At 45.5% G+C, this 121,896-nt stretch overlaps 4 long non-coding RNA genes, 1 other non-coding gene and 1 pseudogene across 14 annotated transcripts; 5 read left to right on the top strand and 1 right to left on the bottom strand.

Annotated features, from left to right (window-relative positions):
- Positions 1-6,328: 6,328 nt before the first annotated feature.
- Gm24208 lies at positions 6,329-25,694 on the top strand. 8 transcript variants are annotated; one of them, XR_003950167.1, is made up of 5 exons: positions 6,366-6,410; positions 9,831-9,920; positions 17,443-17,548; positions 21,947-22,104; positions 23,149-25,694. It is a non-coding gene; the product is annotated as a predicted gene, 24208 (long non-coding RNA). The 8 variants fall into 8 exon arrangements; XR_003950168.1 differs by having other exon boundaries at positions 23,146-25,694; XR_003950169.1 differs by having other exon boundaries at positions 24,304-25,107.
- Positions 23,779-23,913, top strand: LOC115485860. The gene has a single exon (XR_003950312.1). It is a non-coding gene; the product is annotated as a U8 small nucleolar RNA (small nucleolar RNA).
- Positions 25,695-35,269: 9,575 nt separating the features above from the next.
- On the top strand, positions 35,270-40,732 carry Gm38686. Its single transcript, XR_872498.2, has 3 exons — positions 35,270-35,902; positions 39,904-40,071; positions 40,403-40,732. It is a non-coding gene; the product is annotated as a predicted gene, 38686 (long non-coding RNA).
- On the top strand, positions 37,343-37,908 carry Rpl21-ps2 (ribosomal protein L21, pseudogene 2; annotated as a pseudogene).
- Positions 40,733-70,806: 30,074 nt separating the features above from the next.
- On the bottom strand, positions 70,807-84,899 carry Gm35298. 2 transcript variants are annotated; one of them, XR_381278.2, is made up of 5 exons: positions 84,857-84,899; positions 84,466-84,663; positions 71,754-71,836; positions 71,414-71,537; positions 70,807-71,099 (listed from the first exon to the last, which is right to left on the bottom strand). It is a non-coding gene; the product is annotated as a predicted gene, 35298 (long non-coding RNA). The 2 variants fall into 2 exon arrangements; XR_003950163.1 differs by having other exon boundaries at positions 84,466-84,878.
- Gm35350 lies at positions 84,524-87,226 on the top strand. Of its 2 annotated transcripts, none has more exons than XR_003950164.1 (3): positions 84,524-84,586; positions 86,328-86,452; positions 86,769-87,226. It is a non-coding gene; the product is annotated as a predicted gene, 35350 (long non-coding RNA). The 2 variants fall into 2 exon arrangements; XR_381279.3 differs by lacking the exon at positions 84,524-84,586 and adding an exon at positions 85,494-85,550.
- Positions 87,227-121,896: the final 34,670 nt, after the last annotated feature.

Genomic DNA, 121,896 nt, shown 5'->3' with positions numbered 1-121,896 from the left:
CCAGAATGCTGGGATTAAAAGTGTGTGCCACCGCTTCAGAATTCTAATATCGAAATAAATTATTTCTGTGATGTACATAGAGGAGAGCCATGTCCCACAGTTCATAGAACGATTTCATTTGAAGCACACTGATTCCTTCTTCATTGGCCCCTCCAAAGGTCTCCACCAATGAGGGAGTAAAGCAAGGTTGCTGACGTGTCCCAAGCCAAAGCCTAGGTTGGATATTACTTCATTAAACATCATCACAGGAAGTTGGAAAGGTGACTCGGCATGTCAATTGTTTGCTATGCAAGCACGAGGACCAGAGTTTGGTCCTCAGCACCCACATAAAATGCCAGGTGGGCATGGCAGCCTGCCTATAGTCTTAGTACCTGGGATACAGAATCTAGGTCAAAGTGAGAGACCCTGTCACAGTGCATAGAAGGTTTAGAGAGTTGAAGAAGACACCAGATGTCAACCTATGACCGCCACACATGTACACACATGTACATTCTCAGGCACATTTCCTACCTACTTGAGCTCTCACCCATGTAAAACACACACACACACACCACAGCCTTACTGTGATGTACCTTGTAATTGAGGGCTTAGAGAGTATCTATCTCTGTGTCGCTTGAACACAGTGATGAAGAACTTGCACTTGAGTCTTAAGCTCACCTTTATTGGTATCAGAGGCTTTTTATACTACCTGGTCTATATTTTACAGTGCAGAGGAAATGACTGGTAGCTGAGATGACATATAGTAGCCAGCGGTATAGGCAGGTGTGTGTGTGATGTCTCACATACAAGAAATTGAAGGATTAAAGAAAAAACAAAAACTTAGTTAGGTTGGACTATACAGAGAGGAACGACCCCGAAAACAAACAATAAGACTTTCATGGTAGAGAATAAAGGGCAGAGTAGGAAATGAAGGGACAGCTGTTTTCCTTATAGTCAATTCTTGGGGTGCTCTGCTCATGAAAAGACACATACACGCGCACACTCACACACACACAGAGCAAGAGAGAGAGAGAGAGAGAGAGAGAGAGAGAACCATTGCAACGGGCAACTCACACTGTTTTCAAGAACTAGCAAACACTATGGTAATGTTGAAGAGAGATAAGCCCTTCTGGCTGAGAACAAATGAGTTGTCCCCCTCCACACTTACCCCAGTGTCTTGAGGGTGTGAGGTGGGAAGCCCTTTGTTTTAGGGGCCCCGGAGCTCATGTGCCATGTCAGGTTATTTAGAGAAGGCCACTTAAGACTTTCCTGAGAAAGCTTTCAGAGCTTCTGGAGGCTCTGGAAGTGCACACCACTTCCTGTATAATGTCCACCAAGTGGGGTGATGGCAAAAAGATAGACTGCGCATTTCATAGTCTGAAGGATCAGCTTTCAAATCCCAGGCTTCCATATTTGGAAAACCAAGCTTCCCTTGGTCTTTATATTTGTCTGCAAGAGGAAGAGAATATTTCCAACATTGAGACAGAACGATGAGAATTAGAGTTTTATAAGGGGAAAAAATGTATTCCTATTCCTTGATTTTCCACCAACTGCAATAGGAGATAGGTTGGGCACCATTATTTTTTAAATAGACATTGCCCTGTGACTCAGAATTTCCAATCCTAAGTAAATCCCTCCCCCCAACTGCAAACGGGTATTCAAAAACACCACGGAAGGATGTCCACAGTAGCACTGTTTGTAGTAACCAAAGAGGAGACAATCCAGATACCCAACAAGTTGAAGACTATATAACAAAATATGATCTAATCTTATAATGGAATACTACTCAGCTGTGACAAAGAGTTCGGGAAATATGGACATAACCATAACTTGAATGAAATGAAAACTGCTTAGTGAATATTGAAGGCACAAAAGATCCCACGTGTCTGGAATAATTGGACCCACAGAAGAGGAGGCGGGTGAGAGGTGGTGATGGAGGAGTGGCTGGGAGGGGAGAGGAACCGAGACTTTCGGCTTCGTGGAGGAGTGTGTTTCCACGGGGTCATGGAACTGTGCTGAAGTAGAGGTCAGTGAGCACAAACGTACAGATACACTGAACTGCACTAGGGTGAAATGGTGATTTCATATTTCACATACTTGACAACAAAAATACACAAGGAATTAGAGTCAAGAAGATTCTACGTTGCAATGCGAGCAGAACCCTTCCTCTGCTTGGGCACAGAGCAGTAAGGAGAAGTGTTTCCTCATACCAGCTCTGAGCAGCAACCTGCACTCCCAAGGCCGGGAACACACAGCCTGTGTATGCCCTTGACTACCTGTAGGGTCTCCACAGTACTAGACAAAGGCCCTTTCTTTCTCTATGGGCAGGGGCACAGTGAATGCATAAACATGGGCAGGAAGGCAGGCCGCTTGAAAGCTTCCAAAAGGCCCTTTCTGACAAGTGAAAAATGTTGGTGACTTGAAGTCACAGGGCCAGGCTTTTAACAACCCTGCGCGTATTTATTTAACCCAGTAAATACGTTTATTAGCAAGGCCGCCTTTGTAGAGCAGGTAATGCATTTCCCATATGGTTCTGCTTTTTAGACCCGGCCACGACGGCTCACACCTAGCTCCCCTTCCGCCTCTGAGGTTAGGACCTTGGTGTGTTACCACTTCACTGCCTTGGCCCCTGTGTGTGTATAATTACAGTCTTTCCCAGAGAGGAGGAAATCCCCGGGCCTTGGCCTTAACTAGCCCCGGCATTGCACTACCAAAGGGCACGTCTCGGAGGGGGGAAGAGAGAGCTAATAAAGCCTTCACGTTATTAACTTTTTCCTTCTGAAAAGAATCCTGAAAAATACCATCGCTCCACATTAAAGGCTGTGTGTGAGAGCCGCCACCGCCTAATGAGTCGCTTGGACCCTAGGCCACATGCAAGAGCTTTGGAGGCCCCTTTTAACTAACCTTGATGTTGTGCCAGCCCTGGGGGAGTGTGGGCAAGGCCTGAGGGAGGTTACAGCCACCCCCCACTCGGAGTTAAGGTTTGCACCTGACAGAGGGGAACTGGCCCAGGTTGGTAGGGCACCTCCCAGGATGATATAGAGGTAGATAGATAGTCACAGAAATCATGCAGAGACATATGCCAAGCACCAAGTGTCTTCTTGGTATATAATGAGCCAGAGTCGGGGTCTGGGATTCCCACAGCTGAAGCTTCCAAAGTGAACTGAGGTGTAGCCTCCCTCAGCCTTGAAGCAGGCTGATTCAGATTTTGCCACCACTGAAAATTAAATCACCTGGGGTGTAGCCTTCCGATTTAGATGGCTCTATTGTTATGTCAACTACCGCTGCTATTCTCCGAGACTTTCCAGAGACACATCCTATCCTGCATGTTGCCTACAGGCTGGCTCCAGGCACCAAGAATGGATTGGCAGGGGATGGGCCTCCCCCCCTTTATAAGCACAGACTCTTAGTAAACTTTGGGGCCTTGATCAGAGAAAAATTTGTCTTGGCCTCATTCTTTTCTCACGGGCTAGTCTCTTTCAGCTCCAGCCTGCCTTTCAGGAGTACCCGGTTCATGTAAGTCGCCGGGGGCTTACAGTTACACTGAGGTATAAGCAAAGATAACAGTAAATAGAGCCTCCCGTGCTCGATACAACTTCCGAATTGCCCTGCCCATAGGCCAATGGAAGCATTTCTCTAGCTATGATGTGTTGATGTTTTAGGAAAGGCTGTAATTTCTTGCGCTGGCATTCTGGAAGTCCAGTGGTTATGATAATATGTTGTGGAGCAGTAGACAGACACCTGCCAGCCCATAAGAGATGACACCTAGGTTTTGTACCGAAGAAAGGTCTTGAGGGTGTCCTTGTCTTAGGTTGGGTGGCCCTCTGTGCTCATGCGCCCTGGGAATTAGCAAGAGGATCCTCGGGGATAAGCAGGGCTCAGAAAGCAACTTCCTTTGACCCCTCTCTTCAACCCTGCTCAGAAAGAGACCAAGGGCCAAGTTCCAAGTTTAGACGAGGAAGTATTCTTTACAGAATCCAAATCTGGCTTCCTGGTACAGTGATGTGATCCTTCCTCTGTCTTCTGTTAGATGATTGTACAGGAAGCATGTGGGAACCCACAGAGATCTCATCAGTCCCGTTCTCTCTAAACTCATATCTCCCCTCATCTGTGCAGGCAAACCTTCAGGGTCTTTTTGCCCTCCCAACCTTTCATAGCAAACCCATGCCTTCTCCAGAGGTCCCTATTGTACAACTTTGTTTATAGTTGTGCATACTGGGCACCAACAATTCCTGGGTGGAGGTGAGAGTGCTGGAATAGACTGGGAAGCGAATGAATCTGCAACTCATTGGAAAGCCGAAGTATATACAGTCCAATGAGTGTAGGCACGAGAAGAGCAAGCCTCAGGGAGGATGGGATGGCTGCTATTCAGTTCGCCTTTGCTGTATCTGAAGCACATTGGCATGCTTTGTCTTATTTGCCTCTCATTGTGGGAAGGGGCAAGCACTGTGAACCACAAGTGGGTAAAATGAAACTCCTACAGAATCTGCCAATGCCAGGCATGATGGAGGCAGAGCTAAGCTGGGGTTGTCATGAACTTGTTGGTTAATGGCTTTGTCCCTAGACTCCAGACACTTGTCCTGAAGGTAAGAGATTCAAGCTCTGCTCTTCTGGCTCTGACCCATCACACGTGTCTATGCAATACTGCTTGGGGCTGCTCTTGGCATTCCTCTGCAGATAAGCTGACTGGGCTAGCTGGCTGTTTGTAGTCAAGATACTTACTACATTCATTCATTCATTCATTCATTCATTCATTCAGCAAATACTGATTGGGTGGCTGAATGCTGCAATGAGCAAGACACACAAAGAATCCCTTACAATGCTGTGTGCTCACAAAAACATGTGGCTTAGTGCAGTATTCACCAATGGATGGACTTCTGCCTGTCCATTCTCTGGGGGCTTTGGGGAGAAAGCCGTACTGTCTTCTTCCCAGAGAGCAGCAGAGGAAGCCGAATCCATCCCTGAGCAGTTTCAGCCCCTGGAGAATGCAAGATAGACATGGGAAACTTTCCTGTGTGCCCCTCAGCTTGCATTTCCTGGGTCAGGGCTGGTTGGCTGTTGTCACGCTTGGGCTGGTGACAATGGACGCCACAGCAAAGCACTTCTAGCAGCAGGAGCTTGTCTAGGTGAATGATTTTCCCGGTGACATTGTTGTTTCCCGGACCAGGCACCCACTGTATGTTGTTTATTTACAGCGTAGCTAAAGGGAGTGCCAGTTGCTTCACTCGGACACGGGGGTGGGGTGGATTGAGGAGTCACAGTAATCATTTGGTTAAAATGCCCATATCAACCTCTGAGTAGTGCTGGCCATATGGTAGGCAGAAGGAAAAAAATTGTACCTAATTTTATGTTTGTTACTTTTGGGGGTGGAGGGCTCAGATTCCAAGCCTGTAAGGTACATGTCTTTGCCTGCAAAAGACCCACAGGTCTGCCAAGGCCCGTCATAGTTTCCAGGAGGTACTTTACTGGTTAAGAGAGAGGATATAAAAGCTTGGTGGTCATGGTCTGAACTTTCTCCCACTCCCGAAAAAACCTCCAATCTTCATTAGGCTGGACCAGCCGCTGCCTCCTGCTGGAAGCCTTTTCAGACATTTTAAGGGGAGAAATAGGCCAGTGGTGAAGGCTTCCAGGCTTCAGGTCTCTGAGGCAGCAACTGTGTGTGTATTTGTCTGTCAATGACTGCGCGCTGGGGCCCTTGAAGTTGGAGAGAAGAGATGAATTTGTGGGTATAGCAGACTAGAAAGGGCACACAATATATTCTTAGAAAGAAAACAAACAAACAAACAAACAAACTGCCAAAGACAAATGTTAGGAAAGACTCTTTCCCCCCGGGAAGTTCGCTGTTGCCAAGATCTGACCACTTCAGGAGTAAGAGAAGACAACTCTTTTGAATCATTAAGGGTCTTCGGGTCAGCTTTCAGATGATCTCAGGGGAGGGTGTGTAGCCTTGTGTCATGTCTCACAAGACAACCTAGCGGCCCCACAGCATGCTAAATGCTGAGGTGGAGGTGGGTGTTTGGCTTTTGGGCACTGGAGAGGAGACCCACTCAGGATTTGGGGTGTGCTAGGCAAGGGCTCTGCCACTGAATATCTGCCCAGATAGCCGCCTGCTGGGAAACAGTGTGTCCTGGCCGGCATATGTGAGCTGCTTTGAAAGCTGGTGTGAATTCCTTGTAGGAAAAGATGGAGAAGGCCACCCTGTGCTTAAGGAATAGACTTATGCATAAACACAAACTTGGCAGTTGGGAACCTAAGAGGACTGAGGGATGATAAGAAGACATGGATGGAGAACTGGGAGGAAAGAGATAAGTAGGAGGGGCCCCACAGGAGCGGCTCTGCTGTTGGGGATCTTATCTGGTACAGGGCATATAATAACATGTGTGCTTCCGAAACCCAAGAGCCACTTCCACTTCCATTGTCAATCTGATGTGGTAAGTAGGGCAGTCTCTTCTGTTGACCACAAAGATGGGAACATTAGTGAGTGGTGGGCAGATGCAATCGTGTCCACACGTGACAGAAGCTGACACAGCTGGCGGAGTGAGGCTTGCTCTGCACTGCTTCTCCTGTGCGGTCTGCAGCCAGCCAGCCAGCCACAGAGGCTCTTCAGCAGCCCTCCTCCTCCTTAGAAACTGTCTGTCTTTATTCGAGCCGGCAAGTCTAGGGTATTCGTGTGGTGTGTGTGTGTGTGTGTGTGTGTGTGTGTGTGTGTGTGTGTGCTGGAAAGCCCTGCTTTTGTCCAGCACAGGCTGCTCACAGCTTTCAGCAGAGGATTACTTAGAATAACAAGTTAATGACTGTCCTTGGGTTAGCTTGGCTTGCTGAGAGAAGCAGGCCTGCTCAGGGTTCATTTTACTAGACTCTAATCAGGGTGGGAGCAAATTCCAATCCAGAAGGAAAGAGAGAGAGAGAGAGAGAGAGAGAGAGAGAGAGAGAGAGAGAGAGAGAGGGAGAGGGAGAGAGAGAGAGAGAGAGAGAGAGTTGGAGTTTTTATTCTGTCCAAGCAGCATTAGAAGCATCATGTGGAAGCTTAACAAGCTAGAGGCAGCAAGGAGGTCTACTAAGCAGTGCTGGGCTGCAGACCTACCCAGGTACAGGAGGATTGTGCTGTCTGCTATGTTGTGGAGGGTCAGATGATCTGCCCTGCCCTTTAGGAAACAGTTGGGAGTATAAAGGAAAACATGGAAAGGGAGATGGGGGTAGAATGGGGGAGGGGAAAGTGGGGATAAAGGGGCAAAGGAGACTGAACAGAGGTGCCCACTCTCCTCAGTCCCCACCCAGAGCATCGGCACCCTTGAGCTTGAAGGTGTCTATGCTTATTTATCCGTTCACTCAGTAAACACTGGTGTCTTAAATCCACTACAGTCCACGGGGAGGGGGGGGGCATCAAATGGAACAAAGCCTCTAGGCAAACCGTGAGCTCTCAAGGATAACAGCTGCTATGCTATATATCCAAATAGATAATAGATAACCATATATATATATATATATATATATAAAGAAATATATCCTTAGTTTAGAAAAGCCTCAAGATCTGGAGGAGACTGAGTCAGCTGGTATTCTAAGGACTCTGAAGTAACACAGCTAGACTGGGAGGGACAGAGGGGGAGAGGGGAAAAGATGTCTACAGGGAAGGTAAAGTGACTGGGCTGCCTATGCCATTATTTATGTACTCTGTGTGTGTGTGTGTATGGTCTTTGTGTATGTGTGTGTATATGGGCATGGGTGCCTGTGGAATCAGTAGAAGCCACAGGACAACCACAAACATCCTCAGATACACTGTCCATCTTTTTCATCAATTTCAAAGGAAATTGTGATTATTTATTTGTGTGTGTATATGCATACAGGTATGTGGGGAAGTCAGGGGACAACCACTTGTAAGAGTTGGCCCTCTTTCAACCATGTGGGGCCTGGGAATTGAACTCATGTCATCAGGCTTGGAGGCAAGCACCTTTGCCCACTGTACCAACGCTCCCCCACCACACCTCTTTTTGAGACAGTCTCTTATTGGCCATTGAGTAGTATAGCCTGGCTGAGCAGCAAGCTTCAGGGATTCACTTGTCTCTGCTTCCCAGGTGACTGCAGGGACAAACTACCACACCTGTCATTTAATGCGGGCACTGGGGGATCAAGCTGGAGGCTTGAACTCAGGTCCCCATGTTTTCAAGGCAAGCAGTTTATTGACTGAACTCTCTCTCCAGCCCCATTTGTATACTTTTGACAGGCCAGTTGTAGAACTAGCTTAGAGTGGGGTATCATTAACATAAATCACACTATAGATATTTAACAGAAAATAAGTTTGGATGGAGCAAGGACCCATGATACCACGGTCCAGTCACTGCAACAGAGACATTCAAAACACGCTGAACTTCACTCATGGTCCTTCAAACCTTTTGGGTTGTTCTTATGTTGTAAGGACACTTACCACAAATGCACCACAGAAACAAATTTTAGAAGTTGATACGCTAATGGACACCTGTAATCCCAAGACTCAAAAACCCAAGGCAGGAGGATTTTGAGTTTTAGGACATAGCAAATCCAGGCCAGCCTCAGCTACAGAGTGACCCTGTCTCAAAAAGCCAAGAGCAAAACTCTCCAACACTTTCGGTGTTCAATAGTGTATTGTTAAATATAAATACATGCTACACAGTGGATCTACACATGTTATTTAGGCAGCATGTTTGGAAGGTCAGATCATTAATCACTTCCTTTTTCTCTGACCCTCTGTCCAGGAAAGCCCCCATCACACCATTTGTACTTAAGCATGCTACTTTTTTTTCTTTTGCCCAAGCTAGCCTCAAACTGGATACTTGGCCAAGGACGACTTTGAACTTTTGATCTGCCTGCCTCTACTTCCCAGGTTCTGTGTATGTTCCCATGCCTAATTTATTGCAGTGTTATGGATCAAACCCAGGGCTTTGACTATGCTGGGCAAGTCCTCTATCTACATTTCCAGCTTGTACAGCTGTTTCAGGTCCCTCCCAGATGTGGAAATCCACAGTTTGCCCTTCGCTGGATGGCTTATCTCAGTTAATATAATATCTTCCTGGTTCATCCATGTCTTTGACTATTTCAGGATTTCCTTTATTTTTATGGCTGAAGAATCTCCATACACAAACACACACACACACACACACACACACACACACACACACACACACACACACTACACAGTAATGAAAATTTAGGTTGTTTCCACATTTGTGCTATTGTGAACAGTATCTCAATGAACATAGGAGTGCATATATCTCTTTGGGATTCTGATTTCAATTATTTTGGATAGAGACCAAGAAGTGGGATTAATTTGTAAGTAGCATTTACACTGTTCCCCACAGCTGCTGTGACATTTGCATTCCTAGCAAGTGTGCACAAGAATTTCAGTACCACTACATCTCCAACACCTGTTTGTTTGTTTTTTTTTAATCTATTAAAATGATAGCCAACCTAATAAGTGTGAGCTGATCTCTCATTGGGGGTTGGATATTTACTTCCCTGGCACCCACTCTTTTCATGTACCTGTTGGCTATTCCTTTGTCTTCTTTGGAAATGTTAGGCAGCTTGTATTTTGTAAGTAAGAACTCAAGTGACAGAGTGGGGACCGAAGCCCAACCCAGCTGGCCCTTGCCCTAGCTCTCATCTTCATAAGGAAGGGCCATGGAGCCAGAAGAGGAGCTGAGGAGGCCAGGACCTCTCAGGAGCAGTCGGAAGTGTGGCCTGGAAGGCCCTGCGGGGGAGTTTGCCAAGGGACAGAGTAGGAAGTGGGGATTTCCAGTCTGCACTGGAAAGGAAGAGTTTAACTCAAGGATGGACTGGGGCAGTCCCCTGAGTCCTAAACTTCCTCCCTAACCCCGCAGGAACTCCTGGCTCTGCAACCGGAAGTTCCTGAGGGAGGAAAGTCAGGAATTGTCTGCCAAGAGTTGTGGACAGGAAGTGAAAAGACACAGGTACGGCTAACAATCATGTAAACATATGATGTTATGCTGTCCTTGGTCAGCCTTGAGTCAGTCTGTCTCTCTCCCTCTCTCCCCTCTCCCCCCTACCCCCTCTCTCCCCCTCTCCTCCCCTCTCCCTCTCCCCTCTCCCCTCTCACCTCTCACCTCTCACCTCTCACCTCTCTCCTGGAACTTGGTGTGTAGACCAGGCTGCCCTGGAACACATAGAGATCCACCTGCTTCTGCTTCCTCAGTTCTGGGATGATGTGAGCCATCACCCCAGGCCTCAAACTTCAGTTCTGAAAGAGTCACTAACTGGGAGGCACTTAGCACTGATTGAATTCTGCGGTCCTACAAGGCCCTCATGCCATCTGGTCTTGATGCTTGAATTATACCATCTCTTTCTCTTGCTGCTTGTGTGAGATTTGGCTGCTTAGCAACCCCAAGCCTCAGTTGCTTCCTTCATTCCAAAGCAACCTGGCATGGATTACGACACAGTTTCCTAGATTCTTGCCTTAGTCAATATTTTTTTTGCTAAGTCAGTATTCTGTGTAAGCTCTGCTGGAGCTACAGAGTCTGAGGAGTTCATGAGATGATAGATAACAGGCCTTTAACCAGTCACATTTCCCAGAGCCTTAGACATGACTGAGCCTGCTGCAGGCTACAGACTCCTGCGATGCAGCTGCAGGTCAGAGAAGGCTCTGGAAGAAATTGTTAGCAGTACTACCAGGTGTTCTCTGATTTTGGTCTCTGGGTCAGCAGAACAAGTCAAAAAGACAAGGGTTCAAGTTCTCTGTTTCCTGGGAGAGGCCTGGGGTGACTCCCAGCCTTCTCTGAGTCTCAGGGTCATTATTACAATATGAACATAATAATGACCACCCTGTGGAAAGTGAGGGAGATCTTGTATATATAAAGTCAGTGGAACAGAGCCCCGGAGTGTAAGTACTACTTAACATCAATCCCCATACCAAAGTGACAGCTAAAGGCAGGGAAAAAAACCATACACACATCTAAGAAAATTCCTTTAGGGAAAGAGAGAGAGAGAGAGAGAGAGAGAGAGAGAGAGAGAGAGAGAGAGAGAGAGAGAGAGAAAAGAGACAGGAGCATTGGAGAGGAAGAAAGGAATTAGTGCTGTCAGCGGCAGGTCAGTTTGTCTTAAAACCTTTCAAATTGTGGAAAGGGCTGAGAAATGTGTTTCCTGGGGCAGGAGGGAGTGGGCTGAGGGGGTTGTGCACCTCTGGGATTGCCTGTGCAGGCAACTGCTCAGTGTGTGGAGCATTCCAGAGGTGTGGGCCTAATGCCAGGGAAGCCTCAAAGAGAGGTGAGCCTGTGGCCACCAAGCAGGCAGGGTGAGGCCAGAAACGGACAGATGGGAAGTACACAGGCCCAGATATAGGCTGCAGAGTAGGTGAGCCCTGGGCCATTCTGCTAAGTGAGAGAAGCCAGGTTCCCAGAACACAGAGTGAGGGATCCCCTTGATAGGAAATTTCAGAACAGGAGAATTCAGGACAAGAAGTAGATGAGTGCTTGTCCAGGGGTGGGGATAGAGAGGCCTTCTAGTAAATATTCAGGCCCTTTGGGGCTGACAAGGTGGGAAGTTTCACTACAGGGAGAGCTGTGTGTGTTTCCAGCTGAAGCAAAACTCACTGGATGCAGCAAATGATGTGTGAATCATGTCTCGACAGATACAACTTCATGCATTTGCCAGAGTGGTTTGTGTGACTTTACAGATATGCTAAAACCTACTGAACATAATTGACACATGAATCATATTCTAATAAGATATTTTACACACACACACACACACACACACACACACACACACACACACACACACAGCAAGAGACCCTTTGTGCAGGAGCAGCTTGCAAGAAGCAGCTCCAAGAAATTCCCCTGGTGCAATATACTTATTGCAAAGTGGAGACAGGCCCAGAAGGCAGTGTGACCTGCTTTCTTTCTTTTTGCTGCCACTTGGGGCCAGGGAAATGTGGTGTGAGTTGCTGAGATCTCATGCTTATAGGCACTGTGTGTAAATCCTGTACCAGACAAACTCCACTAACACTAACACCTGTACTAAGTCACCCTTGATTGATCTCAGCCCTAAGGACCCAGCTTCATTACTTTCAGTACACACACACACACACACACACACACACACACACACAAATAACAACAACAAAATATTCAGCATAGTATGCAAAACCAATGGCAAATACCTCATGTAAAACAATATGTTGGAGACGGACCTGTAGGTTTTCGTGAAGCTGGACACTAAGGCACGCTACGTTAGCTAAGTGGCAACTTTCCTGAGTTCCAATGTTAGATGCCTTCATTGATTAATATTAAATTAATGTGCAGAACTTTTTGTTTGCTCATTTGTTTTTTGAAATAGATTTTCACTTAGCACAGGCTGCTCAACTCACAACATAGCTGAGGTTGGTCTAGAACTCCTAATCCTCCTACTTCAATCTTCTAAACAATTAGGATTACAAGATGTAAGCCACTGCATCTTGTGGTGCTTAGAATTGTTGTGTAAGCATTCTTTCTCTCCCTTTCTCTTTGTCTCTTTCTCTGTGGCTCTGTCTGTGTCTGTTTGTCTGTGTCTGAGCACATGCATGCATGTTTGTGTGTCTGTATGTCTGTGTGTGTGTCTGTGTTTATGTCTTCTTTTGTATACACGTGCATGTGTGCAGCTGCAAGAGGCCAGTCTGTCAATGTTGAATGCCTTCCGCTATTGCAGTTCACCTGGCTTTTGAGCCCGAGTTTCTCACGGAATGGAATGGGAAATATAGATGGCCAGAGAGCTCTGATCATCCACCTGTCTCTGCGCCACGGCACCTGACTTTTCCCTAGGTGCTGAGGATGAAAACTCGGCTGAACTAGTTAAAGGCTTACTTAGCACGCAAGCAGAAGAACCTCTCCTCACGCCTGTGCTCATAATTGGAAGAGAACTAAATTTACCTATCATTGAGTCTTTATAATGATCAGAGCCACTGTTCTCACTCTGTGCTCTAAAGATGAGAGAAGTTAATGGCCTGGAGGTCATGGGGCCAGCAGTGGGTGGGGCCCAACTAGAGCCCCGGTCTGCACAAGTTCCAACCCTACCCTTCATCCCAAAGCTGCCCAGGCCAGGATACTATTTGCTTGTGGTCTGATTTTGTTCAGAGATGGCTGCGTCCCAGGCATCCGAGTTTACTGAAATGTTCTAAGAGTTATTGGGAGAAATGAAGCTTTGAACTTGCCTAATATAACACGGGCTGGTTCTCAGGATCATAAACATGTTTCTGAACCTAATTAAAGAGTCCTATGAAAAGAACAGGGGCCCGACTGAGACATGACGGTCGGTCTAAAAACTCCCCGTGAGCCAGGACGGGAGCTTTGCTGTTCCCAGACAAGGGAGGACTGGCCCTCTCTGGGGGCAGAGAGTTAAGAGCTTTCCAGAGAAGAAAAAGCTCTTTTACAGTCCTGGCTGGGGACCTGGGCAGAACTGGGGAGGGAATGTAGGAGGCATAATTGGGGCTTGTAAAACATTTCCAGACAAAATCACTTAATGTGTTTGGAGAATAAAAAGCAACAGTCCACATAATCCTTCCATTTGGACAGTTTGCTAGAAAGTCATGAGAGCTGGATGGAGGATGTAGAAAGATGGCCAGCTAGGGTGCACAGTGGTGGATGCCCCGGGCACTCTCTACTCTGGGCACAGGATTGTGGAGAAGCAGAATATTGGCTTTGAATCTCTGTGCTATCCCTTGCTCAGCGTGTGACCTTGGACAAGTGATTTATCCTGCTCAACCTGTTTCCTCATATGGCAAATGAGGATAAAATTGTATTCATAGTGGGCTGGGGAGATGGCTCAGACAATAAAGAGCTTGTCATGAGAGCTTGAGGGCTTAAATTCAACACCCCAAACCCATCTTTAATATAAGAATTGAGTGGTGGTGTAGAGTTGTAATCCTAGCACTGTGAGCCCACCCAAACAGAAGGATCAAGAGACTTGCTGGTCAGTCAGTCTAGCCTAGCTGGTGACTTCCAGGTCTTCGAGAGATCGTGTCTCAAAAGTAAAGAGAGGCAGTGTCTAGGGTTGTCTTCTTGTCTTCACATGCACGTGCACAAAAGTGCAGGTGCACCCACACACACGATCATACACACTCACACAGTAGTACCTAGTTCATGGCTATGTTGGGAGAGTTAAGCACTCTGTCTTGGACTGGGGAAGGGAATGCTCATGGAGACGTTTGCTCCTTTAATTCAGCTCTGTGGACATGAGCTGGTCCCAGGAAGAGCACTGTTGCATTTCCTTTGGACTAGGTCACCCTGGGAAGCATTCCAGAGCTCTCAGAAAGTCTTTATGGATTCTTTCTCTATTCCATTTCTCTATTTTACTCTATTTTTCTCTATTTTCCCTGGCTTCCTTCCTTCTAGAGTGGTTACCCCAGTCCATTCCAACAGCCCCCTTACAATGCACTTTTTGACCTTATTCCTGTCTTCTTCCCCACATCCCGATAATGTTCCACTTCTTTTAAGAGAACATTCAAACTTCTGGGTCCTCTAGACCCTCTTTATATTTCTGAGCGGCATCTAACCCTGTGCTTGTTGTTCAAGGCAAAGGCTTCCCCTTTCTTTTCCTTCTGAAAAAAAGGCGAGTATTTGCACTTCCCAACTCCCTACTGCTCAGCCAGACAAGTAGCAGCTGTGGTCAAGGGGTCAAGGACCGAGATGAACACTTTTCCCCCTATGAACAACTGGGATATGGTCTCCATCAGATCTTCACTAACTTCTACAGTGAGTATATTCAGTGCTACAGGCCATATGGTCTTGGCTATAGTTTCTAAACTCTGCATTCTGCATGTGAAAGTAATCAAAGATAATGTGCAATTCAATGCACACAGCTGTATTGCAATAAAGTTTTATTTAAAGATTACATTGAGCTCACAGGCTAAAGTTTATAGACCACTATTCTGGACCAAGCTTGCCAATGATACTTAATGCAGTGCTGGAAATATTCTCTAATATCCATGCTATCCAGCATGGTAGCCACTAGTCACTCACAGTATCTAGAGAGTAACCCCCACATAGATAGTACATATTATTTTGGATACAAAGTTCTTAATAGTGGCTGGGCCATTAGCTAGAATCCTGTGAAGAAAATATGAAAAGTCACACTGGACTTTTAGCCTAATTCTTGATGTTCTAAGCAACTGGGATGTTGAGGATGTTTGTATTGCATCTTCTCCTAGCCTTTCCTGACTCACCTTAAAACATACACATCACACTTTTCTTCATTTGCTCTCATTCAAGCATTCATGAAATCCAGGTTTCTAGCCCTTGGCCCACACTACCTACTATTCCCAGAATGCCCTCTGTTCTCCTAAATGCTGCCTTGGTGTTTAAAGTTCACCTCACATTTGACCATTTCTTTGATTTTTTTCCACCAACTCTCCATATCATCTTCACACATTAACCTACACCTTCCTCAGGGTACTAATATCGTGGTATTATCATTTATGTCTTGTCTTTTCTACTAGATCATGAGTTCTTGGGGGAGAATCTTTCTACCACCCTTTCTTTAATGTCTTTGTAGAAATTTCAGTAAATACACAATAAACTGAGAGCATGAGGCCTAGGTGCAAGTACCATGTTGGGCCTTAGCTGTTCAAGACTGAGAAAAATTTACCTTCTTGCTCTGGTCTATGTTTCTCCAGGAGAAAAGCACTCCCAGTTCAGCCTCCTGTACTCACCAAGTGCTGGGGCTGTATGGACCCCGCCCACCAGGCAGACTTTACCTCCATGTTGGGAGGTTGAGGATGACCTCTGAGATCCTTACTAATCCTGAAGTTTCCTTCAATTCTGCTCCCTTCCCCTGTTGGAGACCGCTAGTCAGATAAATTGAGAGAAGGCAGAACTTTTCCCTAACAGTTATGAAAAGAAAGGCTTGGCTTTATAAGCAGTCTGACGCATAGAAGTTTCTGACTCATTTAAGGTAAGTTTGTGAATTTCAGATAGTTCTTGAAAAGGGGGACAATGGGACCAAATTTCAGTAACCCAAAGGCTGGACTTTATAAAGTATCTTCTTATCAAAGGCATCCTTCTTAATTTCAATTTCTAGTCTAACAAAAAAGCCAAAAGTAGCACTGCTGTGGATTTTTCCTGAGCTGCTGTGTTATAGTCTTCTATGGGCACTGAGCTGCAGAGTCCAAAAGGGTCCCTGTCTTCCCACCTTGCTGCCTTTTTCATCCCTTGCCATTCCCTTCTACCCCAGTCTGAGCATCTTGTCTCCCAAGAACAGCAATGAGAAACTGCACCCATGGGGGGACTTAGATAACACCTTGCTTGGATAAGTAAAGAATCCAACAGTATAAATAGCAAATTGAAATTCTTTCATTGTGAGGGTTCAGACTGTGAAATTCCTTATTGCTCTAAGGATAGCTGACCTGAAATATCTATAACTATCATGCAAACAAATCTACTAACAATGGAAAGAATTTCTACACAAACTACAAATACGTAGTAATATTAAACATGGGCAAAGTAAGGTAAAACATATACAAGTACATTATAGGTTTGCATACTTGAAAAATATTGTGATTAAATATATTTTGTATCTTATATGAAGGTATATGCTTTTACAACAAGATAAAAATTATGTCCATCAGAAATTTGTGAAAGTGGTTTTGAAAATACAAAAGGCTAGAAATGATTGAAGTGGGGTCCAATAGGAAGACTGATTAGTGAGTTACAGTGTAGTGTAGCCATCAAAAAGCGTAATCCTGAGAACTGTTAAGATTATAGTCTGTAGACAAAAAGTGTTCATGATTGAGGCTCATGATTGATGATAGAATTCAAATTGCATAAGTTGTACTACATCCAGTGATTGAATTTATAAAAATATTGTCCCTATATGAATCAAGACCAGAAATACAAAGGTCAAAAGATAATCACATGTTAGAATAAAGCAGAAAACAGAATTCATATATGTGTGTGTGTGTGTGTGTGTGTGTGTGTATGTGTGTGTGTGTGTATCTGTAGATGTGTATGTTTGTATATGTTTTATATATGTATTATTTCCTGTGATTACTGATCGATGAACCAAAAATGTTTTAATTGTTTCCACCATATTCATTGAATTAAATTATTTTGACATAAAATATGCTTTGTATTATTAGGGCTTAATAAAGACAAATGAAAGATAAAAATATAGAGAGCCAAATAGAACAAACAAATATTTATCTGCTACCTATCAGATCTGAGTATTTTAATATAGGCTTGGTTCATATACTAAAAATTATAGCATTATAGATACAACTAAAGCCCCTAGGGTTAAAAAAAATAGGGATCCATTTGTTTAATAATTTATTTTACTATAGCATCTTTTTATATTAATAACTTTCACAAAGAGAAAGGTAATAAGTTTTAAATAAGTTTGGTGTCTCTGCTTAGATCATGGATCAGAAAGTAGATGCCGTATCTCTCAGTATAGACATTTGGTGAATATCTTAACTTATCTGACCTTTGATTTTCTTGTATATTAAATTAGGCGGAAGAGATTAAATGCATTTTAGAAGGTAACCACATAAATCAATGGTGTCTTAGAGGCCAGTGGAAGAATTTCAAAGAAAAATAGGGGTCAGCCAATTTTTGTTGTAAGTATGATAAAGAGCTTAACAGTAAACCAGAGTCACAGCCTGGGAGGGGGAGGGGGAGGGGAGGGAGAGGGTGAGGGAGAGGGAGAGGGAGAGGGAGAGGGAGAGTTCCCCATGTCAGTTGCTTTATTGCTGCTGTGACAAAACACCCAATGAAAAGAGCAGGGTTCATTTGGCTCACAGCTCTAGGGAAAGTTCATCATAGTTGGAAAGCCTTGACAGCAGGACCTGGGGCAGCTCCTCCTAGTGTATATTTGTGAGAAAGCTGAGAGATGGATGCTGGTACCCAACCCACTTTCTTTATATTTGGCCTTGGACTTTATCCCATGGAATGGTGCAAACTACATTTCGAGTGGGTCTTCTCACCTCAAACTAGTCTAGGACCTTCCTACAGGTGTGTGCCAGAGGCTTGTCTTTTAGGTGTTTCTAGATCCTGGAGTGTTGACAATCAATATTACCATCACATTCTCTCATCTCAGAGCACAAGGGATGGAGAAGTGTACTACTGGAGAGCTAGAGTCTTAACTTATCTGTGCTGGTATTTCAAAGCTTGCCTCCCTGTGTGTGTCTGACACCAGTAGTCTTTTCCCATGTTTTCTGATCTCTATACTTGCTTCACAAATTCTCATGGCTCAGCACATGAGCCATCAGAGACCCCCAAACCCTTCATTGGTTGTCTGTACTTCCTGCCTTCCCAAACCAGACAGATGGCTCTCTGATTTTTTCCTGGAGGAAGCTCCATCAATGACTGTCCAGTCACTGGGAAGGAGATGGGAGGAGGGACCCACTTCTGATAGGCATGGTCTCCAGATTGCTCACAGGAGTAGACATGCTTCTCCATCGGCAGAAAGGGGAAAAGCCCTAAGTGAGTTACCTGAAACTAACCCTCAGATGCTTCACAAGAAGAAAGGAAGAAGTTTAGAGAAGGGAAGAAGAAAAGCATGAAGTTTCTTTCAGAAAATATCAGTAGTGTCCTTAGGGTCAGGGCAATATGCCCTCTTAGTCCACTGACAAGGTCTCCCTCTACCTTCCGGAGGCTGAGGGCCTGGGTGTAACCTCCATTACTCTTCTCTGGGAATAGGTCAGGCTCCAACATTCAGAAAATCCACAAAATGAGGAAGAGACCTTCCTGTTACAGAGACTAACCAGAATGTTCCCTTGGGTAAAGTTCTGAGGGTCAATTAATGAGTTCTGAAATGGGAGAGATCACTGTGTTGTCAAGGACTGGTGGCTCTTTCCTGGAACAGTTATCAATTGCTGTATAAATGGCCACCCCAACCTCAGTGACAGAAAGGAACATAATCACTGGGTTTGCTTCAGTGTTTCTAAGCTGTCTGGTGCTCCTGGAGGAAGTTGACTTGCTAGAGCAACTTTACTAAGATAAACCCCTAGAATCCTTAGAAGGCCTTTGTCTGCCCAAGAAGTTCTAGGAAATATCATCTTAGGTATCTCTGGGGACTTATAGTACCATCCTAGTTAAGGCTGGAATCACAATTTTCTACCTGGGAGGACTTAGAAATAAAAAGCATGTTAATTTTTTAACCTAACAAAATCTGGCTTTTTGACCTTGTCTTTCCTCTCACATTTTATTGTAGTTAGAAAAAAAAATCTGATGGCTCTTTTAGTGTACTGCTTGGAACTTTCTCAGTTGGCTTGAGACCATCAAGTACCTTCTTCTGCTCTGTTATTGCAGACTACAGGGCTGCCAAACTTTCAGCCACCATAACACAAAGGGCCCTTGTACATGAAGACTCCTATAACATATTCATGATTTCCCTGAATGCCTCATTGATAGTCTTCTCAAGTCCCTTAAGATTTTCACTAATATTCTCTGGGAGGCTTTTAAGGCTGACTAGCCCCGAAGCCAATGACATATGTTTTAGAATTTTATTATGATAGCACTTGACTTCTAGGTACCAATACGTATTTCCATGTACAAACCTTAAAATTTAGTGGCCTAATGCAACAGCCAGGGCTGGGGAAATGGTTCAGTTGATGAAGTGCTTGCCACTCAAGCATAAGGATCCGAGTTTGGGTCTCAGAAGCTATGATAGAAAGCCAGGCATGATGGCTAAAATCTTACAGCAGAGCTGGCAGGCACAGGCGGGTCACTGGGGCTAGAGGGTAGGATCTTGTCTCACAAAATAAGGTGGATGAGACCTAAGGAATAACACATGAGGGTGTCCTGTGGCTTTTACATACATACATACATACATACAAACATACATACATACATACACACATATGTATCATCACATACATGTGTACTCACATAAACACACACACATACACACACACAGAGTGGGGACAGCCATTTGCTATTCTCGTCTGTCTGTGTTTTAGATAGAACTCAGATAGTTCAACTCATCATCTCTGGGGCTACCCTGAAGCTGGAGCTCCCACTTCAAGAAGGCTCATCCCCATGATGAATTTGGTTGCTTCCACTACCCTATGAACTTTTCCATGTAGTAGTATGCTGGACTTGTACCGTGCATGAAGGTTGCCAATAGAGAAAAAGCAGCCTAAGAGAAAACAGAGCTCATTAGCAAGGGTTACTGCAACAAGCAGACAAGCACATCCCCTGTTCACCGAGCCAGCGCTCAGTCTACCCTACACACTCACTGGGAGGATGTGAGGATGGCCATGCTTGCTCTATGTGAGGATGAATGCCTCAGCTCCCCCTGCCCCCCTTCGTACTCCCACCTCCCATTCATCACTTTGTCCTGTTTCCCTCCTACTCAATTCCTTGTCAGCTTGGAGCTGTGTGTCACCCACCAGTTCCAGCTTTCCTCATGACTCATTGTTCCTTCCACAAGGCAGAAAAATGCAGGTGCTTCGTAGCAGACTAATAACTTATAGCTGGGCTGCCTGGCCTTCACTCCAACATCCCCTACATACTAGGTGTGTGTGGTTCCAAATGATTTCCTTTGGTCTTTCCACTAACCTAGTCTTTTCACTTACAAAATAGTTTATTGTCGTAATAATATCTACCACAGAGTGAATTTTGATGCCCTCCAAAATGCATATGTCCAAAGCTAATCCCCAAGATGATGGTGTAAGGAGATGGGGTCTTTGTGAACTAAGCAGATATCAAGGGTTCTGACCCTTGGGATGGAATTATTGAAGGTTAAAGACTCTGCTTCTGTCAAGGGAAGACACACAGAATGTACTATCGAGATGAGTCATTTTTTTGAAAGTTCCAGGCCTGCCTGGATTATAGAATGATACCCTGTCTCAAATACAAAACAACAAAAACAAAACAGAAAAAAGAAATATAGAAATGTAGTTGGGTAAAATTCTAAGGTGGTCTGCCAAAAAAATCCATATTCCCAAGGTCTACAGAAACTTGGACAAGGAGCAGAACCAGTTTGAATCTTGTGCTTAAGTTAAAAAGCACAGATGAAGGGAGAATACCTTGGTAGGACCAAGAATCTTGTGAGCCCTTTAAATGAGGGTATAAAGATCAGAGAAGAAAAGGGCAGAGATCTGATGTGTGACAGAGGATAAGCAGAGAGCAATGAGACATTGGTGATACGGGTGACGTGGATGGTGGAGGCTGTGTGGATACAATTGATTTAAGGAGCCGAGGAGAGTTGTTAGCCAACATTAATAAAGAAATGAAGATCTTGGCCTTATGCCCACAAAGAACAGAGTTGTGAGCTGAAAGTGAATTCCTAGCTGCAGGTGACCATGCAAGGTGAATCAGGTGAAAAAGCCCAGGTTGTGCTGTGCCTGGCTTCCTATCTAAAGATACATATACCACCACCTCCTCTGCCCTCCACACACATGAGGAAAAGTAGGGGTGGGAGTGGGGCGATCGCAGTTGAGCATATCCCACCCAGAGGCAGAGTAGAGCATGCATGCTCACAAGTTAACTCTCGTGCTTACACCCAGCTCTGTCTCTCCATTTTTATACAGATTCCACACTTGATCCCACAAGTCCCATTTTCATGTCTTAATGCAAAAGGCACTTACTTTATCTCTCAGTACTCCACACACCCCCTGCCCTCCATAGTTCCTAACAGTCCCAAGACTTCAGAATCCAAAGTGTCCTCTGAGGCTCATGATACAAGTCAGCTCTGAGACCCTATGAATTGAAAACAAACACGTTGCATACTTCAGATATTGAATGGCCCCATACAAACAGTCTCATTCCGTGAGAGAGGAACCAGAGAGTACCAAGGAAAGATCAGTCCAGAGCAACACCAATTCCCAGCAGGGTAAACATCAGATCCTGTGGCTTCATGTCTAACATATAGGGCTTGTGATGGAATAATCTGAGAACCAGTGGCTTTGAACAATTCCATCCTTCAGACCCGGTCACGCACACCAGACTGTTCCCTTGAACCCTTTCCTCCTCTTTCTCTCTCTGTGTCTTTTGACATTTTCCCTTTTAAGGATAGTCACTGAATGGAGGGGCCACCTGGATGGTTAACATAGGACATTCTCTTCGAACACCCTTTTTCAAGTAAGCTTACAACCACAGGATCCAGGTATTTGGATGTGAAAATATCTTTTTTCCTGTTCTGGACACCCAGCCTTCTGCTTTGTATATGGTAAGTCCTAGCCCCCATGTTTTTGACACTGTACTACCTGGGTCTCAGGCTGACTTGGAACTTGAGACCCTCCCTCCCTAACTTCCTTAGTGATGGAAATATAACTAAAAAGAGATAGCCCCCCTTAACACTTTTTTTTCTGGTGAAGAGGAAACAGCAGGATGAATAGGCCAATGTAGGTTTTTCAAATTTATGTCCAATAGATTTCTGACTATCATATCTGCTCTGCCTGGTCACCTCACAGCACTTAGAATAACATTTGGTGGAAACTAGTGCTGAATAAACACTCGTTAATTAATTGAAATTCTAAATTAGTCAAGACTAAACTTGTGCTATGCTCAGAAAAAGATTGAACACTGAAGGAAAAATGAGCACTTCTGTGAGTTCTTTCAGTCTGTCTAAAGAGGCATGAGTTGATGAATGTTTCCGTTCTTGATTAAAATGATTAAGGGTCCTTATGAAACTGTAGCCTTGGAAGCCTTCCAAAGAGAGGCTTCCTCAAAAGGATTAGAAAGGAAGAAACAGAAGAGGCAACTTTCCCTTGCCTAGTGTAGTTACAAGCAAACTCACTGGGTTAAAGTCCATCTCTGTAACTTGCCAGTCAAATGGTCCTAGAAAGTCATGTCAGCTTTTTGGTGGGTGAATACAATCAAATGTTTATCTTGTTGTATTTTAAAAGACAAAGAGATGACAGTAACAATAGTGCCACATGCATGGAAAAAGCTCTTCCAATTGTTTTGTAGATATTAAATTATTCATACCTCAAAACTATGAGGGAGGTATTATTGTTGACCCCATTTCCTAGAGCTGAGACCAAGTATCATTGTATAGTATTAAGGTTTGAACTCAAGATCTGTGGCTCCAGACGTACCTTCTTAGCCTCTGCACTCTATTAATTATATTTCTTAGGACTTCCCTAGGGTAATAAGACACAGTAAGTGATGGAGAATAGGGACTTAAAAAGAGGAATTAGGGTTGCTGTAACTGCTGACACTAAACATTGTCCATGCACACTGTGTAAGGCGTTGGACTTGACTTTAGCAGACCCAGGAAGAAAAGACGTGGAGCAAGAACAAGATCATGCTAGAACAAGCAAGGAATACAATGGGACCAGCCTGATCCTCACAGCCTCCTTCCTTATGATGAGAGTTACCTGCAGTGTCACTTCACTCTGGAACCACATCTGTATCCAGCCTAGGTTGAAGAAAGTGAAGAAAGAAATGAAGATACCATTGTAGCATCCAGGGAAAGGACTCCTGGGAAATGCAGTCAAGCTCAGCTGGGTGGCCACAGTGTAGTCTTTCCATGACCAGAAGTAGGCAGAAGAATCATGAGACTATTAGTTATATGTTGGGTCTTGATAAAGGTTGGGTCTTCACTTTCCTTCTGTGCTTATTGGATGAGTGGTAGATGAGTGTGCCCATCTGGAAATGTGATATCAATAAGTTTTGGAAGATCAGCTCAGCAGGAAATCTAGGCTCCTCATAATTTCTCCCCATTGCCCCCTCCCCTCAACATCACCCCCTCCCAATACTTCAAGTATGTAGAGGATACTTTGAGACAAGTCTTGTAGAAACACATCCTCCTTCACTCCTTGCCCCCTTCTAGTCAGAAGTCAAAAAGATACCTCTGCTGGGTGAGGGCTGCCACAGAGCAGTAAAACTGGGGATTAGATGGTCAGGAGGTTAATCCTTGCCTGTTCCTCCTCTCGGAGGGCAGTAGAATATGATGATTGGAGCTTGCATGATCTGCTGATTAGCATTTCCATGCAATCAGGACCTGACAACATTCTGGTTGCTCTTATCTGATTCAAAAAAGAAATGCTGGAGATTAGTCTTCAAAGGGCTGAGTTACATCCTGGGGAATCAACCATAGTGCACAGGGGCAGCTGAGAGATGGAGGGACTTAATGCAGTGGAATGGGAAGAGTGGCTATGGTGGTGCGCTGGTTGTTCTTGTCCGCTTGACACAAACCTAGCTCTAATTGAGAAGAGGGAACGTCAGCTGAGAAAATGCCTCCATACTACTGGCCTGTAAATAAGTGGATGGGACTTTTTTTTGACTGACGGTTGATGTATAGCCCAGTATGAGTGATAATACCCCTGGGTAGGTGGTCCTCGGCTGTATAATACACAACCCATGTGGAGCAAGCTGGTAGGCATTGTTCTTAAATGGCTTCTGCTTCTGTTCCTGTCTCCAGGTCTCTGCTTTGAGTTCTTGGCTTGACTTACTTCAGTAATAGAGTGGGACCTCAGAGTTATAAGCTAACTCTGAGAATTGTAAACCCTTTCCTCCCCAAGTTGCTTTTGGCCATGATGCGTTATCACTGCAATAGAGACCCTAACTCAGACAGGTAAGGATGAAGGACTGCACAGTAGGGACCTTGAAACTGAGAGCCAGGTAGTTGTGAGTTTGAGACTGAGTAAAGTGGAGAGGAGCAGCAAGCATCCTGTGTGAGAGGCCCAGAACTCAGGCTGCCTTAGGAAGAGTGGGTATAGTGTGAAGGTGGATCAGGTCAGCAATGAAATACATGCACATAAGAACATCCTCACTCCTGGAGAATAAGAAAGGGCACAGAATTCCATGTAAGTGAGTATGGTTTCTTATATATTGCACCACTTACATACTTCAAGCACACTGGAAACACCCCTCAGGTGTCTTTCTCTATCATTCTGTTCCATGTAGGCTCATGCATTTGGACACTCAGAGGTGGCACTATGCAAAGTGTGGTCTTGCTGGAGCAAACACATCACTGGGGTTGGGATTTGATTTTACATCCTTGCCTCATGTCCAGTGTGCTCTCTTCCTCAGGGTTGTGGTCGAAGATGTGGGCTCTCAGCTTCCTAATCCTGTTGCCCTCCCAGCTTGCTGCCATGCTTCCCCACCATGATGGACTTTAACCCTCTGGAACTGTAAACCCAAATAAATGCTTCCATTTACAACAGTGGTTCTCAACCTGGGGGTCTCGACACCCCCCCCCCCAGTATCCTGCATATCAGATGTTTACATTAAGATTCATAATGGTAACAAAATTATAGTTAAAAAGTAGCAATGAAAATAACTTCATGGTTAGGGTTATCACAACATGAGGAACTGTTAATTAAAGGGTCACAGCATTAGGAGGGTTGAGACTACATAAATTACCTCAATCATGGTATTTTATCACAGCCAAGGAAAGTAGCTAACAGTCATCTCAGAAGTGCTGAAGTTGTTTCAGAGCAGTTGGGTGACTCCAAACCTCTGTTCTAGCAGAAGGTAAAGCTGAGATTTTTTTAACCCCGGCCTGTCCAGTCTCAAAGCTCTTACTCTCTTCCACCTAAAAGGACTGTAGAATGGCTGGAATTTTTAACTTTGGAGCCTTTGAATGTTGTTTTTAGCTTTGAACATCTATGAGATTTTGGAGAATTTGGTATTAAACAAAATGTTTTCAAATGTTTAACTGAGTTTCTTACGGTCTTTGAGAGTCTGGGACGTTTCTTTAGAAATGAAGCAATGCTTCGGGGCTGACTCATTATAGCTTTTCCTCTTGGAGGTTTTCAATCCCAGATTCAAAGCAAAATGTTAACAATAAACTGGCTTTCTAGAAATCAATCTCGCTGCCCTTTTTGTTGCTTTTAATTGAGCCACTTTGCAATGACTCTGTGTTTTTGGCACTGCCCTCTTATTTCCCTCACAGGATGATTCCAGTCCTTCTTTTGAGGGGGAGAAAAGGTTTTTTTCAACAGGTGCTTTTAGCTAAAGTCACAATGAGCCAAGAAGGAAACAGCTCATGATTAGCAGAGCTCCCTGAAGCAAATATGAGGGTGGATGGCTGGGGGGGGGGGGGGGATTTGTCCCTTTGTGGAGACCCACCTCAGGGTGCCAGGAGAAAATGCCAGAAATGCTTCCCCAGGGGTCTCAGTAGTACCTAGCTTTTCTATTTGTGATCTCTATTTCTTCTGTATTGCTTCCTCATTTATGCAATTTAACATTCAAGTATGAGTAACTTATATGTTTTCTTGTCTTTGACAAAAAGTATACCGATTGAAATGTAGTTTTTGCATTTAGACATATGGAACCTTGGTGTGTTGTGGTCTTGAGTCCTTAGGTGACATCCATTCATCCCACAAATGCTTATTTAATATAATTGGCCCCAAGTCCATTTGCTGGTGCTCAAGATCCAGCAATGATTAACTCTCATCTGCTCTCAGGTCCACTTGAGCACACATTTGGATCATAGGTCTCCTTCCCCACTCTTGCCACACAGATATCCAGAACTTAAGAGCTCATGGAGGGGTCTTGATGGAGGTCTTCTCTCAGCCAACTGATGCTCTATTTGAACTTCCAACCAGGCACACAGGAGGTATATCCCCATTGTGATGAAAAGCAAGTGGAGGTTCAAAGTAGCAGAAGTCTTTGCCCAAGGTCACAGAGCCACCAGGTGGTAACACTTTTCAACTGGGCCAGGTTTTCTTGAAGCCCTTTCTGTGTCTCATCTTCTGGAGTCTCTGCTCAGGGTGGCAGATATGGACCTGCTCAAATTTCCTAGCTCTCTTTCCTTGTCAAGTAGCCAGTTTGGGGATCAGAAATGCCCCCTCTACTCCCTACGTCTCACCTCCCGTCACCCTCCACTCCACTCCCTTCCCACCCCTACCCCGCTCACCCCCAATCCTCACCCCTAAGCTTCCCTCATTCCCCATCTCCCATCTCCTTTCACTCTCTATCTGCTACTCCTTCCCCATCTCCACCCACTTCCACCCTCACCCTCACCCCAGAAAAGAAGAGGATACCTAACAGTATGTGCTTGGGTGAAGTTAGTAGAACAAGCACTCTCCTATCTCTGCCTCCTGCCTAGCTCCTGTCCCACCCACTCCAGGGGGACCATGGTTCCCAAGCAGCTCTAATGAGAGGTGACATCGAGAGAAACAGAATCTGTTAGCAAAACACCCAGCATGTCACCAAGAGCTGGTCCTTCTTAGCAGAAAGAGCTCTGTTTGCTTGTTTTTGAGATAAGATCCCACTGTAGTCCAGGCTGGCCCGGATCTTACTGAGTGGCTCAGATTGGCCTGGAGCTCATAGCAATCATCCAGCCTCAGAATTCCAAGTGTTAGGACACAACTGCCACCCAAGCTGGCTGTAAAAGTGACCGTAAAGTCACTTCACCTGGTCCTGGCAGAAGGCTGACTTTTTGTTTTTCTTGTCCTACTCAGCATGGAAAGCATTTGATGCTCTGAGGGTATGACCACAGTCCACCACATGTATGGACACAAGTCCACCACAGACAGCATGGCTGGGAGACAGAGACAAAACAGGACTAGGAGTGTGGGAGAGGGTTCAGAAGGGGACTCATCAGTGGGGAACAGATCAGTCAAATAGGACCTGGGAGGAGGAATCAGGAAAGGTTGGAGTTTGGGGAGCACCATTAGTTGTGCTCTCTTTCTGGTATGACAACTGCCTCTTCCATCCCTAGCCTACATCCTCTGGGTGTGTGCTGCCCTGAGCTGACAGAGAAAGTACTCTGAGACAGCCTCTGACAAAGAAGCCTTGACTGTTGGCAGGCAAGATTTTCTGAAGCAGCTTCCATAGCAACCAGAGGCAATGTTGAAAAGCAGCTGAAAGGCCCTGGTTGCTTAGCAAAGGATGACTGCTTGGGAGGTGCCACCTGCCCTGAGGGGGATAAGGAGGCTGAGAATGTTACCCATTGTTTGCTTCTCATGAATGAAGAGGGGACCTTAAGGGGACATTAAGGTCCTAGGCCTGTAGCCTGCCTCTTTTCCTTTTTGCATGTCCCTGATTCTGTCCCATGCAGGGTGGGCCACTTCATTGAACATTCTTTCTAGATCCAGCTCACCCTGGTCTTGCTTGAGCAGTGATCTCCTTTCCTTGTCTTGGACCAAGGTCAGAGCAACCCATAGGCTCAATCTCCATGAGGAGAAGGGACCCTTCCAAGGAGCTCAATGCTGTTTGTGTGTCAGGGCCTGTAAGGGTCCTTGGTATTGGGTCTAAGGAAAGATGGAGGAGCACACAGTCCTCAGGGGGATCACACATCCTTTTCAGAGAGATTGGGAGTGGGAGAGCATTGCTTTAAGGGATCCATTGGCACCCAGAGTTAGGCCCAGGACAGGACTCTAGTTCCTAGGGACTAGGATGTTCTTTGTGATCTATAGACTATGTCTTTTTTGAGCTGTCTCTTCACTTGATGGCTGGAATCTGGAAAGGACATTATTGTGATGGTGTAGACAAGTGTGCCTGCCAGATGTTGATAAACCCAGGAGGTGGCAGTCAGAGAGCCCAACCAATTGACCCACCAAGAAGTATTCAGAGGCAGTGGCTCCAGTAGTTTCTCCTCCATCCCTTATCCTGCATACCTGGTTCTTAATGAGACATGTAGTGGACAACCTTGGGTGGGATGCTGAAGTCCCTTTGGTTGTGGGTTTTCTAAACTGCCTACCCTGGCTTCTCCCTCCCCATTTCATTCTTTCCTACATAACCTATTTAAATCCAGTGCTGGGAAGGTACAAGGATGGAGAGAGATGCTGGAAAAGTTACTTCACTTATGAGAGATTAGAACTATGTGTGACCCCTCCTGCATCCCTGGTAGCTCGAATAAGGAAAGACTTGGGAAATGATGATGAGTAGGAAGGTGAGGGAACAGAACACACAGGTCGAGGTGGGCAGAGGTGCAGGAGTCAGAGCTGGGTGTCAGTGGGAACAACAGCTAGTACCTAACATTCAAGTACTTCCCTGGGCCCAGAGGGAAGGGACACTGAATGCTGACTTCATAGAAAGGAGGATTCGATGCTTGCAATACTCTCTTTATTCTGCTTTAAATCAGAGGAAACTCCAAGCCATGAGTAATTGCCAGGCCACAAGCAGGTTCTAGAAAACCACAGCTACCATTGGACACTCTTGTGTAGCGTACTTCTGAGCTGGGCTGGTATCTGCCTCTCCAGTCCGCATGGCCCATTCTTCGCTAGCATCCAGGTCCTGCTGAGGGTACAGGCAAAGTGTTTCTCCCTCAGGGCATCTTGCAGAGTTGGACAGCATTGAAGTACCTCAGGCTCCTCACAGGCAGGCTGCAGGACATCCTCCACCACTGCACACACTACTTTCATTTGCTCTTTAAAAAAAAAGAAAGAAAAGAAAAGAAAACCACTGGGAGTGAATTTAGTGGTTGTGAAATTTAAAGAGGCAAGTGCAGAGCTGGGAGGCATTTCCTTAAGCACAAAGTAATGAAGTGTCCCGCCGGCCCGCCCAGCAGTGCACATGGTTAACATTAGTGGCAGAGGGAAAACCCTTCTCCAGTCCCCACGGCGAAACCCTCCCTAAGGAGCCCCTCACAGAGAGGCTGAAGGAGGCCTTTCACACAGATACTACCCATCAGTGAGGAGTACACAGCCCAGTCTGTTCATCTGTAATACAGTCTTCAGGCATCCCCTGCACATTAGCTCTTCATGATCTTGTAGATCCAGAGAATCCACCCTAGGCAAAGGCCAGGCCTGATGCTCATAATGTGTCAACGAGTAAAAGGCATTTGTGTCTTTTGGGTGAACAGCATTTTGTGGTTCTGGGAAGTACATGCAAATTGGTAGCAGTTCTGCAAATGTAGCACGACTAGCATTGCCTGGGAAGGGGCAGTTGGCTTCTAAGAAGTTGGTAGCCTTGAAGAATATGGAGACACAGGGGCCAGGTACACATGGGAAGAGCAAAGAGGTCTTTGTTGAATGTAGAGGGTATTGTTGAAGGTAGAATGCTAAAGAGGAGACCTTTCCCTATGAGACATGGAATTCTATCACAGACATCCCTTAGGCCATGCTTAGAACTTTGGACTTTGCCTTTTAGAAGACAGGGGTATTGACAGATGCTCATTTTTCTTTTGTTAGCTAGAAGAGAATCTCTCAGTGCCAAATGTATGTATTTCAGCTCCCCTTGTTGGTTACATCCTCAGGAGCCTACTCTTGGAGGGTTCTTCACCAAGAGTTGAACCTTCTTGAGGCGTTGCTGTTCTTGAACATCACCCGAACTTCCTGGTACCTTTAGATGACCACTCGAGAGCAGTTGCAAGGCTCAGGACTCCATGGGGAAGCAGCTCCCGGCTCACAGCCCTTTCCCTGCAGGGTGTTGCCAGAACATCTGCTCAGACCGGAGAGCAAGACCTCTCATTTCCACTTGTCATTCTTCTCTCTGTTGCTTCTCTTTAAAATAATAATTGTTGTTTTTCAAGGGAGACGTTATGGCCCGTGGAGCTGCGGAAATGTTGGCAGGCCTGAGTCATTAGGGCTGAGCCCTCATGCCCCCATGTCCCCGGAGACCTTAGCCCATCAGCCACAGGTGGTGACAGCGCCAGGCCTGATGTTCCAACCTCTTGGCCTGCAGAATCCTTTGTGTGTGTGTGTGTGTGTTTTAGACCTTCATTTTTTAGGGAAGGGGACCAACATCTGTCCCATATCACGTGTGTGAGATCCTCCAGACAGCAGGGCCCACAGAGTTCAAGCCAGAGGTGGATAAGGAAAGAGCTCATCCTCCCTCTTTACTCTACCCAGCCACTCCTATCTGCAGTGGCCTCAGCAATGAGCCATGGTAGATACTGTGCCTACTGTGTGTAACCACAGGTGCCTGTAGCCTGAGGTTGGAAAAGTCTATTTGCTTTAAAATATACAAAGAGAATGTTTTTTTTTTTCATTAAAAGTATTGAACTAGAAATCTGCAAAACGTCAAAAAGTCAATTAGAACTCAGCTAGTGCAGATCAGATAAATTAGTAATTTTTAAAGGTTGTTGATCTGCACAATTTCCTCTTCTCACCACTTTCCTGCCTTCTGTCTCTCCATCCTCCCTGCTTTCCCACTTATCCTTCCTCCCTCACTGCCTTTTTAGTGTGTGTGTGTGTGTGGGGGGGGGGGTACTTGCAAATTGCATAGCTAGCTGCACACACATGTGTATGGAAGTCGCAGATGATCAATATTGAATTTCTTCCTAAGACACTCTTCTCCTTATACTTTGAGACAGGATCTCTCACTGAATGTGGAACTCACTGACTCAGTTATACTGAGCTGGCCAGTGAGACGCAAACATCTGTCTTTCTGCCTCCCCTGTGAGAGTTACCAACATGGGATGCTGCCCATGCCTGGGGATCCAACCTTGGGTCCTCATACTTACACCACAAGCACTTTACTGATTGAGTCATTGTCCCAAACCATCTCTCTCTTGTTTGTTTGTTTGTTTGTTTTTCCTCATTGAAATCAGGGTCTCATTATATAGTTTGGTCTGACTGATTCTCCTGCCTTAGCTTCCCAAGAACAGAAGTTACATGTGTGTTACCACACTAGCTCCAGATGGTTCCTTATGAAATAAACTAGTTTCTCATGACAGAGGTAAAGTCCAAAAGTATTTGTAGCCATGCCTAAGGACCACTTGGTATGCGTGAGAGAGCTGGGTCCTACTGGATGACTCAGAATGCATATAGACCTCATAAAGCTGCAGTGATCTCCACCATCAGCACCCATATTCAGATCTGCCAACAGATCATCATCACACCACCCATTGCCACCCTTGCTAGCTGCTCTCATCTTCTTCTGGGACTTCCAACATCATTGTACCTCCTGCCAGCACTAGTACCATTACTAGTCCTACTGTTGCCATGGAAACAATAACATCACCCTAACACTGTTATCTATTCACAGGTTACTATTACTTCCTCATTAGTAAATATCTTCTCTACCCAGGAACTTATCTGACCCTGATCATACCTGGTGAAGTATCATACCTTTGGGTGATTTGAACCATCTGAGATCTGTCATTTAGTGTTTATGGACCAGGGAAGTGTGTAGGTGGTTTGTAAAGTTCAGCCACATCTGGCTGAGAACCCAGTTCCATTCTACTCCAGGGAATGGGGGGAATGGAGAGAAGCTCTTGGCTCCTTGCTGAGCTCTACTCTCTCTATAGTCAGACACCTCTGCAGTCTAGAGCTCTAGAAAGATCAAAGGCCCAGTACTCTTGTAGACAGAGTCAGAGAATAGAGAACTTGACCATATACAATTATGGACTTCTGGGGGAGGTATCCTTAATATGATTCAATGTCACTGTGTCTTAACCTCCAAGCTCACTTCAACAAAGCCTTCAGCCACATATTAAGTTCCTGTTTAAGGCAGCAAAGAGTGTTCAGACACAGAAAGATGCTCCTAAAATCACTCAGTGAATGTCCACTGGAGATGGCATTAAAGCCTAAGTGTCGACTTTCCTAAGCTGGGTCTTGGGCAATGGTTATAATCCATCACGCTCCACACAGGGTCACATTCTATCGAGTCCTAGGAGGCCATGTACAGAAGGGCAAGTTTGCCTCCCTGGGGCCCTAGAAAAGGTGTCTCGTCATCAGAACCAGCCTCCTTCATTCTGTTTTCCTGGCTAGTAATTATTTTAACTAAATAAGTGGCCATGTGATGAAATTTTGGCAAATAAGTATAAGACCTTGGCCAAGGCTTCTGGAAAAGGCTTTCGGAAAGGATTTTTCACCCCTAAGAGGGGACATGAGGAAGGGGCAGGCTTCTTTCCGGTCTCTTGAAATTGTTGCATTATGCTGAGATCTTTGGATCCATTGCAGCCATCTTGTGACCATGAGGAGGAAAGATCTAGAAATAAAAGTATCTTGTTAAAAACAGAAAGAAGGGACCCAGGTCCTTAATGGTGTCTTTAAACTGCTGGACTTGCTAACCCTGTCCTCCTTCTGGCTTATTAGTGAGATAAGTTTAGTTGTGTGCTAAAAATAACTTTTAGTTTTGTGGGGTTAATTTTGAATTGTTTAGGCCATCTTTAGCTGAGTCTTTTACTCAAAGCTGAGAACAATCAAAGTGATTCAATAATAGAGATTCCGTTTATTCTGGGTCTTTGTCCAGGTTATTCCCATCAACAACAACAAGATGGATTATTTCCTTAACCAGCTGGTGAACTTGTCCCTAAAAATCAGCACACTTGTTGCTTCCTATTGGATCCTTTCCCTGAATGTTACTGTGTAAAGGCGATCATCTCTCTCGGTACAGGTTCACAGCCCCTGGCTTGCATTTGTGTGGGTTGTGTTACTGGAACTCTTTTGGAGTGTCTCACCTGTGGCACCACATATTACCAGGGAAACTGGATTCTTTCTTTGGATCTTAGTCTCATTGATAAAAGATCTTAAAAACAGACCCAGAGGGATGCACAAAAACAACTTGAAAAGAAAAATGCTAGGCCAGGCAAACTGTACATAACAGTGGCTTACCCAGAGATGGCAGGGTTAATATAGCTACAAGGGCTGTGGCTACATAAACGATTCCACCCAGGGTCGAGTTTCTTGGAAAGTATATGATCTCATTAAAGGTTTAGTCCATTTCGTCATGGCTGGAAGCCTGGCAGCTATGGCTGACAAGGTACTGGAGAAGAACCTGAGAGTTCTACATCTTGATTGGCAGGCAGCAGGAGGAGACTGTGTGTCACACTGGGCATAATATGAGCATAGAAGACTTCAAAGACTACTTCCACAGTGACACACATTCTCCAACAAGGCCACACCTACTCCAACAAGGCCACACTTCCTAATAGTGAAACTTCCTATGACCAATCATTCAAACACCTGAGTCTATGAGGGTCAAACCTATTCAAACCACCACAATACTTAAATATCTCTCAATATGGAAATGATTATATTTTTCTAACTGCTCCAAATCACCTTATCACCTTGAGACCCTGGGAGGCCAAGAGTGGGAAAAGTGTATAACTTACTACGTGCTGTGTGTCTTTGTAGGACTCATATTGCCCATCAGAATGGCTGTGCTCAGGTCTGTCTGCTTTGTGGAATCGTGTAGTATCTTTCTGACACTTGGGCGTCTGTCATCCCCTTCCCTTATCCTAGGTTCAACCAATTCTCAGATATAGAAAGTGATTCAAGTTGCTGACTGGGATAGGTCACACCTGCAGCCCCAGAACTTGGGATATTGAGGCAGGAGGACAGATGTGAGTTTAGTTTGAAGCCAGGCTGGGCTACATAGTAAGCTGGAGAATGGGGTGGGCTACACAGTGAAACCATGTCTTAAAAAAAAAAAAAGGGAAGCGAAGGGAAAGTGCCAGGGAGGTTCCACACACAAAACAAACAACTAAAGCCCACAGTGACCCTTCCTTCCATCATGCTTTCTCTGTGGCCCACAACCCCGCTGCCTTTCTTACCCACCCTGTCTCCAGCCAGGGCCAGACAACTAGGGTTAGCTACTGTGTCCCCAAACCCACTGACTTCATTCACACGAGTTAAACTTAAACCTGCTGCCTGCCCTGCCCAGTTCTTTCAGAAGCTTGAGCAAACCCTTTCCTGTGTTTTCTCTTCTTCCCTTGGCTTCCTGGCCATCCTCCTGTTTCTCCATAGCACCCATGACAGGGCTTGGAGTCTCCTCTTGGAAATTTTGAGTTTCAAGGGATATTTCAAAGGTGATCATGTCCCAGAGCAGTGGTTCCCAACCTTCCTGATGCTGTGACCCTTAAATACATTTCCTCATGTGGTGGTGGTCCCCACCCATAAACTTATTTCCATTGCTACTTCGTAACCGTAATTCTGCTACTGTTATGAATCCTAATGTAAATATCTGTGTTTTCTTATTGTTTTAGGTAACCCCTGTGAAAGGGTTATTTGGCACCTCCCCCCTTGAGGGGTCTCGACCCACAGGTTGAGAAATGCTGTCCTAGAGTGTTGTGCCCCACCACACCTGAATAAAAAAAAATGTGCCATCACCTAGGGCTTGTAAAGCTGCAAGGCCAGGGTGAGGCAAGAGCTGTGAGAAATGACTTTTCTCTCCAAGCTTGAAACATCTCTGTCACCTAGCTTGTTGGGAACCATAAGCAAGGAAAAAGAACAGCTTTCAATCTTTGTAGCAACCCAGCCCAGCAATGTGGCAGACTAAGCCAAGGGTCCCAGACCAAAGAGCCACATCATTGTGGGATGTTGGTTGTGAATTTGGTCCTGTCAGAGGCTGGGTAGCCTAGATACACTGTGGAGGGCAGTAGGGGATCCCAAGACCTTGAGAATGGTAACGGTTATGCATACCTACTTTGTAAGTCTAGTCTTCCCTCTAGGAACCAGAGGCTGTGCCTGGGACTCACTTCCTTGGGAGGTTTTATTTATTTATTTATTTATTTATTTATTTATTTGTTTGTTTGTTTGTTTTTTGAGACAGGGTTTCTCTGTGTAGTCCTGGCTGCCCTGGAACTAACTCTGTAGACCAGGCTGGCCTTGAACTGAAATTCGCCTGCGTCTGCCTCCCAAGTGCTAGGATTGAAGACGTGATCCACCACGCCTGGCTTGTGAGGTTTAATTTATAAAGGCCTTTAAGTCCTATTTTTTTTAAAGGAGAATGTTTGGTACATTCATTCCCATCTCTGGAGAAGCTGATAGCAGCTGTCCTTTCCAAAGTCTACGATGAGTTCTCTGTGCATAGATGCCTGGGAGTTGATGCTGCATTGAGACTCTAAGAAGTTCTGCTCTAGTGATCGGAGGGATGGATGGGGCAGTGAAGAAGGCTGGCAGCAAGGGTGGGTCATGTTTGTAGGGGTGGTGGAGATACAGGAATGTGGTCTTGCTCCTGCTGGTTTCTCTCCTGTTCCCGGGACAGGGCCATCCTAGTGCCTGGAAAACAAGGTGTAGCTGGAACTGGAGGAACTTAAGCAACAGACTTCTAAACAAAAGCCTGAAGCTGACTCATCTTCTCCTGGGGTCCTGTTGTCATCATCAGCCCTGTAGTGATTAGACCTGAACTCTGCTGGCCCTCTGGAATCCCCAGTTCACTGGAAAGTATGCAGTGCCTCTGTAAGTGGCTTTCCTGCCTTACCAAGGTTCCTGTCTTAGAGTATCTATTGCTCTGATAGCATGCCATGACCATGAGCAACTGGGGAGGGAAGAAGGGTTTAGCATACACTCCAAAATTCAGGGAAGTCACAGCAAGAACCTGAAGGTAGGAGCTGATGGAGAAGAATGCTGCCTATTGGCTTGCTCCTTATAGCTTGCTCAAGCTGCTTTCTTATACTCCCCAGGGACCACCTGCCCAGGAGTGGCACCTCTTAGTCCACAGTGAGGTAGACTCTCCCACATCAATTATTAATGAAGACAATACCCTACAGGTATACCTATGGACTAATCATATGAAGGCATTTTCTCAATTAAGAGTCCTTCTTCCAAAGATATCTAGGTTTATGTCAAATGAAAAAAGCCAACCAGTCCAGTCCTTCTCCAGTTGCCAGTCTTGGGTGGTTCTGGGTCCCTAACTTGTTCCTGGAAAGCCCAGACTCAGTAGGTCCCAGAAATCAGTCTGGTCATGTCTGCTACCCGGAGATTTAGATGAGGTCCCCCTCCTAGAGTCAGTAGCAGGAACAAGCTCCAGGCCCTGCCCCATTTGGGAGAGCATCCTTGGAGGGGAAGAAACAAACTGCAATGAAAACAAAACACTTCCAAAGGGGAGTTTCCTGTCAGAACTTCCTGGCAGCTCCCAAGACAGTGACCATGGAAACACCAGGCTGTGGAGGTCAAATGACAGTCATAGCCATCACGTCCTCTTTCTGGAGAGGGATGACAACTGCTGTTATTAGGGGAGATAACGTGAAATGGGCAAGTGTACTCTGATCCCAGTGACTGATGTTCCTGCCTCTCCTGCCAAGAGGAGGCAATAACTGCCTGGCGACTCATCTTGGCCAAAGGGTGCATTTTTTTTTTTTTGAGTTGGAAAAATGATGGATTTGATATAAGTTGTAAGCAGAAGTCTGAGGTCATCTTACATGCTCCCTTCCCTGTCAAACACCATTGATGACCAAGCTCTGTGATTCTACCTTCTTTACAATTCTCCATTAGGCCTTTCAATCATTGACCCAGACCACACCCTGTCCATTACTGCCTTGGTATTTCCCACACATCTTAATTAACTTCACTACCTTGCTTCTTTTTTCTGTGTCTTCCACACAGACATGAGGGAAATGTGGCCATGCCTTGAAAATAACTGAGATCTTCTAGGTAAATCAGGCCAGTGTCTCCATATCTCAGGTTCCCCTTCCCCATCATACCTTATGTCTCAAACTGGACAGCCCTCTTCATATAATGTGTCCCACAATAGGCTTTCCCTGTAACTACTTACTGGATTTCTTTACCAACAGTACTTTATAAAGAACATAAACAAGACAGCGTAGACAACAGAAATATATTGACCCAATGCCAGAGAATACAAGTCCAAGGTCAAGATTTAAGAAAGGACATGGACACTTCGGCTACGGCAGCCATCTTCCAGTAACTCACCAAAATGACAAACCCAAAGGGAAAGAGGAGAGGCACCCGGTACATGTTCTTGAGACCTTTTAGGAAACATGGCATTGTTCCTTTGGCCACATACATTCGAATCTACAAGAAGAAGATATTGTAGACATCAAGGGAATGGGCATTGTTCAAAAAGGAATGCCCCATAAGTGTTACCATGGCAAAACCAGAAGAGTCTACAATGTCACCCAGCATGCCATGGGCATCATTGTAAACAAGCAAGTTAAGGGTAAAATTCTGGCCAAAAGGATCAATGTGAGGATTGGGCACATCAAGCACTCAAGAGCAGAGACAGCTTGCTGAAGCGGATGAAGGAGAACAATCAGAAGAAAAAGGAAGCCAAAGAGAAGGGCATCTGTGTTCAGCTGAAACACCAGCCTGTGCCACCCAGAGAAGCACACCTTGTGAGGACTAAGCGAAAAGAGCTGGAGCTGCTGGAGCCCATTGCATGTGAATTCATGGCCTAATGTACAAAAGGGAAATAAAGGACCAGGACTGCAAAGTGTTTTCCTTAGGAAAAAAAGAAAAAGAAAAAGAAGGGACATGTTCTTCTTGAAGACTTTAGGGTCAAACTGTCCCAGGTCATTATCTTAGCTTCTGGCGGTTGTTGACAGATTTTGGTTCCTTTTCTGTAGGAGAATGCCTGTGGACACTGCCTATATCTCCTCTTGTATGTATGTGTACACACACACACACAGAGATGTTCAAGCTTTGATTTAAAACACCAGTTCTATTTGATTGGGACCCATTTTAATGACCTCTTTTAATCTGGATTCTATCACCAAATTAGGTCATATTGTGTTCTTGGAAGTGGGGAGAGGGGATATAATTAACACCCATAACACTTTCTAGTAAAGATTCCTTGGGACAGCTTGAAGGAGAGTGGATGAAGGCTCGCATTGCCAAGCCTGATGACATGCATATAACCCTCAAGTCTCACATGGCGCAAGAATAGAACTGACTCTGCAAACTGTCCTGACTTCCACGTGTGCACTGTGGCATGAATGTACCAACCTTCTCCTGAGTTTTAAAATATAGAAAAACCTAGTATGGTTTTTTTGACCTCTCTACTGTCCCCCTGATGTCCTAGGAAGATAAGACTACCTCCTCTTTTGCTCATTCTGGATCAGTATAAAAGACCACAGAGGACCTGATGCTGGGCTTTCAGCTTATGCCATATTTGTTTTTCTTAATCGACAATGAGTTCCTTTAGAACAGAAAAGACAATTTGTCTGCATCCCCAGATCCAGAGCAATGTCAAATAAACAGTAGGGACTTAGCATTTGTTGCCGGAGCCGTGAAGTGCTGAATGCATGGGCTCTTAGTAACTAAGTGTGTTGACTAATGGTTCTCTCACCTGATTCCCTCTAGGGTCCCAATTTGTTTCCAGAGTGGCTGACTGCTCTTCTATCCCCTACCATTCCCAATTTGGGCTGAGCCATCTGTGTGAATACAAGACTCAGAGTGTTACTCCCCAGAGTGAATGGATATGCTTAGTGTTTGCTTGCAGGATAAATGCATGACAATATAAACAACTTTTATACACATCCACAGGCATACAGACTAACAAAGCTGGCTTTTACAGTTGTAGAGACCCAGTTCTACCGCCTGCTGCCTTTCAACCAGAGAAGCAGGAAACCCAGTGGATATGATCCAGTCTGAGTCTGAAGACATAAGAACTGGTGGAAAGAGCTATAGGAACACTGGTAGTAGACCTGAAGTCCAAAGGCCCAGAAGATCTGACATCTGAAGACAAGAGAAGATGGATGTCCCACCTCAAAAATCTTTTTCCTGTTTTATTTGTCTACTCAGGTCCTTGGTGGATTGGACGGTGTTCACCCACATTAGCTGGGGCAGACCATCTTTATTCTATCTGACAAAACAAATGCTAGACTCATCTGTGTTCCTAGATGCAAATGTTTCTCCAGTTACCAGCCTTCCTTAGCCCAGTTATATTGCCACATTAGGCATTGTAATGCTGTTAATAGATAAGATGTTTATAAGCAGGGATGCGGTGGCTTGAATAGGTACAGCCCCATAGATTTATGTGTTTGAATGCTTGGCCCTAGAGAGTGGCACTGTTAGAGGTGTGACTTTATTAGAGGAAGTGTATCACTCTATAGTACAGGCTTTGAGGTCGTAAATGCTCCAGCTATGCTCAGTGTGAAACACATTCAGTCTCATCCTGGTTGCCTTCTCATCAAGAAGTAGAACTCTGGCTCCTCCTGCACCATGTCTGCCTACGTGCTGCCATGGTTTCTACTATGATGGTAATGGACTAAACCTCTGCAACTGTAAGGCAGCCCCAATTAAATGATTTTCTTTATAAAAGTTGCCTTGGTCACGGTGTCTGTTCACAGCAATGGAAACCCTAGCTAAGACAATGGGCTCTATTAAAAATAGTTAATAATTGACTAATCAGAGCTATCTAATCCAACAGAACAAGCCAAAATAATTTCTAGCAATTAATGAGGAATGTGACAATGTTGTTTTCTTTATTTCAATATTAGGATACAGAATTGAATATAGAGTGTATCAGACAGAACTTCAGAATGGCCTCGCATGAACTTTAACCTGCTGTTACTCTTCTGATTACTATGTGGTGTGGTCTGAAAGTGAACTGTCCTCCACATGGCGTCGTATTCTTGGACCCCAGCTGGTGATAAAATTTGAGAAGGGTGAGTTATGTAACCTTTAGGAAGTGGGGCGTGGCTGGAGGAAGTGAGTTACTGGGAAAGTGGGCTTCAAGGGTGGGTAGCCTGGCCCTACTTCCTGTCCACTCTCTGCCTCCTGATTCAGTATGACCAGCAACCTGAGGTTCCTGCTGCCATGCCTTCCCTGCCATAATAGTTTGTCTTAAACTGTGAGTCAAAAAATAACTGCTTCCTTTCTCATGTTGTTTCTTGTCATGTATTTGGTCATGAGAAAAGTACCCAACACGTAAGAGAGACTGTCTACGAGGGCCTAAATAATCACCCAAACCAATTAGAATCTAAATATTCACTCTAGCTGGTAATAGAGTCAAGGAGTTGCAGAGCAGAAGGAGAACTTGACTCAACTGTGCTGGATTGAAGGGGGATGGACTCGAAGGCAGAGAAACTTCTATGACATAAGAGACATTGGATGGAAACAGAGACCCTGGTTGTACAGCTTAAAGAAACAGAACAGCATTGAGACAACAGCCCAAGCTACCTGTAAGGACATTTCCCTGACTTCTAGAGAAGTCTAGATGTCTGACATCTTGATTTTAGCCTGTAAAATCTAGACAGACAACCTAGGTGGGCCTTCCTGGATTTAGAACTATGAGATAATAAATGGATATTGTTTTAAGTCACCTAATACTTGGAAAATTATTCTGCAATACTAGAAATACAAAGGATGGTGAGTATTAAAAATTAACTTGAAATCAAGAAGAAAATGCCAACATGTTAATAGTGGCTGCCTTTGGTGATGCATTCTGTACGGGTTTTACAGTTTGTGTTCTCTAATCCTACAATGAGAAAAAAAAAGTGTCTCGGCTTTCTTTCTTATTAAGATCTAGATGTTTTCAAGACTGGGGCTGCTCAATCTTTTTGACTTGGATAGTAGATATTTTAGGGCCCAAATTCAGCTTTCCAAGCCAACATGGAGTACTATGCCCAGGTTGTAGGATTGGAAGTAGAGATTCCATGTGACTGAGTAACTTGATCAGAAATTCCCACATCTAGTCTTCAGGAGCCTCCCAACCACACTCGTGCCAGTTTGCTCTCTGCCAAATCTTGTGCCTCTCCTTCTTGATCACACAATCTCCATTTCCAGGCTCCTGGAGGCTTCTTCCTTGAAGGCTTGTCGGATCCCATATAAATGACCCTCCAGGAACCCTCCCCATGACTTTTTTTTCTATTCCTTGCCACACATGGTAGATGGGAGAAGCCACCAAATGTTTCTCTTTATTTTCAGATTCTGCTCCATAGCATTACTAATGTCATTATGTCCAACAGGGAGCTGGGACAAATTAGCTGTGTCCTCCATATGCCCAAATATCGGGTATCTTTAGAGTCATGGAACAGCCAGCTGTGGGGAGCAGGGCCTGGACGCCTTGAGAGACCCTGTGCATCCTTGCAGAGGCTCAGCACCTCTCCCTGACTCATCATAACTCTATGCCTGTGTTTATAACAGATTTCAAACAATTCTCAGGCTGTCGACAACCGCCTGCAAAAAGGCAGCTGTCCAGCCCCTCCTTCCTGAACTGACATCCCTGTTTAGAGAGGGACATCCGGGTTTTTCTTTTTTTTCCCCTCTCCCCTTTAAAGTGTGATTTGAAAACACCATAGAGCTCCCCCAGCTCAGGGCCAAAGCAGGCCTTTTATCATCAGAGGTCCTGCAAGAACCATTTGGAGAGTCTACTTCCTGTCCAAAGAGGAAGTGGCTAGGTCTTGACCTCAGACATACTCTCATTTCCAATCATTTTCCAGCCTGGAATGCAGTGATTCAGTTTCCATTTATAAAGTGAAATTAGTGCCCGGTTGAATACTCTGCCTTGGGGGAGGGGGAGGGAGGAGGAAATGAGAGCTCCTTGCAAACAATTCTCCCCTGTTTAGCTTGGAGCTGACTCTGTTGGGGAAGGATTTCCTTATGTTCAAGGTGTTAGAAGCCTCTCTCAGGAAGGGCTCTGCCTCATTCTTTTTTACAGTTAAAAAAATAATAATAATTGCTGCTGCTGCCACGTGACTCAGTAGAGGCTTGGCTATAATAGGCTCCAGTGTTTCTACAGCACTTTATGCTTCTCAAAGAGCTGTCACACACATTATCTCAGAAATCCTCAAAACACCTCTAGGAGGGAAGCAGGCAAGGCATTATTGTCCTCGTTTAACTTTCAGAGGGAAAGAAGCATGTTAATTCTGAGCTCGTCTATGAACGTGGTGCTTGCTGTCTTATGTTTCTTTAGTTCCCCACCTCCGACTCCCTCCCCACTCTACCCTACCACTCCAACCTGCCCACATCCTCTGTCAAAGACACAGTGGTGATAACAGGAGACAAGGATTCTGTTCTTTGTTAGACCAATGTCTTCCTATGTGGCTTCCTGGATTTTGACTTATTCACCTGCAGCATAAGGCAACGGAACAGTCTTTGGGAGGATATAGGTGGCATTTATGAAAAGATACAGTGGCTTGTTTGGAAATAGTCATCCTCTAGCATAAATTCTTGATCCTAGAAGTGTCTCCATGGAAACCTGGAGGAGTTCTTAGAGAGCTGGGCAACAAGCCATGGGGACCTACTCATTCCTGAGGCTCATGCCCAAGGGATTCATTGTCAAATGTAGCTGTGATAGTTAGTTTTTGTCAACTTGATATAAACAGGAGTCACCTGAGAAGAAGGAATGTCAGCTGAGGAATTGTCTCCATCAGATTGGATTGTGGACACATCTGTGGGACATTTCTTAATCAATCATTAATTTGGGAGGACCTAGTTCACAGTGGGTGATGCTACCCCTGAGCGTTTGGTCCTGGGTTGTTTACGAAATCAAATCAAGAAAACCATGAGGAGTGAGAACTAAGTAGCATTCCTCCATGTAGGGGAGCTCTTGATTTTCTTAGTCACAGTGCTTATCACAGCAGTAGAAAGCAAACTAAGGCAGTAGGGATACAGAGAGACAGGCTAACAGAAAGCAGAACATTCAAATTACAGGTCTTTTAAAAGAAAAGAATCTGTGCATATTTCCATCTATCTCCTATGGGGTATTGCTTAAGCGGCATTGCTCTGGGCCCTCTCCTAAATTTTCTGCTGACCTCAGAGGCAGTTATTATGCAGCCATCAAGGGGCACAGCCACTTGGGAAGGCAGAACACGAGGAGTTTGACTGTGCTCTCCCACACCACAGGGGCTGGTGCTGGGCTGTTGGGAAGCACCAAGACACTGCTCCGAGGGTGCGAAAGTGCAGTCTGAGATGTAGGAAAGCCTATGCTGCTCTGGGACCTCTAAGACTCTGGGGCCCTGGGGTTCTAAGACTCTTGGACATCCAGGCACCACTGGGAGATGGGGAAGAACCTAGAACAGAATTGGGGAACCATGAGCTGGGGACAGCATCAGACTGGGGCGTAGGGGAGCTCTGGCTTGTCCCAGGGGTGACTGTCCTTAGCTTGATGCAAGGTTGGCTGTGAGTGAGGACTTCTACGGGAGAATTAAGCTGTGGCTCTGTAGTCAAATGCCTTCTTCATGGTTCCCCATGGCAGATCTTTTTTTTTTTTTTTTAAAGATTTATTATACACACACACATTGTAGCTGTATTCAGACACACCAGAAGAGGGCATCAGATTTCATTACAGATGGTTGTGAGCCACCATGTGGTTGCTGGGATTAGAACTTAGGACCTCTGGAAGAGCAGTCAGTGCTCTTAACTGCTGAGCCATCTTTCCAGCCCGTGGCAGATCTTAATGAAAGAGACAGTTCATGGTTCTAAGTGCATGGTTGATTGGTTATTCATGGTGGAAAATAGATGCATAAAGCCATGCCCACTTCTCAAAGTAGACCTGAAATTAAATTCCTTTCGCAGGGAGGAATGTCTGGGAAGGGATGCTTATTGACTAAGCCCTCCAGACCTTTCGGTACCTCATTAGCAAAGGGAAGTCTGTTGTGGGTCTACGTGACCCATAAGGCACATTTCTTTTATGTGAGGAGCATGGCACGTGTTCCAGGCCAGGAGTCTGGCAGGTAGCAGAGAGTTGCCTAAGTCTCAGGTGTGTGCCCACCAAGTTTCCAGATCTCAACCTGCTCTATCTTCCCAAACTGCCTGGTGTGGGTTTACATCCCACACTAAATTTCTAGAAGAGACTCCCAACAAGTATTTCCTGAGCTCCATATAAATGGTGGGGATTAAGATGCAGTGGATAGACTCTGGGATACTGTACAGTATCTAGCAGACGAGGCAGAGCATATGTTATGCAGGGCCATTGACATGGTAGCTGCAATTGGGAACATGTTTGGTCTCTGTAGAGATGGACTCAGGGAGATGCTATAGGGAGAATAGGCCTTATGCAATTTCTGTATCGGGCTATAGGATGATTCTAAGATAGAAAAGGCATTGCAGTTTGATGCTGCAGCACATGCAAAACCTAGCCTCAGTAAAGAACACAACATAGAAGGAAACAGCACAAAGGGGCATCTGTAGTACCATGGAGGGACAGAGCATGGGTATACTTAAGACCTTGTAGTATTTTCCTACAGACAAGATGGCATTCTAGGATTTCCACATCTGGAAGTCTGTGGCAGATGTGTAGGAAGGAAGATCGTTGAGACAGGAAGCCCAGCATGAAGCATTAAGGGATGATACTTGGCAGTGAAACAGAAGGGATACATTCATGGTACTAAGAATGCAAATTCAGCAGGTAATAGGTACCTTACCATCTGCTTCTTCTCTGTCTCCCCTGTAGTTGGACTGTATAATGTCCTGGAGTTTATGAAGTTTCTCTCTCAATCCTCTCCACCTATCATGGAGCTCAGGAGTTTAAAACATCTAATAGATGTTTGGTCTGGAAGCAATATATAGTGATTAACCAAAGACAAAGGCAATGAGTAGGAGGTTTAAGCTTGGAAGAGACACAGTGTTTGGACATCTATAGCCATGGTTCAGCTTCATGTTTCTAGCATTGTCAGGAGCATTTACCCTCATGGAATACTCCCTCTCTTTGGTGGTTTGAATGAAAATGGTCCCCACAGGTTCAGAAGGAGAGGTGCGATTAAGAAGGGTAGCCTTGTTGGAGGAAGTATATCACTGGGGGTGGGCTTTGAGGTTTCAAAAGCTCAAGCCAGGCCCAGTGGCTCACTCTCTCTTCCTGCTGCCTTCAGATCCACGTGTAGAACTCTCAGCTCCTTTCCAGCAACATGTCTATCTGCATGCCCCTATTCTTCACACCATGATGACAATGATCTAAACTTCTGAACTGTAAGCCAGCCCCAATTAAACATTTTCCGTTATAAGGGTTGCCACGGCCATGGTGTCTCTTCATAGCAGTAGAAGCTCTAACTCAGACAAGTAGTTAAGTTGTAAAGATGCATGGGCTATGGTGAGGAGCCCTGAAAACCAGTTAAGGGGGTATGAAGATGGGATGTCAGACTCCCTTTGGGATGCTTCGCCTCTTTCCCTCCCACTGGTGGGAGCTGGGATAGACAGCTGGTTACCATGACTGGAGCAGTCTCCAGCCTGTGCTTTACCACATCCTTATCTATAATTCATGTCTAGGACTGGTCATTTCTTACTGATTATTTTTACCTTTAAATTATAAATAGAAGGAGTCAAGGAGATTTATTATTATTATTATTAATTATTATTATTATTATTATTATTATCATTATTATTTTGTAAATTGCTTGCCACACATGCTTGGGGACCTGAGTTCAATCTCCAGAATGTGTGTAAAAAGGCAGGAGTGCATGCTTGCAATTTCAGGGCAAGGGAGGGAGAAGTGGGAGGATCCTTGTAGTGTAGTGGTCACCCAGCCTAACCTTATTGGTATACTCCAGGTCCCAGAAAAAGGTTCTGTGTGCCCCCCTAAAACAGGACTAAGCCATTTGTGTGTCTGTAATCCCAGCACTTCAGGGACAAAGGCAGAAGCAAGTGCAGGCAGATCTCTGTGACTTTGAGGCCAGCCTCATCTATGTAGCAAGCTCCAGGCAAGCAAAGGCTGCGTAGTGAGACTGTCTCAATCACAAATGGGATCGTTGGAGAGATGGCTCAGCAGTTAAAAATACTGGTTGCTGCACAGGGGACCTGGGTTTGGGTCCCAGTATCCACGTGGAAGTTCACAACTATTTGTAACTCTTCTTCCAAGAGATCCTATGCCCCTTTCTTACTTCCATGGTCATCACACACATGTGGTACAACAGATGTACATTCAGGCAAAACCCTCACATAAAATAATCTACAAAAATGCTTCTAAAAGTGAATAGCTCTTGAGGCATGACATCCAAGATTTCCTTCTGGCCACCACACACATGTGAATGCAAACCTGTGCGATACTCTTGACCACGTGCACACTGTAACTACAATAATGTCCCAGTCTGTTAGTGAGAGTTAGAACATTTTTCTAAAGTCATGGAAAATCTAAAGGACAGATGCATTCCATTTTGTCCACCCCACTCAAAAAAAAAAAAAACCCTAGAAAATAAACATCCCTGCTTATCTGTGACTATTTGTGCAACTGGATGCCTTTGCAGAAAGATCCTGCAAGGATACACAGAGGCTCTAAGCTGTCTGTGAGTCACCCATGCCTGTGCGTGGGCTTCGGTGTATTCACTAGACCTCTAAATATATACATGTATTTCGGGAATGCGACATCTGGTTCATAGAGTAGATCCATTTTCAACATTGTTAGATATTGGCAACTTGTCCTCCAAAGTGGTTGTGTGCATTTGCAGCAATCTAATTGAGTTCTCCTCGCTCCACATCTTCACCAACACTTGATGTTATCAGAGCTTTCAAATTCTTGCCAGATGCACAGATGTAAAAGGCGACATTCTTTGGTTTTCTGTTTAAGAACTGCCAGTGGAGGGGCTGGGGGCATGGCTCAGTGGCAAAGTACTTGATGTATAAGTGTGAGTCTCTGCATTCTAATCTCCCAAACCCACATGAAGCTGCATGTAGTAGCATGTGTGTGTAACCTCCATGTTCCTGTTGGGAGGCTGGAGGCAGAGACAAGAGAGCCCCCTGAAAGCTCACACCAGCTAGCCTGCCATATGTAGTAGTGAACAAAAAATAGTGTCCCTGCGCCAAACAAGATGAAAAGTGAGTACAGACACCCCAGGTTGTTCTTTGACTCCCATACATGTACCATGGCATGCATGCCCTGCATACACACACACACACACACACACACACACACACCCCACTTGATTGAGTCCCTCTTCTGTGCACAGTACACACATACCACACCAAGATGTCTAATAGAAAATCAATTATTAGCCTTTCAGTTATGCTTGGTGGTGTACATACTCACAATACTCACATACTCAGAAGGCAAAGGCAGGAGAAAATGGCTTCAAGGCCAGCTCGAGCTATGCAGCAAAATTATGCCAAAAATAAAAAAGGAAAAGAAAAAAAAAAGACAAAAAACCCCAATTAACTAACTAAAAATAAATAAATAATATAATTACACGCTTTCACAAATTACTCCATAATACAATAGCCTAAAAGAGAGAAGTTTACTATTTATTTATATAGAGATGGGGGTCTCACTATGTACAGCTCTAGATATCCTGTAACTCATCTTGTAGACCAGGTTGCCCTTAAATTTACAGAAATCCATCCACCTCTGCCTGCAAAATGGAGGATTAAGGCAGGTGCCACCATATCCAGCCTAAATTGTTGTTTCTATTGGACATCTATCTTTCTTGTTGGTTCATTTGATTAACAAAATATCGAACTGAGGGACCGAATGGATTATCTCTGGCTTCTTTAACGGGACAGCATCTGATGGTTATTTTATCACTGTCCATATTTAACAGCCCTTCCTTTCTCTCCTATCTTTTGTGAGAGAAAAATGATTTGCCGAGTGTGTGCTCTTGTTGGAAATCCACACCAAGACCAATAGACGAACATCAGCTGGCCTTCCCTGTTGTCACAACACAGCGGGAAGCACAAGGGTGGGCTGCAGTTCCTGCTTGGCAATGTTGGACAGGCCAGGCAGGACCAGGCTGCTGCGTGTCCTGCTTGTGCCTGATCCTGAGAAATCCTCTACTTCTTCCTCAGCTGCTGTCCTTATGCAAACTCCTGGCATCCTCTACCCAAATCCCTTTGGTTTAACTTATCCAGAGTCTCAGTGGCTCTTGGCAGGAGCGCTCACTCACACAGAAGCTTGGATATGTTTCTCCCCACAGAGGCTGAGATCCTCAACTGTGTGACAGGTAGACAGACAGACCAAGGTCTCACGCAGGTGGGAACAAGAACATGACCTCAGGTCTCTCTATAATTGTTCCCACCACTAACTTTTTTCTTTTTCCAGAAAATTTCCAAGGCTCCCTAAAGGCTTCTAATCCATATCCTTTGACCTCCTGATTCTGGGTCCTGTTACCAACTCCAGGAAGCTTCAGAGCTTTGTCTCCTCTGTCAACCTCACTGAGCCTGGATGCCTGTCTAGTCTGGACAAAACCTGAGCTCTCCTGCCAGGTTGCCCTGCTACTACCAAAGGCATCAGAAGGCGGTTGCAAGTTTCTGCTCAGCACTCTTGTGTTTCTGCCCTGTCCCTCTGGCTCCACGCTCTTCCCAGGCACACTGGCTTCCCAGGCATTTATCAGGGTCTGTGTATGTTTTTCTTGTGTGGGATTTGAAATGATTTCTTTAAACAAGGTCTGAACTAAGATTGATTTCCTCTCTTTATTTAGAGTGTTTTGTTTTGTAATATGGTTCTTTTAACAATCTAAATTGTGGGAACTAGGGAGAGAAAAAAAGAGAGAGAGAGAATTTTCTGACTCCGTATAAATATAAATTACTTTATCTGCCTTTGAAGACTTCCATGTCTTTTCCTTGAAAGGGTTAGAGCCAAATTCTTTGGGGGTCCCTTTCTTGTCAGAACTGTTATGAACAGAATGATAGCCATCCTAAGACTTGCATGTAGGGCTGGGAATGAGACAATCTGGGTTCTTTGCGGCGCTGTCTGTTTTTCTTTCAAAGTACAGCTGTATCCATTCATCAAAACTTCACAACATAAAGTTTCCTTTAATTTGATCTTCATGGTAGCCACAGAGGTGAAGAGGCAAACGAAAGCCCTCCAGGCACCAGAGGAGGTTTGGCTTCCTGGTCAACTCAGTCGCCAACTCACCAAGTAGCTCAATCATTTGTAAGTATATTTAAAACTATTTCTGCATACCTACTATGTGTCAGGTTCGAAGTCTATATAAGCTATTGTGAAATGATCTATTAAGCCTTCCTTGCATGCTAAAGGAACCACCCTGCTCTGGTAAGTTCTGCTTATACTTGAAGGCCTCCCACGATGGGAACTTGTCATCTGTGATGACATTACATTCCACAGAGGATGGCTCATACTGCTTGCATCCCCCTTTACACAAGACTGACCCCATCTAGTGTTTGTCACTATGCAACCCAGCACATACACAAGCATGCCCCCCACCCCCCACCCCCGCTCTGATGGGAACGGTCTGTGCTTGTGTGTGAGTTGGAACATGGCTTCAGAATGAGCTCCAGTTTGCTGTTCATTTATCCTTGGGGACGATGATCACAAAGATGACCTGACAAGGCAGCATGGGTAAGGACCCGGTCATCCTTTATCCCGTGTCTAAAAACTTAACCAACACGGCATTTAGCTGGCAGTCATGTTGTTCCTACTGACCTACATGGGACTCAAACAGATGAAAAGTTTCTATTCCTCCCTGCACTGCTTCCCCCTGTCTCTCAGACTGGATGGGTGGGCAGATGCTCTCGTACACAGCTGCTGTGGAATTTTCTCAGGCGAGGCTTCCTCCCATCCTTTTCAAAGGGCTGTGGACTCTGACTTCGTGGTCACAAAATGTTGGGTTCAATGTGCATCACACTCATATTGGACCATCTAACAGTTCTTTGTCCAAGTATCAAAATTCTTGTAGATGCCGAGCCCAGGAAAGGCCCTGTCTGGCTTCCTTTGATTCATCAAAAAAAAAATTGATGCAGCTGTGTGCCTTTCTCCAGCATGTCTATAATGAGATGTGGCCCATCTTGTCAAATAGTTAGCTCTAGTGTACACTTATTTCTTCTACTAAATCTTCCTGATACCCAAGCCCAGGGAGCCCAGGAAGAAAAAAAGAAAATTTTAAAGCAACTTATTAGGTGGTTGCTCCCAGGACACAGTGCTCTCCTTGCTTTCTTCCCAGGTACTTGCCAAGCATCTGTTTCCTTACTCACTGATTCCAAATAGGGTGAGAATGACACTTCCTGGACTATGGTTGCGTGAGATCAGGGGACAAGAGGGTCATGGAAGGATGGAGAAAAGTGGGTTGCAACCAGAGATTGGAACAGGCCCCTCTCTCCTCCCTCCCTCCCTCCCTCCCTCCCTCCCTCCCCTCCCTCCCTTCCTTTTCCTTCCTTCCTCCCTCCCTCCCTCCCTCCTTCCCTCCCTTCTTTTTTTATAATATGGATTCTGGAGAATTTCTTGCTGGAAAGATAAGTACTTAAGTGGCTGAGCCTTCTCCCAAGCCTTTTCTTTCTCTTTATTGTATAAGTTTTACAAAATAACCATTGTGCGAGGTCAGACAAGCTGTGAAGCTGACAGCCTCAGTCTTCAGTTTCTATTTGTAGTAGCATTGCCGCCCTATGAGTTGGGTAATCATATAACTTCGCCCTTTAGACTGGTTCCTCATCACCATGCTGGAACACACAGGCCTTCTATGTTATAACTAGTTTTCCTGGAAGGCACCAAAGGTTATTCTGGAGCAGGCAGGGAACCTGTGTCACTTCATCTCTGGGGTAGGGTATGCGAGTGGAGAGTTGGGGATGAAAGTTTGGCTCTGGGGCAAATGTTTTGCGGTTTGTTAAGCTCCAGCCACAACGTGGTTGGAGCTCTTTCTTGACACTAGACAACTGTGTAGTTGAAGACCAAGTCATTTCCATTGGCTCTGGTATTTCTACATGCATCTCCTTGACACTGTTCTTGGGCCACTTTGTGTTATCAAGAAAGCCCTCCCTGTGGGAGGTGTCTCCTTCAAAACTTGGTCGCCTGTTTATTTTGGGGTTGAAAACTAGAGCTAGAATTCTCTAAAGGCACAGACTCAAATCCTACAATAAAGTCCTGTAGAGCTTATGAAGGGAAGGCTTGGGAAGTGCCCTGAGGGCAGGACTCCACAGCTCACTTCATCTGCTTCACTCCTGTTACTAACAGGCAATTCTGGATTGAAAGAAAAGAGAGCCATTCAGTGAAGGTTACCATGTTTCCATTCCTGTCTGTTGGCTTTCAGGAACATTCCGTGTGGGGCATTTCGTAGGAAATGAAGCAACAGCAAGAAAACCGAATGGCCTTTTACTATATGCAGCCTCGAGTTAAAATTCCAAGAAGTCCTGAAGTTATGTACAGACTTTCAAAGCAGCTGTTCAAAATCCCATCTCCATCATCAAGGGCAGGGCTGGGTTAAAGACCATTCTTTCCATATGGAATCCTAGTGAGGACAAGAAGAGTCAACACTTCCTGAGCAAGAACAAAGGCAGAGAAGCTTTCTGGGGGTATTGCAGGAATAACCAGTATGCCCTTGGGTCACCCCTGTGATGGTGATCTGTCTGATGGTGATTCGGTTCAGTACTAGGTTACCTGTGTAGCACCATCTAGGCTGTGGGTTCCATTCCTGGTGTTTCCCTCTTTCTGGCTTAGTTGTTTCCTATAATGTATGTATGTATGTATATGATCCTCATGCATAGTTAATCCTCAGCCAGATGATTATACTACCACTTTAACACAGGGTTTCTACCCAGGTTATCATGGGTGCTGTACTTTGAATCACAGGATGTTTAGCATTGGCCTCTACATACCAGATGCCATAGTTATACATACCTGGAATGGTTAGTTTTATCAATTTAATACAACCTAGAGTCACCTGAAAAGGGAGATTATCTATATCAAGTCAACTAGCGGGCATGTCTGTGGGGAATAGTATCAATGAAACTGATTGGTATGGGAAGGCCTATCCCACCTTGGGGAGTACCACTCCCTAGAAAAGGGGTCCTGAACTCTAATGTGTAAAGGGTCCTGATGACAAGTACCATCATGTCTGCATTCATTCTCTTTCTGCTCTCGCCTAGGGATGTATTAGCTGTTTGAAGTACATTCTGCCTTGACTCCCTTGATATGATGGGCTATAACCATTATGAGCTAAAACATACCTTTTCTCCCTTGAGTTTGCTTTTGTCAGAATATTTTATCATAGCATTAGAAAATGAAACTAGAATACTACCCCAACTTACATGATAACAAGGCCTCCCCACACAAGATTAGTAGGTCTCTTAAGATTTACTTATTTATTTTATGTATATGAGTACATGGTAGCTGTCTTCGGACATACCAAAAAAGGGCATCAGATCGTATTACAGATGGTTGTGAGCCACCGTGTGGTTGCTGAAAATTGAAATCTGGACCTCTAGAAGAGCAGACAGTGTTCTTAACTTCTGAGCCATCTCTCTAAACACCTCAGTAGGTCTCTAGATCCATAATTCCTACCCCCACTTAGTGCTAGTACAAATCTCTGCCCTAGAATTACCCAGAATTCCTAAGACAATATCTGGTATCATAATGCAATAGAAGAAAATAGATTTTGAACTAGACTGATGTGAATTTAGACCCAGCCTACTAGTTACTACCATGCTGGCTGTGTTTGTCTTCCTTGCTGGAGTCACAAAGGAAGAGGTCTATGTGAGCCATGTCAGACTGAGAGAAGACCCTCTGCTCATGGTCTTTGTTCTCCTTGATCACACACGGTCATGAAATCCCACCCCGCATTGGCAATGGACAGGAGTGCCATGCCACTGTGCCTAGGTCTGAATTGGACCCAAATATAAAATATTTAGAATAATAATGTTTGGTTCAAGTTATTGGGTATTGCTCATTGTTCAAAAGAAAGAAAGTGTTTCTACTGGGTGTTCATGTGTTTAAATATACCTTTAACCCCTTAGCTACGCATGCAATCTCTTTGTAGAGAGATTCCTGCCCCATATCACACACTGTTTCCCATCTGAGCTAAGTTTATTCCTCATATAAATCAGTTCATGCCTTGCCCATTTTTTTGAAGAGAAATAAATCCCACAGAGGGGAAGTGAGTTCATTAAAGCTTTACCACAAGTTGGTGACTTACTTGGCACAGAGCCCAGGGGCTGGCTCCTGAGACGGTCTCTGGCTCTTAGTGCTACAGAAATTGGTGGTGGATATGATGGTGTGTGTGGGTTAGCTGTGCCGGTGCCGGTGGTGGTGGTGGTGGTGCCGGTGGTGGTGGTGGTGGTGGTGGTGGTGGTGGTGGTGGTGGCGGCGGCGGCGGCGGCGGCGGCGGTGGCGGTGGTGGTGGTGGTGGTGGTGGTGGTGGTAAAGTTGTGGGGTGGAACAGGCAGGGAGATGATTCATTTCTTAAAGCTTCTGTGTCTAGAAACACTGAATGGATGGTTCAAGGAGCAGAGTTCCCAGTCTCCAAATTCTGGAGGCCAAGAGAATTGGGAAGTCCCAGATCAAGTTGTGAAGAGAGTGGTTCCCATGGGGCCTCCCTGCCACCTCTCACAGAGCATAGTGGGTTGGAAAGCAGTAGAAGACCCATCACTTTAGAGACCCTATCTTCACGTACAGTCACATTCTGAGGTATGGATTGGACAAAGTTAGGGATTTATAGGTATTTCTTAGAGGGAAGGGGGAGGGGGAGCACAGAGCTAAAAAGGGAGAATGCTGAATAAAATGGGGAATGCAACCCTAACTTGCAGAGACTATGTTCTAATGCATCATTTTAGTGAGGAGATTTTCCTTCAAACACAGTGTAGATGAATTCTCCTTTCCTTACAAGTATAGAGGTGGGAGCCATCATCACCCAGGCTTGCCCATGCATACCAGCATCTGTCCACATCTGCCCTCTCCTCTTTCTTCAGTATAGGCGCATGTCTCACGTGGTGGAGACAAAAATACAACATGATCATTCCCAGAGGCCATCGCAGTGAAAGGGGCAAAGGTGATTTCTGTATGTCTGTGTCCTTCCACCTGATCCTGGGTCTTAGATGTCCCCTGGGTGTGAGGACTTTAAGTCTCTGGAGAGGAAGCATGACTGACAAACACAGAGGTCACAGAGCCATAACCAATGGCTCATCTGTTCCCTGTTGATGCCCCTTGCTGAGTCCCCTTAGCCTGACATCCCCACCCCATACAGTTTGTTCCCTCTGCTCCCTTACTGGACAAGTGGTTATCTGCAGAAACCCAAATCTGCTGCAGCTGAAGTTTGCATCTGACATGTCTGCCTAGAGTTGACTTCTGAATGCCCAGATCCCCTGTGTTAGAGTTCCAGGAAAGAAGTGAGTCCTAAATTTGGACTTGTTGCCAGAGTCTTGAGGTCTCTCACATTACAGATACACATCTGGAAGATGCTGACAGATATTTCCCTGGAGGGGAGGCCCAGGCTGGTGAGAACAACCTGTGGAGAACAACACCAGGAGGAGAGTGGTTGGAGTTAGGAGACTCAGGGAGGTTAGAAAGTCATGGAAAGTGGCCTTTATGACAGAGTACAGTGAAGCCAATGCTTAAGACAGTGGGCACCAAATCTTTTGCTGTGGTGGAGGCTGGAGGTCTTGGAACAGCTTAGCCTCTGTGGCATCATTTGCCTCATGGAGTTCCTGCCTACTTCCTTTAAGAACACTGGCCATAGTAGATTTAGGGTTCAGCCAATGACAGGCAAGGCTACTTAACTAACAAGTTTTGCCACAACCCTAGTTCCAAATAAGGCAAATTTCAACAGGTCTAGAATGAACACAAATCTTCCACTGTTCAACTCAGAACAGAATCTGAGGGAAGCCATGTACTTAGAGGTGACTTTAGTTCTTATAACCAGTACAACAGGATCATCACATTCTCTAATCCTTAGAGTGAATGAATGTAATGGAGCTCTTTGGGTGACAGTTGTCCTACAGGTGTCAGACCCACTAATCAAGAAAATCCCATAATGTCAAGTCCAACAGGTCAGGAGATGAGGGACTGGAGTAGATGTCTGACACCTAGAGTCATGTTCAAAGCCAGTGACAAAATGTGGCCAAGCTCTAAAGGGCTACAAACCACCTCCTGTTCCTCTTGACCAACTTACTGTTGTGAAGTCCCTTTGACAGATCCTGGAACTTTTGGATCTAAGAGTCTGATAGGTTGAGCCTTTGGGCCTCACGTCTGAAGTGAAAGGCATGAGAGAGATGCTATCTCCATCTGCAAATGACACACTGTGACTCTTAGTTCTTATTGTCAATTTAACACAACCTAGAATTACCTAGAAAGAGCCTTAATGAGGGATTACCTAGATCAAGATTGTCTTAATGATGCTGATTGACGTGAGAAGGCTCAGTCCACTCTTGAGGGCATCATTCCCTAGGCAGGAAGTCTGGATCTTATAGACAAGGAGAAGATGAAATGAGTACAGGAAAGCAAGTGAGCATGTATGTGTTTGTCTCTCTCTGCTCTTGGCTATGGATGTGATGTGACTAGATCCTGCCACTATAAATTACCTACAAGGGTGGTCTATGACCTGGTATTGTAAGCTGGAATAAACCCTGTACTCTCCTGGAACTATCTTTTTGGTGACTGCCTGAGCTCCCAAATAAGAACACAGAGGCTTTTATATTTATTTTAAACTTTGAGCACTACGGCTGGAAAGATTACCAAATATTCTAACCCAATAATACTGGTCTGCTCTATATTCTACCTTGTGTCCATCTTAGTCTCATCCTGACACCTGCTTCTTCACCCGTGTCCAGTTGGTGACTCCTCTCCAGTTTCCACCTGAGACCTTCTCTTTCATCCTGAAAGTTCCATCTTAACACTTCAGCCCAACTATTGGCCATTCAACTCTTTATTTGACCAATCAGTAAGTGATGGAGAACATTCTTTTTTTTAAATTTTTTATTAGGTATTTTCCTCATTTACATTTCCAATGCTATCCCAAATGTCCCCCATACCGTCCCCCACACTCCCCTACCCACCCACTCCCACTTCTTGGCTCTGGCGTTCCCCTGTCCTGAGGCATATAAAGTTTGCACAACCAATGGGTCTCTCTTTCCAGTGATGGCCGACTAGGCCATCTTCTGATACATATGCAGCTGGAGACACGAGCTCCGGGGGGTACTGGTTAGTTCATATTGTTATTCCACCTATAGGGTTGCAGATCCCTTTAGCCCCTTGGGTACTTTCTCTAGCTCCTCCATTGGGGGCCCTGTGATCCATCCAATAGCTGACTGTGAGCATCCACTTCTGTGTTTGCTAGGCCCCAGAGAACAATCTTTTGACCAATCAGAAAGTGATGGAGAACACTGTTCACAAAATACTAAAGCAGGGTATGTTTCATAATAATGACAATACCAAAGTACAGGCCTGTGATCAGATCTCTGCCAGTACAGGAATCAGCATTTGAATAATACAAGGATAATCTTTACACAGTGCATAAAACATCATCCCAATATTCCCCTAAGTTGCTTTTTGTCAAGAGTATTCTATCAAAGCAATCTAGGTGAAAGCAGGACATCCAAGTCTTGCCTGTGCTGCCTTATTAGGGGTCAGGAGTGGGGATGCAGTGGCTAGAATGCAGCACCTGGGACCAGTCTCTTGAAGGATGAATTGGAATCAAATGACCATCACAGCTGACATCAAATGAGGTGAAACCGTGAAAGGTCACGTGTTAAGCATGAAGTCTTGTCTTTGAGCCTTAAACAAGTGCTCATGGAGATCTGTATATAAGTTTCCTTGACACACAGGAATGAGTGGAACCTAGAAGGTTCTAGAGAAGAACAAGCTCAATTTCATGAGCCAGCTGTGCATGAGGGCAGTTGGTCAGCTGCTGGACTGTCAGGCTGCCTTTCCAGAGATTTTACATCTAGAATAAGGAGCAGGACACCACAGTCTAACTCTAGTCAGTGACAGTGTGTCCACCCCTGGGACTTTGTTTTCAGTGGTCCAGAGGAGTCAGTCATGAGAAGACTGTAAGCAGAAGAAGCAGAAAGAATGCAAGCTCTCTCCTCTGGTGAGGTTTTGATGGAAGCAAGGGTCTCATTCTAGAATTGAGGAGAGAGCAAGAAGAGGAGATCTGACTACTAATCTGTCGGGTCAAGAGAGAGTTTTGTGTGCTGATGAGTTGTTTCTTAAAGACATGGCTTTCACAGGGGCCAGAGACTCCTGACACAAATAAGAACCACAATAGTGAGCGCTATCATGTGTTAACCTTACCTGTAACCTTTCCCTAGCTAACTTGATTTGCACAAGTCTACTAGTTAGATACAACTATCAACCTTAATTGACAGATGGGGAAACTGAGGCACAGGGGCTATTAACTTGCTCACAGGTTTGCTAGGATTTTGACTCAAGCACCGTGGCTCCTGAGGTCTGCTGGGTTGGAACTCTTCTGAGATGCTCCCAGGCCAGAGTCCCTCAGGCTTTAGGGAGTTCCCTGCTGGGACCATTTGGTAGTAATTTACTTCCTGTAGCCTTTAGGTCACACAGCTAGACAAGACACTGCTGACTGCTTTTCCCCAGCTGTGCAGGCTGGGCGCAGAGCCAGGCTACTCTTCCGACTTCAGTGGCAGGTGCCGGCCGCTGCGGTTTGGCAGCAGGGCAGCAGCTGGGAGGTGCCCCCAAGGCAGACCTGTGGCAGGACAGTGCATCTGCAGAATCCAAGCTTCAGAATCCCTACAAAACAGATGCGTAGAGGGGCGGGGTAGGTGGGGGGGGGGGGGAGGACAAGATGGCCACATGGAAGCAAGAGCTGCGTGCAGATGTGGCTCAGAGTCAAGGTTGTTAGCTGCCTTCTACCTCAAACCTTCCCAGCAGATTCAGCTCAGCCAGTACTTGCTGGACATCTCAGGATCCAAGCAGGCACACTGGTTCAGGAACAGCCCAGCCTCTTATTTCCCAGACAGTCAAATGACCATCCTAACTTAGGACCTCTCAAAGATGTTCACTGGGCAACAAGCCAGGAGCAAGTGGGGAAGGTCACATTTGGATCTCATTACTGTTCTAAGGACTGAAGGGGTCAGTTTCATGGCACTAGTGTGTCTCCCCATGTCTAAGTCAGGGTTTCTATTCCTGAACAAACATCATGACCAAGCAGTAACTTGGGGAGGAAAGGGTTTATTCAGCTTACACTTCCACACTGCTGTTCATCACCAAAGGAAGTCAGGACTGGAACTCAAGCAGGTCAGGAAGCAGGAGCTGATGCAGAGACCATGGAGGGATGTTACTTACTGGTTTGCTTCCCCTGGCTTACTCAGCTTGCTTTCTTATAGAACCGAAGACTACCAGCCCAGGGATGGCACCAGCCACAATGGACCCTCCCATCCTTGATCACTAATTGAGAAAATGCCTTATAGCTGGGTCTCATGGAGGCCTTTCCTCAAGGGAGGCTCCTTTCTCTAGGATAACTCCAGCCTGTGTCAAGTTGACACAGAACCAGCCAGTACACGTCCCTACAGAAGCTTCACTTTACACCACAGATGTGATTCCCCCCCCCCCAATGAGTACTCCTGCATCCCTCAAGCTGAGTCTACGTTCTACAGATGGGAAAACCTATGCCCAGAGGGTCTTGTCTATAGGGAATCCTCCTTTGACCTGTCTATTCTTCTACCTTCTTGGTTTGTGGCAGCATTCTGTAGTCCTCTGTGACGGGCTCCTGTGTAAGACAGAGCCTCCCAGCTCTTTATTTGTATGCCAGCTGCAGGCCTGCTTCTCATCTGAACCCTTGCTGTGTGGCCTCTGATCCAGGATGATTGGTTGTATCCCTGAAGACAGGGTGTTTCCTCTCGTGTTGAACTGAGAACTCCCTCATCTTTCTCTGCTGAGGTGCAGATATGGGAATGGACAAGGAAGATGTTGAGGACTTGGAGAGTTACACACAGAGTGGAAGATCAACCCCAGCGCTTGACTGTCATTCAAGGAAGTAGACTGTGAGGATGATCCCCTCTAAAGTAGAGTTTGGGGGTGAAACTGGGGGGGCGGGGTGTCCATAGCACCCTATATCTGGCTCGAATTTCTCTGCACTTCCTTCTAGTTTAGAGCTTTTCCTCTGACCCTTCGTCCAGTAGGCACTACCTACTTCTGACTCTTTCTGCCCCATCTGTGGCTGAACAGCATCCTGCTTTGGGTGCATTCCTTTCCTTTCCTGCAACATCTTTCATTCATTTCTTCTCTTTATCTGTCCATTCTTAATGTCTCTCGATGCAGGCAACTTTAAACCTACAGCCTCCATATTGCTTTATAAAGCTCTCAGCCCACAGACACTCTTCATGCCACTGTTTTGAGACACATATTTGAGGGGTACTCTCCCCACTAGCATGTGACCTCCCTGAAATCCAGAATGCATTTATTTATTTATTTATTTATTTATTTATCCCTGCATCCTTGTGATGTAGCAAGTATGTGTGCTGTGTTGTGCAGTTTTATGTGACTGCTGGGCATCTGGTCTCCTCCTCACAGTTACGCAGCTAAAACTTAACCTACCGAGCCATCTCCTTAGCCCCACCCCTTCCACTTTTACCATCAGGAGATCCGGAGGAAGAAATGTTTGCACTGTAGACTCAATTTGTGGTAAGTACCTTTTCCTTGGATGTGAAATGACAGGCGACTCAGAGTATTGAGTTTCCAAGGCTAAACTTAGAGAGCAAGCTAATGGCCCCAAGATGTTCACAGTCCCTACCTTTCATTTGAAACTTACCGCTATTTGTTTATTATTTTGCAAACACTTTCGTTGCATTTACCATGAGCCTGACATCGTGCTCTGTAAATATTTGCTCATTTAATCTTCATGGAAATGGGTAGAGGCCCAGTGATGTTAGATCACATGGCCAAGGTCACGCAGTCAGAGCGGTGGAACCGCCACTCTGGCTGGGGCCGTCTGGCACCAGAGTATTTGATGTAAACCACTAAAGCTCTATGTGGTTCCCCCTCCCCCAAACTGTCTTTTCACTTGGCCACAGAGAAAGCCCTCTCGTTCCAATCACGTAAAGTAAAGGACTGAACAAGCCTCCTCGGAGTGACTTCAAATGCTTCGCTGGTGGGGTGCAGAGGAGAGTTCCTGTTCTCACATGTGGAGTCTGCTCTGCTTTTTTCCCTTTTGATGGAGGAACACACCTATTGTGATGACAACCGCAAAGGCCGCTGGGGTAGCTTTCAGAGACCAGACTCCTCTCTCTTTGTGTCTAACCCCAACTCGGAAACAAACCAAAGAGAGTTGCAGATTCCTGACAGATTGGAGTCTGTGCATTTCAAATATTTCAGACCAGCTTGGGAACAAATGCATGATCTTATTCTTCTTTCTCGTGCATGATTTATTTTTAAAAGCATGCATCTGGCTGAGTCTTCCCCCTCCCATTCCCAAGAAGGCACTGGGAAATTACTGAAGCAACTGCACAAATGTTGGATGGCAGTTTTTTTCTTGAGACACAAGGCAGGTCCAAGGGGTCTCAACAGAACCTTAGCTTCTTGCCGTGCTACAGCATCCTTGAATGGTCCATCACCTGATGGGTTCCCCACATGTGGATGAAAAAAAAAATACTTAAGCACCCGTGGTGCACATCCCTCCCTGAGGAGCCATCTAATCACCTGTGATCATTCCTATCTGCTCAAAGAGCCCCTCGCTGGCCAGAAAAATTCACCGGCTTGCTGTCAGAGATATCACTGAACAGTTGTGTGCCAGATCCCAGGCTAGACGAGACATGAGAACACTATACAGTAAGCATGATTGCCCCTCTGATTCTTCAAAACTAGAGATGGGGTGCAGGGGTGTCTAAGTATGCCCCATAGGCAAGGTTGTGCAGCACACTGGTGTGGAAAGGAAAACAGCGAGGCATAAGCGTAGCGTCTACCTCCTCAGTTCGAGTTACCTTGCTCCCAGCACACAGACATTTTCCCCATTATTCTGAATGCTGCTCTTCCCACTGAACCTGGACAAACTCTGCAGGAGCAAATGAGCAGCCGATTTATGTGGGCTGATCACGTGAGAAGAATATTTGTAGTTGGGGAACAGGTGCTGATGACGTTCAGGGAGGAGCCTAAATCAACCAGAAGCACAAAGTGTGACATTCAAATAGGCTCCTGAGATTACACACACGTTCCCTAAGGACGTTTGCCATGGGGTGACCCCAAATGAGTAGCTGATTCTAGTCCCATAGCTTCCTAGGGTTACTGGTCCTTCTGCCCAAGTTGCTGTAGCTGAAACGTTTGTGGGGATCGCAAGACAGGATAGCACTGCTTTTCTTGGTCCTCGTCTCTCTGTTTCAATGTCACCCAGTTTCCTTGGCTCATGTCATTACAATGCTCTCTGACAGCTCCCTCCTGTCCCCAGGCTTCCGCCCTAGGCAACAGTGTCCCCTCGGGCTGTCAGATGACCTTTCTGAGAAGTGAATCTAAGTGTGCCTCATACATTTTGACAGTGCCTCACGGCTTTCAGGGTCAAGTTCAGAGTCATTAGCATGGAGTGATTTGTTTTCCCCCCCCCCCCCACTGTTTACTGTTTACCGGTCCCATGATGAACTCCTCCCCCTGACCCTGCTGCTTACATGTACTGTGCTCGTGAATACTTCCGCATCTTCGTGTGTGTTCCTCTCCCTTCCAGAAGGGCCGTGACCAGCTCATCACATGGTAGGGTACCCATCCTTATTGCTATCCATACCTCAAAGGGCTCCTCCCCCCAGTGTCCCCTGACAGAAGTCTTCATCTTCCTCTCTCTCTCCCCTGCATTCCAAACAGTCAAATTAAACTGTCATAGCATATGTCACTGTACGTACATTGATGGCTCAGTGTGACTAGTCTGTTGGCTAGTGTGAGTCCTCACAGGTTCCACGTAGCTCAGCTGTTTGTTGATAGATGTGTAAGTGGCCAACATTCAAACAGAGGAGTGAAGCAGAGGTTAAGCCGATCTTCACTGGAGAAAGGCTGCAACAATAGCGGCAGTTAGGAACAGCCACGGAATATTTTTTATATACTCTTATTTGGTCATTGCAATGACACTAGCAGTTAAACATTATGCCCATTTTGTAGACAGGTAAACTGAGGCTTGGAGAGTTTGAATTAAATGTTTTGGATTGCTTCTAGTAAGTTAAAGACCTGGGAGAAGATTCAGGCTAAACTATTTCAAAGACCTAGCCTTGTAACTACTTTGTCCTCAGTTGCCAGCCTGTCTAGCTCAGCTCTATTCCACATTCCCTATCTGTGGGCTGAATTGGGTCAGACTAAAAAAAGATAGGAGTCTTCTTTAGGACAGAGTGGGCCCTTGCATACTAGAGAAGGTTTAACAGCATTTCTCATAGACCTGGGCTCATCCAATCTGTCTGGACACACACCCATGTGCAGAGATGGAGCGATGTGTCAGGACCATCAGCTCCCCACAGCAACCTGCTAGAACCTCAACTGCTCAGGGGTTTATGAAGTTGGGACACCCAGGTACCTCACCTCAGAAACACACCCCATTCCAAGAACACTTCCCTGACTAGAATAGCATACTTGCAAAGTTAATTCTCTTCGAAAATGCAGCAGCATCAGGCTCGCACCATACCATTGGGTCTGATCCTTAACACTAAGTTTCGGGAACAAATCTAGTAGCCTTGACTTAGAAAGGCAAGTGATGTGTATGGCTACTCAACATTGGACTCGTTCTCCCAACCCATTGCTTAGTTGCCAAAGAGGAGTTGGGTTGAAATTTTAAATCCCTGTTAGTAACAGGGTGGACTGGGATTCTTGGCTTGGGGTTCAGATATGAGGTTATCAGGAGGGAAATGTATCCACAGGAGCAGTGGTTAGTGGGGATTTTGGAGTCCTCCACAATAATAAATGCTCTTAACTACTGAGCCATCTCTCCAATCCCATTTCTTCCTTAATAGAGTATGTGTTCAAAACATTTGCCCATCTTTATTGTGTGGCTTAAATTCAAATTCTCACCTGAGTTCTTAATAAACTCTAGACAGTAGTCTTTTTAAATACATGATTTGCTAACGTTTCTCTCCCCTTAGTGGCTTGGGTTTTCATTCCCTTAAGTGGATCTTTCTGTTTTTAGTTCTTTATGTTGAAATAACTGCAAGTTCACAGGAACCAGCAGACAGTGCAAGGAGTTCTGGAGAATGTATCATATCCAGATTCCCGTGGTACCTGAAAATGACGAGCTACAGCCTGATATGCAATCACGAAAGGGACTATGTGTAGATTCTGATGCCTCCTGTCAACTGTGCAGATGTGTGAGTGCCCACCACTGCAGTGGAGAACCAGAACTGGAAGAATATGGATACAATCTATGCAAGCTAGCTTCCCTCCTGCTCACGGTGACGCCACGTTTTCAATCCACTCTGCCAATTTCTGGGTTTGATTTGATATCTTTAGATCTCATTTTCACTGCTGGTTCTTGACTAAGGGTGTGATGGGGCTCGAGAAGACTGTGTGGGGAAAGAAGGGGACTCAGGTTTCATCTTGAACGGGTTCTCCCAAATTCTGAGTTCGTGACGAAGTCCCCTTGCCTGCAAGAGCCTTCCCATAGCAGAGTCATCCCAGAAAAGAGGATATTTGCATGAGATGGAGGGTAACGTAAGGTCAGAAAGGATGGCGAAAAGCACACTCAACATAGCCTGTGCAAGTGAGGATACATGGGCACTGCTGGCTGCTCTACAGCTCATTTCTTGGGACCACAAGCTGCAGGGCCTGGACTCTGCTCTCTGCGTTGAACACCCAAGTGGAGAAAGCACTCGCACAGATGCCCTCTCCCCATGCCTGCGTACTTGTTCCTCCTCCACTGAGGAGCACAGAAAAATTTTGTGAGTGCTCCCATACACAGACAGCCTTGACAATGACACAGAAAACAGACCTCCTCCCTCCTAGCTCCATCTCAATGTCCTCCCTATCTTACGGATGTTCTCAAGGCTTCTTCTCACTTTTCTCTCTTCAAACCACTTTCCTTGAGACTGGAGAGATGGCTCAGTGGTCAGGAATATGGGCAGCACTTCCAGAAAACGTGGGCTCAATTCCTAGCACCCACATGGCAGCTCACAACTATCTGTGACCCCAATTCTAGGGGCATCCGACACCCTCACACAGACATAGCAAATTTATTAAAACAAAACAAAACAAAACAAAACACTGTCCAGCAATAGCTTCATTTCAGAGGCTTTCTGGTTAGAGACAGTGACTTGCCCAAAGGTGTCTATCCCTTAAGGGGGTCACTAAAGTCTCCAAGAGGATAAAGGAGTGGCTTAGAACTCATACAGTGTGAAAAGCAACTTCTGCTTTGGAAGGCACACCTCCTGTCCTTAAATCTAATGCTAAGTGCTAATTTTGTATGACAGGAAATGCAGGCCAAGAGAGGAGATGCCACCCACCAGAAGGGTGGCACAAAGGCCAGAGTTGAAGATTTGTGATCTTACTTGATATTTATTAAGTTCTCATTTTGGGGGGGGGGGTTCGAGACAAGGTTTCTTTGTATAGCCCTGGCTGTCCTGGAACTCACTCTGTAGAACAGGCTGGCCTTGAACTCAGAAATCTGCCTGTCTCTGCCTCCTGAGTGCTGGGATTAAAGGTGTGTGCCACCATGCCCGGCTTAGTACTCACCTTTTGTGAGACATTCTGCTTATAGGTCTGTAGAAATGCTCCCATTTCACAGATAAGAAAACTGAGGCACAAGGAAGCTTAGTAGCTGCCCATGCACAGGACACAGGTGCACAGGGCAGCCAGGAGACTGAGTGCCCTTGGCTTACCGAAAACACCCACCTGCTCATGGCTCTTTTACTCTTCCCTTGTTATAGAGCTCCAGAATTCCTCTGAATAAAAATGGTGGCCTTTGATCTGCTCTGTTTCATTCCCTTCAGGGATGCCATATCAGTCAGTGACGGTTCTATGGTGTGAGCAGCCTCCCAAGGCCCCTCTCCGAGCTTTCTGCCTCCACGAGGGGTGGGGTAGTGGGGAGGGGGGGAAGGGCATCGTAGCCTGGCCCCTCTCCAAAGCCCACATCCTCTCAAGGTCTCCAGACCAGAGCCTTTCCCTGTTTAGCCAGGACAGACTTGAGGGGTGGCCCAGCGCAGGCCTGACAATGGTCTAAAATTACCCAGCTGAAGGCTGCGTGCCCTCCACCCTTCCTGCGTTCCTCCTTGAAGCCAGGCGGCCCGGGGGCCTTTGTGGATCCTGGTAATTTATGTCTAAGGCTGTGCTCCCAGCCATTTGGCTGCCTAGGGGACAGAGGTGTGGCAGCCGCCAAGGAACCGCAGTCTGTCTGTCTAAGAGCCCCCACCCCATCTTGGAGGCTTTCCCCCACCCCCTACCCAGCAGAGCTTCTTCATCTGAGCAACAAGGCACTCACTGCACCTCTGTGTTCCCTCTCCTTGGTCCACCACTTGGCTCACTCCCATTTATCCTACAAGGTTCAGTCTGATGCCACCTCTTCCAGGAAGCCTTCTTGCACGGCTTCCTCTTGCATCAGTTCCAGCTGAATGCTGTCCCTTACCATATCATTGGTCACACTACCCACCAGCAGTCTACTCATGAATCTCTCTTCTAGAAAAGGGACTATCTCGCTTTCCATTCTGCTCCTAATTCCTGCCTCAGTGCCCAACGCACAGGACGTGCTCGATAAGTGTTTGCTGAATGATTTTCAGCACAGATGTAAAGAGCAAAGGGTAAGAGCTATATTTTCCTTACAGTTCTGCATCTATGATATCCATGCACATAAGAAAATTATAGAGTCCAATTTCTGGAAAGAAACTGAGACAAGAATATCTTTTGAAGCACATTGCTTTAGGGCTTGCTATGCCTCTGTTGTTTCTGATGATGTCTAAACTTTCTGAATGGTGGCCCTGAAGAACAGGCCTTTAGGTTATCACTAGTTGGCCTTGGAGAGCTCTTTATTTCACAAAGTATGAAACAGAGGCTCAGAGAGAGTCAGAGAGTGGCTAATGACCAGGCAGCCAGGAAGTGTCAGCTTTGACAGTGCCTTCCTACATAATTAAACTTTTGTGAGTATGGAAGACACAGGTATCCTGACAAGGATACATCATTGGGATTAAATACCCTGACAGGCAGAAGGGAGGGGTGCCAAGGGCAGCCTGGAGTCTGACACACCAACCATGCTCAAACCGTAGGGTTCTTACAGACTGAGCCAATCTCCTCAGCCCATCGTGTTCTTTTTAACTTTCTACCTCTCAGTTAACATGTGCATTTTCTTATAGTTACAGGGCGTGGTTTCATGAGATCCGAGGTGCATACATATAATGTGTGATGATCAAGTCAGGGCAATTAGCATTTTGAGTCCCTCCAACCCTCCTCCTCCTGAGTGTCAGGGATGCCCCGCTCTTATAGAGTGAGGGCTGTGTCAGTCTCTCAAGTCTCACATTGTACTCAGTGCTAGCCTGTCTTCACCCTTCTCATCATCCCACAAACCTCCTTTAGCAAGGTTATGATTTCCAGAAAGTCTACAGCTTGGCAGAGAGCTCAGTAATAGCCCTCTGCCCCACCCCCTGCTTTTGCCCCACCCCCACCCTCCGTGTGTCCTGCTTGGCCACCTTCCTGCCCCTCTAGGCTGTCTGTCCTTTCAACCATCTGTCCGGCCTTGGGCCTTGGCAGGTCGAGGCAGAGCCTGAGAGGAGTGATGGATGCTCTGAGGGATTAGCATGAGACTCTTCCGGAGGCTGGCGGTGCCAGGAGCAAGAGCATTCCAGAAAGGCCTGAGCTGATGGATGCCTTGGAGGGAGGAGATGCTTTGGGGAGAGAAGCACAGTGGAGTTTGGGAGGGGGATTCCTTACATTCCTAGGGCTGGGGGCCAGGGCCTTCCTATGATGGACAGACAGCTGAGAGAGAAGCCCCGCAGGCTGGGACTAGATGAGACTCCATCTGCATCCCCTACCCCCTTCACCGGAATGTTATCTCTCTTCTAATCGCTCCCAGGCAAGGGAAAAAGAGGTAAAACCCAAGCAACCTCCGCTTTGTGTCTCAGTGTGGGGCACAAGCTGGGGGTGTGGTAAGGAAGAGCAGAGAGCTGGAGCTCCCCCCCCCCATCCCACCCACATGCATTGCTGATGACACTCACAGTGTGAAGCAATGGCATACCTGCCACTCCTCAGCTGTGAAGGTGCGTGTGATGTCTCCTCTCCCCTGCCTTTATTGTGTGGCTATAGACACCTTAGACTGCATCATTTATAAGCAAAGCCAAGACTGGTGTTCGCAGTTCCTACTCCTGTATTTTTCGTTCAGCATTCTCTCCCTCAGGTATTTCTCTGCTTTGGCCTGTTTCCCAGCCTGTGGAAACAAGAGTTTTGGATCCAGTGGTTTTTAAAGACCTGTCTTGGACTTGTCTTGGACTTCCAAGAGCTCCAGTGACCAGTTCTGGGGAGGAGGCTAACAAATAGGTATGAACTGAAGAAAGAGTCGTGGTATGGAATCTGTCCAAAGAGGTCCATGAGAAACCTTGAAGATGGGGGTCCGAAGTCTTACCTCACAAAAACCCTAGCTCTTAGACAAGCAGACAAGTGCCATGCTTACGTTGGTTCCTAGCAGACAGCTTCATGACTTTGTGAAAAGTAGCTCGGCCTCTATGAGCCTCTGATTTCCTAACTACAAACAGGGTCATAAGAGTGACCCTCCTGGCATAAGATCAGAAAAGGTTCTCTGGCAGGAGCTCCCAAGTCTGACTGTCTTCCAACTGAGGCTTTATTCCATTATCAGCCCTCACAGCTCTCTCTGGAAGATTCCAACAAGGGAGCCATAGCCCTGGCAGTTCCCAAGTCTGCAAAGCTCTTTGTGAGACCTTGTTTCAAGCAAGGTGCAATGTGAGGACTGCCCTCCAACACTGCCCTCTGATCTCAACACACATGGCAAAGAGGACACAACGATCAGAGCCCCGAGGTCTCTTCTACCCTCACGGAGGCCCTGATAACTAGATCCAAGTCAAGATAGTGGCCTCAGTCCTCACTGCACCCTCCTGACTGTTCTCCGAAGCAGGCACTTCAACCTGATTTGCAGATCTATAAACCGAGGCACGGAAGAATAGACTCACTCGCAGTCACTCAGTTAGCACAAGGCATGAGTGGGATTGTTGCCATGCAGCTATGAGTTTGTCTCTGCTGATATCCTACCCCAGACATTGGAGAAGCTAGAGCTGTTGGCTTGCAGATACACCATGATTTCCTTAAAGGGAATGAACAGCCTCTAAAATTGTAATACTTACCGATCCAGGCTCAGTTGGTAGAATACTTACCTAGCATGTACAAAGCCCTGGGTTCATTCCCAGTATTACATAAAGCAGGTATGGTAGTGCACACAGGACATGGGGGCAGGAGGATCATAAGTGCTGTGTCATTCTCTGATAAAATGGTGTCATGAAACCCTATCCCAAAAGCAAAGCAAAATAAGCTCTGATATTCATTATCACTCTCAGATTCTACGCTGGTTGGTTTTATTTAATCTTGACACAAGCTAGAATTATCTCAAAGGAGGAAATCTCAATTGAGAAAAATGCCTCATAAGATCCAGCTGTAGGGTATTTTTTAAACTAGTGATTGATGAGGGAGGGCCCTCCTTGGGCAGGTGGTCCTGGGTTCTATAAGAAAGCAGGTTGAGCAAACCAGTAAACAGCACCCCTCCATGGCCTCTTCCGCAGCTCCTACCTCCTGGTTCCTGCTCTGTTTGAGTTCCTGTCCTGACTCCTGACTCCCTGTGGTGATTAGTTGAAGTGTAAGCCAAACCCTGTCCTCCCCAAGCTGCTTTTTGGTCCTGGTGGTTCATCACAGCAATAGAAACCCAGACTAAGACAGGAACTCATTCACAATCTCTGTGCTGGTGGCTCCCGGGGACAATGTCCTTCAGGGGCAGGCAGAGACAAACAACCTGATTTCATTTGCAATCATGCCTGGAAGCTGAATTGGGGAGATCCATAAATATTCACGTACATTGGGATGTTGGTGCCCATTTGGACTCTGTCTTCTCCTGGCCCCCTAGTGCCTGCCATCTAACAGTATTTATTATGCCTTTGAGATTCAGAAAGCCCAAGTTAGATTGCTTCTATTAGTCTCCAGCCAGGAAGCTTGGGGCTGCATCTACTGAGGAGAAAAACCTTTCACAATTATCTGGAAAAACCCAAAGCGATTCCTGGCGTTGACCCTATCAGAACTTCCTGAGGCCGTGCAAAGCAGCAGAAGGCCAGATCGGTGCTGTCCCCATGACTTCATCTCCTTTGTGATCCTCCTTTTCTTTTTCTGGTCAAATCAAACAAAAACAAAACACCTGCCAACATTAGTTCTATATTAGGAGGAATAATGGTAAGGGAATCTAAGATTAGCCTAGTGTTGATCAGGATCCCTCGCCAAATAGATGATTCAGTTTCCAATTTCACATGTCACACTCTGCAGAGGTCAACAGCCAACAAAGAGGCAGCCCAAGCGAGAACGCTGGGAGGCTGTGAGATGATGTAATGGTGTTAAGACATCAACTAGGCTGACGAGCGGTCCTAGCTCTGCTCCTCACCCAATCCTCTTCCTTAACATCCTTAATGATTTGCCCCCTCTCAGCCTCAGTTTCTCCAAATAAAAAGTGGTCCTGGAAGCAATGATTGAAGCAGCTGTGTCAGCAATTTAGTGAGCTCATCTCTGCCCCTGTCACTAGGGGTGCAAACCTGCTAACATGTCTGTTAGTTTACAGACATGCCAAGGACACTATGAGGTAGTGGCACCTTTGCATACAAGCAGATTTGGGCTTGAAGTCCAGCTCTATAAATAGTCCCAGTGCAATTTGACACACTTTTCTTGACTTCTTAGAGATTTGGTGCCTCCTGCTCTTTATTGGGAGGTGGAAATGACAAATGCTAAGTAAGGCATTCTTTCATTTAAATACTTGAGACTCGATCCTGGCAATGGCTCTGTGGGCACTTGTATACTCATATGTACTTGTATCTTTAAGAGGTACCTGGACTTTTGCCTTTGGATGATGTGAAAGCTGGATCTCAGAGACTAGGGCATCTGTGCAACGTCCTGGGCTTTTCATTGCAAGCATGGGTGTGAAGAATGCTGTGAAATAGAGACCCTTGAATTTCTCTGGATTCTTCTTGGCAAGTATGTAGAAGAGAGTATGTGTGAATACATTTATGGTAAGGCAAAGGCTTTCAGAGGTATACCTTAGCCATGTTGAGTGTCATTTCAGTAGTGTGGCTCTGCTTCATTTTGCTAGAGGTGTAGGCATGCTATGGCTGGCCAGAGCCCTAGGGCTTCGTGAAAGACAGTGGATGAAACACCCTGTGAGTTACTTTCTCTGTACTTCCTGGAGCCATTAAATTAGCAACTTTTTCTATATACAAACTGTAGACCTATATTTAAGGACCATCAGTTGGAAGAGGCAAAGGTGGTATAGAACTGTGTGTGAAGTAGGCATCTCTGGTCACTCTGCGAATTAGCTGCAAATGACTAATGTTAAAGAAAGCATTCCTTCATTTAAACATTTGAGACTTGACCCAGGCTACAGCTATGTGAGCACTTAGGTGCTCATATGTAGGATACCTACATAGCTTCACATGACCCTCCTGGTATAACAGGGGTGTGATTTGGTAATATTCCCTGGAAAGTTGTAGCTCAACTGATGGAAACTTACTGTTGTTCCTATCTCATCCTTTTACACGAACTCCAATCATCCCGATCCTCAGGTTCCTCCTTGGTGTGCCTGCCTGCAAGTGTCAGTGCCTGCCTCTCTGGTCTACCCGTAGTTCATGCAATTCTCACACATGCATAGGGCCAACACACTGACAATTCAGAAGTCTACTTGGCCAGTGGGGCAGTTCGCATTGCACTGGATTTTATCAGCACTCGGATCATCTGAAGCTCTTGGCCAGAGCACAGCCATTATCCTGGAGAGAACCAGAATGCACACAAACAGCAACCAAACCAAGTCCATGTGCGCATCCCAGCTTTGCATGGAGCAGATAAGAACCAACTTCACACAATCTTGGCAGAGTTTGGTGGCATGGAGTTGTTCATGAAATAGACATCTCTGGTTTAGACAGGCTGGGTATCTGACTTCTTCAGGAATTCCTAACTCCTTTCCTGGTAGGTGAGAAGAGAGAGCAGCTCTGAAGTCACTGGCAACACACTGAGGAACTAAAACACAGTAGCTGGGAGAGGGGACAGGAGCAAAAGCCAACCATTAACTGCAGAGCACACTGTGGAGGCAGCCAGCCTACCTGGCGCCATAGTCACTGAACTTCATGGACTTTGTTAAAGAAGTCAGGAAGGTGTCTAATCCATCTTCTATTGCAAGGCAAGGAGTTAAAAATAGAAGAGCTGGTCTCTTCAGATGGAGAGTGAAAGAGATTTAAAAAAAATAAGACTAATCCGTGTTTGTGAAACAGTTAGCTCACCTCGATCAGCAGAGGGCAGGAAGCAGCTGTAAGGAAGAGATCCTCAACCCTCAGGAGAGGGGCAGGGGGAGGGGATTATGGTATTAAAGTTTCTGTTGCCTTCTTCTCAAAAGACCTAGAACAGCTTTAAAACAAACAACAACAAGAAAAAGACAATCTGTCTTGAAGAAGATTTTTAAAAAAAAAAAAAAAAAGAATAATAGACCTGCACTGTTTGGTTTATAACTTTTGAAGTGTAATAGTAAACAAATGAGTGTCATTTCTGAAGTCTAAGGATGTCATCAGACCCCTTTCTAAATCTCCATTTTATTAATCCACACAAGATGGACAATGCAATCACCTTCATCAAAGGCTCCAGTGAGTGTTACACGAGATGCTGACGACAGTGTTCAGGGCTCTTGTTGTCTATGACTGTCTATGAACCTGAAGGAAAACAAAATCAGTGTTAGGAACACTGACTGCTGCTCAGGCACACTAGGGAATGTGAGCTCCACTTGATCAGAAGTAAGGGTTGCTCTGAATTACCCGCCCTCAGAAAAAGGGAACTGGTTACCTCTTATGGGACCCACTGATAATGGAGCAAGCCTCTATGTATTCCCTGGAGCAGCAAGCTGTCCCATATTCCCTATACCTAGGTAAGTAGCATGAGTTTCTTACCTTGGCGAGTCACTGACAATAGTTTAAGGGATGGGATCCTGGGCTTGCCAGGCTTTTTGTTTCTGTCACCCTGGAAGTCCCTAGGCCTGTCATGTAGCAGGCAAAGTTGTGAGCTTCAGGAGGAAGGGCTCATGTCTCCTTGCGTTGCACTCACAGGAGGTAGTCAAACAGACCACTGTAGGATGTAACACAATGAATCTCAGTCTGCCAGCTCATTTCCCTGGCACAAAAAGCTGAGTTGATCATGTGTCCCAAGAGGTCATGAGATCTACTGAAAGCCTCCAGCAGGGTATCCAGTGTGAAAGGTGTTGGGGAACTGTCAACTCAGACACTGAGTGTGAAGGGGGAAAGATCATATGCATGATCGACATCTCTATGTCATAGAGAGTCACCATCAGCCTCTAGGGCATGGACCTGTCAAACCTGGTGTTCACAGGTCCTGTCCTCAAATCCTTGTTAGGTTAACCTGCCCAGACTTCTGCCCTGGGGTCATGTTGAGGGGGAAACCCCTCTTTCCCTTTGTTAGTTAGCTTTGAGAACGTATAGGCAGGAGAAGGGACATGATGTGAGCAGGTTATATGGTCCATGAGTATGCATTGTGAACAAGTTGGCCCTGTATCTCCAGGCTCCTAAACCCACTCTACTACCCTGAGCTAGCACTCGGCCCACTGATCATCCCACCCCTCTGTCTCTCAGTGCCAAGAGCACATTAACTGAGGCACTTTATTTCCGGATATGCAGTGGAGGGAGTACCCACAAGATACCTTCCAAAGAAAATATTTTGACTCTCTAGCAGCAAAATACAATAACCATCCTCGTCATTTCTGAAGCTCTGGCATCGACTCAACACATTCTTACTTAGAACAATGTAACAGGCTGACTTCTGTTTGGGCCCCTACATTCTTTTGTCCTTTCCAGCAAAGTGTGAAATATGCATTTCCTGGCACTAGGACAACAGCCTCTGAGAATAAGAAATAATAACGATCATGAACCAGAGGCAGGTGATGTAATTCCAGCCCCTCTGGGTCCTGGGACAGCATGACAAGCATGATCAAAAGTAAGCAGTTCTAGACAAGTGCCTAGTTTCAATGAGTTGGCCTCATTTCCTGCAATCGAGAATGGTGTGATTTGAAAAACCACTTATTGCCAACCCTACACAGACTTCATTACTTCTTGATTATATCATCTTGGTTTTGGTCACATGACCTCTAAACCCCATTTTTTTTTTATACACAGAAGCATAAAACATGGATAAATAGTGCAAAGGAGAGAGTAGCAATTGGAGAAGTCAGAGAACAGGTTTGAAAAAATGAACGAGCTAGGTTAACCTTCCAAGAAGAGATACACACACTATGTCTCTAACGATGAAGGGTGGTAGGCGCACAGGTGCAAGGGTTACCTTGTGCAAAGCCTAGAGAAATTATTGAGCAGAGGAAGCCCTCCACAATGACTCTGCAAACATAGCCTGAGAGCAGGGTGTGGTACAGCGCAATGGTTCTCTCTCTGACTCAACTGCTTGTCTACAATGCCATCACCCCCACTTATCTAAACCACCTTAGCAACAAGGTCCCCATAGACAGACAGCCACCTGTAACAGTACCTGCAGTCTGTCTTAGCCCCTTTCCTGTATGTGTTTGTTTCCTGGGATGCTGTAACAAGCGACCACAAAATGGAGTGGAGGGTATTCTTTTGTTTCTATGATAAAAAATCATGACTAAAAGCAATTTCATGAAGTATTATTTTGGCTTATGGTTCCATAGGGAAAGGTGTCTATAATGATAATAGAAGCAGGAACAGAGGGACAAAGACAGGACGTGTGGTGAGGATAGAAACTTCAAAGCTAAGCCGGGTGTGGTGGCACACGCCTTTTAATCCCAGCACTCAGGAGGCAGGGGCAGGCGGATTTCTGAGTTCGAGGCCAGCCTGGTCTACAAAGTGAGTTCCAGGATAGCCAGAGCTATACAGAGAAACCCTGTCTCGAAAAAAAAGAAAGAAAGAAACTTCAAAGCTTACCTCAGTGATGTACTTTTTCCAGTAAGTCTCCACCTCCTTAAAGGCCCCATAACCTTCCCCAAAACTAGGGACTGAGTGTTCAAATATATGAGCCTGTGACAGACAGTTCTAAGTTAAACAACCACAGCAAGCTAAAACAAAAGAAATTTGGAACTAGAGAGATGAGTCATGTTGTCTAATGCTTACCATGTATGTGTGAGGAGCTGAATTTGATTTCCACAATGCACATAGAAAATTGTGTGGTAGTACACACTGTGCCCTGGATCCTGAACACAGGATTGATGTTGGCTTTTCATGGTTTCACTCTTGCCTTGGAATCTTTCCTTAATCTTTAATGGTTCTTTGAGAATGGATGTTTATTCTGCACTACTGTGTATTAGAAGTACACAACTTACTTACTTTGAGACAGTCTCATATTGCCCAGGCTGCCCTGTGACTCTATGTATTCCACACTGTCTTTAATTTAGGTCCGACTCCTCCTGGTTCCACCTCCCAGATGCTAGTACTACAGGTTTTGTGTGCAAACTTTTCTCGGGGAGATACAACACGCATATCTACTCACTCCGGTAGGTGTCCCACAGCAGACTAAGGTATAGACACCACCAAAGTCCAATTGAGTGAACGAATGGCTTTGTACTGGCTGGTTTTGGGTGTCAACTTGACACAGGCTGGAGTTATCACGGAGAAAGGAGCTTCAGTTGAGGAAATGCCTCCACAAGATCCAGCTGTAAGGCAGTTTCTCAATTAGTGATCAAGGGGGAAAGGCCCCTTGTGGGTGGGACCATCTCTGGGCTGGTAGTCTTGGGTTCTATAAGAAAGCAGGCTGAGCAAGCCAAGGAAAGCAAGCCAGTAAAGAACATCCCTCCATGGCCTCTGCATCAGCTCCTGCTTTCTGACCTGCTTGAGTCCTGACTTCCTTTGGTGATGAACAGCAATGTGGAAGTGTAAGCTGAATAAACCCTTTCCTCCCCAACTGCTTCTTGGTCATGATGTTTGTGCAGGAATAGAAACCCTGACTAAGACAGGCTTTTATTGAGGTTTCTGACATAAGTATGGGTGACGGGTTTCTTATAGGAGCAGAAGTCAACAGGTTGGAGAGTGTCCTTTCAAGGTGCCTCAATTGGTCCAAACACCTCCCAGGTAACTCAGTTGGTTTCTGCTTCTTCCACACAGCTGGTCTGGTTTCAGGGTCTTCTTTGAAGCTCAGCTTGTCTGAACATCTTAGCAGCTTAGCTTTGCCTACTCTGGCAGGGAAGTACTTAGTGAATTGGCTCAGTTTCAGGGACTTCCTGAAGCAGTTTTGAGTTATTTACCTTTCTGTGTAAAGAGCTCTCCTGTAGGATGAGATGTCTCCATCTTGGAGAAAGTTTATACACAAGAGGCATGTGTGACTCTTTTCATTTGCTCCGTGCTAACGGTTTGTGTCTCAGAATAGACTAGACTTATAAAGAATTGTTGGAAGTTAAGAATATGTGGACTCTTGCATTATGGGATGGTATTTTGCTTGTTTTTTTAAAATATTTTTTATTACGTATTTTCCTCTATTACATTTCCAATGCTATCCCAAAAGTCCCCCATACCCTCCCCCCCACTCCCCTGCCCACCCATTCCCACTTTTTGGCCCTGGCGTTCCCCTGTACTGGGGCATATAAAGTTTGTGTGTCCAATGGGCCTCTCTTTCCAGTGATGGCCAAATAGGCCATCTTTTGATACATATGCAGCTAGAGTCAAGAGCTCCGGGGTACTGGTTAGTTCATAATGTTGTTGCACCTACAGGGTTGCAGATCTCTTTAGCTCCTTGTATACTTTCTCTAGCTCCTCCATTGGGGGCCCTGTGCTCCATCCAATAGCTGACTGTGAGCATCCACTTATGTGTTTGCTAGGCCCTGGCCTAGTCTCACAAGAGACAGCTATATCAGGGTCCTTTCAGCAAACGCTTGATAGTGTATGTAATGGTGTCATCGTTTGGAGGCTAATTATGGGATGGATCCCTGGATATGGCAGTCTCTAGATGGTCCATCCTTTTATCTCAGCTCCAAACTTTGTCTCTGTAACTCCTTCCATGGGTGATTGTTTCCAATTCTAAGAAGGAGCAAAGTGTCCCCACTTTGGTCTTTGTTCTTCTTCAGTTCCATGTGTTTTGCAAATTGTATCTTATATCTCGGGTATACTAAGTTTCTGGGCTAATATCCACTTATCAGTGAGTACATATCATTTTAGTTCTTTTGTGATTGTGTTACCTCACTCAGGATGATGCCCTCCAGGTCCAACCATTTGCCTAGGAATTTCATAAATTCATTCTTTTTAATAGCTGAGTAGTACTCCATTGTGTAAATGTACCACATTTTTTTGTATCCATTCCTCTGTTGAGGGGCATCTGGGTTCTTTCCAGCTTCTGGCTATTATAAATAAGGCTGCTATGAACATAGTGGAGCATGTGTCCTTCTTACCGGTTGGGACATCTTCTGGATATATGCCCAGGAGAGGTATTGCAGGATCCTCCGGTAGTACTATGTCCAATTTTCTGAGGAACCGCCAGACTGATTTCCAGAGTGGTTGTACAAGCTTGCAATCCCACCAACAATGGAGGAGTGTTCTGCTTTCTCCACATCCTCACCAGCATCTGCTGTCACCTGAATTTTTGATCTTAGCCATTCTGACTGTGTGAGATGGAATCTCAGGGTTGTTTTGATTTGCATTTCTCTGATGATTAAGGATGCTGAACAGTTTTTCAGGTGCTTCTCTGCCATTTGGTATTCCTCAGGTGTCAACTTGATACAACCAAGAGTTACCTAGGAAGAGGGTGTTCATTATAGGGATTGACCAAGTCAGACTGTCCTGGGGCCGGTCTGTGGGGAATTGTCTCTAGATCGATTCTTTAGAAGAGCCTATCTCACTTCTGTGTAGGTAGTTCTAGGTTTATAAGAAAGCTGAGTTAGGACACCTAACCAGTAAGCCTTGTTCTTTGTTGGTTTCTGCTTCAAGTTCCTATTTTGCATAAATGCCTTGGCTCTCATTGATAATGGATCATAACCTAAAAGGTAAAATAAACCCTTTCTTCCCCAAATTGCTATGCTTATGAATCCTGATTATCCCAGCAACAGAAAGCATACTGGGATAAATAGCCATGAACATTTGGTGGTCAGAGGCAAACTATCATGTCTTGAATTAGAAATGAGCCCATACAAGCTCATGTTTAGAGCACGTGTTCCCTTTTCAGATTGGTTATTTTGGGAAGAGATGGAACCTACCTGACAGAAGCAGATTAGTTTGGGTAGGCATTTGAAGAATAGTTCCTAGCCCTGGTTGTGGACCTAGTTTCTTTCCCCAGTCTGCTGAGATGTCAACAGCCGTCTTCTACTTTATACCCTCACTGTGTGGCTAGGGCTGCCTGGCTATGCCTTCCTTGGTGTGATAGACTCAAACTCTTTGAAATTACAAGCCAAAGTAAACATCTCTTCCCTTAAGTCAGCATGTGGGTCACACATTCTGGGGGTTGGATGACCCTTTCACTCAAGTCTTATATTAGGTATCTTGAATATCAGATATTTACATTATGATTTATAACAATAGCAAAGTTACAGTTATGAAGTAGCAGTGAACATAACTTTGTGGTTGGAGGTCACCACAGCTTGAGGAAGCATATTCAAGGGTCCTAGCATTTGGAAGGTTGACACACACTGGCTTGTTTGTGGGAGGTATTCTGTCTTAGAAGTGAATAGTGATGACGGTACCTTTAGGAGAGGAACTTCAGAGAGGCTCCCCTGCTTTTTCACCCCGAGAAGACAAGGTGGGGAGCATCATCTTTGAATTAGAAATGGGCCCTTGCCAAACGCTGACTCTATCAGGGACTTGATCTTGGACTTTGCAGCCTCAAGAACTATAAGAAATACATTTTTATTATTATAAGCCACCTCAGTTGTGACAATTTTTTTCAGTATCATGAATAGACCAATATCATAAAATTACTGGAAACAATCAAATGAAATACTGAAAATGAAAAGAATTTACAAAAAATCCAAAGTGCCATCTCAGAAAATGCTAAATATAATTTTGTGAGTAAATAATAACAATTATAACTATATAAAATAACCTTACATTATTTATGGAAGACACCTGTATTGGTGCGAGTCAACATGCTCATATTGCACTTTCTCTGTGAAGCCTTTGAGAAACAACTTGAATTCTAACTTCTTTTGTGTATCACAAATAAAGACTGTCAGTCTGTTAAGGAAAATCAATGCTAAAGGTCTTTGAATGTTTCCCCGTAATTCAGATATGGGAGTGACCATTAACCCAAACAACTCACTCATTAAATTAATTTAAGAATGGAGATTAAAAGCTACTGGCATGATCTGAATTTTGTAGCCAACCAAAATCTATATATTGGAATCCAACTTTCATGTGTTAGGATTAAAAGGTAGGACCAGCACTCTTTATGAGGTCGATGTCCCTGTAAAATGGGTCCAAGGAGCTTGGTCTTCCCACTATATGAGGATGTACAGAGGTCCCTTTCGTGAGTATCAGGCTCTCGCTGAGTACCAAATCTGCTGGCACCTGACCTTAGCGCTGTGAACAGCAATTTCTAGTGTTGATGGGTTTTCCAGTTTTGATATAGTAGCCTCAACAGACTTGATCATTTCAAAGACAATTTACATTTCCCTGCTGACTTAAGTTACTTCTTGGACTATATTGTTTTCTGAATCATCAAGACACTTTCTTATTTTAAGTGTTCTCCATATTCCCATTACCCACCTCCACCTGACTCATAGGTTTTGGTAGTGGAGGAAAGAAGAGTAATTCCTCTGTGAGTGGGCTGAAACAGCTGTGACATGTTTGTGGTGGTGTTTGTTTACTCTTTATTTACACAGTATCTTATTATGTAGTTCAGGTTTACCTTGAACTTGCTATGTACCCTAAGCTTTTCTTGAACTTAATGTTAATCCCCCTGCATCATTGCTTCTCGGCCTTTTGACTAAGATCAAGTGTAATCCCCCTGCATCAGCCTTGTAAATGCTAAGTCTTCTGCTCTAAACTTGTTCCGGTCCACATCTCTAATCTGATTGGATCCCTTTCTACTGAAGTTAGAGTACACTGGAACTTAACATCCATGAGGATGTTAACAGGACGTGAATTTGTCACTCTACTCTCTGTGAACACTCAGTTTCAATGAATGTTTAAATTGCAAAACACTGACACAGCATGATGTGAGGCAAACTATGTTTCTTTAGTAATGTAAGCTTTAGTTTGCACATGAAATACCTTGCTAAATTCTGATAGTTTCTTTACGAGTGAAATGCATTTTGTTTTTAGTTGTTCTTCACCTGCTTTAAAACAAGAGATGACCAAACAGCCATTGCGTATGAATATAAGGGTTTGTATACAAGATGGAGTGATTAAAAAAACAAAAAAAGATAAACCCTGGAAGTCAAGTTTACCAGACAAGTCACCAACCAAGAATGTACTTTAGATGCTAGTGATTCTGCACGGCCCTGGGACTTTAGGCTCAGCCCCTCTGTGGTTTGAACACAGAAACACTTAGTCTCACGTAATATTTGATCTTGACTGTCACCTTGACAGGAATCTTAATTACTTGTCTATTACTGTGATAAACACCATGACCAAAGCAACTTATAGAAGGGAGAGTCATGACAACAAGCAGGCATGGTATCTGTCTGGAGCAGCAAGCTGAGAACTCATATCCTGAATTGCAAGCAAGAAGCCAAGTGTGAGCTATGAATGGCACCAAGTCTTTGTTCACTCAAAGACCATCTCCAGTGGTCTTTCTTCTAGCAAGACCATGTCTCCTAAGCCTCTCTATATAGCACCGGCTGTGTACCAAGTATTCAAATGTTCTAGACCACGAGGAACATCTCATTCAAACCTCCATAAAAGACCCTAGAATCACCTAGAAAACAAGCATCATGGGGCTGTTTGCAAGGGAGTTTGTAGATAGTTAATTGAAGTGTGAAGACCTCACTCTTTAACTTTGAGCGGCACCATTCCTTTGGTACTAGACTGGATAAAAAGGAGAAAGAGGACTGAGCAGAAGGATCATTGATTATTCTGAGCTTCCTGAGTCCAGGAATGTGACCAGTTCCCCACAAACCTCTGCTGCCATGACTTCTTCAACCATGATGGCTATCCCCAGGAACTATGAGCTAAAATAAACCACTCCTTTCTGAAGTTGCCTTTTGTTGGTATTTTGTTACAGCAACGAGAAAATCACTAGCATACCCAAAGCTTCACACACTGGAAGCTTGATCCTTAGTGTGATGGTGGTAGTGGTGGGAGGACATAGTGGGTGGTAGGGATAGTGAGAAGTCATTCCTGACCGCCTCCATCTTCATGACTCACCATGTAATCTCTCTTCTTGGCACACACTCCTACCATCCATGGGCCATCACCATGAAGTCCTGAGCACAGCTGAGTTAGTGCTAGTACCATGTCTTTGATACTGTTCCTCCAAACCATGAATTCGTCAAACCTCTTTTCTTTATAAAGCATTATTCCTCAGGAATTGACTATTATAACAGAAAGTAGGCTAACATAAATCTTTAGGATGAGTGCTTCCCAATCAACATTACTTTATCCAGGACTGATGTCCATGCACAGCACCAGTGCAAGTTGAAGTTCAGGCCCTGGTTCTGGACTAATGATGGAGAGCGGGAACTCTGTTCAACTGTGGCTCCATGATCCACTGAGTTTTATATGACATTCCCTTCCTCACTTCCTGGCAAGCCTCAGACAAAGCCTTTACCTATGGGACCTCAGTTTTCCCTTCCTGCACACAGAGCTGGGCCTGGATGCTAACAAAGGCACCATTCCTGGTGGCTTGACTTTTACGGAGACTGACCATCCATCCCTAGGACTTGTGTTTCATGGAGAATTATCTCAACCTAAGTTGGTAGAGAGTTCATTTCTGGAAAGAAAGAAATATTCTTGCTTCAAGAGAAATTTTGACACATCACTTCTGGGTGAAATTCTTTGTCACCTTCCTCAGCCTGTTTCTTGCTTTGGGACAAAAATAGGCTCCTAATTATCTATACACAGCAATTTGTCTCCTCCCCCACTAAGATGTTTAATCTTTTTTAAAACATAAATTCATAGAAAATGTCAAAATTATTCTGACTACAGGGTTGTGACATGATGGTAATACCTCAGAAGCCAGCTAGAGACAATGTCCACGGAGACTGCCCTCATCAGTCACAGGAAGAATGAAGAGGCATAGTGCTGACCAGCATCTCAGGTAGGCTCAGGAAAAAGGCCTGTGCTGGCTACAGGCAATTCCTTCTTGGTTTTGAGACTTTCCTCTTTCAAATGAAGTCTGTAATCTCTATTGATCCTAATGTACAAGATCAGGAGCTCCAGTCAAAATGGCCAAGAATAACTGCTTCAACACACTTACAGGAGGGCTGAAGGCCATGGGGTGTGAGCTTAGATATGGATAAAGTAGATGTAGGACACCACACTTATCTTCTGCTGGGCCAGGGGAGTGGAGGATAAAGAATGTTCCCTATAGACAGGAGTAAGATTAGAGTAGTGAGCAGAGTGCACAGGCATATTTGTTACTGTTCTTGTGTCTGTGACAAAACTCTAGTCAAAAGCGCCTTAAGGAAAGAAGCAAATGGTTTGAAGGTTGAGTCCCTCACTGCAGCAGGAGCTGAGGCTGCTGGCAACACTGCATTTGCAAACAGCGCTGCATCCACACAAAGGATGCAGAAGGCAGCAAATGCTGGCACTCAGCTCCCTTGCTCCCTTTTGATTAATGGTGTCATCCACCATGAAGCCCGGACGATGGCTGAGCCAGTGCTAGTACCTGGGCTGGTGCTGCCTTTCCTCAGGGGGAGTCTTCAGTTAAGCCGGTCTAGAACGTCACTCACAGACACGCTTAGAGATTTGTCTCCTAAGCCATTGTAGATCCTGTCAAGTTGACAGTTAGTGTTAACCACTGTGGTAGCTGTGTAAGTATACAGAGAGGAAACAGGCAGTGGGAACATGAATGGTGGTGGAGCAGAAAGCTTTGTGATGCTCAACCAGGGGCCGGAGGGGGAGAGTTGGTCAAGAATGCTGGAGACAGTGGGAAAGGCTCAAGGGACAACTGACTGGAGTGGCGAAGAGCTGAGAGGGCCATCAGGCCAGGGATTGCTTGAGGCGAGGAAAGAGACTGATTAGCAGGGGATGCTTCAGCCTTCAGGACAACAAATCTGAAACACCTCATCCTGTCTCTGGCTGACCTTCTGCAGGGAAGCAGGGAAGGGAGGGAGGAAGAGCTCTTGAAGTCTGATCATAGGACATGCTCTGGGCCAGGAACTGCTGCTGCGCTGATGAATTCTCTTTGTTACTCCTTGGAGGTTTATCATATGTGTGGCCATCCCAAGAGCTAAAGATGAGCCCAAGGGCGAACACACAGGTCATGAGAAAAGATGATTTTGGATTTGTGACATGATTGGTCAGATGGTACCCTTAGTAAGCAGAGTTTTACTGCCAGTAACTGAGTTGATACTGGTCCATAAGGGAGGAAAGGAGGCCAAGTAGATAGCCTAGTGGCTAAAGTATTTGCCTTGCAAATGAGAGAGCCTGAGTTTTAAGCTCCAGAACCCATGTTTCTTTGCTTTTTTTGTTTTGTTTTTGTTTTTGTTTTGTTTTGTTAAAGCTGATCACTGTGCCATGTTGCCCAGATCTGGAGAGGGAGAGATAAAAGGATTCCTGGGACAAGTTAGCAAGCTCCAGTCTAATGAGAAACTTTGTCTCAAACAAACACGGTGGACAGCTCCTAGGGAAGGACACATACACTACATACACCACACACACACACACACACACACACACACACACACACACACACTACATACACCCCCACACCACTTTGCTTTCCAGATCTCAGTTGCCCTTCTGGGCAACATAAAGGTGATACTGAAAATCACTGTGAAGATTAAATATCTACCCCCTGCAGATCCCGGGAGAACAAAAGCCCCAGATGGGGCTGAATAGAAGGAACCAAAACTTTTTCTTCTGCTGCCGGGACTGTCCTACTTGTTTGCCAGACAGTCACTGGATGGGGTGGAAGAGTGGCCAGGAAATCCAAATGGAGACAGCACGGAGAGAGGAGATAAAAGTCATGCCAGGCTGGGGTTCACCCTTTTTCTTTCTTGCGTTGTGAACCCCATGTTATGAAGCAACTGCCCTCCTCTGGCCTCGGTGCCCCCTGGATACAATGAGGGTGTTTGCTTAGGCAATTTTAAAAGCTCTTGCATCTCTGATGTTTAAACATTCTTTAAATGTATTCGTTTCAAAACCCTTGTGAGTCCTTCCAGGGGCTAAGTCTCCTACCTGGTCAGTTTTGAAATAACGACCGGGGAACCCATTAGTGTGGGCAGCCCCTGGGGGCGTGTGTTTTCTGTACTTGGATGCATGCCATTTTCCAACATCTCATGTTTTCAAATAATAACTGTTATTTCTGTTACATGGTTCAGTCACAAAGGGTTTGCTGTGCCAAGGTGCCTGGGGCTGGGAGCCGGGCACACAGTTTTGGCAGTCTCTTCCCTCTGAGAATGTGTCTACACCTGCATGACAATTAACCAAGTGATTTAAGTGAAAACCCTGCCACTTTACACCTGAAATATGCTAATAACTGGGGGGGGGGTGGAATCTGTGGGAGTAGCTGACATTAATTACCTGAATAATTGCCTCAGCCCCTCATATTTGAAAGCTATCTCACTAAAACGAGGGTTCCCCCCCCCAAAACAATACATGTATTCAGACCTTTCTATAGGGGTAATAGGGACAGGTCATGTAAGGGGCTCCTGGGTTCTGGTGTAACCACATCTCAGGTGCCACTGGCTTCTTCCGGTTTGCTCCCGACCACGTCTTCCTTATAACCTCTTCTTACCCATGAGATGATGAGGTGCCAGGGAACCCCGACACATCAGTACCCAGACCCTCAGCTCTCCTGAAGAAGCCCATGACGTCCTGAGGGTGGGGTCCTCCAGGATCACTTGAGGGAAGCTGTTGTTTGCTGAGGGCTCCATACTTCCCACCATCTTGCCTCCTAGCACTTCAGAACCCCTAGAGTAGCCTTGGGAAGGAGCTGCCTGCAAAGGAATAGCCAAGAAATGTGGCCCACAAGGGGCCACGTTTGACCTTCTGTTGATACAGTCAGCATCCCTGAGGCTCACAGACAGTTGGGAGGACTATGGAGCGATGAAAGGCCCTTCTGTCCTAAGCACCTAGCTAAAAGCCCTAAGCATCCCAGAGCTTTCTGGCTTACATCCCCAGAACAAGACAGATTGATGGGTAAGTGGCAGGGTTGGTCATTGGAGGTGAGTCAAGTCCCCTCTGCTTGTGCCATGGTGTATAAATTGCCACATCTTGGTTCTCACCTGTGACAGGTATGGATGCTGTACCTCCCAGACAGGGTCACCATTCTTGCGCTCTGCCCTCTTGAGTCCCAAGGAAGCGACTTGGAGCCAAGCAAGATTGGTACCTGCAACTGGTTCCCAGGTGACCTCTTGTAACCTCTTCTTCCTTAGACAGGTCGCCTGACCTGTGACCCTGAGGTGCTGACAGCATCCCACCCTCTGGGGGAAGAAACAGGTCACTCTACTGAGTGTGCAAACAGATAAAGAACAAAGTGGTCCATAAATCAGGGCGACAGGGAAAACAAATACTTCTCTCCCTTGGGAAAGGATCAGGGTGGGATGTGTAAGGGTGTTTGGTGTCCAGGCAGGTTCCCTCTGGGCTTTTCTTGCTGCAGTGACCCCCACTGTGCACCTGGGCAGAGGTGAGAAAGGTAGGAGAGTGCCAGGCAGGGTCAGGAACTCAGTTGCTATGGTAGCAGAACCTCTGGTGAATCAATTGTTCTGCAGTATTTGAGTCAAGGCATCAGGTAACCCCTGGATCCCTTCCTAGAGCTGAGCCTGTGCCTGGGGAGAGATGCCTTCTCTATGGGCACCACTGCTTATTCTACAACCTGTCAGCAAGGAGTGAGCTAGGACTGGCCTCACAAGGCCTCCATTGGAATGGTCTGGCCTTCAGAAACCAACCATGGCCTGATTGCTGGTCCACATGAGAAGAGCCAAAGCTCAGTTTCTCCAATTGTAAAATGAGAAGCCAATCACTGACCTGCCTACTGCTCTAGCACATAATGAAAGTGGCAATGTATGAGTGAGGCCTGTAGCAGTGATGCATGCTGGGAGGGATGCTCACTGGTCCCCAACTTTTTCCAGTGGAGTCCAGGAAAGCAATTGAACCCGAAAGCTTCTGTTTGCCTCTTTGTTAAGGATACACCAGTGTCTACCCCGTGGAGTTATTTGGAAGACTGACCTAAAGCACACTAGGTTTATACTCGTGTTCCGCAGGAAAAACAAACAAAACAAAACAAAACTCTCCCCATCTTTTGAAAATATACCCTCTTAGCTCCATTGCTCAGTTTTCGGACATGAAAGCTCAGGACAGGATACTGGAGGTAAGACAGAGGAGGAGGAGACCCCCACCCTACCTAGGCCCTGTTTCCTGCTCACTACACTGCTCTCCTGCACCATGGCATTACTTACCACCCAAGCCCAGTCCCCAGTCAGAGCACTGTGCATCCTAGGACTGAGGTGTTCCCATAGATGTGGGACTTCTGGTCCTGGGGCCATCTAGCCAAACTACGGCCTTCTGAACAGAGAAGGGTTTGTCCCAGGTGTGCATGGCCACTTCCTAGTCCCCATTCAGGCCTGCTCAGACCATCACATGGGAAACAGCACCTCTTACTTTCCTGTCTGTCCCCTTCACAGTTTGTATATTGTTTGTTTGCTTCCCTGTGTCTCCTTTTCAGCAGGCAGGGAAGTAGATTTTGTATGTTTTTAAAGTACCCCCTTTCTAAATCACCCCAAGGGGTAGGTGCTATGGTCACCGTGGTGGTTGGAACAGAAGGAAACAGAATCTCAGAGTCAATCCCTCACTTGCCACTCCTGTGCATCAGAGCTACCAGGTTAAGCTGGGTGGCCCTATCCCATTTCTGGTTTCATTTTTTGTTTTTGTTTTTGTTTCTGTCTGTTTTTGTTTCTAGCCTAGCGGGAACTCCGAGGGTGATAAACATTTGATAGAGTTTTAGTAAATGAATTGGGGCTGGGGGTGGGGTAAGCGAAGCTACAGAATTTGGAGCAGGATTAAAGCAGAGAAGAGGCTGAAAGGCTTGGTTTTTTTTTTTTAAAGCGAGGATTAAAAAGAAAAGTTTATGGCTGTTGTGTGTTGACAGATGAGGCGCATGGGCCCCTGTGCAAAGCCGGAAGCAGCACTGGGTGCTTGGACAGAGGGAAACAGGGAAAGTGCAAACTTCAAAGCACCAAACAGCTTCTCTTAGACTGTGTCTAAACACGAGAGGTAATTAATCAAGCAATTCCTCCTCCCTCCCCCAACAGCCTCAATTATCTGGTTATTTGAAAACTGCCCATTTTATGGATAATGAGTGTTAATAGGCGATTGTCCGGAACTAGTCTCTCCCCTAGCTTGCTCCTTGGCATTCAAGGGCCTCCAGACAGCCACTGAGGCTCCGCTGGCTTCTGAGACTGGCCTGCCTACCTCCTTCCTCCAGTACTCTCCTTTGTCACTGGGCTGTCAGTGTGAAGGCAGTGTTAAAGCCCCCTGCTCTGCGAATCTGAGCTTCCTTCTGGTCTGCCATGTTTATTTCTCTTCTCAGCAGTGTCAAGCCTGGCCCTTCTGATGACTACTCTCCGAGCCAGCTTCATCTCTTCAGTCATGCCAGCGTCTCCAGGGGGGCAACCAGAGAACTGTGGGAAGAGGAATTGTTTTCCATCCCTCCCTGGCTCTCCTCCAAAGCAGAGCTGCCCTCTGGGGAGACTGATGTGAGCTGATAAGCAGTGTCTGGGGAGAAATTCTTGGCACCGATTCCATGTGGCTGAGCTCTTTAAAAGGCCAAGCTCCTGGGCTTGGGGCTGTAGCATAGCTTCGCATGCACGAGGCCCTGGGTTTAATTACCAGCACCGCAGGGGGAGAAAAGACATCCATGTTCCTGCGAGCCTCACCAAATCTGGCCTGTCGTGAGCAAGGCCTACAGACAAGAAGGCTGAGGCCTAGGGCTTCATATTGCATGTCTGAAGGACACAGAAGATGAACAGTGAGCAAGGGTCTAAACCCAGGGGCTAGGAGGTCACCAACGTTGTACTTTTTGACTTAAGAAAGAATAGAACCAAGAAAAAAAAAGTGAGCTGGGCAGTTCTTGTGAGATCTTGAGCCCCACGGTCACTTTCCGGATGGCAAAGCTAAAAGTGGGAAGGGACAGTGTTGACAGTGGCACCATGAGAAGGCCCATGGTGAATAGAGACCAGGGGAGGGAATACTAAGTGTGTTGGCGAAGTTTGAAAGGCCCTCCTGCACCTCCTCTCCATGACTCCTCATGCACTGTGTGGCCTGGCCCTCACCTCCAGCTCTGATCTGCTTTCACACAGTCAGGCCCTGCTGGAGCCCTCAGGTGGAGGCTGAGGGTGTGTCCAGTTCCCTTTAATTAGAGTTATCATACCTGCTGTCCCCCACCACCACCCCAGGGCCCCTGGTGAAGCTCTCTGGCTCTCTTCTCTGGCTTTAGAGCTAGGAATCTGACTGAAGAGTCAGACTGAATGATTCTCCAACGAGGTTGGGTCTGACCATCTGAAATTCTCACATCGCCAGCGCTTCAACACTCCTGCTTCTTGTGGTGGATCCATGGCAGACACATATCTAAGGATATCATCCTGGGGTCCTTCAGACCTTGCCATCTCTCTACCATTTCCCTTTCAGAGATGTAGCAGCCTTTTTCCTGGGGAGTCCATTTACAACCATTCCACATAGAGAGGACAACAAACCAAATATCCTACCGGGGTCCAGCTTGGTGAGCTGGCGAGTGTCTGGGCGACACTAACAGGAGTTTGGGAAACTCATAGGCAGCCATCCCACTAAAGAGTCTGTTTCTCCTTTAGCAACTGTTTATGTTTATAGATCCTTGGGAAGAAGGCCCTCATGCATGTCCTCATGAGTTGTCCCCTTCCCCTTCCCGATCTCCACCCCTCCACCCCTCTGCCATTCCACCAGACAGTGTTAGTGAGGCCAATCTTGTGACTCTGAAAACATAACTCTGATTTGACATGACAATAGCCATATCCTACCCAGAGAACAATAAAGAACTGATGGGGGTGTCTAGACACAGCCTGGGGGTGAGGCTGGGAGTGTGGGGCAGTTAGTCAAAAGGCTTCTGAGAAGGTATATGCCCTTCTATTGTCCTTCTTGGAGACAAATTCTACCCAGCTATGAGGCCCATTTCCTGCCTCTTCTACTCTCACCAGTGTCAGGCTTCGGTGCCCAGTTGACTGAAGCTTCCAGACTTTGGCACGGAGTCAGAGCATCCTGTGAGTGCCCTCAGGCTCCAGGCTTCCTCCACCTTGTTAGAGGCTGCTCTTGAGCACCGTCTGTATTTGCTTCTCAGTCTCTGCCTGCCTTCTCGAAGGCAGAGTCAGTATTTTTATCTTGGAAACTGAGCTCACAGTATAGGGCTACCCAGTCACTATAATTGTTAGGGGTGTGTGGAAGGGCCAGGAGGATGGCTCTTGCTCTTGTAGAGGACTCTGGCTAAGTCCTCAGTAGGATGGCTCCTACCCATCCATAATTCCAGCTCCAGATGATCCAATGCCTTCTTCTGCTACCCCTAGGCAAAATATTCATATTCATGAAATAAAAGAAACCAAATTAAAACAAGGAAGCAAACAAACATAATACATGCACTCATAAAGGTGAAGACTGATATCCATGATTGTCCTCTGAACTCCATATCTTTGTAGTGACACTCACACACGTGCATACACACACACACACACACACACACACACGGAGAATGTAAAGTATGTGACCCAAGAGGACACCACCACATATATGCTTGTCCCCCGTTAAATGGATTCTTGTACAGGTCTATCTTCATATCAATCTGTTCTAGAGTGATAGCCAGCTCTGACAGAGTCATGTGGGTGAGGGTAGGGTGGGGAGGCAGGAAGCATGACTTTCTCTGACCAAATCTGTGTCCCCAACCTCAAGGTTGCCAAGATGTCTGCCTTTTTATGAAGATGAGGTATGCTCTGGTATACACAGCATACAATTATGCCTTTTCTGCATATTTCCTTAATGCCCCACCCCATATTTCTTTTGGTGCTGATGAAAATGTCAAGTCTATGAGCTGATGATACATGACGCTGTGAATAAACAAGGAACCATTAAGTTCTACATTCTCAGAGGGTGAAATGTGCGGCATGTCACTTGTAACTCAACAGAGTGATTGAAAAATTATGCAATATTAAAATCCCCAGAGACTAACTGCTAATAATAATTAATACTGTTAATCTTTCTAATTTTGCTAACAAGAGTTATTTTTAATGACATAAGTTCCATTAGCCCCCTCTATAACTGGTCTGGAGGGTTACTCTCATCTCCTGGCATCCTCACAACTCAGTAGACAGAGCTGTCGACCATGCTGACCATCCCAGGGTGGCATACCCTCTTTGAAGACGTGGTTACAGTCCATATGTTACCATTTTAACCCTTATGGGGATGATATTAGGAGGTACGAATTTTGTAGAGAGAATCAGTCATGAGGAAGGAACCCCTAGCCAAGGGATTAGTGTCCTTCTAGCTGTGTCCTCATAGAGTTTTCCACCATGGGAAGTCACCTCAAGAAATCTTCCATGATGAAGAAAGAAAACAATTTATTGTGTGAACCACTGAACCTGTGGTGTTTTTTGTGACAGTAGCTCAAACCAACTATGACAATGAATTATAACTGAGACGGATATACTGTGACTTTTATTCAATCCAGAGATCAATTCTATGTCAAATGTAAGAATGTTAGATACTCCATGGGAAAAAAAGACAGATGGTAAAATGTCACGCAGCAGAAGACCACATGTTCACCAGACTCTGTGAATACTCTCTTCCTAGACAGCTCGGAGAAGGTGGACATCTCCAGCCCTATGCAAACAGGCACCTCAGGTGATAAACAGGCAGAGATAGGTTCTGTATATGTGGGTTTAATTCCACTGACTTCACATCCAAACTTAAAATAAATGTAGCAGAAGGCAGGAAGGTGACAGCCACTGGACTACATCTTTGGCCGTGTGACTGGGCAGTGTGAGACTTTTCTCAGAAGAATGAAATGTGGACACTTTACCCGTTTCTGTGTAATCTTTGAGTATGGATTCATGCGATTGCACAAGTGTGTGCATGTCACAATTGCTCTGTGTGCTGATATTGAAGAGAAGTCTGTTCTCATCCACGTGATTTTTGTGGGTCTTGCTTTCCCTCCCTGCCAACCGGAGTGGCCATGATTGCCCAAGTGATGCCATCCAACCTTACTAATTAATTGTTTGGTTTTCTGGCTGGAGTAGGCAAAAGAAGGGAAAACACAACCCAGTCTCCTTGGGATCGCTCCAGTCAGGAAGGTTGCATTACTACGTGGGAGAAAGCAGAACTGGAGGGGCAAGCTGTGTATTTGCTGGATCTATGTACAAAAAGCCAGTATCTAGCGTTTGTCTATATGTAGAGTAGACTACAGATGTGTAAAACACATCATTTTAGCCATTTTTTAAACTTACAATCCAGCAACATTAAGTCTTTCAGGTTGGCTTGCAGTGGTCCCTCCAGCCATCTCCATAACCTTTCTGTTCTCATTAGAGGCTAACTCTCACGCCTTCGCTACTCACCCCACTTTCTGCCTCTATGGATTTGAGGACCTCCAGGATCCTTTGAGTGGGACAGGATAATACAATCTTTGTCCTTCTGTGTCTAGCTTATTTCATGTATCCCCATGTCTTCCAAAGCCACTTGCATAGTATATAGCAGAATTCTCACCCATCTGAGCACTGACTCTAGTGCATGTATAGGTCACATGTGTAGATTGGCAGGACATATCTGGAACTGTGGTATGTGGTGAGCAAACCCAGGGGACTACTGAAGATAATGTCTTTGGACTTTATGTGTCAGGGTGGGGGGATACTCAGGGGAGCTCCACCCACTCAGAGGAGAAAGGGAGGGGGATATCGGAAGGATGTGGGAGGTGTGACTGGGAGGGGCAGTGAGTGGGATGTAAAGTGAATAAAAATAATAATAATAAGATATTGTCGTTGTTATCCCAGGGAGCCCTGGTTCCTGGGGAATAATTAAGTCAGCATATTACTGCATGACAGCAACTGTGGCTGGAGGAAGGACACCCTGAGAGTTGCTACTGGAAACTACTGGCACTCTCTCATAAACTGTTCATTTTTCTAAGTGTGTCTTGACCAGATGGAGTCAACAGTGAGCAAACTGAGTGTCCACTCCCTTTCTGTCACTAAGCAGGTCTCTTCTTTCTTTTCTGTTTTGTGCCATGTTGTCTATGCTGCAACACCACCCACTATCTCACTAATACTTGTGTGTGTATGCATGTGTATGTATATGTGTGTACATGTGTGTGCACATCTGTGTGCATGTGTATGTGTTTGCATATATATATATACACAAAGATGTATATTCACATGTGTGTGCATGTGTGTGCACATTTGTGTCCGTATGTGTGTGTTTGCATATATATATGTGTGTATATTTGTGTGTGTGTATATGTGTTTGCACATGTCTATATGTGTATATTCTTGTGTGTGTGCATGTGTGTACATTTGCAAGTACACATGTATGGGCTCTGTCATTGCTCTGTCAACTTAATTCCCTTTCGTTTGAGGCTATTGATCGATTTCACCCAAACCTCTCCTGTTTCTTTTCTCCCTCCCTCTTTCTCTCTGCCTCTGTCTGGTGATTGGTGGTCAGGGAGATGCAAGTGTTCTGGGTGCCTCCCTCTTGTTGGTTAGCAGTGACCCTGATTCCTCAGGTTTCCAGGGGTTTCCTTAATCTGCTCTTTTTTTCCCTTTGGATTTGTTACTTCTTTAAAAAAAAAAGTCTCTTAGCTTCTTAGCTTAGTAGAGATTTAATCTCTGATAGGGGAGGATTTATTCTATTTATTGATATTGAGAACATTAATTATGGCCTATAATGAATAGAGACTTTTGAAGGGTCTCATCCTCCACAGGACACTGTAACTTGGCACCCAAGGCTACCATCTCTCCAAGGAACATTTAAGCGGAACACAGCTCATTGGCATGATCCTTCAGCATTCTCTTTCATCGCTGCTAGGGCCTGTACATCAGACCAAAGACATGCACTAATGTGTTTCTTCACTGGCTGCTTTGAAGCTTTGCTGTGTGTTTGTTTAGGATTGTGTGTGTGTTTCTTGTTCTGCGAAGTTCCAGAATGGGAAAGGTACAAAAGAAAGAGTGAGTCACAGTCCTGCTACTTGAGTGGCATCAGTGATACAGAGTTAGTGTCATGAAAATGTGTGAGAGACTCATCATGTGTACTGTGCATAGTAGGGTTACTGGCTAAAGAGCTGAAGAGAAGTGATTGATAGACCAGGTAGTACTTGTGGTGAGCCTAGCATAGAGAGGGTCAATTGGCCAGAAAGTGAATGGTGAGGCCTTCTCTGTCTTCAGTGCTACAGCTAAGGAACAACCTGGCAACAGAGGTCAGTCTTGAATTCCAACCTCCACAGTCAATGTTTGTCTTGGGGCAATGTGGAGCGATTAAGAATGATGGAGTGGGGGTGATGGAGAGGGGACAGCAGTGTCACAGGGTTTCACAGTTTGGATATACTTTTGAGGTGTCAGACTGAAGGAGGAGCGGCCCAGGAGAGAGGCTCTTATGATAGAACCGATGTGATAGTGAGAATAGAAGGAACTAGGGAGGCGTGGGTGGCTGGCTCACTTCCAAGTATATCCACGGGTAGAGGAATGGGTACAAAATATTCCTTCCCTGATCAGGCAGTGGCCAGGGGGGAATGTCCCTCGCCCAGAACTATGTTTATTGTTCTCTGTCACAGTATATGTTCAGTTACACAGTGCATCAAACTGCACCCACCCCAAAGTCTGCTCTAGAGGCCAATGTCTGCCTGTGACTGCAGAGCCTGAGACCCTCGGCCCTCAGCCCTCAGCTTGCTAGCAGAATAGACCCAGCTAGCTTGCAGGGCTCAGCTGCAACACAGGCATGACTATTGTGGAGGAGAGGCACAAAGCAGAGAAGCCAACACATGGTAGGAAGTGGGAAAATGTAGCTGCACACCTCCACTTTATCTCCGTGTAGCCTGCTGGCTATATCCACCCTCTGGGTCTGAAACACTGAAGTTAGTGAGACTCGGATAACATGCAAGATGCCAGAAGGAGGTTCTTCAAGGTTGAAGACCTTGATGAAAACTGAACCATGGCCTCTAAGATTTGGGTTACAGTCTTTCCTAGCCCTTTAAGATTGGACACAGGAAATGAGAGAAAGGTGACAGGGGTGGCCATGAAACTCGGGCTAGGTGCTGGTAGGGCCCCATGGAAGCCTCCCTTGGAAGTTGAGTCAATCCTAGAAGCCACATCCAGGCTCCAAACTGGTCCACACGATGCTCAGGCAGCTCTGTGCCTATGTGCTGCCTGGTATCCCTGGGTCTGTGTGAGGTGTGAAATTTGTAAGATCAGCTTCTAATGGTCAGAAAAAAGTGCCCCTGTCTCTGGGGTATTGGGAGGGGTGGGTATGTGGGATGAATCGTAGAGGAACCACTTGAAACTTCCACCTGTCCAGAGATGCCTAGAGAGAATTTAGGGTACAGAATCCCCAACGTCAGAAACCTAGGCTCCCCCTCCTTTGCTCCGGCAGTCCAAGGAAAGTACAGGTTCATCCGTGAGTTGTTTATTCAGGCATCAGGAATGTAGCACGTGTGCTGCGAAGATGCTGTAGCTATGTCTGTTTCACAAGCATGAGGGTCCAAGCTCAATCCCCAGCTCCCATGTAAAGGGGAGTGCGGCGGTGCATGCCTGTAATCCCATCACAGGGGAAACAGGCATAGCAGAATCCTGGGGAGTCACCAGCCAGCCAGTGCTGATCTAGTTCCAGTGAGAGCTCTTGTCTCAAAACTTAAGGTGGAGTGTAACTGAGAAAGACATCTGAGGTCAGCCTCTGGCCAAAACACACACACACACACACACACACACACACACACACACACACACGAGGCACACTCATAAGCACACACATATGCATGCACAGGCACACACACCATGTATGGGCATATATTCACATACATAGATACATATGTATAAACCATAAACAAACTGTACCTGTCCCAGGTACCAGGTACCACAGAGGACAAAGCAGATGGGTTCTGCCTCCCTGAAGGCCATTAGGCAGGCAAGAATCCTCACTCATGCTTGAGAGATGTGAACAAATTGAGACTTTCACAGTATACTTGACTACTCATGGTCTTCCCAAGACATCCTGGGACAATCACCTTCCCAAGGAAGACAACAAGTGGCTATGAGCTCAAGCTCAAAGAGTGGAAGAGCAGCGGAGCGGACATGACGCTGGCATCCCAGAGCCACGTCTCCTTTCTCAAGGAGAAGGATGATCATGTTAAGTCAAGTAGAACCACTTTGTAAACTAAACTGTACTCACTGCAATGTGGCTCTTATCGTGAGGAAAAGAAACCAGGGATGAGTTGGTCTGAAGGTGTGCTGATGTGGAAATCCCCTACTAGGTGTGTCCAGGCCTGACTGTGTCAGGGCAACGTCCTCTGCTTCTTCCACCCCAAGTGCATGCCATGGCTACTTCCTCTGATCTTCTGGTATGTTTGTTTTGAAAACCAAAGGAGTAAGCTTGTAGCAATGAAGATGTGCATACCCTCTGGGTACGGGCAAGGCTTCCAGACCCCTCTGCACACAGGAATTCATCCTGTCACCTCTTGTGTACCATCTATAACCCTAAAAGACTGTGCTGTCATCTTATCTTGGAATGGAGGTTTTAGCAGTCCCTTCATTAAGCCCAGAGAACAAAGGCAGCCCGGTGAGAATCTCCCTACATCCAAACAGCCTGTCACCCCGAGTGTGAGACTGCGGCTGTCCAGAGAGGCTGTGCACTGTTTGCAGATGAAGGAGATAACCACAGAGGAAGGTCACAGGATGTCTTCTGTCCACCTTGAGGAGGGGGAAGGGAGTCCGCTGACCACCCTGATGTTCCAGCTGTCCTGGAGGCCCTTCTCAAGTTTCTCACAGAGGGATTCAGTGAGGCCAGTGGTGGAAGAGGAGGAAGGGGTGAAGAAGGAGCTCCCCTCCCCCAAAAAATCAAACACTGAAAAAGTACATCTTTCTAGGTGTGTCATGGATGCCACAGGGACATAGGAAGTGGGAATAGTGGCAACAGAGTCTCAGGTTCAATTGCCCTCTCTGAATAAAATGTACAGATTCCTGCCCCAAACTTGCTCCCCACAAAGGAGTTCTCTAAGTATCAGAGACACAGAGAAGACCCATTTAAACACCATCAGTGATGGGAGGAGACTCATCCCTCCAAGATACTCTGTTCTTTGTCAGGCAAGCATAGGAATGAATCCTAACCAGGGCAGAGCTGGAGCTTGGCTCTGTGTTAAGTCACTCGGCAGAGTCAGGAACTTCCCAGTGGCTGTGTGGCTATCACTCTCACTACCGCCGATGTTGACGATGGTCGATACTAATGACAAAGACTGCTTGTACTCCTCACCATGCCTTCACACCCAAGGGGCTCTTAGCTTATCCTAACCATCTGTGAGATGGGTGTATAAGTTCATCTCCCCGTGTTAGGTGGATGCCCATAATGGTTGTACTCTTGTTCCTGTTCAATGGTCAAAAATGAGTTGGGTGATGAAACATGAAGAGAGCTTTGAAACACTGTGAGGTCACCAGGTGTGAAACTGGGCACAGACCTGGTAGTGATGAGCTAGCATTTGAGAATCACTGTGGTAGTGGGAGTGTGTGGAACTAAAATCTCCCTGAGTCTCCACTGTGGTAGACTGAATCTTGCAAGAATTTTTGGCCTCAGCTTGTATTTGGGAGCTGCCAAAGGGAGGACAATGATATGTCACAAGTCATTACTGCTTCCCTTGGTCCTCTATTGGCACTGCTCAACACTTCCTGGTGTCCATTATCCTTGCAGCAAGATAGCCCCTATGCCTACCCACAAGGCTATTAGACACATGGCCCTTTCCTTAATCAAAAATGCCCGTCCGCCATCACCTTTGGGTGCACTCTTAAGCAGACCTCAGACTCCTGCAGCGTCATCTGATGGCTAACCCTCCTGTGGGGGCTCATCCTAGTCTCCCCAGCTTGCCCTGGCCCTGCCTTTAGGGAGTCCCTGGCTTTATCAGGGCCTCCCAGTGCTGATAGCATGGGAACCAGGAGATCCTAGGCCAGCACCCTCCACCTCGGGTCTCAGCTCCCCATCCTGCTTTCTTTGAATTTTCCACACAGGGCTGACAGTCCTGCTCTTGCAAGTCCAGCTCCAGTAATACAGCACCCCCGGGACGTCCTAGTTACTCATCTCTCCTTCCATCTCCAACACATGAGCCCACTGGCCAGTCACAGTTTGCTCCTGGGGAGCAGCCGCTCCCATTTTCTGCTGATGGAACCCTCTGCTCTGTTCTTAAGGACACACCTACACTACCGTGCCAGCTCTACTGGACCTAACAATACACAGAAATGCACACCACATGCAACACAACACAACAGAATACAACACAATATAATATAGTACACATACATACACACTACAAACCACACTTAGCACACAATATTCCACATGTATAATATACACAACACACACAATGCATACAACAGAAGTGCATTATGTATAATACACACAATACATACAACACTCAAAACATGACACATGTATAACATATACTGTACTACTTAGGGTTATCATTGCTGTAATGAAACTCCATAACCAAAGCAACTTGGGGAGAAAAGGATTTATTTGGTTTATGCTTCCACATCACTGTTCATCATTGGAGGAAGTCAGGACAGGAACTTAAACAGGGCGGGAACCTGGAGGCAGGAATTAATGCAGAGGCCATGTAGGGGTGCTGCTTCCTGGCTTGCTCCTCATGACTTGCTCAGCATGTCTTCTTATAGAACCCAGGATCACCAGTCTAAGAGTGGAAGCACCACAGTGTGCTGCACCCTCTCCCATCAATTACTAATTAAAAAAATACCCTACAGGCTTGCCTACAGCCCAGGCTTTTGAAGGCATTTCCTCAATTGGGGCTCCTTCCTCTCTGATAACTCTATCAAAATGACACAAAACTATCCAGAACACAGCATACATATGCCATATAAATCACATATGACACACACAGTGTACCCAACATGTAAAACATATAGCATATAACACAAAACAAGCAACATATCCATGTAACACATAGCATACATCATGCACAACAAATGCAGTGCTAACTACACAGCACAGATATACACAAGATATACAACAAATAACATATAGCAAACAATATGTGCAACATAGTTGCAGTATAGTCAACACACATGGAACACATGGCCTACATTCAATGGACACACAGCATACGAATCACGTATGATGCACACACAGCATGCCCAATGTGTGTGTGCATCATCAACACAAAATTCACATAGCATTCTCATGTAACACAGAACACATTCAATTTATCACATACAATACATGTAGTAGCAGTCACATCTAACACACACAACATGTTCAACACAATACAAAACATAATATATACAACATAGCCATGAAACATGCAGTGTACTACATACAATGCATATAATGTATATTGTACATGATACATCAACATACAGTGCACAAAACACATAATCCCAATAACATGCAACACACAGCATAGTCATATAACACATGAATTATATGTAATGTGTAATATGTACAACTTATGCCCACTACATACAACATACAAGTGACACATGATGTATAAAATGCACATCCTTCACAACATAGGCAATAGTCATCACATGAGACCTATACAATACCCACCATGTTCACAATATGTATGCAACACAGTTCATGAAACATACACCTTATATACAGCATGCTTGTGTGACACACAATAAATACAACATGCATGAGGCAAATAACATGAGAAGACATGAAACATCCAGTTTCATGTAACACGTGCATAATATGCACATGTTACACAGTACACGGAATGTACATCACACATGACATGTACAATGCTCACAACATGCATGATACACAATACATACAAAATGTGCAATCCATGCAATCCATACTCAATATATACAACATGTTAATATGACAAACTGCACACATACAATGCATGACAGAGGATGCAAATAACACACATCATATGTATAACACATGAAATTCATAACTCATAATGTATAGTGTACATATAGACATTCCCTGTACACACCTATACCAATCACAGCCACTTCCTACTTCCAACCCCACTCTTCTCAAGTTTTGCACCAAGACAGGTAATGAGCTTGGGGCTAGAGAAGAGTTCAACTAAGTTCTGGACTCTAATGACAACGACTCTCTTTGAGACACTAGCCAGGTCACCTGACCTCTCTGCCCTGTATCAACATGCTACAGAAGTGATTCTAGCAGCTCCTCTGGGAGCTCAAGAGGGCCCAGGGAAAGAGATGTAATGTCCACAGGGCCACTCCACTAGGGTGGTGCTCCTAGGAGGTGCAGAGGCACACCCTAAAGAAGGAAGGATACACTGTCCTGGAAAGTGGCTGGTGTCAACCCCAAGGCCTGTCTATCACTGCCAGCAGCTGAGAATGGAACCTTCTTCCACCTACAAATTTCACATCACAAGACCAGCACTGACGACCTGAGAGCTGACAGGGCACCAGCCTCACCTTTCTGCCTCAATGGCTCCCTGTGGGCAGGATGCTAGCATGTGAGCAGCATCAGCAGTCATTCTGGGCATTGCAGTGCTCCCACGTAAGGAGAGAGGCTGGTCTGTGCTCCCACATAGGGAGAGGGGCTGCTCTGTGCTCCCACATAGGGAGAGAGGCTTCTCTGTGCTCCCAGGGGCGGGGGGAGGCTGGACAGGCTCAAGCTGTAGCTACTGCCTCTGGCCCAAGACCCTTCACATGAAAAAGGGAAGCCCAGCCACCTCTGTCATCTCATTTGGATGTCTAAGGTGTTAGACGATGAAGATACTGACAGGCTTTGGAGAAGACATGGGAGCCAGAAGGGAGCAGGCATGGGGCACTCTGGGCTCTGTGGTATTTTCTAATGAAAAGGCATTGATTTACTCTTTCTGCCTCTGCTTAAGTGAACCAAAATCAAACCACACTCTTCCCTCTAAACACACACACACACACACACACACACACACACACACACACAGACAGAGCCACCCTAGCAAGACAACAGGATCCACTTCTTCAGAAGGGGCAACTGCTGCCTGATACCAAAAATATTGGAAAGATATGGAGCAAAGAGTTTGAAAACCGGATTGAGGAATTTGACTAGGAGGCACAGCTCTGCCTGGATGTTTTTAAATGGAGGTTTACATTTCAGCCCAAGGTTCAATCCATACTGATTACAAAATAACTGTCTTCAAACCAGGACAAAGCCAAAATAATGATGTGTTTTCTGCCTAGCTCTGCTATTGGTCCGTTGAATGACTTTGGGTTAATTCTTCTATCTTGCTGAATCCATTTTCTTTATGTGTGAAGTGCACATCACATTCCTAGCTGCCTACTGGAAGATGTCAGGCAACCAAATGGATGAAGAGTCTAACAATATGGAGAATATAGTGGGTATCTTAAATGAACTCAAGGAGTAGCCCAACATGTAAGTACACATTCAGCAGTCCCTGACACAGATAGAAGTTTCAGAAAAATCTCTTCTGCATCCAGCTGTTTTATTTAACAAGTGGAATTTTTTAATAAATAATAATTCTTTTAATCATAATTATACCCATTTTACAGATGGTGAAATTGGGGCACAGATAGATTGAGAATTTTTCGACAGCTATGCCACTTGTCAACAATGGAGCCCCAGGCTCACAATCTAGGCATTCTGCTTTTGACACCCTCAGCGTTGCTGCCATCATAATGCTTATCTGTGAGCTACTTTGCCTCTTCCACCAGATTGTAAGCCCTTAGAGACAAGGACTTAGATGATTTATGTTTGATTCTTGCAGGCTTCACACAAAGACTGGCCCGGAATAAGTGCCTAGAGGATGTATTTGTTCAACAAATGGATCAATGAACACGGTCAATGGAGACTTTCACCCTCTCTGGGTTTTCAAGTTCAATAGTCAGTGAACGAAATCAGACATCTTTTTCATCTGTGCCTTTTTGGGATGGGCTTCCTGGTTTCCCTGCTTGTCCACATCACAGCAGTATGAACCCAGGTTCCAGAATTTATTTTGCCTCTTTCTCTATGTCTCTTCTCCTGAGGTTGGGGAGGGAGTGGAGGGCTCGTCAGTAAGGAAGACACATGGAGGACATAGTGTCTGTGCTGAATCATAAAGAATGAGCAGGGGTATCAAGGAAGCTCCTGTCAGCCTTCTTTTCATGAGGAGATAATACCACCAATGTCTACATTCTAGGGGCTCCTTCTCTGGACAGTTTTGTTTTTATCTTTTCCTGTCTGTGCAGACACAGACTCTCCATTCAAGTCCGTCTCCTGCTGGTCATCTATCATCTGTCTATTCATCAACCCATCCATCAATCCATCCATCATCCATCCATCCATCTGTCTAACCATCATCTCACCATCTACCTATTCATCAACCTATCTATTATCCATCCATCATCTGGCTGTCCATCCACCCTTCACCCAGCTTCCCATCTCCCCAGAGAGTATTTACAGACGGAAGGCACTGACGAGGCGCATCTCAGAGGCACACGGAGGCCAACAGAGGAAGGCTCCAGAGACAAAAATGCAATGTCCACAGTGAGACACTAAATTCCCAGGTACTCTATGGCCAGTTTGCAGAGTTCCTGAGCTCCTGGCCTGTGTGACATGTTAAACAACATACCCACTGAGCTAATGCAGGATTGGACTGGATAGCTGACAAGGAATTGGAAGAGACTGTGATCTTATATATTCTCATAGAAGGGCTACTTTGGGGAATCTGAGTACTAAGAACTCCCAGTATCCAATATTCTGAGGCTTTTGCACCAGTCACTCAGAAAATAACTCCTTCTGATGAATATAAGCTGGGCCTAGAGGTGACTCTTCCCTTCTGTCCAGCCCACGCCCTGGCTGACATTGCTTCTTCCTAGCCAGAGGCTGTGCTCTACATTTTTCTTCGCCAGCAGTCTGTGCCCAACTCACCACACACACAGACCCCTTGTTCCTGGAATCCGGGCGGCTGCTTGGAGCCACTGCTGGAAATGGCCTCCCAACAGATGTGCCTTTAATTTGTTTCCGGGTCACTGGCCCCTGTGCCCCAAGGAGGCCACCTCCCAGGCAGGAGGCCCCAAAATAGCTGTATATGTGTGTCCCTGGATGGGGTTATCCATCACTGCCCGGCCTCTGCCCCCGGATGCCTCTCTCTGGTGGCTGGCTCTAATCGGACCACTTGTCGTGGGGTAGGGAAGCTGGTTCTGTCCCCTCAGGTTATGGCCCCTCAAAGGGCCAATTGTAACCACATGGAAGGGTGAGTCTACCCTGATCCTGGGTCAGCCAGAGAGCCCTTCTTACAAGGAAGCAGAAAGATTTGTAGAGGTCCTGCCGTAACACAGGCTCTGTGTAGCTCACGATGACAGTCTTTTTCATATTCTCTGGTGCGTTTATTTATTTATTTATTTATTTAGATACTTTTCTTTAAAGTGTGTGTATGCTTGTGTTCTGTGTATGGGTATGTACACATGAGTGCAGATACCCGAGCAGTCCAGAAGAGGGTGACAAATCCCAGGGAGCTAGAGTTAGAGACAGCTACACGCTATGCAATACCAAGTACTGGGAATTGGAGTGAACTGGGGTCCTCTGTGAGAGTAGTTATGCGCTTAACCAAGAGCCATCTCTCCAGCCTACTAGTCCATTTCCTATTAGTGTAGGCCATGGGCACCTGCAACATGTCAGGCAGGGTACCACACCCTTCCTCTGCATCATGGCCAGCTCTCTAGTTTTCTGGGAAATCCCGTAAGAGTGTCTCATCTTTCATCCGACCCAAGGGGAGACCGTCTCAAGGAGTCCGTATTCCCCAACCGGAAAAAGAAGGAACAAGATAAAGGTCGATGTGACGAAAATAGGGGCTCCTCAGAATGACACGGTTTCCGTGACTTCTCCCAAAGCACCAGAGGCTGCACAGGGTAGGCACTTTCTAAATCTGAAGTTTTCTTCTCAGTCTCTTTGTCTGAAATGAGGTCAGTGCACAATAAAACCATCCAATGGGAGTGTGTGAAGGTTAAATATGGCAACTCGGTCTGAGGAGATGACTGTAGTAGAACTGCTGTTCAAGCATAAGAAGCTGAGATTTAGCTTCAGAATTCATGGGGGGAGGGGGGGAACCGAGCAACACGTTTGTAATCCCACACTGGGGAGACAGAGACGTCAGGATAACTGGGACTCCCTGGCCAGCCAATTTAGTCTAATCAGGGAGCCCCAGGTTCTAGTGAGAGACCCAGGCTCCAGTTTGTCCCCCGAAATGAGGTAGATAGCCCTCAAGGAACAACATCCCAGGTTGTCCTCTGGCCCCCAAACATATGTACCTACATGAGTATGCACTTGCACACATGAGTACATACATTCGTACATAAGAAACAAACATACACGTAGCTATGGGAATGCACGTAGTGCTCTAGTTGAATGATACGCACATAGGAAAGGCTCAGTGGCGGTATGAGTGAATGGCAGGACTCAGTGGCCAGTTAACAAGACTCATGGGAGCCAACGGTCACACTTACACTGTAGAGGCCCAGAGATGGCACTGTGACCCGACCCTTCATCTTAGAAGGGAACAAAACACAGAGCCAGGCCAGTTCTGTGTCATTCCAACAAGCCTGAGAGAGCACGTCGCAGAGAATAGCTCCAGATGTGCTCGGCAGATCAAAAGCACAGCTCCAATCATGCCATCAACACCTCTCCATGGTGGATGGTAGATGGCGGAGCTCGGTCTTGCCTATCATGTCAACTATGAAGTCTTTATCTTGGTGCCTGAAGACCTTTATAATTTGGACTCAATGTGAATAACCAGCTTTACTTCCATGCGCCCCCACCCCTTGGCATAATGCCTTACAAGCTGGAATATTTCACATACACTGGACTTTCCTCGGAATGTCGTATTTATCAGCTTTTGTTCAGGTGTTTTCTGAGCTTGAGCTAGTCATTCATATATGTATCTTCCCCCCACCCCCCACTCGCCCTTTTGCCTTCCTCTCTCCCTTCCTCCAGGTTCTGTTTTGCAAACCTCATTCTGTTTCCCAGGAAAGATGCACTTTCCATACCTCATCGACATCCTAGGGGTCATTGACATCTCTCCTCCTCTCTGTTTACAAATAATTTATTGTTTAACTTATATCCTAAATTGTGTACCAGGTTTGTAGTCCAAGTCTGGGGCACTGCCTGCTTTTGTCAATAAAGTTTTATTAGGACACAGACAAGATTCCCTGTTTGCCTATTATCTACAGCTGTCTGCACATGACTGCACACTTGCTTCTGAAGTCACACGTTGGCCCAGTCCTACAGCATTTAATCTTTCTTCCTTCAATGAGAAAGCTTCCAGCCACTAAGTCTGTCCAAGTCACTTTGTATGCGCTCTCGTGCCCATTCCCCTGGCACAATGCCAGCTAACGCACCACGTGGTGTTTTCCTCTGCCAGCAAGTTTGTCCTGGTCTTGATGCAGGGAAGGATCAGAATCATTGAAGAGTGACCTGTCATTACCTTTTATCCCCAGCGTCACCCCCATTAGAGAGAATGCTTCCTCCTGAAGTGCCAGCTGGATGCCTGCTGCTGAACCTCTGGGAAACTGTAGCCAACTCCATCTTCATTCTTTCCCTCCTTCTCTCTCTTGTCCCAGACTCCAGGGCATGGGGACAAAAAGAACAATAGACAGAGACCCTCTGTCACACAGCTCCTAGCTCAGTATCAGGTGTTAAGACACTCAAGTACAGTCAGCACCCGCCATGCTCAGGTTCTGCTTTGGTGAGTGTGACTCCTTAATAATTATATTCATCACTCCCACATCATAGGCAGGAGTGTACATATATACATATACATACATATTAGTGAACATATCTACGGTGGTAACAAATCCAAATTATCAAATGTGCCTGTCACTAGTCAAGGTCACCAATGTGAACTCTGTCTTCTTTCCAGCTCTCATACTGCACATACTGCAATATATATATATATATATATATATGTGTGTGTGTGTGTGTGTGTGTGTGTGTGTGTGTGTGTGTGTATATATATATATACACACATGTCTGTGTCCTAATAAAACTTAGTTTATACTTCTCATTGGGTTTTTAGTGTTTAGAAATGGACTTTAAGCACCTTGCTGAAATGTCATCCACAGTTCCTAAGCAGAGGAGTTGTAAAGTGCCCTATGGGAAAAATGCTGGTGTTAGACAGTTCTTCCTTCAGATGTGCTGTTGGCTGCCATTCAGTGTGAGTCAACATCTTCCACATACCTTATCTTATCCCAAGAACACACATCAGACAACATTATGCATTGTGGGTTGATGAAACAGTGACAGGAACCTCACAGTAACCTAGCCGTGTGCCACCCAAGGGGCTGCTGCGGGTATAGTTGGTAGCGTTTTGAACAATAATGACAATAATCTGTTCAGTTGATTCCCAGCAGAATGTGAAATCTCCAGGAGACACCAGGCCTCCAAATAATTTAAAGGAGTTGATGTTTCGCTTTCCATGATTGTTGAGCCCTACTCCTTTCTTCCCAATACAGCAATGGAGCTGGCTTTGGAGACTCTAGAAAGATGAGTCAGAGAAGGTCCTGCACACCAAGAGCAGCAGTCAGCTAGCTGTCTGAGGTTCTGTGGAGCCCGGTGTGTCTTCCTCCCCCCCCCCCCATTGTCTTTGGCTGCACAATCAGGAAGCCAGATCAGATGGCACACATTCACCAACTCCAAAACTCTTACTGGTTGACTCACTGAGATTCAAAAAAAGATGCAAATCTTTGAATTCCGGGTATAATTTGTGGAGTGTTTCCCCTAAATCTGGTTTGAAGATCACCCAGGTCTTCATTCTTTCACCAATACTCCGATTTTTAGATGTCACAAACATTTACTGAGTAGCTATGATACGCCATAAAAAAAGACAGTAACTTTCACCTATCTTTTTACATTAAAGCAAAATGAAACAAACAACATTTTCTGACCAATAATATTCTAAAGTGCTCTGTATTGACTATCTTGGCAATAATTTTTGTGAGGTAGTTATTACAATTAGCTTATTTCACATGTAGGGAAACTGAGGCCTGTGGCTAGATATGTTGTTTCAAATTGGCATGGCTGGTGAGTGGGCACCATGGAATTCTGGTCTCTGTCCTTGTCTAACACCTGACGACCTTGCAGTTCATGTTCTATTCAGCTTGCTTCCATTTAACTAAGCCTCGTTTCTCAGTGATTGACAGCAGAGGCATTCCTTGGAAGTAGTTAGTAATGTCAAGTCTCAGACTGGTTTCCAGATCTACTGAGCAAGATGTGCATTTTCACGAAAAATACACAGTCGTGTACTTGTGAGACAGAGCTTCGGGAGAGGAGGTGCTCCAAGAGAGGGGGTAGTGTGTGCTGCTAGGAGGGAGGAGCCAGGTAAAAGGCAGATAGCTGTTGGCTGTACATTCTAAGGATGAGACAAAGACAGCAAGAGGGGCAGGATGGCATCAAGAAAATGGGAGCACAGAGAAAGAAGACCGGAGAATATTTATCATCCGCTCTTCTCAGGGTGGCATGGGCACCCCCTTGAAAGTTCCAAGAATCCACTCAGGTCTGCAGAAGAGCTCTGAACTGACTTGCAACGAGGCTCAGGGAACAGGCATGTTGAGGTCATGTTTATCTGGGGTCTCCCACAGAGCCAGCCCTGTGGAAGCCATGGCTTTGTTCGAACCTTACTTTTCTCTGATAGAAAATGGAATGACGAGGAAGGGCTTTGCAGTTGCTTCAAGTATTTGCAGTTACAAAATAGAGGCAACAATGTCTGGCAGGAAGATATTTAAGGCTTTTTGGAGGGCAGGGAACCATTGTTGGCTTCTGCAGTGAGCTGCTCACTCCTTGAGCAAAGCACATTGCTTGAGTGGCTCTTTGAACCCCAAGGCCAGCCAGGATTCTTTCTCTACCCACTGTGTTCAGCTGTGACACAGACCCTCCCTCAGCATTTCCCATGCAGCAGCTCTTTTTCGATTGCTCTCTTCTCCACTCTGGGTATGATAGCATTTCTAACCCCTAAGCATGAACCAGGGAACTCCCGACTAATTTTCTTCTAGGACATATCATGACGGCTTCCAGAGGAGGGCATCTGAGTTGAGTGACCACTCCCAACCCTGGACCTTCCCAGACACGCGTGCATAGAGAAGGTGGCCCCAGACTGCTTCAGGTCTTGGAAGCTGACAGACCTCCTTGTGTTTGCCCCCAAACAGAGTGGATGCTGTCCCAGCTCCTGTGGGCAGCACCTCTCCTCTGGAAAGGCTAATCAACTGCAGCTAATTGAATCCTGCCTGTTGCCCCCTCCCTCCCCAGCTGAGCTCCAGTTTAGAATATATGTCCCCTCCTCCCTCGGCCCTTTTTTGAATCCTGTGATCTTAGTACTTGAAATCACCTTTAATTTCCTTCAGGAATGAGCAAGCATTTAGAGGTTTGGTTTCAATTATATGTGGTACCCCCCACCCTCCACTTTACAAAAAAGAAGTTTGACCCAAATTTCAAGCCAAATAAATTAGGAAACTACAGAGCTTGGGATGTGAAGCAAGGAAGAGGCCAGGCTGAAGTAATTCGCTAGGAGACAGCCTCGTGCTGGTCCCAAGACCTCCCTGTCCACCTTCCAGGCCTCACTGCCTAGAGGCTCAGGTCTTGCTCCACACAGCTCTTCTCTTTGTCTTTGGAGGGCCCCCTCCCTGACTAGATACCACTCGTCACAGCCTTTAGGCTTTCATTACTTTAACACCCAGCGTCTCTCATTCCCTCACCAATGTGCACGAATAGAACCCACGGTGCTCAAGGCTGCCACTGTTCCCAGGACAAAGCTGGCTTCCTTCATTCAATGTGAGGACCCAATCACTCCCCAGCACTTTTCTTGGGAAGCCTTCCTTGACTGCTTCAAGTCAGGTAGGAAGCGAGTCCGCCTCGCCTCAGCATCTCTGGCTTCCACTCTATGTCCCTGGCTGCCAAGGGCTGTCTGATCGCTCATCTTACTCTGCAGTCACTGGTTCTTCTACTTGAGCCTTTTGCTACTGTTCTGTCCTCCTGAGCTGAAATGTTTGACCCAGAATCCTCTCTGCCTGCCCAGAAGTTCATGGAGCCATAGAAACCTTCCTCCTCCAGGACTCTGCTTTATTGCTTGAGGTTTCCATGAGTCCTCCGCACACCCACAGAATCAGCCTCAGCTGCAGAATTTAGTGCACTACTTTTCCCAGTAGACTGTGGGCTTCTTGAGGACAGGTTTCTATTTTGACTATGGGAAGGGAGGGAGGGGGAGAGGGAGGGAAAGAGAGAGAGAGAGGGAAGGAAGGAAGGGCAGAGGAAGGAGTCTGGAAGGAAAGGAGGGCAGGAAGGAGGGCGAACAAGAGAGAAGGCATTGTAAGTTCCTGAGGCAGCTCTGGTCATGGCTCAGTTAGGATATTTCAGAAGAGCACACGAAGCTAAGCTGATTCTGATGCTACTGGGAAAAAGATTCGTTTCCCAAGCAAGCTACAAAGTCTTGGTGATGTGGTGGCTATTAGGATATTCACTTCCAGTCTCATCTTCACAATGAATGAACACATAGACACACCACACACACAAAAATACATCACACACATATACACACCACACATACACACACATCATACATACACACCATAAACACACAGACACATCACACATGTAGAGACACACACACAGAGATACACATCATTCACATACATATACACCACACACATATACATATAAACCACACACATACATATACGTCATACACACACATACACACTATACATACACTATACACGCTCAGTCACACTATACACACACCATACACACACAGATACATCATGCACACAGACACACACACACCCCATACACACACAGAAATAGCACACACACACACACACACCACATACATACACATAGAAGAAACAGCACACACAAATTTACATACACACCACACACTCATACACACAATACACACACACAGACAGTGTACACACAGACACACATCACACACACACACACCCCACACATTTGGACCACAGCCTGGCTCATCACTAACCAATGTCCTTTCCTTCCCACCATGCATGAATTTCTTGCTAAGCTTCTAGGGTCCGTGTGTGGCATCCAGCACTAAGGACACATAAATCTGACAAGATCCAGGGAGAAGAAAGTTCATGAGCAGCACGGAAAAGGGATGTCTGAGACAAGATGAAGCATCCAAGGCTACCTGCAGCATCAGAAGGAGCATTGCTGGAATAAATGGAAGAAGGAAGAAAGGAAGGAGGGAGGAAGAAAGGGAGGGAGAGAGAGAAGAAACGAGGATGGGTGGAAGGAAAGAGGGAAGGAAACCCTATACTGAATTGGAGGGTGAGAGCTCCTAAGTGAATATGTCCAGAACAGAGGAGCAGCACATTCCAGGCAGAGACCCTGTTCTGAGCTCCAATGTCCTGCCTTAGCACCATCCAGTCAGTTCTTACCCTCCTAGACACTGAACTCCCCTTTCCAGCAATCCTGTCGTGCAGGTGAGTCCCAGCCTAGGCGTCCCTCTCTCTGTTTATGCCTACCATCCTGGTCTGCTTTCTTTCCTAATGTGAGCCTGGCTCCCTTGTTCCCAGCCTGCAGTCCTCTCAGAAACAGGAGATGTGTTCTTCCAGCTATCCCCTGCAGAGCCGGACAGGCACGCAAGAGCCTAACTTGCATGTGTTCATCTGTAAATACCAGGCATGGTGTGGAGCAGCAGGCTACAGAAGTCAATCCACACCATCAATACACATAGAGTCTTTTCCTCTCCCCACTGCTGGCCTGGGCTACGTGCGTGCCATGGATCTGGTAGCATTGTGTTTCCAGGTCACTGTCATAGAAGAGAGAGAGAAAAGCTTAAAATCAAGACCTGGTGGCACATGTAAGGAGATTTTACTTCTAATTCAACATTCTCCCTTCACATTCCTAATGTCCTTACTGTTCCCAGGGTTGTCCCGAGACAGGAAGGAGGTCTGTGTGAGTGCACTCTGAGTACTCTTCATAATACTCTACAGAGAAGAGGATTGTCAGAGCATGAGCCATAAAGTTCTGGCTATTTCTTGAGTCTGGAGAGGCAGGTGTCTGGTGACCTTGGCCCCTGGCCTGATCCTCCTTATATGAGTGCCAAAGACCTAGGAGGCAAGTGTAGAAGCATCCAGAGAGTGTTTGTATGCTGAAGAGCAAAGTGGGCTGTCCTCTAGTCTCTAATTTTTCTGGCACAGAAATTCCTGCCCTCCCAGCCGGTGGTCGGGAGTTTCCCCCAGGCATAGCGTTCCAGTGAGGTCAGCCCGTGTAATCTGAATCAGAAACATATGCACCAAGGGTAGCATGGGCTCTGGGAGCTTGCAAAGCTATGCTGTAAAGAGACTGTTATAATTCCAGAAGTTGTCACCATGTATGCTTTGTATAGCACTCACATAGGCCCATGCCTACCCCTTATCTCCACACCAGTGGATGCCAATGGTGCTAAAATCATGAAAACATCCCATAGATGGAGCACAAAGCCAAATAGAGTAGAAAGCCATCTTACATGTGTATGTTAAGTATGCTCTGACTGGGATGACAGAGCAATGCCTCTGTGCTCTGCTCTGGGAATGACCACCCCTGCCCCTTCCCTAGAAAAGAGTAAGCCCAGAGAGATAAGTGCCTAGCCCAAAGCTATAGCATTTATTCAGTTGCACACAATCCCTTATCCATCCCTATTCACAGGGATGATACTGCTCTGGCACAACACTGCTCATTTCACTGCCACAACCTTTTCCAGAGGCAGAATTGATATCTTCATTGAACAAAGGGAGGAGTGAAGGCCATCAGAGACAAAGGAAATCCACCAAAACCATGCTTCTGGCAAGTGGCAGATCTGGAATTCAGACAACCAACTGGTCACATAATGGTGTGCATTCTCTGAAGAATGGAAGGCTCCACACAGGATTGCCCAAGCCTCAGGTGACACAAGCAGAATGCAAAAAAAACCAGGAAGTAAGGCTAGATGTGAAACCTGACCAGGACAGGAAGAAGCCTTGCAGACCTGCCCAGGCAGCTTTCTCCCTCCCCCGGGAATCTGAGCAATGCTGGATGTATGACACGGTGTAACACAGTGTGACATAGGCCCTTAGCAGCCTCTTGGGTGAGCCCTATCGAGGCTGAGGCTGCACATCCTTTAAGATGAATGAGCCCATAGTGAGAGAAGAGGCCCTGGGCTGGACTCTGGGCATCAGAAGCAGGGACACAACTATCTCATTGTATGGGCATGTGTTACAGGCACCCATAGGGGCCACTTGGAAATAAGCCCACAGCTGTGGGTGGGTGGCTGAGGCCAGGAATTGGCCAAGTAAAATAGCAGCTCTGAAGAAGCCAGGGAACTTGGGCACATAACTCAGTACTCAGCCTGTGACAGACCAGGCCTTGAGGGAAGGCTGCCCAGTCTGGTTCATCCATAAAGGGCATACTGGCAATGTTGCAAAGAAATCCTGTTGAAAGATCCTGCCATCAATACTCCCTTCCACAGCTAAAATCTAATGTGCTTTCATACATACAAGCTATGGTGCTTTGAATAAGAATGATGCACCCTGTAGGCCCATATATTTGAATGCTTAGTCATCAGGGAATTGAACTGTTTGAAAGGATTACAAGGATTAGGAAGGTGTGGCCTTGTTGAGAGAACTGTCACTGGGGGTGGGTTTGGGGGTTTTAAAAGCCCATGCCAGGCCCAGAGTGTCATATAATATATACATATATATTATCACAAAAATGAAAGAAATCTTAAATTGAATTGTCCCAGGCAGAGAAAAACCTAGCTATGTTAAGAAGACCCATGATGGAGAAGGCTGAGGCAGATCATGGATGGCTTACAAGCAGATGGATAATGCAGGACAGATAGCTGTAGGCAGTAGGAGACAGCTTACAGAGCCTACATGGAGGGTGGGACCCAGATTCAAGGCAACAGGGCAGACCCTGAGAAATTTCCAAGCAGGGACACAAAAACCCTACTCCTAGTGACACACTTTTTCCAACAAGGCCACACTTTGCTAATATATAGAAAGCTTCGTGTGTGTGTGTGTGTGTGTGTGTGTGTGTGTGTGTGCGTGTGTGTGTGTACATGTATATAGTAAGGCCCAAGTTAAATGCTTTCCTTGGTCATTGTTACAGAATATTTGATCACACTGTGAACCCCAAAATTGTGTTGTTTACTGGAAAAAAACTGTTTCCAGTTGTGGTGTGGCTCAGCCTTAACACACATGTTTAATCCCTGTGGCCAGAATATGTACAAGCCCTTAGTACACACCTTTAATCTCACACAATGAAGGTGAAGTTAGTTTGTAGGAGGAAGCAACCATGTTTTAAAGAGATGTCTAATTGAGTGGCAAAGTGATGAGTCAGAGAAAGATTTGACAGAATAGGATATGCCCAACTTACAGGGAAAGGGGAAAGGGAAGCTACTTAAGAGGGCAGCATAGAGAGAAAGGGGGAGAGAAGACGGAGGCAGTTTTACCTGGAGAATTTTACAGAGAGGGGTTGCAGAGAGAACAAGCTAAACACAGGCAAAAACAGAATGAGCCAGAGAATGCGAAGGAGTCAAAGATTAGACCATATTGCCAAAGTTAGTATGAGGCCAAGCAGAGCAATTCAGAGAAGCCCAGAGAAGGCAGATTCAGTCAGCTTACAGAAGAGTTCTGAGTCAGAACAGGTGAATTGACCAGTCAGCCAGAGTCCAGAAAGAACTAGGAAGAGGTGAGCTTATTCAACAGCAAGTCTCAGAGACTGAAAACATTCTAGGTCTTGATTGGATTGTACAGAGTCTAGAAGCTTCCAGGACTAGGCCTAGGTTAGCAGATGAAAGCAATGAACCTTTGAGATGACAATTACTACAAGAGAATAAAAGTTACATTTTACAGGTCATGGTGTCTCTTCACAGCAGTAGAACAGTGCCTAACACAAGTACATGTAGAAAGTTGAGTGGCTCACTCTGGAACAGTCAATTCCCCATGGGCAAACAACTGCAGAATGACCTTCTAGTTTGAACTGACCTTCCATTCAAATGTCATTTCTCTTCTGATACCTCATGTTCACAGTCATCTTTTGTGACCAAACTAGTGAGCAACCTCTCCCTGCAAGGCATCTTTTCCAGATGAAGAAGCAAAGGTTGTTCTTTAGTGGCAGAGCCAGCACTGGAAGTAGGGTTTTTGTGCCCCTGCTTGGAAATTTCTCAGGGTCTGCCCCCCCCCCCGCCCCCGTTGCCTTGCATCTGGGTCCTGCCCTTCATGTAGGCTCTGTAAGCTGTCTCCTGCTGCCTACAGCTATTTGTCCTGCATTATCCATCTGCTTGTAAGCCATCCATGCTCTGCCTCAGCCTTCTCCATCATGGGTCTTCTTAACATAGCTAGGTTTTTCTCTGCCTGGGACAATTCAAGACTTCTTTTGTTGTTGTTTGTTTGTTTGTTTGTTTGTTTGTTTTTAAGTCACTTTGATCAGGAGAGAATGTTTAGTTTTGGTTATGATAGGAGAGTGTGGTACCCACACAGGTCGTGTGAATGGTCCCATCATTCCAATTTGCATGGGATTGACAGGAAAAGGGAACAAACACCCTGGTTAAGATAAAGTTGTCTATTGGCCTAATTTCCCCAATGAGCCTCTGAGCACTGGAATTCTAACTAAAGAAAGAAAGAAAGAAAGAAAGAAAGAAAGAAAGAAAGAAAGAGAGAAAGAAAGAAAGAAAGAAAAGAAAAAAAATCTGTTGAGTGTTTTGGGCCTAAGTATCCATCTGAAGATTATATATATGGTTGGAGAGATGGCTCGGTTGTTAAAAGCTTTTGCAAAGGACTAGGGTTCAATTCCCAGCACCCACATGGCAGCTCAAACCCTACAGTAACTCCAATCCCAAGGAATTCAGTGCCCTCTGGTGGCTTGCATAATCAAACACATATTCAGGCTAATACTCATACACATAAGACAAAAATAAAATTTCAGGGGGGAACAAAAAGCCTCTGACAAGTGGGTAACAAGGCAAATGTTTAAAGCTATTTTTTATGTTTTAAATGTATGTATATGAAGGAAGTGTTCACAGTGGCCTAGAGATATACTCAAAGCTCAAGTTACAGGCAGATATGAATTGACTGGTGTGGGTGCTAGGATTTGAATTTAGATCTTTTGGAAGAGTAGTACATACTTTTGACTGATGAGCCATCTCTCCAGCCCCTATGTGAGGTGCCTTCACTGAGGTTTTCTTAAAACCATAAAATGTCACATACCATAAAATTTCTCTCTCTCTCTCTCTCTCTCTCTCTCTCTCTCTCTCTCTCTCTCTCTCTCACACACACACACACACACACACACACACACACACACACACACACACACATACACACACACAAACACACACACATATACACACACATAAGCATGCATACCTCCACCACCACCACCACCACTCCACATTCACATACCACCACCACCACAGTTGTATGAGGAAAGCTGTGCACAGCAGTAGCAAAGTGTGGCCACCTTTTATAACCCCACCCCAGAAACCACTGACAAGATTGCACTCCATTGAGGCAGCAGGAGAAAAAGCAGAGTGAGTGTTTATGGATGGTGTGCTCACTAGGGGGTCCTTAGTAACTGTGCAACACCAGAAACTCTATGGGAGTGTGTGTGTGTGTGTGTGTGTGTGTGTGTGTGTGTGTGTGTGTGCATCACACTAAGTGTGAATCCTTATTCTTCATTTTCTCCAATTTGAATTGGAACGAGACTTGATCCCCTGACTTCTTCTGTCCTTGTCTGAGAACAGACAGATGTGAAGAGCCTGGCAAGTGTCTGTGATCTGGATGAAAACATCTGCTTCCAGCACAAACCAAACACAGCAGCAGGAGCCAAGAACCTTCCGTTGCCCCTGCTACCGTTTGACTGCTTTTATTAATAACTGGGGAGGACTGCAGGCAAGGGCTTCTGGCAGGAATGAAGGGAAACGATCCAAGAAAAAACTCAAACCCATAAATAAGTTAAAGTCACTGATGGAGGGTGTTTGATCTTTCTCCTTCTTCATCTTGTTTTGTTTTTTGATAAAATATGAGCAATGCCCTTTAGAACTCTGCACATAGAGAAGGCAGCCATGAGAGTTCCACCTTAAGTGTTATGGCAGAAGGGTTGGGGGCCCAGATGTGTCACTTTCGAGCTATGACCTCTTCTGGTTGAGTCTTTCATAGTAGGGAAAGTAGGCATTAGAAAGTCTCAGCTTAGCATTGAGGAGAACAGCAGTAGAGAGGAGAAAGAACACAACTTCTGAGATCAAACGAGACTAAGATCTGAACCAATTACAATGTCTTGCAATGTTAGGCAAGTCCATTATTTAAAATTTCTGTTTTCCTTTGTCTCACCTGAAGGAAATGATAACAGCTGACAGAGTGTTTGTGCAAAATGATTTGGTGATGTGACTATATTATTCAGGGTAGGCATTCCTACTACAGATGAACTTCAAAAATCCAAATCCATTATACAGGTACTCTACTCACAGCCTGGCAGTTAATGCAGGCTCCCCTCTGAACCAGTCAGTCAAAAGGACTGGGTATCCTACTTTTCTGGAGCTATATTGATTTATAATTGCTACTCCGGCACAATCATCAATACATGCATGCACACACACAAATACTTTCATCACAAATGTCTCCATTTTAATGATAAATTTTATGGTCACTTAAGAACCAGACTTTGGGTTCCATTTTATGATGTGACCATTGCTACTTGCATACAACATCAGCATGGCATAGTGGCCCTCAAATGCCTTGGAAAAAGTAACCTGGCTATTTTGCACCCATTTCTTTGGCTAGGCAAGTCGCACTACCTCATGAGAGGGCCATGCCATCTTCCTACAGGCCCAGGAAGAGAACTTGAGTCAGACATGAGTGTGTTGGCATTAGATGAGGTTCTTGGTGACATTTTGTCCCCGGTCTGTTCTTCTGTCCCTCCTCTCAAGCAATGCTCCTCAACCTTGCTAATCCTCGGATCCTTTATGCAGTTCCTCATGATGTGGTGACCCCAACCATAAAGTCATTTCATTGCTACTTCATACTTGTAACTTTGCTAGTATGATGAATCATAATGTAAATATCTGATATGCTGGACATTTGATATGTGACCTCAAAAGATGTGAGACCCACAGGTTGAGGGCAGCTGCTCTAGAGATACAGAAAATATAAAGAGGAAATAGTGGTCTATGAACAAGTCAGACCACTGAACATCAAATACATGTTGGATTTTTTTAAGGCAGGGTCTCATGTCGCTCAGGCGGGCCTTAAACTCACTACCAACAATGACACTGAACTTCTGGTCCTCCTGCCTCTACCACTTGAATCTTGGGATTCCAAGCATAGCACTACCATTCAGTTTTGTGTTCTTTTGAAGATTCAACCTAGGATTTCCTGCATGTTGAGCAAGTGCTCTGCCAGTGGAGACCCACTATGGGTTTTTAAAGTAAAACAAAATACAAGGTCACTGTTTCCAAAGAGCTCCCTTGTTCATGATCCTACTAAATTCTCTCAGCAATAAGATAATATTGGTATTTCCATTTACAAAGAAAACTAAGGTTTGGTGACATACATACCACTCCCTAAGGCTATGGAAGAGTGGAGCCAAGACTTGAACTCAAGTGTTCAAATGCCCAATCTTTCTGCCTTTTCTCCCAGTGGGCCTACAGATACGTATGGAGAATCTCAGTTTCATCTGTTTGAAAAAAAAATGTGTCTATATGATTAAACTGTAGGGCATTCTCTTCTTGTTCTGTGTTCAATAGAGGAGGGCCCAGCCCATTGTGGTACCAGACAGTCTAGTAGTCCTAGGTTCTATAAGAAAGCAGTATGAACAAGTCAGTAAGCAGCACCCCTCCAAGACCTCTGCATCAGCTCCTGCCTCCAGGCTCCTGCTCTGTTTGAGTTCCTGCTCTGACTTCCCTCAATGATGGAGGACAATGTAGAAGTGTAAGCCAAATAAACCCTTCTCTCTCCAGCTTGCTTTTGGTCATGATGTTTCAAAGCAGCAACAGTATCTCTAACTAGGACACCCACCACAGTCAAGGCGGAGAGAAACTTGAGAAAGAAAGTGTATATATATATGTGTGGAAACTGAGACTCAGAGACGGACTGTGGCTTGCCTGATGTCACACAGTAAGGCTGAGCCAGTTGGTGCTCCAAATTCCTAATCCGGTATTCTTTGTGCTTCTCTTTTTTAAAACTAGAGAAGAGAAAAGGAATACTCTGCTTCCTTTCTTCCTCGTTCAGAAGAGTAGAGAATCTAATAGAGGCACAGGGAAGTAGGAGGCCATGTTTGTACCCTGTAGTCCATGTTTGTGGGAAACACAAAGACCATCATGTTGCTAAAGAGAGAAGAATCCCTGTGGAATCACAGGAGCCAGGAAAGCTTCAGATTGGTAACATTTGAGGCAAACTTATGACACAGACCTTCCACTCCAACTAAACTCCACTTGTCCAGGTTGCTGGCAATTTGGCTGCCCAGCTCTTGTACATTCCACAGCCTTTCTGGTGACTACGTGTGGCCACATAATAAAGATTGTCACTAGAGGAATGTATGCCAAAAGGAGATGCAGCCCTCTGGGAACCAACCTTCTGAATGTATGTTTTGTGTGTTTTCCTCTTCTCAGGAGAATGGCTGGCTGCAGAATTCAAGCACCAGAAGTGCAATTCCATGATCTGATTCTCTACTGTTGGATTGAGTAGAGCTACTGCCCACACAGATGCCACACCCCCTCGCTTGGTGGTATGAGAAAAAAAAATGAGTCTTTGGAACATGAAACAACAGGAGACTTGGGAACTATCTGTTACAGCCATGTAGATTGTGCTAACATAACCTTCTTGAAGGCTAGGTCAGCTTTTCAGAGGAAGAAATGGAAATAAATTGATTAGAATGAACTAGATATATACCCAGATAAATATTCATCTCTTGCTATGTAATATAGGCTAGCCTCAAAATTAAGACTCAACTTTCTGAGGACAGGGATTTCAGGCCTATGCCACCACACATGATTTCTTTGATGAATATTTGCTAGGCATGCTGTGTGAGCTCAGGTTCCATGGTGATACTAGAACCATCTTAGAGAGAGAGAGAGAGAGAGAGAGAGAGAGAGAGAGAGAGAGAGAGAGAGAGAGAGAGAGAGAGAGAGAGAACACAGGCACTGGTCTAACCTGAATGAAGTGATCTTTAAGTTGAGACTTGAAGCTATGAGCAGTTTTGGGTTATCCTCAACAAAATTAGAGTTTGAAGACAGTGACAGGTGATACAAGACACAAAGAGCAACCGGAGTGTGATCTTTGATTGCAAAGAGTTTGTACTTGATCCTATAGGCAATGAGAACTACCAGTGAGCCGGGATGTGGCAAGATCAGAGGAGCCTTCAGGATGTATCTCTGTGGATGTCTCACAGTGGCCGTCAGATCGGCTGAAGATGGAGACTAGAATTGAACCTATTTTTCTCTGTATTACACTTCTAGTATCCTAGCTGAGGTTGCCAGCACCCTTTCCTGAGGAGTGAAACCCCCTCTAGAATCCCCACACTGGCCTAGTCTCAAGGGGTCATTGGGAATGATTCTTCTAGAACTTTCCCCTGCTCAAAACGTTGACACCTTTTCAGTGCCCCTCACCCATCCCTGAATAGTCTAGCCACAGGTAAGTTCTTAGCCTCTGTTCTTGGCACAGTTGAAAGACTTTGAACTTTTAAACAGATTTTTGATTTTTACCAAGGCTTTGCATTTTTAGAGACTATTTTAAAGAGACTGAATTTTTAAAGACTGTGGAACTTTTAAAATTTGGAATTTTTACAACATAATGCTGATATTTGTGTGTGATCTTGGAAAAGTTAGGTCTTAACAGTGATATGCTTGTGTGTCTACTTGACAGGGGGTCAATTTGTGCTGGCTAGTTTTATGTCAACTGGACATAAACTAGAATCATCCGAAGATGGACACTTCAATTGAGGATATAGCTCCATAAGATCCAGCTGCTGGGCATTTTCTTTATTAGTGATTGGGGATAGACCAAGCTCAGGGTAGCACCATCCCTGGTCTATTGGCCCTGGGTTCTGTAAGAAAGCCATGAGGAGTAAGCCAGTAAGCAGCACCCCTCCATGGCTTCTGCATTCATTGGTTCCTGCCTTTAGGTTCCTGCCCTGTTTGAATTTCTGTCTTGAAATTCAGTGGAATTTCCTTCAGTGATGGATTACACAGTGGAAATGTAAGCTGAATAAACCCTTTCCTTCCTAACTTGCTTATTGTCTTGGTGGTCTGTCACAGCAATAGAAACCCTAACTAGGACAAAAACCATATGTGGTAACTTAAACAAGAATGGCCCTTACAGGCTAATAAGTTCGAATGTTTCATCAGCAGGGAGTGGAATTGTCTGAAAGGATTACAAGGATTAGAACGTGAGGCCTTATTTGAGGATGTGTGTCACTGATGGTGGGCTTTGAGGTTTCAAAAGCCCATGCCAGGCCCAGTCTCTTCCCCCTTCTATCTCTATCTCTATCTCTATCTCTATCTCTATCTCTATCTCTATCTCTATCTCTATCTCTATCTCTCTCTATATTTTTCTCCAATATATCAGGATGTAACTCTCATTAACTGCTCCAGAGCCATGTGTGCCACCATGCTCCCCACTGTGATGATAATGGACTATACCTCTGAAACCATAAGCAAGCCCCCAGTTACATGCTTTCTTTTATTAGAGTTGCCTTGGTCATGGTGCCTCTTCACAGCAGTAGAACATTAAGAGGTTCAACGGAGCCTCTACCCCCTCTATACCCAGTGTCTGAAGTAAGGAAAAACATTGAGAGATGCTCAGAAAGCTTTGTGGTAGCAATTACAGATAACAGACATCATGTTTTCTTAGATTCTATTGAACAGACTTAGTCATATGCCCACAGCTGATTGCAAGAGGGCTAGGACAGATGGTATATCATGTGCCTAGAAAGAAAGGCAACTCTTTTGGGAAATAGATAGCCAGTCTTCCATGGGCACTTATACATCACATCGTTAATTTTCATCTTAAAGATTAGACAAGTTTTATATACATATATCAGCTGTGGGAACTTACTCTGAGGTGCTCTAATCTGGAAGTTAGATTTCCTAGAAGGTTTTTGAAAGCCATGAAAATATCCTCCTCCCCTCTTCCTCCCATATCACCCAATTCTTCTTCCTATGATGACAACTGTGAACCTAAAAAGACCTGAGCATCTTAAATCTCTCCAACACTATCCATATCCCTGTCTCCATATCTCCTGTATTACCATGACAGTGTTGGGCAGGCTCAGGGAGTCAGACATGCCCTATCCATGAAAGGGTTTCCCACCTATGACTAGGCTGAAGGAGCCTCACATGGACTGAAGTTGTTAGATTCCCATTGAAATAGCAGGGTTCCTAGGGGATGGGGGTGGGTTTATGAGCCTACCATACATGGTAACTGGGAGATAACCAGACAGGAACAGAAAGTTCTGTTTTAGTACTTCAGAGGACATCATTGTCAGGGTAGCATAAGGTTTGGGAGGGGGGGGGTCTCAACATTAGGGCAACGCAATGCCTTTATCTCATCTTTTCGAATGGAAAAGGCACAGTTGACTCTCCGAATGGACTAAATAAACAACACTCTCCAAAAACCATTCTTCTGGAAGCCTCTATAGGGAAATGGGCCATTGCAGACCCAGCAGGCGATCCCTTTCTTCAGCAGTGTGTAAGCCCCTGGAACTCCTCCACCACAAATGGTTCATGTGGTGTAGCTGAGAATTAATTAGAAAGAAAAAAAAACCGTCTTGAGTCAAAACACATATCTCACAACCTATTAGCATTAAGATTAGCATTAAAGAAAGTTGGAAACTATAACATTTTAAGCACATTTTATAAGTCTAATTTCCTGTGTGTCACTCTCAGATAATAAATGCTTTTCCTCCTAGTTCAAAAGTCTTAGTGGGAAGGGAAGGATGGGGGTGGGGCAAAAGAAAGAAAAACTTAATTTAAGGTCTATTAGTTTATTTTTAGTTGCCCAAGATCTGAGAGATCGGGAGCACTTCCCTTTTCTAATAGGACGCGCCTTCCTGTGTAGCAAGGAACTCTCTTGACCTGGGGCCTCCTCTAAGGTGCCACTGATTTTTGACAGAATTCCTCAGGCAAGGGCTTTGAAAGAAGCTAGGCCATGCTTTTGAGGGGAGGGTGACCTGGGGCCTGCAGGGACAAGGTTAATTGCTTGGAGCATTGGAGAATGGCTAGTGAGGGAAGGCCCTGCTTCCTGTATGGCCCTGGAAGACATTTGTCGCCCACAGCTTCCATAATAAGACATTCCTGCTAATTTGCCATGAGCTGAAAGGGATTTCTGTTTTTAGCTTTGGGGTCTGTGGCAACTGTTTTGTTTTAGATGAAAATTAAGTGGGGACAAGGAGCCCAGGCTGGTGGGGGGATGGGAGGTGGAGCCATAATTGATGTGCATTACTGGTAATTACCTAGCTCTTTCTTTCACTCATCATGTTGACAGAGAAATCTATTACCCAGCAGCTCCGTTTCCACAAATTGCCCTTCCCTGAGGACTCGGGGAGTGGGGGGTACTGGAGGAAATCACTGCTTTGTTCCAGAAAGTGGACCCCCAGCATGCTAAGAACATGGCTCCAGTTGTCTTTTAATCAGAGGGAGGGGATATAAGTAAAGACCCCAATGGCAGAGAGAATGACCTGGTAGTATAGTCCCAAACAGAGAAGCATAGGCAAAGGGAAGATTCTGATGGGCATGGAGTTTGAGGAGGGTCTTCACGGGTAGGCAGAGCCGCTCTGGGCACGTAAGGAGAGTGAGATAATTCTAGAAATGGAGAAAACATTGATGGAGCCCACAAGCATACCAGGGCATGGTACTTTAGGGAAACTTACCCAAGGTCTCATTGCACAGATCTACTGGGATGTTGGATGAATAGATGGATAGATACATGGATGGATGGATGGATGGATGGATGGATGGATGGATGGATAGACAGATGATGGATGGGTGGATGGATGACTGGATGGATGGGTGGATGGATGGATGAATAGATGAATAGATGGCTCAAAGGTCAAATGAGTGGATGGAAGGCAAGTTTGGTGATTATGCAAGGAATAACAGTAGTTTAAAGGAAACCATAGGTTTCAGGGGATTCCTTGTAGGGGACATGAGTTTGATTGTATCTTCTCTCATTCTTCAACTTCCAGGGCTTGTTTCTCTTCTTCCCTCATTTTCTCTTATCTCTTCATCTTTCTCCTCTGCGTGTTTGGCTCTGACTTCCTTCTTCCTTGCTCTCATCTTCTTTTTTCCCCTCCATCCTGCTATCTTGTGCTGTCTTGTGTTTTAGCTCTTCATGCCTTCAATTGGTAGGCCAACATCAAATCCTTTGGAAGAGTCTGTCGGCTTTCCCTGACTTTCTTAAATCACACCACTCTTCAGCACTTCCAAACTCCCCACAACCCTCTCCCCAGTACTAGAGATTGAATCTAAGGCGGTACACAGCTATCCCCACACCCACCCACTCCCCAGTCTCTTTTGACTT

The sequence above is a fragment of the Mus musculus genome, chromosome 12 (genome assembly GCF_000001635.26).
Source record: "Mus musculus strain C57BL/6J chromosome 12, GRCm38.p6 C57BL/6J".
Lineage (NCBI taxonomy): Eukaryota > Metazoa > Chordata > Mammalia > Rodentia > Muridae > Mus > Mus musculus.
Note: the sequence above shows the minus strand (reverse complement) of the source record. Positions and strands in the feature narration are given on the sequence as shown.